The sequence below is a fragment of the Myotis myotis genome, unplaced genomic scaffold (genome assembly GCF_014108235.1).
Source record: "Myotis myotis isolate mMyoMyo1 unplaced genomic scaffold, mMyoMyo1.p scaffold_m19_p_4, whole genome shotgun sequence".
Taxonomy (NCBI): domain Eukaryota; kingdom Metazoa; phylum Chordata; class Mammalia; order Chiroptera; family Vespertilionidae; genus Myotis; species Myotis myotis.
In genome coordinates, this window is record NW_023416346.1 from 101,603,343 (window position 1) to 101,747,521 (window position 144,179).

Sequence of the window (144,179 nt, forward strand, 5' to 3'; positions counted from 1 at the left end):
CCTCAGGTGAGGATTAAAAAAATAATAAATTATTATTATATGAAAGACACACCTTAAAAATGCCTAAAGAAAGTTGTCATTTTTTCATGGTGAAGGGACTGGAGTCCGTGTTGATGAAAAAACATTGCTGGCTGCGGTGACTGGCAGTAGCTGCAGCAGCAGGGTGATGGGGCTGGTGCCTTCCCCTGATCAGCCTGGTCACCTCCTACAAAGGGAGGCCAGACGGCAGCTTAGGCCCGCTCTCCAAGAGGAGCAGGGAGCGGGCCTAAGCTGTCAATAGGACATCCCCTGAGGGCTCCCAGTATGTGAGAGGGGGCAGGCTCGGCTGAGGGACACCCCCCCCCCGGCCCCCAGTGCATGAATTTCGTGCACCTGGCCCCTAGTATATCTAATAAAGAGATAATTTCCAAAATATGTAAAGAAACAAAAAATAAATGAAACAAGTGTTTGCAAGGACATGAAAGAAATTGGAAGCCTTGTACACTGCTGCTATTGTGGAAAACTGTATAAGGTTTTCTAAAAAAAATTGGAAACTGCCTAAGTGCCCATCAGCAGATGAATGGATTAGAAAACTGTGGTACATCTACACAATGGAATACTACTCTGCTATAAAAAGAAGGAATTCTTACCATTTGCAACAGCACAGATGGAACTGGAGAGCATTATGCTAAGTGAAATAAGCCAGTCAATGAAAGAAAAATACCACATGATCTCACTCATTTATGGATAATAAAGACCATTATAAAATGATGAACAAAAATAGATACAGAGGCAGAGCAGCATCAATCAGACTGTCAAACAACAGCGGGAAGCCCAGGGAGGTTTGGGGGGGGGGGGTAAGAGATCAACTGAAAGTCTTGTATGCATGCATATAAGCATGACCAATGGACACAAGACACTGCGGGGGGGGGGGGGGGTAGGCGATGCCGGTGGGAGGTCAAGGGCGGGAAAAAGGAGACATGTAATACTCTTTGTAATACTTTATGCAATAAAACAAAATTAAAAAAAATAAAAATGAACTACTGTATGAACCACAAATCCTACTCCTGGGTATTCCAATCCAAAAGAATTAAAATCGGGATCTTAAAAAGATATCGGTACTGTCATGTTCATTGAAGGATTATTCACAGTGACCAATACATTAAAACAGCCCAATTATTCATTGACAAATAGATAAAGAACATGAGACATTAACATGCACTGAAATGACTTTCAGTCCTCAAATAGGAGATATATATATATATATATATATATATATATATATATATATATATATATATATTACCATTTCAACAACAAGGGTTGGCCTGGAAGATCTGATGGTAAGTGAAATGTCAATCACAGAAGGACAAATACTGCATGATTGCACTTACATGAGGTATCTAAAAATAGTCAAAGTGATAGAAGCAGAGAATAGAATGGTTTTCCTAGGGAATGAAAGGCAGGGAAAATTGAGAGTTTTTCATTGGTTATAAAGTTATAGTTGTACAACATAAATAAGTTCATAATAGACTACTGTTACTTTGAAGAAATAGAAAAATTCTTAGGGATTCTGTAACATTCCTCGTCTGAATCATGAAGAACTGGAAAATCTAAATAGACTGGCTAACTGTGAGGAAATTGAAACAACCACTATAAACCTCCCAAAAAGTAAAAGTCCAAGACCAGATAGCTTTACTAGTGAATTCTAACCAACATTCAAAGAATAGTTGATACTTGTCCTTTCAAATTCTTTTAAAAAAATTCAAGAAGAGGCAATATTTTCTAACACATTTTTATGAGGCCAACATAATCCTGATAACAAAACTTGTCAAGGATAACACACACAAAAAGAAAACTACAGACCAATATCTCTGATGAATACATATACAAAAATCCTAAACAAAATAATAGTAAATCGAGTACAACAATACATTAAAAAAAATACATCACAGCCTTGCTGGAGTGGCTCAGCTGGCGTCATGTATACCAGAAGTTGCTAGTTCCATTCTCAGTAAGTGCACATGCTTGGATTGTGGGTTTGGTCCCTGGTCAGGGTGGATACGGAAGGCAACTTATTGATGTTCCTCACATCAATGTTTCTCTCTCACATCTCTCTCTCTCTCTCTCTCTCTCTCTCTCTCTCTCTCTCTCTCTCTCTCTCTCTCCGTCCCTCCTCTCCTCTCCTCTCCTCTCCTCTCCTCTCCTCTCCTCTCCTCTCCTCTCCTCTCCTCTCCTCTCCTCTCCTCTTCTCTCCTCTCCTCTCCTTTCGTCTATATAGCATGTCTTCAGTGAGGATTAAAAATATACATCACAATGAAGTGGGGTTCATTCCAGGAGCACAAGGATGATTCAACATAAGCAAATTGTTCAAGGCGATACCCCACATTAACAATACAACAGATAAAAATCATATGGTCATATCAATAGATGCAGAAAAAAACATTTGACAAGATACAACATCCATTTATGGTTAAAATACTCAATAGAAAGTGTATAGAAAGTAAGTAACTCAAAATAATAAAGGCCTCATGAGAGACCTGGGAGCAGAATGACACAGTTAAGCTACTTCTAAATTCCTGATCCACAGCAACTGTGACAATGTTTTCTTTTTATACTTACAAATTTTGTGTAAATTCTTATGTAGCCATAATGCAGACATCAAGGCCTAGAGATCTTGATGAAACCAAAGAAAAAGTGTGTTTCAAAGAGCTTTAAGGATAATAGTCGTGGTCAGGAAAGAGAATGTTTGAATTTAAAATTTCAGAGGTGAAAGTGATAATAAAATCAAGAGTATAGCCATTATTGTGGATGGCTGAGGTGGAGTGGGAGTAAAGTTTACTACATATGAAGATATGTGTCCAGAAGAATACTGATATTACCCAGAGTCGTCAAATTCTGTTAGATAAAAACCCTGATGGAATTCTAGAATGCCAGTGCTAGAAGTGACATAGCATTATAAATCATCTAGTCCATCTAATTGGACTTTATTAGTTTCTCAAAGTGTGCATCAAAGAAATGCCCACATTAGAAACAACTGAGGAACTCTTTTTGCAAAATTTTGTTATATCCGAACAAATGATGTAAAGTAATATGCAGTAATCTAAATTTATGAAATTGTCCAGGTGATTCTTTTGTATACTACTTTCAGCACCTCTGACTTAGTTCAAATCTATTTTATAATACTTCTCTTATAAAATCTTATTTTGATTCTAGTACTTTCCATTACACAAATCTTCTTTCTGCGCCCAAAGCAAATAGTAGCAACTGGTAAATCTATAACTATAAATCAAACAACATTTAAATAATATTTTGAATTATTTTTATAAACAGAAAATAAAAATTCTTTACATGTGACATGGCTCCTGCCTGACTCTTCTACCCCTCTCTTCCTGCCTCTAGGTGCTCCCACCTTAGGGTTTTTGAATCTGTTGTTCCCTCTGCCCAGACCCTTATGTTACTCAAGTCTCAGCTCAACTGTCTGTTCCTTGCAGAAGTATTCTCCATTCTCCCAAATTAAAATAATTTCCACTCCATCCCATTCACCTTCTTATCACTATTCACAATTATCTTGTTCCTTTCTTTTTTGTTTTCTTTTTAAATTTTGTTTTATTGCTTAAAGTATTACAAAGAGTATTACATATGTCTCCTTTTTTCCCCCCTTGACCTTCCTCCAGCCTCCCCTACCGCCCAGTGTCTTGTGTCCATTGGTTATGCTTATATGCATGCATACAAGTCCTTCGGTTGATCTCTTACCTCCCCCACCCAACCCTCCCCGGCCTTCCCGCTGTAGTTTGACAGTCTGTTCGTTGATAACACACACACACACACACACACAAAACACACCCAAAAAACACACCTAAAATTAGGCTCTACTAGGCCAGAGATTATGTTTGTTTTGTTCATTGTTTCATATGCAGTGCATATAACAATAATAGGCTATGGTGTCCCATGGACAGGAATGACAGCAGTCATACCTGAGTGCGGACACTAGGAGATTAATTATCTTTAGCTAATTTAAAATTAATTTAAAACAAAATAAAATTATTCAGCTTTTTATTCTCACCACACACTGGCAATTCTATGCAATGTCAGTGATAAAATATTCATTCCATAGAAAACCTTTTTCTTGATCTAAGTTTTAAACAAATTTTGTGGTACCCTTGACTTTGTTCTGTACCTTGAACGAGTGACTGGCATACATTAGGCGCTTGGTGACATAGTTTTAGAATGTATGAACTTGCAAGTCTATTGCAGAGGTAACATTTTCTTTGTGACTACATAGTTATTTATTAAGGCAGCCGGATTTCAGATTTTTTTAAAAAATGTATACTTTATTGATTTTTTACAGAGAGGAAGGGAGAGGGATAGAGAGTTAGAAACATCGATGAGGGAGAAACATCAATCAGCTGCCTCCTGCACACCCCCTACTGGGGATGTGCCCGCAACCGAGGTACATGCCCTTGACCGGAATCGAACCTGGGACCTCTCAGTCCACAGGCCAACGCTCTATCCACTGAGCCAAAACGGTTAGGGCCGGATTTCAGTTTTAAATCCTTATCTAGATAAATCCCATGTACCTGTTACAACGAACATAATGAAAACTTCTGCACCCAACAAAGTAACTTTTAACTAGACTACGGAGATGATTCTGAAAAGATTTATCAGGGTTACAGTCTCCCATAGGGACGAACTGCTTCTCCTGAAGACAGCGGACCAATCGTGAAGCAGCTTCCCTAAGAAGCACTGGAGGGCGGAGAAAGGGCGGGAGCAGGCAGACAAGGGGCGTAACCAGGCGGGGCTGTAGTGAAGGGAGCTGAGTTGAAGCGTTTTGTCCGTCTTTGCTCTCCGTCTGAAAACTTGGGTGTGACAGGGTCACAGACATGGCGGCCGTAAGGGTAAGTTAAAAAAACACAGACATACATACAAAAACTTGCTTAGTTTTTTTAGGGGCAGACAGCATTCTGGTAACTATAGAAGGGAGCCCTCTAACTTCAGAAGGGCGCCCCACAGCAAGAGGCGGGGTTGTGAGAGAATTGGCAAGATCTGGGAATCTTTTAATGTTTGAAACCTGAAGACACCCCGCCTCTCCCCTTCAGAGGTTTCTCAGCCGGGGAGTACTCTTTCCTGAATCCCCTGCCTTTGACTGTTTTTACAGCGGCACAATGAAAAGTGGGGAACTGCTGGGTGAAAATGCCCCGCTGGGCGACAAGCAGCAGCAGACTTTTGGCTCTTGATCTGAAACAAAAGAAAGAATCCTGGGCATATGTGGGGGTGCTCAGGATCGGGCCTCCTGACCCTTTGAAGGACTTTGTTAAAATGTTATTTGGGGTGAAATAGACCAGGATAGACAGATCTCAAGACTCTCTGAAGTGCACAAGTTTGTATTACTGTTGTTAACTTCCGAGTTTGAATAACAAGCCTTTTTCTTTTGAGTTCTGTGTGGGAAAAGGTGCTACTTGGGAATCTGCGTACAGGAAGTGACTAGGCTGGCCGCTAGCTTCAGTTCCCTAAGTAGGTTTCAATAACAATAAGGTAGTTAAGAAATATCTATATTTGAAGTGGATTATAGTTATTAAGTGAATTGCTTTTAGTAGATACAAATATGAATAATTCACTTCAGTTAGTTTTTAAATTAGCTCAATAACTGGCTTGATTCACTATTCTCACTTCATTTCTGCAATTCTGCTTCTTATAGTTAGCTGAGTTATCAGGACACCTTTTTAACTGGACTCACTGTCTCTAGCCTGGCTCTCATTGAATCAATTTTTCCCTTCACTGGCAGGGTAGTACTTACACTAAAATGCAAATATGATTATGCCCCTCCCCTACTTAAAAACTGTTATTGGCACTCCATTACCTGTCCTCTGGGGTCATGTCAGACTCCTATATCCAGAACACCCTGCCTTGACTCTAGAGCTTCACCTCCTGTCTCTCAGGAACTCTTCTAACATTTGTACTCCAGGCCTTTTCCCTTTCTTTCTCTGGACCTGAAGTGCTGTTTCCCATCCTCATCTAGATATTTCCTGTTTATAGTTCATTCACTCATTTAACAGATAGTTGTGTACTGCCTCCATGTATGCTAAGCACAAAATGCTTTTTCTAGAGAGTGTCCTGAACCACCTCTCCAGTCTAATTTAAATTTATTGATTGATTGATTTGAGAGAGAGAGAGAGAGAGAGAGAGAGAGAGAGATTTGTTGTTTCATTTATTTATGCATTTATTGGTGGATTCTTGTACGTGCCCTGACTGGGGATCAAACTCAAAACCTTGGTGTACCTGGACAATGCTCTAACCAACTGAGCCACCTGACCAGGTCCTCCAGTCTAATTTAAATAAGTCCTCATTGTGCTCCAAGAAGACCCTGGGCATACTCTTACCTTAGGACTTACCACATTGCAAGTAATAGACAATTTACTCAAATGTTTTACCTTTCTAAACAATAAGCTACTTGAGGACAATACTTACAACATTATTTTTTGTATTCTTAGTACATAGCACAGGTATGACTTATATTAGGTACTCAATAAATTCTACATGAATAAATAAGTGCCAGACAATGAAGATAAAAGGTATTAAGCAGTGAATATGCAACATGTAACATAAATGACTGTGATTTGAAGATAATTGCCTTGCCTCAGGAGCAAACCAGAATAGTACATTGTCACTGAACCCTAGAGGAGAGAGTTGAACAGTCCTTTTATTTGGCCATTAATAAGTCACTGGTAGCTACCATTTTTTAAAAAATATATTTTTTATTGATTTCAGAGAGAGAAAGGGAGATGGGGCGGGGAGGGGGGGAGAGAGAAACATCAATGATAAGAGAAAATTATGGATTGGCTGCCTCCTGCACACCTTCTACTGGGGATCGAGCCCACAACCCGGACATGTGCCCTGACCGAAAATTGAACCTGGGACCTCCTGGTTCATAGGTTGATGCTCAACCACTGAGCCACGCCTACCAGGCTGGTAGCTACCATTTATCACGTGCTTACAACAAGGCCAAGCACTATGCTAAATTACATGTTATTTCACTTAATTCTCAAGACATCTTTATGTTGTGGATATTATGATCACCAGTTTACAAATGAAAAACTAATGCTTAAAAAGTTAAGTAAATTGCCCAAAATTATAATGCTAATGAGAGCTGAAATGAGATAAAGAGCTATGAGTAAAATGGAAGAGGGAGAGCCAAAATTGTTTGGAGTTAAGGAAAGGATAAGGGGTATGAAACTGGCATTCATTTAGCACCTACTTTTATCAGCTGCTTTACGTATATTATTTCAGTTTAATTCTGTTCATGACCCTAAGAAATGGGTAACATCCCCATTTTACATATGAAAAAATTTAGGATTAGAAAAAGTGCTTGCTCTAAGTCATAGAGCTGATAAGTGGAAGAGCCAGTTTCAAACACACATATATTTTTCTCCAAAATCCATGATCTTTCCAGTAATCCTTGATCTTTCTGAAAGGATGGTATATATTACTCTTTAGAGGAGTGTTGTGGTGAATGGAATAAATCTTGGGAAGGGGTGGCAAATTTTTTAAATGTATTTTCATTTTAAAAAGTCAGGAAACTGTATGTTAATTATATTTCAATTAAACTGGGGGGAAAAGTCAGGAGACCTGAGCAGATTTGGAGACAAGGGGAACTGTGCCAAGAACTAGTAAAAAGGAAATATAGTAATAGTAATCCCAGCTATGTTATTGAACATTTAATGTGCTGAGCATTATGCTAAGCATTTTATGTGAATTTTCTCACTTATGTTTCACAGTGGCCCTTTGAGTAAGTACTTTTTTTGTGAGCATTTTACAGTTAAGGAAACTGAAGTTTAGAAAGGTTGAGTAACTTACCCACAGTCAAACAGTAGTATGCAATAGAGCTGGACCTGAAATTGCATGATCTGAGTCCAGATCATGGGATTTAAACTTGAGGAAGCACCTGTGAGGCCAAAGTACCAAAAGGGTGATCTGTGTTAATTTTGAAAACCCAGAGTTTAATCCAAAGAGTAAGGTAGAGAGGATTCCGGAAGGTTGGTATAATTCTGAAAAAAGTTTACATACAGCTTGAAATATTAGAGCTTGTTGAATAGATGTGATAGTGGAACATTGATGTGGAATTAGCCTTAAAGAATAAGAATTGCTAATTCCTCCTGCTGACTTATTTAAAAAAAAATTATTGTCTTACTAGATTTTAGTAGAATTTTTCTCATTAAATTCAATAGGGTTTCATTGGTTAATAACAGTATATAAATTAAAGGTGTAGAACTTTATAATATGACATCTGTATTGTATACTCACTCCCTAGTTTCCTTCCTTCACCATGTATTCGACTCCCTTTTCTTTCTTCATCCCAGCCCCTACCCACTTCTCCTTTAGTAACCACCATTGTGTTGTCTGTATTTATGGGTTGGTTTTCTTGTTTGTATATTTGTTTTGTTTGTTCATTTATTGCTTTTTGTTTTATATTCTACATATGAGGAAAATCACGTCCTTCTCTGACTTATTTTACTCAGCATAATATTCTCAAGATCCATCCATCCATCCATAATGACACAAATGGCAATATTTCATCTTTTTAATGACTGAGTAGTATTACATTATATATATGTGTGTGTTTTAAAATTTTTAAAGTAGGTAAAGCGATTAAGAAGTACAAATTGGCAGTTATAAAATAGTCATGGTGATGTCAAGTACAGCATAGGGAATATATAATATTGTAATAACTGTGTATGGTGCCAGATTTGCCAGGGTGATCAATTCATAAGTTATATAAATGTCTAACCACTATGCTATACACCTGAAACTGATACAATATTGAATGTAAAGAGTAATTGAAAAATTAAAAATAAATACATATGTTAGGAAAAAAAAATGGGGTGGGAGAATAAGATTCCCAGAAGAAGGATCACACCTCATACTTGTTACAGTAGCTTCTATTAATAAGACAAGAAATAACAAGTGTTGGAGAGGATGTGGAAAAGAGGGAACCCTTGCATGGAATGCATACTGGTGTAGCCACTATGAAAAACAGTATGGAGTTTCCTCCATTTTGTTGGAATAGAGTTGTTTATAGTATTTTTTCATAATCCTTTGTATTTCTGTGGGATCGGTTGTTACTTCTCTTTCATTTCTGATTTTGTTTATTTGGGTCCTCTCTCTTTGCTTCTTGGTGAGCCTGGCTAGAGGTTCATCAATTATTGTTTAATAGCTTGCTATTTAGCCTCCAAGTGTTGGATTTTTTTTCATTGTTTTTATTGTAGTTCATTTCTACTTTTATGCCATTGTGATCTGAGAGGATACTTGATATGATTTCTATCTTCTTGAATTTGAAGAGACTTTGCCTGTATCCCAATATGTGGTCTGTCTTTAAAGATGACCTGTGTACACTTGAGAAGAATGTATATTCTGTGGCTTTCAGGTAAAATATTCTGAAGATGTCAATTAATTACATCTGGTCTAGTGAGTCATTTAGGATTGATGTATCATTTCTGATTTTTTGTTTAGAGGATTCATCCAGTGGTGTTAGCGGGGTATTAAAGTCCCCTAATATGACTGTATTGCTGTCGATCTCTCCCTTGATATCTTCCAGAATTTTTTTTATGTATTTGGATGCTCCAGTATTGGGTGCATATATGTTTACCAGAGTTATAGCTTCTTGTTGAATTGCTCCCTTTAGTATTATGAAGTGGCCTTCCTTATCTCTTGTTATGGCCTTCACTTTGAGGCCTAATTTGTCAGATATAAGTATTGCTACCCCAGCTTTTTTTTTTTTTTCATTTCAATTTGCCTGAAAAAAATTTTTCCATCCCTTCACTATCAGTCTGTGTGAGTCCTTTGTTCTGAGGTGGGTCTCCTGTAGACAGCAGATATATGGGGTCATGTTTTCTTATCCATTCAGCTACCCTATGTCTTTTGATTGGGCATTTAATCCATTTACATTTAAAGGTATTATTGATAGGTACTTGTTTGTCACCATTTTTATTCTTTGTGCCTGTGTTCCTTCTTCACTACGTATTTCTTCTTTTTACAGCAGTCCCTTTATCATTTCTTGCATTGCTGGTTTGGTGGTAATAAACTCCTTTAGTCCTTTATTTGGCTGTGAAGCTCCTGATTTCACCTTCAATTTTGAATGATAGCCTTGCTGGGTATAGTATTTTTGGATTCAGACCCTTGTTTTGCATGACTTTGTATATTTCATTCCATTCCTCTCTGGCCTGATGGGTTTCTGTTGAGAAATCAGTTGATAGTCTGATGGGAGATCCCTTATAGGTAACTTTCTGTCTCTCTCTGGCAGCCTTTAAGATTCTTACATTGTCTTTGGCGTTTGCCAATTTAATTATAATGTGTCTTGGTGTAAGTCTTTTTGGGTTAATCTTGTTTGGGACTCTGTGAGCTTCTTGGACTTGTGTGAGTTGTTTTTTCCCAATATCAGTGAAGTTTTCTGTCATATCTTCAAACAGATTTTCTATTCCTTTCTCTGTTTCCTCTCCTTCTGGCACCCCTATTATATAGATGTTGTTTCATTTCGTGTTGTCCCACAGCTCCCTTAGGCTCTCTTCCTGTTTTTAATTTTTTTTTTCCAGTTGCTGCTCTACGTGGGTGTTTTTTCCTACCTTGTCTTCTAGCTCACTGATGCGGTCCTCAGCTTCTTCTAGTCTACTGTTGATGCTTTTAATTGTGTTCTTTATTGCAATGATGTCATTCTCCATTTCTTCTTGGTTCTTCTTCATTTCCTCTTGGTTCTTACACATGTTGTTCAACTTGTCTTCCATCCTTTTCAGCATCCTTATGACCATTGCTCTGAATTCTTTCTCTGACAAATAGCTTGCCTCCATTTTATTTATTTTCGTTACTGGTGATTCCTCCTTTTCTTCCATATGGGGGCTGTTTCTTTGTCTCCCCATTTTCACTCCTCTCAGGTTGTCTGGTTATGTGGCTCACTCTCTACCCCACTGACTTAAAGGTACAAAATACAACTCAACAAGACACAATATGCTGGGGTCCAACCCCAGCAGGTCCAGGGGTCCCCAAAGGTGTGGACGGAGTCGGCGAAGAAGGAATGACACAGAGACAGCATTCAGTTGATCAACAGCCTAGCCAGGATCTCTAGCCAAGTTCTGGTCAGGATCTTCAGCGAAGTTCTGGTTAGAATCTCTAGCCAGGTTCTGTGTCCATGTTCTCTTGCTAGGATCTCCAGCCAGGTTCTCCAGGTTCTCCAGCCAGGTTCTGTAGCCATATTCCCTCGCTAGGTTCTGTCCAGGTTCTCCAGCCAGGTTCGGTCACCAGGTTCTAGTCAGGTTCTCTTGCCATGTTCTATCCAGGTTCTGTCTCTAGGTTCTTCAGTCAGGTTCTCTCGCTAGGTTCTGTGTCTAGGTTCTGTCTCTAAGTTCTGTATCCAGTTTCTGTCCAGGATCTTTTGCCATGTTCTCTCCAGCGAAGTTCTTCTGTCTCTAGGTTCTGTGTAGGTTCTGTGTCTAGGTTCTGTATCCTGTTGTCTTGTTACATCTGTATTTATACCAGTTGATTCCAATCCTATCAATCTCTATTCCAAAGGTTAGGGTGTTTATCTCCATTCCACGGAGTAAAGATTATGTAGCTTAAGCATGATTGTTCGTAGTTAAAGTGATTAACTACCCGCCTGGCACTTAGTTAAGGGGTTTTATTCCCTCCCTAACTTCAGGGGAAAATCCCTACCTGGGAAAACAACCTTTCTCAGAGAGGTGACCTTGGTTAAAACACATAGTGCCAAGAAGGTGAGCAGACATATTAAGAACAGTATGCCATATATGCCAGGTCCCTTGAAACAGCAAGGATGGACCGGCTCCCGGCAACAATACAGGGGGCACAAAACATGAATGTGTTCATGATACCAATAACCCCAAATAACGGTTACCACCAGAGAAAAAAGAATTAGGGGAGAGAAAAGAGCACAAAAAATGATATTGCGAAAAGGAAAAAGGTAAGAGAGAAAAAAAAGTAGAAAAAATAAGGGGAAAAATATATGTATATGGGGGAAAACTGCAAAAAAAAAAAAAATACAACCCAACAACTAATCCAAAAAATGCAAACAACAAACACCCAGAAAAGAAGGAGGGAAGCTGAATCTGAAGTAGCAGAGCTTATTTCCAGAAGGTAAGGTTAAGGAATTGAATGAATGGGGAAATGGCTACACTTCAGTATAGAGGAGGTAGAAAGAGAATGAGTGTATAAGAAGAAAAGTAAAGAAAATAATAAAAAAGTAGAAAATAATAATTAAAAAATAATATATATATAAAAAATACATATATAAAAGAAAATTTATAATCTATCTTTGTATTCATCTATTTTTGGAACAGGAGAATAGAGAGGAGATAGGCCTGAGTTGGTGATTGAAACTAATTAAGCTATTAGTAGAAGAAAAGAACAAGCAAGGAGAGGAAAAACAAAAATCATAACATAAAAAACAACAACAAAACAACAAACATTTAAACAAACAACAACAAGAAAAATGAAAGAAAGAAAAAAGGAAGAAAGAAACAAAAATTTAGCTAGTGAAGAATGAGAAAAGAGAAGTGTACATGGACTTGGAGCAGGGGAGAGGAAATTAAATATATGAGGAGGCAAAGAGAGATTACTTTAATAGTAATGCATCAGTAAAGCAGATTAAGAAGATCAATTTTTAACAGGGAGTAAGAAGAAAGGATAGAGAACAACTAAAGCAGGAACAGGAGAAGAGAAACAGGATGAAAAAGCAAAAAGTGAGGAAGAAAGTTGGCATAATGAAAAAAATGAGATAGAGTAAAATAATGATAAAATGAATATAAAAATAGAATGTAGAACACTAATCTAAAAAATTAAAAAGAAAATGGTAAAATAATAATAAAATATAATAATAAACATAAAGTGAAAATAAAATTTTAGTTTCTTAAGTAAAATATAAAAAATAAAAAAGTGAAGTAGTGAAGTTTGTTCGCTTCAGCGGTGCTTCAGTGTCCCATGGGGGCTGGTTTAAGACCCTTCTCTACTGTTCTGCCTGCCAAGTCTCAGTTTCCTGTCAGGTAGTTAGCAATGTTGTAGTTCCCAGTGACCCACCACTCCTGTGTGTCATATGCCACAATCTTGGTTTCAATCAGGTGGGATCAATTTCCCCATTTTGTTTTTCTGCCTCCTCTCAGTCATATTTACACAAGCATCTATTTCTGACAAGGCCTCTAGGTGGTGGTATTGCTGTATTAGTTTCCTATACCAACTGGCCCCTCAGCCCAGTCCCCCAGGATTCCCTGGGGGTATTTAGAATCTTCCTTTCCCTTCTGTACTTTAGACTGGGTGGGGCTGCTCTGCTAGGAGGAACCTGGTCTTCAGGAGAAAAATGTCTGTTCAGGGTTGGAGGGACGAACTGTTCCAGAGCTGGCTTCCTGCTCGTTTCTCCCTATTCTGCTCCCCAGTTTCCACCAAAACCACCTTCCTCTGCAGTCTCGGTGAGTGTTTTTAATTGAAAGATCCTATTTATTGCGTTTAGCAAGTAGAAGTAAGGAAGTTATAAAGACAGAGCACCCATGCTGCCTCGCATCTTTCTCCCCTGGCACTGCGTGGCCAGTATAGAACTTCAGGCTGCCTTTCTGGGTGTAGTCTCCCATGGCTGTGGGCTTAGGTCTAGAGTCAACCCCCACCGCCAGCAGCCCTATGGACTCCCTTCCACATTCGAGGGCTACACTGACCCCAAGGGCCACGGATTTGGTGGGGCACAGTCTCCCTCTGAGACTCTAGTCCTGGTTGCGTGTGTTTCTTCCTCTAGCACAGATCCCCTATCCCACCTCTCTCCAGGTGCTCTCTGACCTTTCTGTCCACGGATTGCCTCACCACCTGTGTTTAATTTGCCAATTCCGGGTGGATGTTATTTGATTCAGGTGTTTCTTCTGCTCTGCGAGAAGGTGCAGGATCTGTCCGCCTATTCAGCCTCCACCTTGTCTCCCCCTGAACAAACTTTTTAGGCACCTGTGGCCAGGGAGGCTGGAGTCTTGGTGTTCGTGGGTTCGCAGCTGAGGCAGTTGGTCCCTGAACATTGTGGCTGTAGGGTCCTGGGTGGTACCTGCCGGGAGCCAGTCCATCCTTGCTGTTTCAAGGGACCTGGCATATATGGCATACTGTTCTTAATATGTTTGCTCACCTTCTTGGCACTATGTGTTTTAACCAAGGTCACCTCTCTGAGAAAGGTTGTTTCCCCAGGTAGGGATTTTCCCCTGAAGTTAGGGAGGGAATAAAATCCCTTAACTAAGTGCCAGGCGGGTAGTTAATCACTTTAACTACGAACAATCATGCTTAAGCTACATAATCTTTACTCCGTGGAATGGAGATAAGAAACGCCCTAACCTTTGGAATAGAGATTGATAGGATTGGAATCAACTGGTATAAATACAGATGTAACAAGACAACAAGAGACAGAACTTAGAAGACAGAACCTACACACAGAACCTACACAGAACCTAGACACAGAACCTAGAGACAGAACCTAGAGACAGAACATGGCAAAAGATCCTGGACAGAAACTGGCAACAGAACCTAGAGACAGAATCTAGCAAGAGAACCTGGCTGAAGATCCTAGAGACAGAACCTGGCTACAGAACCTGGATAGAATATGGCAAGAGAACCTGACTAGAACCTGGTGACTGAACCTGGCTGGAGAACCTGGAGAACTTGGCTGGAGAACCTAGCAAGAGAACATGGACACAGAACCTGGCTAGAGATCCTAACCAGAACTTCGCTGGAGATCCTGACCAGAACTTGGCTAGAGATCCTGGCTAGGCTGCTGATCAACTGAACACTGTCTCTGTGTCATTCCTTCTTCGCCGACTCCGTCCACACCTTTGGGGACCCCTGGACCTGTTGGGGTTGGACCCCAACAGTGGTACCCGAAGTGTCCCCGGGTGAAGATAAGGCTGGGCTTCCAATCACAGCTGCTCACCCCTTCAAGATGGCAGAGCTGGCCCCCTGGGAGAGATTTCAGCGGTAGTGGAGGCTGCCTGGCCAGGGGAGCCTGGTCCGCCAGTCCCCGACAGTCATTATCTTGCTCACAGCCATCCTGTCGGCTGCCATTTTGGATCATTTAATTCTTTCAAAACATTTTTTAAGGTACATAATTTTATTAGCTCAAAAAATAGGATTAGAGCCCTGATTAGGTGGCTCAGTTGGTTGGAGCATCTTCCCATATACCAAAACGGTTGTGGGTTCCATCCTCGGTTGGGGCATGTACAAGAAGCAACTGATGGATGTTTCTTTCTCACATCGATGTTTCTCTCTCACTCTCACTCTCTCCCACTTCCTTTGTCTCTAAATAAAAACATATCCTTGGGTGAAGATTAAAAACAAAAGAGTAGAGCAGTGAGGAAATCAAAGTTGTAACAGGAGGTTCTATTCAGAGAAAAGTTTGTTGAGTTTATGGTTTGAGCTATAACATGTTCTGAGTAATGGTAAATTCAGCATGTTCTCATGGAGTGGGTAGCATATAAAGGTCTATGGAGGTGAGGTAAGAACAATGAAGTAAGGTATTTGGATGGTTTGACCACATGGACGTTAAAGTCACTTAGAATTATGGCAGGATTTGGAGTATAGACTAAGAGTTTAACTAGGATCCTTAATCTTTAATTGTGATGAAGTGACCAGGAGGTAGGCAGATGATAGTGCTAATGATGAATAGATGGATGATATGAGTTTCAAAGGAGCAGAATTTCGATGGAACTGGAGAGCATTATGCTAAGTGAAATAAGCCAGCCAATGAAGGAAAAATATCACATGATCTCACTCATTCATGGATAATAGAGACCATTATAAACTTTTGAACAATAATAGATACAGAGGCAGAGCTGCCTCAAACAGATTGTCAAACTACAGTGGGAAGGCCGGGGAGGGTTGGGGGGCAGGAGGGAGGGGGGTAAGAGATCAACCTAAGGACTTGTATGCATGCATATAAGCATGACCAATGGACATAAGACACTGGGGGGTAGGGGAGGCCAGGGGATTGTCAAGGGCGGGGGTGGGGGGGAAGGACACATATCAAAGGAGCAGAATTTCATTCCTTTATGTAAACTTTTTATTGTAATATATCATACATATAATAAAGTACACAAGTCATAAGTAGCCTGGTTAATTTTCACAAAAATGATCATACTTGTTCAACAAGCACCCAAATTAAAAAATAAATAGAACATTACCAGCAGCCCATAAGTACTCCACTTTCTTCCCCCACAGAATTAGCCTCCACCATAGATTAATTCTGCCTATTTTTGGCCTTCATGTAAATGAGATTATGCCTTATTTACTTTCTTATGTCTAGCTTCTTTCACCCAATAGGTATTATGCTTCTGAGATTATGCATGTAACACTAGTCCATTCATTATTCCTGTGTGATATTCCAGAGCATAATATAACATGATTTATTTATCCAGTCTACTATTGATGGACATTAGAATTATTTTCAGTTTTGAACTATTACAAATAGTACTCCTATGAACATTATTGTACATGTCTTTGTGGTACATGTAAGTGTACATTTCTTTTGAGTATATACCTAGAAGTGGGGGCACCAGATTGTGCAGCTTTGGTATATATTGCCATATAGTTTTCAAAAGTGGTTATATCAACTTACATTCCCATTCCTGAAGGCTCCAGTTGTTCCATTTTCTCACTAATAAGGACAGAGGTTTTTATGTAAAGATGGAGAAGTAATGGCTTAGAAGCAGCATTGGAAATTAAGAAGACAAACTCTACCTTCTATCCCTGAGACACATGAAATAGCCTTCACTTGAGGGTGACAAGGGAAGCAGTGACCTCAGGAGACAGTCATGCTTCATTTCAGGCAAGGAGAAGGGAGAGTAGACACATGGAATGGCTTTTGGAGTTTTAGAAGTATCAGGAAATTTGGAGAGAAAATACAGAGTTTTGTAGGAATTAGAATACAGGAGATGATTTATGACTCTGGGACTATGTTTTGGGGTTTGGGCCAAGGATGGCGGGGATGGGAAGGCACATGGCCATCAAAAGTTTTAAGGTTTCAAAATTCTTGATAATACCAGCTATATATTTCTTTGTGTCAACTGTAGTCCTTGGCTCTTTCCTCTTTTTTTTTTTGTTAATCCTCACCTGAGGATATTTTTCCATTGATTTTTAGAGAGAGTAGAAGGAAGGGAGAGGGACACACAGAGAGAGAAACATCGATGTGAGAGCAATACATCAATTGGTTGCCTTCTGCATGCACCCTGACCAGGGCCAGGAATTGATCCTGCAACCAAGGTACGTGCCCTTGACCAGAATCAAACCTGGGACTCTTTACCAATGCTCTATCCATTGAACCAAACTGGCTAGGGCAGCTCTTTCCTCTTTTTTTTTTTTTTAATGTGACTGATACCAGAAAATAGTTGGAACCTAACAAAGTGAAGTTTGTACTTGGAAAGACTGGTGATTATTACCAGCAAAATCAGTTTTTTGTTTTTTGTTTTTGTTTTTTGCTTTTCTGTCAGCATTGTTGAACATCTTAATTTCAGTGTAACTTTGAAAGTTGTTTTGAAACTCTTAGCCTATTTAACCATGTTTGGTATGATTCCATGATGTTGCTTTATGCCATAAAATGAAAATGACCCTCATTGAATATGGAAATAAAAATTTGCTTTCATGAATCCCAAGGTTCTCTAGTATCGCTCAACACTATAAGTCAATATTTCCTAATCCTAGCTGTGCTTTAGAATTTTCTTGGGGAGCTTTAAAAGGTACTGATGTGGGTGGGCATGGACTAGAAGGGGTCAATGGGGAAAGATGGGGACATCTGTAATACTTTCAACAATAAAGTTTTTTTTTTTTAAAGTACTGATGCCTTGGCTCCACTTTAGATGGGGCATTCTACTGTTTTAAAAGCCCAGCAGGTGATTCTGATGTGTTGCTAGGTTTGGAAACCACTAATTGGGGGAGGAGTATGTGTGGTTTTTATACAGGTTATGGAGAACAGAGTATTAGGCTTTTCCAGGTGATGAAGAACTGAGGCATATTCAAGTTAATCTTAAGTGCTGTTTTAGTAAAAGGATACTGGAACTGTTCCGCTTCTATTAAACCATGTGCTTCACATCTGGACTTTCCTAAAGAGAGGATCTAATTGGTTAGCTAGTCACTAATTACTACAAAAATTGCACATCAAGCCACTTTATAAGACAGACTGTAGTTAGCTGCCTTTGGCTCAAGTACCAATTCCTGTTCCAGTCAGTTTTGGTCAGTGCATCAGCCCCTTAGTTCAAAGCATATGTTAGGAATCATAGAAGTGGGTATTGTAATTGGCAGGTGCTCTGAGGCCTCTTAGAAGGGGCAAGGCAGTGGATGGATATTTCTGGGGTTCATGGTCTGTCTTTTTTTAATACTTTCCAGAAATATGTAATGAAGTTGTTGAAAAAATGCTGGAATATTTTTAGAGTTGCTATTAAAATCTAACTTATTAAAGTTCTTGCAATTTAAATTTGGAAATTGGTTCCTTGATAAAAAAAAACAAAAACCCAACACTTTAAGACAACCAATGTAAGTAGCAATCTGTGAAGGACCATGAAAGTTGCTTAATATAATTCGAACATTTGTGGGGGGATGTGACCCATTCCTATAATCGCTCCTGAATGAGACCATCTGTTTGTTATATAGACTTGATGGATATTACTACTCTAAGCCCTTGGTCGGCAAACTGCGGCTCGCGAGCCACATGCGGCTCGTTGGCCCCTTGAGTGTGGCTCTTCCTAAGCCTTAGGAGTACCCTAATTAAGTTAATAACAATGTACCTACCTATATAGTTTAAGTTTAAAAAATTTGGCTCTCAAAAGAAATTTCACTTATTGTACTGTTGATATTTGGCTCTGTTGACTAATGAGTTTGCCAACCACTGCTCTAAGCCAAGGCATGAGTTACACAATTAATGTAGATTTGGCCTCTTTTTTTTTTTCTTTTAATCTTTTCGCTCAGTCATTCTGAAACTCACCAGGAGCTTCTCCTATCACTAGGCTAACTACTACCTCAACAACCCTCCTCAGCCTGGCTCCATAGTTCACCTCATCTATCCTATCTAATAAAAGAGAAACATGGTAATTAGCATACGACCACTACCCTTCCCATTGGCTAATCAGGGCAATATGCAAATTAACTGCCAGCCAAGATGGCGGCCAGCAGCCAGGCAGCTTGAAACTAACATGAGGCTTGCTTGCTTGCTTCAGTGACGGAGGACTCCAACGTTCCCCACCTGCTGCTGCAGGCCTCTGAGCAGCAACTCTAAGCACCTATGTAACAAATATAGAAGCTAAACAAAACCCCAGAAACCTGCTTTAGTCCACCTGGCTTCAGCCAGCAGGATCACAACATTGTAAGCAAAGGCCAGAAACCTGCTTTCAGCAGCGGAGGCCTAAGAGCTGGAGCCAAGCCTCAAAGCTAAAGCTGGCCCAGAATTAAAAAAAAAAAAGAAAAAAATGAGCGGTTGGGAGCTTCAGTCACCCCCAGCCTGAAAACAGCCCTCAGCCCCTCACCCAGACTGGCCAGGCACCCCAGTGGGGACCCCCACCCTGAAGGGTGTGTGACCAGCTGCAAGCAGCCATCATCCCCTCACCCAGGCTGGCCAGGCACCCCAGTGGGGACCCCCACCCTGATCCAGGACACCCTTCAGGGCAAACCAGCCAGCACCCACCCGTGCACCAGGCCTCTACCCTATATAGTAAAAGGGTAATATGCCTCCCAGCACCGGGAGCAGTGTGACAGGGGGCAGCGCCCAAACCACCTGATTGCCCTATGGTTCTGTGTGTGACAGGGGGCGGGGCCACAACCTCCCTATCCTCCCTGCTCTGTTCGTGACAGGGGAAGGCGCCCCAACCCCCTGATCAGCCCTACTCTGTGCCTGATAGGGGGGAGCTCCCCAACCCCCTGATCGCCCTGCGGCTCTGTGTGTGACAGGGTGCGGCGCCCCAACCCCCTGATCGGCCCTGCTCTGTGTGTGACAGGGTGTGGTGCCCCAACCCCCCGCCCCTCACGGGCCCTGCTCTGTGTGTGACGGGGTAGAGCCATAACCTCCACATTGGCCCTGCCCTGAGTGTGAGAGTGGCGGCACCCCAACCCCCTGATCGGCCCTGCTCTGTGGGTGATAGAGGGTGGCACCCCAACCCCCTGATGGGCCCTGCTCTGTTAGTGACAGGGGGCAGTGCCCCAACCCCCTCATTGGCCCTGCTCTGTGCGTGACAGGGGGTGGCGCTGCAACCTCCCCATGACCCTGCCTTTTTTTTTTTTTAATATATTTTATTGACTCTTTCATAGAGAGGAAGGGAGAGGGATAGAAAGCCAGAAACATCGATGAGAGAGAAACATCGATCAGCTGCCTCCTGCACACCCCCCACTGGGGATGTGCCCGCATCCAAGGCACATTCCCCTGACCGGAATCGAACCCGGGACCCCCGAGTCCGCAGGCCGATGCTCCATCCACTGAGCCAAACCGGTCAGGGGCCATGACCCTGCCTTGAGTGTGACGGGGGCAGTGCCCCAACCCCCCAATCGGCCCTACCCTGAGCGTGACTGAGGGTGGCATCGCAACCTCCCGATCCACCCTGCTCTGTGCATGACAGGGGGCAGTGCCCCAACTCCCCAATCGGCCCTGCTCTGAGCCCGACCAGGGGCTGCACCTAGGGATTGGGCCTGCCCTCTGCCACCTGGGAGCAGGCCTAAGCCAGCAGGTCGTTATCTTCCGAGGGTTCCCAGACTGCGAGAGGGCACAGGCCGGGCTGAGGGACCCCCCCTCCCCGAGTGCACAAATTTTTGTGCACCGGGCCTCTAGTATATATATAAAAGGCTAAGTGACCAACTGTCCATCCGTCCACCTGGCTGGCCAGCTGACTGGACGGTACATATGATGAGCACTGAAAAATAAACATTGACTTGCACATGTGCGATACATATAAAGCTCTATATTATTTTCATATACATTTTACTAATTTTCTTTCATCTCTGACAATTCTATTATAAAGGGTGAATAGCAAAATTAAAGTATTTTGTATTTTAATTTTATAATACTATATTATATATACTATTTTGACTTGTAATTTTTATAGTAAGGTAATTACCGCACAAATCTTTCTTCTAATTAATTTCCTTTCAATGTGCATGAATCTGTGCACTGGGCCATTAGTGCATTCATATTTCCAAATCCCTACTTGATATCTTTAGGTATATCAAATTCAACATGTTCAAAAATTTCTTTATCTTTATCAAATTTGATTTTTCTTTTGTGTTCCCTATTTCACTTAAGAACATCAATATCTAATCTTGGGATCATCATAAAGTATCCCCCATATCCAAACAATTAACAAGCCTTGTGCATACTTTATTCTTTCTTATATTCTTAATCTTTTACACATTGATAAAACATTTTAATGCCGATAATGAGCAGGAGATGGTGAAAACATTGGCACAAAGACATGCTCACAATAATTATCAGATAATTGCATATTAAAACAATGAGATAACACTTTAGTAAGTTGAAAAAGATGGAATGATGGTGAAATCCTAATGTTAGCCAGGATGTGGGAATATAAGCACCCCCATAATACTGGTAGGAAAGATGATTGGTACACTATTATGGAGATCAATCTTATATATTTAGTGAAATTAAGTATATACACTTACTCTATGGCCTGGTAATTCTGTCCCTGAGGGTATATAAAAAAGATATACAAGTGCATAAGGGCACTTATACAAGGATGTTTATTGCAGTATTATTTATGGTGGTAGGGAATTGGAAGCAATATAGTTGTCCATTGCTGACAGTGGATAGGTAAAATATTAATGTACTAGAGGCCCGGTGCACAAAAATTTGTGCACTTGGAATGAGGGTCCCTCAGCCCGGCCTGTGCCCTCTCACAGTCTGGGACCCCTCGGGAGATAACGCCCTGCTGGCTTAGGCCTGCTCCTGGGTGGCAGAGGGCAGGCCCAATCCCTAGGTGCAGCCTCTGGTCGGGCTCAGAGCAGGGCCGATTGGGGAGTTGGAGCACCGCCCCCTGTCATGCACAGAGCAGGGCGGATCGGGAGGTTGTGATGCCACCCTCAGTCATGCTCAGGGTAGGGCCGATTGGGGGGTTGGGGCACCGCCCCCTGTCACACTCAAGGCAGGGTCAATGGGGAGGTTGCGGCGCCACCCCGTCACGCACAGAGCAGGGCCAATCAGGGGGTTGAGGAGCTCCCCTCTGTCACAGAGTAGGGCCGATAAGGGAGTTGGGGCACTGCCCCCTATCAAACACAGAGCAGGGAGGATCAGGGGTTTGGGGCGCCACACCCTGTCACACTCAGGGCAGGGCCGATGGGGAGGTTATGGCTCTACCCTGTCACACACAGAGCAGGGTCCGTGGGGGGGGGGGTTGGGGCACCGCACCCTGTCACACACAGAGCCGCAGGGCAATCAGGGGGTTGGGGAGCTCCCCTCTATCAGGCACAGAGCAGGGCCGATCAGGGGGTTGGGATGCCTTCCCCTGTCACGAACAGAGCAGGGCGGATAGGGAGATTGTGGACACGCCCCCTGTCACACACAGAGGCGCAGGGGATCAGGGGGTTTGGGTGCTGCCCCCTGTCACGCTGATCCCGGTGCTGGGAGACACATTACCCTTTTACTATATAGGATAGAGGACTGGTGCATCGGTGGGGCAGCTGGTTTGCCCTGAAGGGTGTCCTGGATCAGGGTGGGGGTCCCCACTGGGGTGCCTGGCCAGTCTGGGTGAGGGGCTGAGGGCTGTTTTCAGGCTGGTGGGTAACTGAAGCTCCCAACTGCTCCGTTTTTTCTTTTTTTCTTTTATTCTGGGCCAGCTTTAGCTCTGAGGCTTGGCTCCAGCTCTTAGGCCTCCGCTGCTGAAAGCAGGTATCTGGTTTGTTTGGGTTCTATGATTGAAACACTATTTCAACTCCAGCTCTGAGATCCTGGCTGGCTGAAAGCAGGTTTCTGGGGTTTTGTTTAGCTTCTGTATTTGTAACAATGTTTCAAACTGCTAGCACAGAGGCCGGCAGCGGCAGGCGGGGAATGTTGGAGTCCTCCGTCACTGAAGCAAGCAAGCCTCATGTTTGCTTCAAACTGCCTGGCTGCTGGCCGCCATCTTGGCTGGCAGTTATTTTGCATATCACCCTGATTAGCCAATGGGAAGGGTAGTGGTCGTACGCTAATTACCTTGTTTCTCTTTTATTAGATAGGATATCTTGTAGTCTTGTATAGCAAGTAGAAAAAATGGGTTATGTATATACATAGGAACACAGACCAATATAAAGGCACGTTTTATGAAAAAGATAAGCAAAAAAACAATACACCATTTACTTTGTGAAAAACTAAGAAACTGAGATATATAAAAAATTTAAAAATATGTGTACACATTACTACAATATGCATTTTGTAAAGACTCAAAGAGATATTTATTAAACACATCAAAATTCCTACCTTTGGTGATTAAAGGAACGGACTCAATCAATATTTTGAAAATGAATCATGGGACACAGCAAAAACTGCCCTGAGATGGAAATTCATAGCATTACAGGCCTACTTCCAAAAACAAGAAAAAGCTCTAATAAACTATCTCACACAACAACTAAAAGAATTAGAAAGAGAACAACAAGAAAAGCCCAGAGTAAGTGGAAAGACATAATAAAGATCAGAGAGGAAATAAATGACATAGAGACTAAAAAAATATAAAAGAGTGCATCCAAGAACTAGTTCTTTGAAAAGATAAACAAGATTGATGAAGCTTTAGCCATACTCATCAAGAAACAGAGACCACCCAAATAAATAAAATCATATATGAAAGAGGTGAAGTAACAACTGACACCACATACTACACCATGATTGAATTTTGAAAACATTGTGCTAAATAAATGATGACAGTAAAGGCAACAAAATGCAAGACTCTACATAAAATGTCCATAATGGACAATACATAGAGATAGAATAAAAGGTTGTTTGTCTAGGGCTGGTGGAGTATGTATCAGTACTTCATTTTCATTGATGACTAATATTTTTTTTATTTTTTATTCATTTATTTATTTATTTTTTATTGTTTTATTGCTTAAAGTATTACAAAGGGTATTACATATGTGTCCTTCTTTTTCTCCGCCCTTGACAATCCCCTCGCCTCGCCTACCCCCCAGTGTCTTATGTCCATTGGTTATGCTTATATGCATGCATACAAGTCCTTCAGTTGATCTCTTACCCCCCTATCTCCTGCCCCGCAACCCTCCCTGGCCTTCCTGCTACAGTTGGACAATCAGTTTGAGGAAGCTCTGCCTCTGTATCTATTATTGTTCATAAGTTTATAATGGTCTATATTATCCCTGAATGAGTGAGATCATGTGGTATTTTTCCTTCATTGACTGGCTTATTTCACTTAGCATAATGCTCTCCAGTTCCATCCATGCCGTTGCAAATGGTAAGAGTTCCTTCTTTTTTACAGCAGCATAGTATTCCATCATGTAGGTGTACCACAGTTTTCTTGTCCATTCATATACTGATGGGCACTTAGGCTGTTTCCAGATCTTAGCTATGGAGAATTGTGCTGCTATGAACATATGGGTGCACGTATCCGTTCTGATTGGTGTTTCTGGTTTCTTGGGATATATTCCTAGAAGTGGGATCATAGGGTCAAATGGGAGTTTCATTTTTAGTTTTTTGAGGAACTCCATACTGTCTTCCATAGTGGCTGCACCAGTCTTCATTCCCACCAGCAGTGCACAAGTGTTCCTTTTTCTCCACATCCTCTCCAGCACTTGTCATTTGTTGATTTGTTGATGATACCCAGTCTGACAGGTGTGAGATGGTACCTCATTGTTGTTTTGATTGCATCTCTCGGATGATTAGTGACTTTGAGCATGTTTTCATATGTCTCTTGGCTTTCTGAATGTCCTCTTTTGAGAGGTGTCTATTTAGATCCTTTGCCCATTTTTTTGATTGGACTGTTTATCTTCTTTTTGTTAAGTTGTATGAGTTCCCTATAAATTTTGGAGATTAGGCCCTTATCAGATATGAGATTGGCAAATATGTTTTCCCACACAGTGGGTTTTCTCGTTGTTTTGTTGATGGTTTCTTTTGCTGTGCAGAAGCTTTTTATTTTGATGTAGTCCCATTTGTTCATTTTCTCTTTAGTTTCAAGTGCCCTAGGAGCTGTGTCAGTGAAGAAATTGCTTCAGCATATGTCTGAGAATTTGTTGCCTTTGGATTCTTCTAGAATTTTTACAGTTTCCCGTCATACATTTAAGTCCTTTATCCATTTTTGAGATTATTCTTGTGTATGGTGTAAGTTGGTGGTCTAGTTTCATTTTCTTGCATATATCTGTCCAATTTTCCCAACACCATTTATTGAAGAGACTATCTTGGCTCCATTGTATGTTCTTGCCTCCTTTGTCAAATATTAATTGAGCATATTTGTTTGGGCTGATTTCTGGGCTCTCTTTTCTATTCCATTGATCTATATGTCTGTTCTTGTGCCAGTACCAGGCAGTTTTGAGAACAGTGGCTTTGTAATACAGCTTGATATCTCTTATTGAGATCCCTCCTACTTTGTTCTTTCTCAGGATCTCTGCAGCTATTCAGGGTCTTTTTTATTTCCAGATGAATTTTTGGAGAGTTTGTTCTAGATCTGTGAAGTATGCCGTTGGTATTTTAATGGGATGTGCATTGAATTTATAGATTGCTTTGGGTAGTATGGACATTTTAATGATGTTGATTCTACCAATCCATGAACATGGTATGTTCTTCCATCTGTTTATGTCTTCCTCTATCTCTTTTTTCAACGTCCTGTAGTTTTCTGAGTAGAGGTCTTTTATCTCTTTAGTTAAGTTTATTCTTAGGTAGCTTAATTTTTTTGGTGCGATGGTAAATGGGATTGTTTTTATAATCTCTCTTTCTGAAAGTTCACTATTGGTGTATAGAAATGCCTCAGATTTCTTGGGGTTAATTTTGTATCCTGCTACATTTCCAAATTCATGTATTAAGTCTAGTAGTTTTTTGATGGAGTCTCTAGGGTTTTGTATGTATAATATCATGTCATCTGCAAATAAGGACAGTTTTACTTCCTCTTTTCCTATTTGGATGCCTTTTATTTCTTCTTCTTGTCTAATTGCAATGGCTAACACTTCCAGTACTATGTTGAACAGGAGTGGTGAGAGTGGGCATCCTTGTCTTGTTCCTGATCTTAGGGGAAATGGTGTTAGTTTTTGTCCATTTAGTATGATGTTGGCTGTAGGTTTGTCATATATGGCTTTTATTATGTTGAGGTATGATCTTTCTATTCCCACCTTGCTGAGAGTTTTTATCAAAAATGGGTGTTGGATTTTGTCAAATGCTTTTTCTGCATCAATTGATATGACCATGTGGTTTTTTTCTTTCAATTTGTTTATGTGATGTATCATGTTTATTGATTTGCAGATATTGTACCATCCTTGCATCCCTGGGATAAATCCTACTTGGTCATGGTGGATGATCTTTCTGATGTACTGCTGGATCCAATTTGCTAAGATTTTGTTGAGGATTTTGGCATCTATGTTCATGAGGGATATTCGCCTGTAATTCTCTTTCGTTGTGTTGTCTTTACCTGGTTTTGGTATTAGGGTGATGCTGGCTTCATAGAATGAGCTTGGAAATGTTCTTTCCTCTTGAATTTTTTGTAGTAGTCTGAGGAGGATAGGTTTGAATTCTTTCTTGAATGTTTGGTAAAACGATGAGTAATATTTTATTGTATGGACACACCACATTTTGTTAATACAGTTGCCATTTAATGGACATTAGTGTTGTTTTCACTTTTTTTAAAATATATTTTATTGATTTTTTTACAGAGAGGAAGGGAGAGAGATAGAGAGTTAGAAGCATCGATGGGAGAGAAACATCGATCAGCCGCCTCCTGCACATCTCCCACTGGGGATGTGCCCGCAACCCAGGCACATGCCCTTGGCCGGAATGGAACCTGGGACCCCTCAGTCCGCAGGCCGACGCTCCATCCACTGAGCCAAACCGGTTTCGGCCACTTTTTGAATATTATCAGTAATGCTGCTATGGACATTTTTATGTGGACATTGTTTTCATTTCTCTTGGATAGAGATCTGGAAGTGGGATTTTTGGGTAATAAGGTAACTCTATTTTTTACGTTTTTGAAGAACTGCCAGATTATTTTTCAAAGTGCCTGAACCATTTTGCATCCCTCCAGCAATGTATGAGGGTTCTAATTTCTCCACATCCTACAAGTACTTCTCACTGTCTATAGTTTTTATTATAGCGATTCTGTGTGTATTGGTAAATGGTATGTCAGTGTGGTTTTGATTCCCATTTCCCTAATGACAAGTGATGGCAAGCATTTTTTCATGTGGTTATTGGATATTTTTATATCTTTTTTGAAGAATTGTGTATTCACATTTTTAGCTCATTTTAAAAACAGGTTATTTGCCTTTTTATTAATTTTTAAGATTTAAAATATATGTTCTGGATACTAGACCATCAGATATATGATTTGCAAATATTTTCTTCTATTTTGTGGGTTATCATTTTACTTTCTTGATAGTGCCCTTTGAAGTGGGAAAGTTTTTAATTTTGATGAAGTTGAATTTATCTTTGTATTCTTAGGTTGCTTGTGTTTTTAGGTGTAATGTAAGAAACCATTGCCTAAACCAAAGTCACAAAGATCTACATCTATGTTTTCTTCTAAGTTTTATAGGTTTAGGTCTTATATTTAGGTTTATGATCAATTTTGAGTTGTTTTTGTATGTGGTATTAGACAGAGAATACTTTTATACTTTAGCTTATGAACTTTTGCTTAAAGGACTATTCATACACCCATTGATTTGTCTTACCATCTTTGTAAAAAAACAGTTGACCCTAAATGTAAGGGCTTACTTTGGGACTATCAGTTTTATTCCATTGACCTATATGTCTATCTTTATGACAATATCACAGTCTTTATTATTGTAGCTTTTTAGTAAGTTTGAAATGGGAAAGTATGAGTCCTTCAATTTTGCTCTTTTTCAAAATTTATTTGATTTTTCTAGGATGTATGTATTTTCATATGCATATTAGAATTAGCTTGTCAATTTTTACCAAAAAAAGTATGTGGGATTTTGATAGTGGTTGCCTTGAATCTTTAAGTCAATTTGGGGATTATTGCTATCTTGACACAACTGAGTCTTAAAATTTATGAACATGGGATGTCTTTCCATGTGTATGTCTTTTTTTCAACAATATTTTGTAGTTTTCAGTTTAAAAGTCTTACATTTATTTTGTAAAAATTATTCTTAAGTGTTTTATTCTTTTTAATCATATTGTAAATGAAGTCATTTTTGTAATTTCATTTTCACATTATTCATTGCAGGCATATACAAATAAAATATATTTTTGTGTGTTGGTCTGTATCCTGTGTATCTTGCAATCTTGCTAAGTTGATTAGTCCTAATAATTGAGTACACACATGTACATGTATATATGTGTATATTCCTTAGGATTTTCTACATATAAGATTATGTCATATTATGCCGTCTGTAAATAAAGAGTTTTACTTCTTCCTTTCTAATCTACATGCCTTTTATTTCTTTTTCTTGTCTAATTACCGTGGCTAAAACTTACAGTACAATATTGATTCAAAATAGTAACAACAGATATTTTGTTCTTGTTCTTGATCATAACGGGATAGCTTTCAGCCTTTCACAATGAAGTATGTTAGCTGTGGGATTTTTGTAGCTCCCCTTTATCAGGTTAAGGAAGCTCTTTTCTATTCCTACTTAATTAAGTTTTGGTGGCTTTTTTTTAATAATGAAAGAGTATTTGTCAAAGGATTTTTCTGTGTTTATTGAGCTAGTCATGTGTTTTTGTTCATTATTTTATTAATGTGATATATCAATTAATTTACATATATTGGACTAATCTTGCATTCTTGGTCAAATGCACTTTTTATACACCTATATTAAGTTTCTATATTCACAAGAAATATTGGTGTATAGATTTCTTGTGATGTCTTTGTTTGGCTTTGGTGCCAGGAAATACTGGCCTCATAGAATGAGTGGGTATTTTCTGCTCTGCTATTTTTTGGAAAATTTTTGAAAGGTTGGTGATAATTCTTCTTTAAGCTTTTGGTAGAATTTACTTTGAACCTGGGCTTTCCTTGTGGAAAGATAATCTCTAGACAGGTTATACAGGTATATTCAGAATTTCCATTTATTCTTGAGTCCTTTTGTAATTTGTGTCTTTCTAGAAATTTCTCCATTTCAGCTGAGTTATCTAATTTGTTGTACCATTGTGCAGGGGCTGTCCAGGAGACCCTGAGCAATGGATGAACAGATTGCTTTGACATAAATTTCTATGAAAGAGAGGGCTAAGGGACTGTTTTACTTTAGAAGTAAAAAGCAGTCTGTTTGCCTGCCTTCTTAGGCTTTTATTGTCACAACAGCTTGAACTAAAATTAACCTTTAGATACAATTATCAGGGTAAGTATTCTTGAGAAAGTATATGCTTCTACAAGGTCAGGTCTTTAAAGACTAAACATAGATATTCTAGCAAAACACCTGGGGGATCAGACTTATTTGGAAAAGTCAAGGCTAGGGGCTACAGCCTTTGGCAAGGTGCCTCAGAGGCCTCCGAACTTTTGGAGAATCCTCCTTACAGACATTCCAGCCAAGTCCTGTACTTCCCCACACCCTTGTTCACAGTATTAACTTACAATGCTTTTTATTTCTATAAAGCCAGTATGTGATGTTCTCCCTTTCATTACTGATTTTAGTAATCCCACCCTTTTTTTTCTTTTTCTTCTTGGTTACAGAATCAATGTTTTGTCAGTTTTGTTGGTCATTTTAAAGAATGACTTTTGGGTGTGTTGATTTTCTGGATTGACTTTCTTTTATTTATTTCATTTATTTTCATTCTAATCTTTATTATTTCCTTCCTTCCGCTTGCTTTGGATTTGAGTTTGCATTTCTATTTTCCCAAATTAAGTTATGAGATTATTGATTTGAGATTTTTTTTATTATAACATTTACAGATATTTATAAACTTCCCTCTCAGAACTGCTTTTATTGCATTCATAAGTTTTGATGTCTTTTTTTTTTCATTCAACTCAAAGTATATTCTAAATTTTCTTGTGGCTCTTTTCCTTTGACCTGTGGTTATTTAGAAGTGTGGTTTTTTTATTACCCTTCAAATATTTGTGTATTTCCCAGACCTTTTTGTTCATCGTATCTTATTTACTTCTGGTGTGGTCAGAGAACATACTTTTTTTGTACAGTTTCAAATCTTTTGAGATCTGTCCTGTGGCCTAATATGTGGTCTATCCTGGAGAATGTTCCATATGCACTGATGAGAAGGTATATTCTCCTATTGTTGGGTGTAGTGTGTAATGGAAGTCTTTTAGATCTACTTAGTTCATACTGTTGTTCAAGTCTTCTTTTTTCTTGTTGATTTTCTGCCTATTTGTATCCATTATTGAATGAGATATTGAACTTTCTCTTATTATTGAATTGTCTATTTTTTCTCTTCAGTTCTGTCAGTTTTGTTTCAGATATTCTGTGGCTCTGTTGTTAGGTGCATGTATATTTATGTTTTATTTGGACAGCATACGGTTGAACTTTTTAAAAATAAAGTCTGACATTCTTTGCCTTTGGATTGAATTGTTTAACCCACCCTGATTTAGTGTAATTATTGCTGTGATTGGATTTAGTTTTCTGTATGTTTTCTATTTTGCTTTTATTTTCTATGCCTTGTATTAATGTTGACATCTTTTTTCCTTTTTGTTTAAGTTTATATTTTCCTGGGTCTTGTTATGATATCAATTTCCAATTGATATTTTGGTATGATATAATGCTCTGGATCATATTCAAAATTTCTGTTTTAGTTAGCTTTCTCTAATACAACTTTGTCAAGGGAAAGAGCAGTGCAGCCTAGTTGCTACCAAGTGAGGGGTAGAAGTTAAGGTTCCCTGCTCAGTCTCTCTTGACACCCAAGAAGGGAAAGACCCCCTTGTTATTCTCGAGCAAGGGTGAGTGTTTAGGTCCCTTCTAGGCCTTTACTCTTATCACTCTGGCTGGGTGGGGTAGCAGTACCTTGTTAATGCTCCTTATATGTCCTTAAGTAACACCACCATTGGGGGTGACCTTGTTATTATCACCTGAATATAGTAAATATCCTGACTCTTCACTAGGCCTTTTTGGATACCTCCCTGGCAGGGAAGGGGAGAGGTATGTCCTTACCATCAGTTGATGACACATATCAAGGTTCCCCATGTAGTCTCTACTGATATCTTGGGGGCCAGAGCTCCTTACTGCCTTGTGGGTAAAAGTTCCACCTTCTCTAACACCATGCTGGTGGGATAGAGAGTGTTAGAATGTCGTATTTCAGCCTAGCCAGAGTTAAAGTATGAGCTTTCTCCCTGAGGCTTTGCTTGTGTGGGTGGGTAAATTGTCTTAGTTTTGTCTGTCCTGTTTAGCTGTATTAGAGTGATTACTGCTTAAAACTTTTATGTCTTGCTAGACTGCTCCTTTCCTGGTCTTTTGACTGGAGAAAGCACACTTTTCCTGGGTCTTTTGTCTGCACCAGTTGCCATTTCTCTGTTACTGGCTCCTCCAGCATCCAGTCCAAGATAATATGAAACAAAAATAAGCCCATGGACCTCACTATCATGTCATTCCTCAGGTCCTGAGGTACCTAATTGGTTTGTCATCTTCTCTTCATCTTTCAGAGTCTTTTTATACTTATTTTTATATAATATCTAGGATTTTTGAGTTTTACTTAGTGGAAGGAATTAGGAAAAGTATATCTACTCCATCTTTCCAGAAGTGGAAGTCCTCCATCATTTCCTTTTCTGACTCCCCTACTAGAGATTATACATTACTTAAGGGCAGAAACAATGTCTTTGCATAGTTATATCTCTCATGGATAAGATAGCAACTATCTAGTGCATAGTGTTTGTTTAGGAGGTGTTTGTTGACTAAGTTAAAACTGTAATAACTGTTAGATTTTTTTGTCTTCAGAAAAAAGTATCCTGGTTGGAGAAATATAAAAAAATATATAGTTGAAAATAGTACATGGTTAAATTTAAATTATCCTGGACTTCTGTGGACTAGATAATTCATGTCCTTTGAAGGTAAATTTTTCCATCTCTGAAAAAACCTGAAATTGAGGATATGTCTCTTATCTCTGCTTCCCCCTGGATACACCTCTGTTATACTGCTTATAACCATGTATTGCATTTATTTTTACATTTTTCTCCCTCATTAAACTGAGAGTTTCCTTAAAAACAGGGACAATATTTTACTCACATTTGTATCTCAAGACTCACAGGCTCTTGAGATATAGTATGTAATAGATACTTGAATGGTTGTTGAGTGAATGAATGAGTGCATTCTTTGACGCCCATGTAAACAAATAGATTTAAATTTTTATTTTAAAATACATATATTTAAATATATTTAGAGGGAAATTTATCATATACATTTAAAATATATTACTAAAAGGGTAATGTTAACATGAAATATACATTTATTTTCAAAACTTCATTTGAAAAAAAGTACTTTTAAAAATGAATATTACTAGTGACTTGAAGTTTGAACCTTTATTCATAGTTATTGATAATATATCTGCAGGACAGAAGAAATATTTGAAGAAACAAATATCGAGAATTTTCCAAAAATAATCACATATATTAAGACAGAGCTCTAAGAAGTGGAAAGAACCTCAAGTAGGATAAATACCATACACATAGACTCATCTCATGTCCCTGTACACATCATTTCCATGCTGCTGAAAAATTGAAATAAAAATGTAGAAAACAGAGAAGAAAAACGCTTTACATAAAGAGGAATAGAGGGGAGAATTGCAGCATATTTCTCAGAAACTACACAAACTAGACCAGTGATGGTGAACCTATGACATGCGTGTAAGAGGTGACACGCGAACTCATTTTTTTGGTTGATTTTTTCTTTGTTAAATGGCATTTAAATATATAAAATAAATATCAAAAATATAAATTTTTGTTTTACTATGGTTGCAAATATCAAAAAATTTCTATATGTGACACGGCACCAGAGTTAAATTAGGGTTTTTCAAAATGCTGACACGCCGAGCTCAAAAGGTTTGCCATCACTGAACTAGACAATGTTTTCGTAGGAGAGTATTCTTTGTGATTGTAGCTATGACTCAGAGTTGTTAATTTATGCTTCTTCTTTGCTTTTCTTTTGAGCAATTGAGGCTTCTCATCTTAAAAACAAAAATAATCCCAACTCCCAAATCCTCACCTTATACTGGTAAAATATTTAATTGTGATCTGTACTTGATTTTATATCATTTTATTCACACTACAGCTTTTTTTGTGTTCAAATAGTGGCATGTAGCGTTGGTAGTATAGTGGTGAGCATAGCTGCCTTCCAAATAGTGACATGTAGTTTCTTCTTAAAGGATTGCATCTTTAATACCTTTTCAATATACAGTGTGTGATTTGCCCTGAATCTTTGATTAAACTGTATATTGGAATTCCTAATCAAAGTAAGGCCTGAAATATCTGAGTATTTTAACTCTATAAAATGCTTCAAGTTCTGTTCAACAACTTAAAATGTATTGATTACACACCAAGTACAGTACAGATGCACATAAATTCTACGATATTATTTCCGCTCTAAAGGAATTTATATCAGCAAAGAGAACATATTCTCATGCAATGGATACTATTACAAGATAGCATATATTTAACGATTATAATGTAATATAGATCATAAACCTTTAGCAATTCAAGAAGTGACCTGTATCTATAAAATAAAAGCCCAGTGACCGTTAAGGCGGAAAGACCAGAACGACTGGTCACTATGATGCGCACTAACCACCAGGGAGCAGATGCTCAATGCAGGAGCTGCCCCCTGGTGGTCAGTGCACTCCCATAGCTGGAGCGCTGCTCAGCCAGAAGCCAGGCTCATGGCTGGCAAGCGCAGCAGTGGTGATGGGACCCTCTCCCGCTTCCACAGCAGCACTAAGGAGCAGCGAGCCGAGCGGTAAGGAGTCCCAGACTGCGAGAGGGTGCAGGCCAGGCTGAGGGACACCACCCCGTGCATGAATTTCATGCACTGGGCCTTTAGTATATTATAATAGTTTAAGTCCTCTCAGGTTGAACATTATGATATATTCCAGGAACTTAAGGCAATTAGGCTGGCCAAATTAGAAAGGTTAATTTAGGCTTTACTTATCTACACTAATAAAAGACAAAGATGCTAATTGACCATGCCTTTGCTATGCCCAAGCCACGCCCACCAGCCAATCAGAGCAACTATATGCAAATTAACCCAACCAATATGGCAGCCGGCAGCCACAGAGCTGAAGCAAGCTGGAGGCTTGGTTACCTCGGCGATGGAGGAAGCCAAGCTTCCCGCCAGCCCTGGCCCGCTGTGGCCTCCTCAAGAGGCAACAAAGTTTCAATTTTAGAATCTAAATAAATCTCAGATACCTGCTTCCAGCCAGCCTCTACTGGGAGCTTTGGGTGACTGGGGGCTGTGGCCAGCCTGGCTGAGGGACTGATGGCTGTTTGCAGGCTGGCCAAGCCCCCCAGTGGGGACCCTCACCACATGGGGGTGTGGCCAGCCTGAGTGAGGGTCTGAGGGCTGTTTTCAGGCTGTCCACACCCCCTTCATGGTTGGGGTCCCTACTGGGGTGCCTGGCCAGCCTAGGTGAGGGGCTGATGGCCGTTTTTAGGCTGGCCACGTCACCCTGTGACCCAAGCTACCAGCGTCTCCTTTTTTCCATTTTTTTTCAGTGCCTCCTTGAGCGGAGGCCAGGGTGGGCTGGAAGCAGGTATCTGGGATTTATTTATCTTCTGTAGTTGAAACTTTGTAGCCTTGAGTGGAGCCTACGGCCGGCCAGGACAGGCGGGAAGCTTGGCTTCCTCCATTGCCGGGGGCAACCCAAGCCTCCTGCTCGCTCCTGCTCTGTGGCCACTGCCATCTTAATTGGGTTAATTTGTACTCGCTCCTGATTGGCTGGTGGGTGTACTGGAGTGGTGGAGTGATGGAGTGATGGTTAATTTGCATGTTTCTCTTTTATTAGTGTATATGGGGATTTCTCCTGCTCTTTCATTTGGAACATCTTTCTTTGTGTCCCCATTTCTGTATTATTTCTGTGTATTATGTAGATGTATGTTTCCCATTCTTGTTTTGCTAGCCTTATGTGTAGGTGTTTTATGGGGCTCTGTAGTACATGCTCTAGTATCATCCAAGCAAGGGTCTCTGGGAATGTCCTTTGTATAGTTTAGGTGAACCCTCCTGTGTAGTTTAGTCTTGATTGCTGTTGGCCCATTCATGAATGGGGTTGACATTCAGGCCAGCTGACTGTTAGGATCAACCCCAATCACAGTGTTCGAGTTGCTGTTTGATTACTGACCACAAAAACTGGAATTTGACCCAGCTGGCTCTGGTGCCTGTTGAGATCTTCTTTGGATATGTCATTAGTGGAGCTTATTGGGTCCTGCTCCTATGTGGTCTGAACACCCATACCCAGGGTGTGTTTGTTGCTGGACCTCCTGTGAGGGACTCAGGTGTAGGTCAATGTCATACATTGCCTATGATTAGTGCTGGGTTGTCTTTTTGGAGCTACAAAGTGATTCATAGTTTTTGGCTGCCTCTTCTGGGCCTGGTTGTGCATGGAAGGGGCCAAGGTGTACACAGTGATTGGTTTCATCCAACACTGAGCCCAGGGGAAGGTCAACAAAAGTCCCAAGGCACTCGAAGTTCCACTTCTGCCTGCCTTTGCCTGCCAGCTCCCTGTTAGGTTTAGGCCCTGAATGAGCCTCTGGCTGTATGCCAATTGTATGAGGTGGGTTCTCAGTGAGTCACCAGGTAGGGGCGATTTGTGTTCACCAGAATGACACAGGTTCAAACTTGGTGCCTGTGCTGGACCTGAGTCCTCTCTACAAAAGTCCCAGGGTAAACCAAGGCCAGCTATAACTTCCAGCGTCTTAGGGAGTTGTCAGGGTGTTGCCGGCAAAATTCATCAACTCCAGACTAAAATTTGGCCATGTGAAGGGAAATATCTGCACAGGAGCAGTGGTGCTGGTTAGTTATGTGAGGGGAAAATGTCCCTATCCGAAACCCACACAACTCAGTCTGTCCTTGATTCTGGCAGAACCTCCTTGAGAGCCTTTGCTAGGTAGGGTTGGACCTTGAGATTTGAGAGGGTGGGGCTAGTGAATCTATTGGGGTGGGTGATGCCAGTCAGGCTTGCAAGAAGTAGAGGCAATGACTCCTGCCTGGAGTCACACTACTCAGTTTATGATACCCCCTGAGTCCTTCTCGATCTCTACACCAGGGGCCCAGGTAGCTGACTGCTCCGAGGTGCATGAATTCAGCAGGGTTTGGTTATTGGGAGTTGTGAGGCTGAGACTATTGCACGCTCCCAGGCTGATGCCATATGGAAGGAAGTGGTCAACCCAAGAAAGATGGCATCTGTGGTGTGGAAGAGGGACTCAGCACAGGGACTCTGTTGGCTCTCTCTCCACCTCTCTCCCCAAAGTCCCAAAGTCACAAAACCGAGTCTCTCCTCACAGGACTCTAGTCCACTCTGCCCTTTCTGTGCTGGAGCCCACGGTGAGTTGCTACAAATGAAAATGTGTGCATTGGCCTATTAAGAGGGCACCTGGATTTCTAGCTTCTGTACAGAAAAAGAAACCATCAACCAAATGAAATGCTAATCCACTATAATGGGAGATCATATTTGCTGATACATCTAATAACGGGTTAATTTCCAAAATACATATATGAAGGACTTATACTACTCAACACCAAAAAGATAAACAAACCAATTAAAAAATTGGAAAAGGATCTGAATAGACACTTATTTCAAGGAGATATACAGATGGCCAAGAGACATATTAAAAAATACTCAAACATCACTAATCATTAGAGAGATGCTAATTAAAACCACAGTGAGGTATCACCTCACACCTCTATCATCAACAAATCAACAAATAAGTGCTGGTGAGGATGTGGAGAAAATAGAACCCTTGTGCACTGCTAGTGAGAATGCAGACTGCTGCAGCACCGTGGAAAACAGTAGTTTCCTCAAATAATTACAAATGGAACTGCCTTTTGACCTAGTGGATCTCACTTCTGGGAATATAACTGAAGAAATCTGCAATACTAATTCGAAAGGATATATGTACCTCTATATTTATAGCAGTACAATTTACAATAGCTAAGATCTGGAAACAACCCAAGTGCCCATCAGTAGATGAATGGATTAAAAGCTGTGGTACATTTACAAAATTGAATGTTAAAATAAGAAAAGGAAATCTTATCTTTTGTGTCTGCATGGACCTGGAGATTATTATGCTATGTGAAATAAGCCAGTCAGAGAAAGACAAATACCATATGGTGTACTTATATATGGAATCTAATGAACAAAATAAACTGAGGAACAAAATAGAAACAGAGGTATGGATTAAGCAAAAATATATGTATATATAACACATTGACACAGACAAAAATGTGGTGATAGCCTGAGGGAAAGGTGTGGGAGCTAGGTGTAGGGGGGCAGAGGAGGGCTTGGGGACAGAAAGAGGCTTTGATAGGGGTGATGGGTGCATGATGCAGTGTGCAGATGATATTTTCTTGAGTTGTACACTTGAAACCAATGTCATCCCAATATATTCAATTTAATAATTTTTTAAAAATGTTCTGCTCACTGAGAAGTTTTTTCTTAAAAAAAAAAAAAGTGATCATATAATCAACAGTATTATTTTAGTATAAAGTAATTATTTGTTGGTGATTTCCCTTCTGGTTTTTAAATATATTTTTATTGATTTCAGAGAGGAAGGGAGAGGGAGAGAGACAGAAACATCAATGATGAGAATCATTGATCTGCTGCCTCCTGCACGCCCCCCTACTGAGGATTGAGTCTGCAACCCGGGTATGTGCCCTTGACCAGAATTGAGCCTGGGACCCTTAAGTCCACAGGCCGAGGCTCTATCCGCTGAGCCAAAACAGCTAAGGCCCTTCTGGTTTTTAGAGAAATACAATGTTAATAGCTTATCTGTAGTAAATTATACACTTGGAAATTCTCACTAAACTTTAGAATCATGCATTGTCAAAATTAGAAGGAAGTTTGGACATTTTGTAGTGCAGCCTTCTTTCACAAATGGACAATCTAATTCATAATGAAAGCGAATTTACGTGTAAAATTTAACATAGTGAGATATGAGCAGAGCCCAGACTAGAACTCTGCTTTACCAATTTACAGTCTGTTGTTTTTTCCACTATATCACTATTTCCTCTCAGGTCTTCACACTGAACAGATCAAAGGACACTGCTGCATGCAAAGTTCTATTAAGCTGCTAATGGCTGTCCTGAATTTTGATGACTAATCTCAATTTGTCATAGCTCATTAGGTGCTGGAAATAGACTCACAAGCTGTTGAGGCAAGTATTTGAAAGCAATTTACACTTTCAATATTGAATTTTCTTACAAATTTCATTTTGAAGGTCTCTCAGATTGTTTGCATGGATTACTTGTTGCATAGCTACTAGTATATTCTAATATGCCAGCATCTACTGAGGCTTGTACCTACCCCACAAATGTTAAAAATATGCTCTTTGAGTGAACTGGAGAAAGCATAGTCATTTTTAAAATCTATATTGGCCAAAGATCAAATATGTAGGTTGGAATGCTCTGAGGCCAAGATAGAATGAAAGGCAGTGTTTTACTGCATCAAGTGCAACTCTTCTAGCCTGCCACAACATTTACTGCACCGTTAGCCTGACATTCAAAAATGCACTGGTGGTGCTTCAAAGATAAAAAATACACAGCCATAAACTTATGAATTTCCTAGGCCCATGCCAGGAAACTGATCTGATCTCATCAACATGTAATTATTGTTCCCCTGTTCCCAAGAAGTAACAGTGTGCTTGTGGAGAAAATACTAATATTGACTAGCTGCAATTGCAATAGGAAGCTAAGAATAAGTGTCGTGTAGTAGTGGGAATTAGATTACCTGTATAGATTGAAGATAGATTATGGAGAACCTGGAAAATGCAAAATGGTTTTAAATAGTGTGCTAGGAAAGAGGGTACCAATTTATTTACTTGCAGGGTGGTAATCTAACAAAAGAAGTATTTTGGTTGACGGTGTTAATTATAGTTGGTTGGAATTAGATGAGAATGGAGTGGTGGCCATTGGCTATGACGATGATGATGATGATGATGATGATAGTTAATATATATGAACCATTTTTCTGTGCTCATTCCTGTGAGATAGGTAATATTACATCTATAGAGATTGATACCAAATCAAATAATTTGCCCTAAGTTGCACCACTAGTAAGTAGTATAGCTAGAATTTATAACTAGGTCTAACTCTGAAGTCTATTCTCTTTCCACTACTTTACCAAACAGATGGTAAGGTCCTAGTCTAGGTTGGTGGACCCTAAAGCACTCTGTAACTACCTGTATTATAACACTCATCACTGTAGGCAATTTTTGTATTATACATCTGTCTCCTCTACTAGAATGTGATTCTTTGAGGACATGAATCATATCTTTTTTTTAAAATATATTTTATTGATTTTTTACAGAGAGGAAGGGAGAGAGATAGAGAGTTAGAAATATCGATGAGAGAGAAACATCGATCTGCTGCCTCCTGCACAACTCCTACTGGGATGTGCCCGCAACCAAGTTACATGCCCTTGACCGGAATCGAACCTGAGACCCTTGAGTCCGCAGGCCGATGCTCTATCCACTGAGCCAAACCGGTTTCGGCACATATCTTAATCATCTTTGTAACCCAGCACTTAATATAATTGTACAGTAGGAACCTGATTGTTAACTGAATGAAAGAATAGATAGCAAGGAGAAAACAAGAGATATAAACAATAAAATATTTCACTTTTGCACTTGAGAGTAGAGTAGCAGTAGAATATTGGTTGGTAATACTATAGTGCTTCCTTCTGTTCTTGCCTTTGCCAGTATTCTTAGTAAACTATCCTCATATCAATGGAAAAATACTGTTAAAAGATTATAATGTGATATATCATAAGTTTAACAGGAGTCTTTTTTAAGATTTTTATTATGGAAAATTTCAAACATTAATAAAAGTACAGAGAACAATGTCATATTTTAATATAGCACAATATTATGTAATATGTAAAATATAATATATATACACACATATGTGCGTGTGTGTGTGTGTGTGTGTATATATATATATATATATATATATATATATATATATATATGAAAGCTTAAGTGACCTTTAGACTGAAGGACCAGAACGACTGGACGACTGGCCAGTAGCTATGACATTCACTGACCCAGACCTTGCTGCTGGCCCTGACATCCCCAAATCTGGTTCACCTGCACCCCGAAACCAGACAGGAGGGAGGAGGGAGCCTGATTCCTCTGAGAATCGGCCATTGTTTAGCTTGCTGCTGGGGACATGACAGCCCCAAATCTGGTTCACCTGCACCCGGACCCAGACAGGAGGGAGTCCAGTTCCTCGCAGAATCAGCTGTGCCTTAGTTTGCTGCTGGGGCCCTGACAGCCCCGAATCTGGTTCACCTGCACCCCAGACCCAGACAGGAGAGAGAAGGAAGCCTGATTCCTTGTGGAATCGGCGATTGGTTAGCTTGCTGCTGGGGCCAACCTCCTGCAGTCCCTCCCCCTGGCAGGCCAGCCCCCCGATTGGCCCCAATCGCCGGCCAGGCCGAGGGACCCCACCTGTGCACAAATTCATGCACCGGGCCTCTAGTAATATAATATATGCCTATAACTCAGCTTCAATCATTTTCTAGTTTAGGCCTATCTTGTTTCATCTCTACCCAATATTTGTATTATTTGAAGCAAATTCCAGGTATATTTCATCTGTAAAAATATCAGTTTATATCTTTTAAAAAACTGGAACTCCTGAGAAAATATTACATACGGAGTATAAATTATCAATAAGTCATTAATATCATGTATCTAGTCAATGTTAAAATATCACTGATGTGTTATAATTTTTTAAAGTTCATTTTAAAAATTCTGGGTCCAAATAGTATCCATACATTGCAGTTTATTGATTTTAAGTCTCTTAAGTCTCTCTCCATCGCTCTTTATTTATTGAAGAAATCAGGTCATGTCATTTGCCCTATAGACTTTCCAAATTCTTGAATTTTCTTATTGAATTCCCATGGTGCCATTTGACGATTTTCTCTGTGTTTTATACATTTTTTTATCATGATAATATAAGATAATCAACTGGTAAGGTTGATTAAATACCAGCATGTTTAAATATCTTATTCTACAATATACATGCAGCATTTTAATAGTAAAATGCCTACACTGCCACCAATAATATAATTATTGAAAAGTTTTAAGTTTTCATTGTTGTTTTTGCTGTTTTTTTATCCTTTGTGTATAGCCTATTAGGGATGGACAGTCAACTAGTTGTCTGTAAATCCACTTTGAATTGTTCCTGTCTCCACATTCATCATTGTCTCCACATGGTTTGTTTTCCTTTTCTTTTATTTTTAGGGCTTACCTTTTAAAATTATAATTTTGTTCTATACTTAACACAGGACCCTTGATTTAATAAAATAATTTTGCTACATGGTGTTACATCGCTAAAGCAAAACTAATTATTAGGACTATTTATAGATTAGTATACAATAAATATATTCTCATTATTACAAAACAGTGAACAAAAATTCTTATATATGAGAACGTTACATTTCAATTCTGTTAGTAAAGAAGGGAAAACTCATATGTTTATGTTCCCAAGTGAAGCTGAAAAAGTTAATGCCATGTCTTTTTGTTTACCTCTCATACTATGAACAAGTGTCCATTTTGTAGTCTATAATGCTATGTTTTTCACTTTTTTGTGTGTGAGGTACCATTTTTAAATCTTTATTGTTTAAAGTATTACTTATGTCCCCCTTTTCCCCCATTGACCTCTCCCACTCTGCGCCGGCGCCCCAACCCCAGGCCTTCACCACACTATTGTCTGTGTCCATGGGTTATGCATATACGCATATGATTCATTGGTTGATCTCTTCCTCCCTCCCACCCCCTCCCCTGCCTTCCCTTGGAGGTCTGACAGTATGTTGTATGCTTCTGTGTCTCTGGGTCTATTTTTGTTCATCAGTTTATGTTGTTCATTAGAATTGACATATGAGTGATATCATGTGATATTCATCTTTCTCTGACTAGCTTATTTTGCTTAGCATAGTGCGCTCCAGGTCCAACCATGTGGTTGTAAATAGTGAGTTATTTCTTTTTAACAACTCAGTAGGATTTCATTGTATAGATGTACCACAGATTTTTAATCCACTCATCTGCTGATGGGCACTCAGACTGTTTCCAAATCTTAGCTATTGTAAATTGTGCTGCTATGAACATAAGGGTGCATATATTCTTTCTGATTGGTATTTCTGGTTTCTTGGGATATATTCCTAGAAGTGGAATTACTGGGTCAAATGGGAGTTCCATTTTTAGTTTTTTGAGGAAACTCCATACTGTTTTCCACAGTGGCTGCACCAGTGTGCACTTCCACTAGCAGTGCACAAGCGTTCCTTTTTCTACAAATCCTCACCACACATGTTGTTTCTTGATTTGTTGATGATAGCCATTTTGACAGATGTGAGAAAATACCTCATTGTCATTTTGATTTGTATCTCTGGGATGATTAGTGTCTTTAGGCATGTTTTCATATGTCTCTCGGCCTTTTGTATGTCCTCTTTCGAAAGGGGTCTATTTAGGTCCTTTGTCCATTTTTGATTGGGTTGTTTATCTTTCTTTTGTTAAGTTGTATGAGTTCCCTATAAATTTTAGAGATTAAACCCTTATTGGATATAACATTGACAAATATGTTCCCCCCTGCAGTGGGCTCTCTTATTGTTGATGGTTTCTTTTGCTGTGTAGAAGCTTTTTATTTTAATGTAGTCCCATTTTTTTTATTGTCTCCTTAGCTTCCATTGTCCTAGGACCTGTATTGGTAAAGATATTGCTATGAATATTTTGCTTCCTATGGAGTCTTCTAAGATTTTTATGGTTTCCTGTCTTACATTTAACTCCTTTATTCATTTTGAATTTATTTTTGTGAATGGTTTGAGTTAGTGATCTAGTTTCAATTTTTTTTGCATGTATCTGTCCAATTTTTCCAACACCAGTTATTAAAGAGACTGTCTTAACACCATTGTATGCTCTTGCCTCCTTTGGCAAATATTAATTGAGCATAATGGCTTGGGTCGATTTCTGGGTTCTTTGTTCTTTTCCATTGGTCTATATGTATGTTCTTGTGCCAGTACCAGGCAGTTTTGAGAACAGTGGCTTTGTAATACAACTTGATATCTGGTATTGTTATGGCCTTCACTTTAGGGTCTGTTTTGTCAGATATAAGTATTTCTACCCCAGCTTTTTTTTTCATTTCCATTTGCCTAAAAAAAAAATTTTCCCATTCCTTCACTATCAGTCTGTGTGAGTCCTTTGTCCTGAGGTGGGTCTCTTGTAGACAGCAAATATATGGGTCATGTTTTCTTATCCATTCAACTACCCTGTGTCTTTTGTTTAGAGCATTTAGTCCATTTATATTTAAGGTTATTATGGGTAGGTACTTGTTTCTAGCCATTTTTATTCTCTATGCCTGTGTTACTTTTATGGTTTCCTGTCTTACATTTAACTCCTTTATTCATTTTGAAGTTATTTTTGTGAATTATTATTTTGAATTTATTTTTCTTTTTATGGCAATCCTTTTAGCATTTCTTGCTTTGCTTGCTTGGTGGTAATAAATTCTCTTATTCATTTTTGTCTGTGAAGCTCCCGATTTCCCCTTCAATTATACCTTTCTGGGTATAGTATTCTTGGATTCACTCCCTTGCTTTGTATCACTTTGTATATTTCATTTCATTCCCTTCTGGCCTGATGTGTTTCTGTTGAGAAATCATTTGATAATCTAATGGGAGATCCCTTGTAGGTAATTTTCTGTCTTTCTCTCGCAGTCTTTAAGATTCTTACTTTGTTGTTGATGTTTGCCAATGTAATTATGATGTGTCTTGGTGTGGGGTTTTTTGGGTTCATCTTGTTTGGGACTCTGTGTGCTTCTTGGACTTGTGACTTTTTTCTTCCCCAAATCAGGGGAGTTTTCTGTCGTATTTCTTCAATCAGGTTTTGTATTCCTTTCTCAGCTTCCTCTAGAAGCTTCCTCTAGAAGCACCCTATAATGCAGATGTTGTTTCGTTTCTTGTTGTCCCAAAGCTCCCTTAAGCTCTGCTCCTGCTTTTTAAGTTATTTTTTTTTCAGTTGCTGCTCTGCTTGGGTTTGTTTTTCTACCTTGTGTTCTAGCTTGCCGATGTGGTCCTCAGATTTTTCTAGTCTACTATTGAAGCCTTCCATTGTGTTCTTTATTGTACCTATGTCATTCTTTATTTCCTCCTGTTTCCTTTTGATGTCAGTGAAATTCTCATTCAGCTCCTTCTAATTCTCATTGAGTTGTGCGTTTTTGTCATCCAGAAGTTTGAGCATCCTTATAACCATTACTCTGAATTCTTTCTCTGACAAATTACTTGCCTCCATTTCATTTAATTCCTTTTTCTGGTGATTTCACTTTTTCTTTCCTTTGGGGATTGTTTCTTTGTTTCCCCATTTTTGCTCTAATGTTTTAATTGTTTCTATGTCTGAGATCCAACTGCTTTGCTACCTCAGTTCTTTTGGGGGTGGTGCTATGTAGTTGGTGATTTTTGGGACCCAGTGGTGCAGTCTCTCAGATCTCCTGAGCTTGGTATTCTAGTGGAGCCTCCTACTTGAGCTATTTTGGTTCTCCTGATATAGTTGGGTCTTGAATGTTAGTTTCTCATTCATGGAAGAAGTCTCATCACTGGTTGTCTGATGGTGTGATTCACCCCCAGCCTCTTTATGCAAGCTATTGTGGATGTGCTCATAGATCTGGCTCTTGTGAAAGGGTTTCTTGAGTTCTCACTGGTGTGTGTTCATTGTCAGATCCCGGAGTCCACAGCCTGGGAGGAAGGGGTCTTGGGGCCTGAGGATCAGGTCATGTGACTCTGGCCAGTGTTGTGTGACTGTTCCTGGGGTAGCGACACTCTGCAAGTCACTGCGAGGGTTCCGGACTCCATGACAGTGGGAGGGCAGCTCTCTCATAGTCTGTGGATGAGGCAGTTAGACTCTGGCAGGGTAATTTCACTCTGAGAATCCCTCAGGGATCCAGGAGCCAGCAGCTGGGGATGCGGGAATCTCAGAGTCTATGGCTGAAACAGTGTGACCTTATCCAGGGAGGCGAGCCGTTAGTAGCTCACTGAGGTGTCCAGAAGCTGGCAGCCCAGCAGGGGGAAGTCTCAGTTTCTACTGAGGGAGCCATGCACCCTTAGTTGGAGAGGCATGTGCCCAGCAGCAGCTCACGGAGGGTCCCAGAAGTCGCCTGCCAGGGCAGTGGGCTTGTGGTGCCCACATGCTAGAGCGGGGTGACTGCTGTGTCTAGAAGCCAGCAGCTGGGGAGGGGCAAGTCATGATTTCTGCTGAGGGAACCATGCACCCTTGGAGGTGGACATACTGGGGTCTGCAGGTCAGCGGGTGAGGCAGCATGACTTTGACTAGAGTGGCTGCAGGATCCCAGGCAGTGTCCAAGGCCAGTCTTGGTGGTGGTGAGGCTGGGTTCCTAGTGGGGGCTGCTCTCCCCTTCAAGATGTATGTCATGGGCTCCTTGCCCAAGCCCCTCAGCCCAGGGAGTGCCCACAACAGTGGAAAGTGGCTCCCCCTTCAGGAGAGTCTGGTTTGTCAGCCCTGATACTCCTGCAGGATCTAACTGTCCCTCACTCACATGCACACACCACACACACTCCTTTCACTCCCTCACTCATTCACACCCTCTTCCTCACTGCCGCCCTGCCAGCCTCCATCTTTCTGTGAGGTTTTTATTTTTAATACCCCCAATCTGATACTTTTAAAATATCTGATTTGATTTTAGGGGTTGGCTTTTTTTTTTTTCTCTTAGAGGCCAGGTAGCATAAATATATTAGGCTTTGCAGAACACAAAAGGTCACATATTCTTCTTTATGTGTTTATTTTTGTTTTTACAAGTAAGTAAATATTTTTTAAAGTTCTAGTTCAGAGTCCAGACTAGATTTAACCCAGAGCTGTAGTTTACCAATCCCTATTAAAAATTTTTAGTGTGGTATATAATCAGCTGCCTCACTTTGGATAGTGATGCCTTCTTCATAAGTAATAACTGGTGTTTTGAAAAGGCCTGAGTGAGCCAAAGTGCCTGCTTTCTTTCCATCAAAATCTTGGCCTTCTTTTAAGAGACACTAAGTATATATTTTACTGTGATTATGATTCTCACTAGGGCCTGATTAACATGAAATACATGTGAGAATAAAAATGGAGAGTAAACAGCGACTTAACAAATTTATCCAGCAATCAAAAGGAATGGAAGCTCTTTTCACATATTTAACCCCCAGGATAATAATAAAAAGGAAGGCATTTCCCCCTTTTTCAGATATATTACTTGAGACTCTAAGATAGCACTGTCCAGTAGAAATTTCTTTAGTAGTTGAATTATTTTATATCTATACTCTGCAATATGCTGTAGAGCACTTGAAATGGGGCTAGTGTGACTGACTAAAGAACTAAGTTTTAAAACTTTATTCATTTTCATTAATTGGAATTTAAATAACCGCATGTACCAAGTATTTACCATATTGAGCAGCATAACGCTAAAAGAGTAAGTAAATTGCCCAGATTTAGACCATATATTTCACAATTGCAAATTAAAACCAGGTCTGCACAACTTCTAAACTCACGTTTTTTCCATTATGCCACACTGCCTCAGTAGTAAAAGTCAAGGTATCTTGGCCACTGTGAATAATTCTGCAGTGACCATAGAGATAAATATACCTTTATGAATATATGTTTTAAAATTTTCAGGTAGATACTCAGAAGAGGGATTGTTGGGGCATACAGTATCTCTTTTCTTAATTTGTTAAGGAACCTCTATATTGTTTTTCATAGTGGCTGTACCAGTTTATATTCCCACCAGCAGTGAATGAGGGTTCCTTTTTCTCCACAATCTCTCCACACTTGATATTACTTGTCTTGTTGATAATGGCCACTCTAACAAGTGTGAGGTGGTATCTCATTGTAGTTTTCATTTTCATTTCCCTAATACAGTGGTTCTCAACCTTGGCTGCACATTAAAATCACCTGGGAATCTTTTTTAAATCCTGATTTCTGGGCCTCATCCTCTGGAAATTCTGTTTCTTTGTTACTAATGTTGTGGCCCCACCCCATAACAAAGAAACAGAATTTCCAGAGGATGAGGCCCAGAAATCAGGTTGAGAACTGATTTCTAATAGCTGCCCTAATAGCTAGCGAAGTTGAGCCTCTTTGCATGTATCTGTTGGCCATTTGTATGTCTTCTTGGGAGAGATGTCTCTTCAGGTCCTCTGCCCATTTTTAAGTTGGATTATTTGTTTGTTTGGTGCTGAGTTGTATGAGTTCTTTATATATTTTGGATATTAACCCATTGTCAGAGCTGTAGTTTGCAAATAACTTCTCTCATTTGGTCGGTTGCCTTTTTGTTTTGTGGGTTTCTTTTGCTGTGCAGACTTTTTTAGTTTGATATACTCCCATTCATTTATTTTTGCCTTTACTTCCCTTGCCTTTGGGGTCAAATTATAAAATCCTCTTTAAGATCAAGGTCCACAGTTTAGGACCTATGTTTTTCGCTATGTAATTTATACTTTCAGGTCTTATATTTAGGTCTTTGATACTTTTTTAAGTTAATTTTTATACATGGGGACAAATTGTAACCTACTTTCATTCTTTTGCATATGGCTTTCCAATTTCCCTAGCACCATTTATTTATTTTTTAAGTAGCTTTATATTGATTTTGATTTTAGAGAGGGAGGCAGGAGAGAGAGAGAGAGAGAGAGAGAGAGAGAGAGAGAGAGAGAGAGAGAGAGAGAGAGAGAGAAGAAGAAGAAGAAGAAGAAGAAGAAGAAGAAGAAGAAGAAGAAGAAGAAGAAGAAGAAGAAGAAGAAATGAGAGAGAAACATTGATCAGTTCCCTCCTGCATGCAACCCTGGTTGGGGACTGAACCCCCAACCTGGGCATGTGCTTTGACCAGGAATCGAATTGGCAACCTTTTGGTGCATGGAATGGCCCTGAACCAACTGAGCCACATTGGCCAGGGCCCCAGCTCAATTTTTTTAAAATGTCTTTATTGTTGAAAGTATTACAGATGTCCCTTTTTCCCCCCATTAACACCCTCTCCCCACTCCCCCAGGCTTTCATAGCACTATTGGTCTGTGTCCATGGGTTATGCATACAAGTTCTTTGGTTAATCTCTTCCCGACCCTCCCCCCTCTTCCCTCTGAGATTCATCACTCTGTTTCATGCTTCCATGTCTCTGGATCTATTTTGTTCATCAGTTTATTTTGTTCATTAGATTCTACATATAAGTGAGATCATGTGATACTTATCTTTCTCTGATTGGCTTATTTCTCTTAGCATAATAATCTCCAGGTCCCTCCATGCTGTCTCAGCTGATAAGGGATCCTTATTTTTTATAGTTGCATAGTATTCCATTGTGTAATTATACCATGCTGTTTTGATTACTGTTGCTCTGTAGTATATTTTGAAGTCAGGTAGTGTGATTCCTCCAGCTTATTTCTTTTTACTCAGCATTGTTTTGGCCACTCGGGATCTTTTGTGGTTCCACACAAATCTGATGTATTTTTGTTTTGTTCTATTTATTGAAAAAAAATATCATTGGGATTTTAATGAAGATTGGTTTAAATGTTAATTTGGCCATTTTAGTTATGATGATTCTTCTAGTCCATGAACACGGAATATCTTTCCATTTTATTGTGTCTTTTTCAATCTCTTTTAATAATGCCTTTTATTTTTCAGTATGTAGGTCCTTTACATCCTTTGCTAAGTTTATTCCTCAGTATTTTATTCTTTTTGTTGCAATTGCAAAAGGAATTTTTTTCATTTCTTTTTATGACATTTTATTTTTAGTATATAGGAATGTAGTGGATCTTTGTACATTGGTTTTCTATACTACTGCTTTACTGTATTTGTTTATTGGTTCTAATATTTTTAGTGGAGTGTTTAGAGTTTTCTATATAAAGAATTACATCATCTGCAAAGAGTGACAATTTTACTTCTTCATTCCCGATTTGGATACCTGTTATTTCTTTCTCTTGCTTGATTGCTCTTGCTAGGATTTCTAACACTATGTTGAATAAGAGTGGTACGAGTGGGCATCCTTTTCTTGTTCCTGATCTTAGACTAAAAGCTTTTAGTTGTCACCATTGAGTATGATGTTAGCTGAAGGTTTGTCACAGATGTCCTTTATTATGTTGAGATACTTTTCTTTTGTACACTTTTGATTGGGTGTTTTAATCATAAATGGATGGTGTATCTTATCACATGCTTTTTCTGCATCTGTTGATAACATCATATGATTTTTATCTTTTGTTTTGTTCATGTGGTGAAATCCATTGATAGATTTGCATATGTTGAACCATCCTTTTGCCCTTGGAATGAACCCTACTTGATAGTGATGTATTATTTTTTTAATTTTATTCAATTTTAATTGTATTCAATTTGCTAGTATGTTGTTTAGGATTTTTGCATTTGTATTTATCAGAGATATGACTCTGTAGTGGTTTTTTGTTTGTTTGTTTTTGTGGTTTTTTTAGTGTGTTATCCTTGCCAGGTTTTGGTATTGGCCTCATAAAATGTGTTAGGAAATATTGCTTCTTTAATTTATGAAACAGTTTGAGAAAGGTATAAAATCTTCTTTGAATGGTTGGTAGATTTCACTAGTGAAGCCATATGGTTGTGGACTTTTACTTTGGGGGAAGTTTTTGATGGTTCTTTCAATTTCCTCACCGTTGATCTTTCTATTTAGATTTTCCAGTTCTTCCTGTTTCAGGATAGGAATGTTATGTAAATAACCACTGTGTCCTTCCATAGATGATTGGATAAAGAAGTGGAACATATATACAATGGAATACTACTCAGCCATAAGAAAAGATGAAATACTACCATTTGCAACAATAAGGATGGATCTTAAGAATATCATGCTTAGTGAAATAAGTCAGACACAAAAAGTTAAGAATGACATTATTTTACTCAGATGGGATAATTGAAAGCAACAAATAAACAAGCAAACAAAAACTCATTGACACAGATAACAGTATGCTGTTACCAGTGGGAAGTGGTTTTGAGAGATAATAAAGGGTAAAAGAGTTCAAATATATGGTGACTGAAGATTTGACTTTGGAAGTAGAACACACAATACAATATACAGATGATGTATCATAGAGTTGTACATTTGAAACCTATATAATTTTTGGAACCAATGTCACCCCAGTAATTTTTATTTTAAAAAATAATAAAAAATGTATATGGGAAAAAAAAACCAGTCAAGGTGAATGAACCCTGTCCACATGAGTAGAAAATGTAGCAAAGATACTTAGGCATTTTTAAGCTATATTATCTTTTTAGCCTACAGTTTAGTTAATCAATCCAGACTCTGGACCACTAGATCATAATTACTAAGTAGTACCTATGAGTTTTTTATAGTCTACATTTATTATTATTACATTATGCAAAGTAAGATGATTATACTCTGAGAACATTAGCGTGTTGAAAAATTTTCAGGTATTAGTATATGTCAAAAGTGTTTTTTTTTTAAATATATTTTATTAATTTTTTACAGAGAGAGAGAGGGATAGAGAGTTAGAAACATCGATGAGAGAGAAACATCGATCAGCTGCCTCCTGCACACTCCCTACTGGGGATGTGCCCGCAACCAAGGTATATGCCCTTGACCGGAATCGAACCTGGGACCCTTGAGTCCGCAGGCCGACGCTCTATCCACTGAGCCAGTTAGGGCAAAAGTGTTTTTATTATATCTAAGGAGTAAGGTCTAATCAGGTGTTTTAGAAATAGTTTATAAATGTTATAAGAATTGACATTGTTCAGATAATCATTTCAGGGCTTTATTACCTAAATTTCCCAAGTACCAGGGAGAGCATTATTGCTGGCATCAGTTTTAATATGCTATTTATTGACACCTGACATAGGTATGGAGTGGAAATCTTGTTATTTGATTAGTAAATAAATACCTACTGGATATAAGAAATAAAAAATGATGTCTTGGGAAGGCATGCCTAGATAAATCATTCTATATGTGCTAGTGGGAAGCTTGAAGAGGGAAAAAGTGGACAAATTTTCTCTAATTAGTATTGAGTCTTCATTTTACCCTGTATTTCTGGAATCTCAGCCTAAATCAGAGTCATGCCTAGTTTAAACAGGAAATTATTTAATTAGTTCCTGTGGCTTTCTTTACTCCACTCAGAAAATATTGAAAAATGTTTCAGAAATGAAATATAGGCACTATTAGAGAATGTTTAGAAATTTTTGGCCAGGATTTCTTCCAGTTCTGCACAATTACACTTGCATGTAAGCCAAAGAGACCTCTTCTCTCTGGATGTTCTTTATTGATTTCAGCAAGTCTCCTTTCCCTTCTAAAGAATCAAGATCTTAAAATATTTTGTTCCCTGGAAAGCTTTTCATTTGGCCTGTTGAATATGTAGTTTTGGGAAATTACTTTGGTACTTGAATAAACACTGGAATACTTCGTTCTTAGATCCTGTAATTTTCCTGCATTTTAAATTCAAATCAAATTATATAAAAAACACAGGTCATGTTGGCTTTACACTCTGTGAAACCAGGGGCTGGTGGGGGGCGGGGGCGGGGGAGAATGCATTGGGAATTTAGGGGAAAGGTATTTGTAATGGAAGGAAACTTTTTAAATTAATAGTGTAAATTTGAATTTCCAGATGTAACCTGATTCACTCAGTACTTCAAATCACCCTTTCCTTTATTTTTTTCATAATATTTATGACAATTTGTTATATTCCACATAATATAGTTATTGTGTTTATTATCTGTCTCTGTTCTACTAGAATGTCAGCTGCATGAGAGCAAGGATCTTTGTTTTGTTCACTGATGTATCCTAAGCACTAAGACCAGGGGCTAGAAACAGTAGTTACTCAGTTAATATTTGTGGACTGAATGAATACCATGATCTATTCCACTTCATCCCTTAAATTTTATATTCATTTCTTCCTGGTAATTTTTGTATGTTGCTATATTCCATATGAAGTGGGTAGTTAAGTTACTGGTAAAAATAATACTCTACCATCTAGTATGAGAAGAGAATTTTAGGAATTATATCCTAAAAATGTTTGGAGAAGTAATTTATAATGCTTCAGTTTTCAATAAGTTTTAATGAAACCCATAGTGTTCCACAGATGCCCACAAAATTTATTAGGAAATTGAGGATGGGAAACTTTTCAAGCACCCCTATGTTCATAGCAGCATTATGTACAATAGTTAAGCTCTGGAAGCAGCCTAAGTGCCCATCAGTAGATGAGTGGACAAAAAATTATAACGTATTTATACAATAAAATACTGTGCAGCTATAAAAAAGGATCTGTTACCCATTGTGACAGCATGGATGGATCTGGAGGTTATTATGCTAAGTGAAATAAGCCAGTCAGAAAAAGACAAGTATCACATGATCTCACTTATATGTGGAATCTAATAAACAAAATAGGTCCAGAGACATGGAAGCATGCAACAGACTGACAAATCTTAGAAGGAACGGGAGAGGGGGTTTGGGAAGAAATTTAATCAAAAAACTTATATGCATAACCCATGGGCACAGACAGTAGTGCAGTGAATGCCTGGAGGGTTGCAGGACCCCAGTGGAGAGGGGCAAAGGGCGGAAAATGGGGGACATCTGTAATACTCTCAACAATAAAAATAAATGTTTATTTATTGTGTGTATCTTTCTCAGATGCGAAAGCTGACAATCATGCCTGCAGGGCTGATATTTGCATCTATAAGTGTGCATGCAGCCAAAGAAGAGGAATCCAAAAAGCAGCTAATGAAACCAGAGCAGGTAACTTGTGTATAAATGTTTGTGAATTTTTTTATAATATAAATATGATAAAATGAATTTTTATTATGTTGTTGTTACCCCTACTCATAAAAAATGTCTTTGAAATATTTGTTAAACACATTTTATAAGTTGAGAGAAACAGTTATAAGGTGTCTTAAAATAAACACTGTATTATATTTAACTCAAAATTCTAATATGCTAATTCCAAGGAAAAACATTTGGTGATTTTTCTCAATGAATAATCAATGAGTAGTACAGGGTCTTAGTACTTTTAAGCTGTCTGGTTTTTCTTTCTTGAAAATGTATACAGGTATTTGGAAGTGTTAGTTTAAGAAACTCATTAAGATCTCATTTTTGAAAGTGACTTTGTATGTTTTCTAGTTCAGCCTTCTGTATGTTACTAAGGTACAATAGGTACACTAAGTGATCATTCATCTTCTACATGAATATAACTCTGGATTAAGGAACCTAAGGCAATCCATTCAATTTGCTGGCAGCTCTCATTCAATTTGAGGTCCTTGCCCTAACCGGTTTGGCTCAGTGGATAGAGCATCGGCCTTTGGACTCAAGGGTCCTGGGTTCGATTCCAGTCAAGGGCATGTACCTTGATTGCGGGCACATCCCCAGTGGGGAGTGTGCAAGAGGCAGCTGATTGATGTTTCTCTCATCAATGTTTCTAACTCTCTATCCCTCTCCCTTCCTCTCTGTAAAAAATCAATAAAATATATATTAAAAAAAATTTGAGGTCCTTTCTTAGGTCAGACAAACCTTTGTCATAATAAGTTCTACCCATTTGCTTTGTATCTCTTACATTGGTACCATACAGAAAAATTCTCATCTCTCTTTCACCAAACAACTCTTCATATGTTAACTACTTTTGCTCCCTGGATAAGTATATTAGTAGCTTAAGCCTTTCTTTGTATGTCCATAGCTTTTAGTTCCTTCATTCTTAAAATACACACACACACACACACACACACACACACACACACACACACACTAATAAAAGGGTAATATGCTAATTAGATCCGGAGACCTTCCAAGAGACCTTCCGGATGTCCTTCCCAACAAAGCCATGGTGGCGGGGCTGAGGCAGAGGCGGTTAGGGGCAATCAGGCCAGGAGGGGAGGGCAGTTGGGGGTGATCAGGCCAGAAAAGGGGACAGTTGGGGGCGAGCAGGCTGGCGAGGGGGGGCAGTTGGGAGCAAGCACCTGGCAGAGGGGGCAGTTGGGGGCAAGCAGGCCAGCAGGGCGGGCAGTTGGGGGTGAGCAGGCTGGCAGAGGGGGGAAGTTGGGGGCAAGCAGGCTGGCAGAGGGGGGTGTTGGGGGTGAGAAGGCCAGCTAGGGAGGCAGTTGGGGGTGAGCACGCCAGCAGACAGAGTGGTTAGGTGTGATTAGGCAGGCAGGCAGGTGAGCAGTTAAGAGCCAGTATTCCCTGATTGTGGGATCAGGCCTAAACAGGCAGTCGGACATCCCCCGAGGGGTCCCAAATTGGAGAGGGTGCAGGCCAGGCTGAGGGACACCCCCCTTCTGTGCATGAGTTTCATGCACTGGGCCACTAGTAGTGTGTTTGTGTCTGTGTATGTGTGTGTGTGTGTGTGTGTGTGTGTATTGATTTCACAGAGGAAGGGAGAATGAAAGAGAGATAGAAACATTAATGATGAGAGAATCATTGATTGTTGCCTCCTGCATGCCCCATTCTGGGGATCGAGCCCACAACACATGCATGTACCCTGACCGGGAATCTAACCATAACCTGCTTGTTCATAGGTCAATGCTCAATTGCTGCCACACCAGCCAGGAAGTTCCTTCACTCTCTTAATCATTCTTTGCCATACATATTTGGGATGGTTAGCATTTTCCTCAGGTTTAAATATTTTGACCACTGCTCCATTGAGTCAGACTCTGACTTCTGTTCTAGATAATATATTTATATTGAAGCTGCCTAAGATCACATTCACTTTTATATACTTTATATATTTTTTTATTTTGTGTCCTAACAATCAATCTCATGTCTAAAATTTAGCAAAATTACCTTTGATCATGACATAGTGAACTTGTAGTTCTTAAAATTTGTTAAATTTTTTATATGAGCCACTGGTAAGGTATGTCTTTTCCCAAACTGTACTTATGCATATAGACTTTTGGGATTCAATTGCAGGTATATATATATGCCTGTTTAACTTTCATCTTGTTGATCTAGTCTATCATATAGGCCTATTGATATCTAATTGTGGTTACTGATTTGGTCTCCATTTTCCTTTTTCCTTTTCCAGCTTTAAGTCACCATAATGTTTCTGTACATACTTAGAAATGTATATTGAATCATATGGGTTGAAATCTGAATATTGACGCCACCACTATTTAGATAACATTGCACAAAATTCTTATTGGTGTATCAGATATTCTGTTGTATAAATGTACCATTATCAAATGTACAAATTTCATAATTTTTTTTAAATTTAGCTTATTTCTAATAATTTGTTTACTGTAATAGTACTTTGTCGAAACATTCTATACACAAAGCTGTATGTAGATTTATAACAATTTCCTTATAATAAGTTTATAGAAATGGAATTGTAGGTCAGAATGCATAAAAATTTCAATACATTGTCAAACTGACATGTATAAAATTTAACCCAAATTATTTTCTGAGTTCCTCTTGCATATGTGTGAGGCACTATTCTAAGCATCTATATTAATAAAAACCCAACGACTGGAATGGCAGAACAACCAGAATGACCAGAATGACTGGCTATGATGCACACTGTGGCAGCCAACTAGCCTGATCCGGGCCCCAATCATCCCTCATTTCCCCCCTCCTGGCAGGCCCGGCCCCCAATCAGCTCCTAACACCCCCATCAGGGGCAGGGCCAGTGGCCAACCACCTGTGGCCCTCCCCCTGGTCGGTCCCACCCCCAATCAGCCCCCAACACACCGATTGGGAGTGGAGCTGGCTAGCCAACTGCCTGTGGCCCCTCCTCCTGGCCAGCTCCATCCCCAATCATCCCCCAACACTATGATCAGGGGTGGGGCTGGCCGACCAACCACCCACGGACCCTCCCCACAGCCAGCTGCAGCCCCTTTCCCCTACCGGCATGGCCCGATGGGCCCCCATCAGGGTGGGCCAGCTGGACTCCACCCATGCACAAATTTGTTCACTTGACCTCTAGTTGTATTATAATAATATAACCGTAAACTTTTATTAATTTTTATTAGCAGTCTAGGACAGATTCACTTCCCTACTAGCTTGCTATCTCTCAGTATTCTTTTTCCTTTTTTAGTCTGAGAGATATGACGGTTTCAAGCCTACCTTGACACTCCAAAATCTAGGTAGGAAGATCAGTAACTAGCATTTGACCCTAATATCTGCATTTGCATATTTCAGAATTTAAAAATAAATTTGTACTCTTTACTATATTTTGGGATATACAGAATTCCTTGATATTTAGTGTTTTCCCTAGCACATTTTAAATAGAATTTAATAGAATTACTTGTTAAAGTTGGTGTCGCTAAGTGCTAGGCACTATCATTCCACAAAGGGCCCATTTCTTGAGGAACTTACAATTTCTAAAGAAATGAAAATATGATTTGCATGCAACTTTTTCATGTACTTTTATTGTGTAAAGTGAGTTATGGATCTACTTACGTCTAGTTACAATAAAGTCTCTATTCACTGTATGAATGAGGTGTTCTGATTAATTGATTTTTCTGGTAAACTTGTGGCTAATTAAATGTTGTTTTTTTTAGTTCAATTCTTCTTGTTAAGCGTGACTTTAAAAAGTAGCAATATATCCCTGCCTTATTAAGTACAATCTAGTGAATATAATTGAATGCCTCTTTACTAGAAAACTCTGGAGAGCTGTGGGATGACCATTTATTTTAAACCATGAACTTTGCAGTATTCAGATCTGTAAAATGACTGGCAATTGGTCTGTGTGTAGATATGGTCAGCCATCACTGGATATTTCTTTTTAAAAGATTTCTGTGATATATGAGTTTGACCCATTTTCTTCTTACTTGCTTGTTTTCACCAAAAAATAACAGAGGAGAATATTGATTTTGGAGTTCTAGATACTTTTGTTAAATTTAATTTAAATGTGGTTTTATAGCTAACTGAATCTAATTGTAATTTCTAATCGGGTATAAGCAAGTTATATTTATAGAATACATAATGAGATTGTTCTTCCCTCAGTGGAGACAGAATTATCATAGTAGGCTTGAACCTTTTTTTCAGCTTTATAGAGATACTATAGAATCTTCATGCACTGGGGGTGGGTCCTTCAGCCCAACCTGCACCCTCTCCAATCTGGGAGCCGTCAGGGGAGCCCTCTCCAATCCAGGAGTTTCTGTCTGTCTTTGCAGTCATAGGAGCAAATTTTCTGAGACCCCCAACCCAGTTTGGTTTGTGCTCAGAGAATAAAAGGGGCTTTTTTTTTTCTTTGCTTCATTGGTGGAGATTTCCTGGAAGTTTCAGTATATCTTCCCTTTAATTTTTCCTAGACACTCTGATTTTACTTATGTCTCTCACCTTTGCTTTCCCTCCACCCCCCACCACAACAATAACTTGCTACAGGCTCACTTTGCTCTAGTGTCTGGGAGATACACCAGCCACCAGAACTATGATTCCCAGCATTCCTTGTGTTCCCCATGCTCTGGGCTTCTGCATCAGGTCCTGGGATGCCACCAGAACTACTATTCACAGAATTCCTGGTGCTCCCACGCTCTTGGTTTTCCCTTCTTGCTCTGTCTCCATCCCATGCTCTCCCACTCTGTCAAGTCCTCCAAGCCGCCAGCTCTCCCTCTCTTCTCTCTGTCTGGTGGCTTGGGGAGCCAAGTTCCCCAAGCTGCTCCACTCTCTGCTGGCTCTCCCACTCTACTCTCCACCTGGCAACTGTGTATGCAAATTAATCCGCCATCTTTGTTGGGTTAATTTGCATACTCACTCCTGATTGGCTGGTGAGTGTAGTGGAGGGATGGTCAATTTACATGTTTCTCTTTTATTATATAGGATATTTGACAAATAAGAATTGAATATATTTAAAGTGTACAATTTGATATTTTCACACACACACACATATATATGCATTGTAAAATGATCACCACAATCAACCTAATTAACATATTTGTCACCTCATATAGTTACCATTGTCTGTGTGTGTGTGCGCGTATTAACACTCAGAGCTACCCTGTTAGCAAATTTCAAGTGTTCAATATAGTATTGTTAACTATAGTCATCATGCTGCACATTAGATCGCTGAAACTTATTCTTCTTACCTAAGTGTACTCTTCCACCTCCTCATTTCTCTCTCACTCCACCTATGGTAACCACTATTCCACTCCCTACTTCTGAGTCTGTTTTAGATTCTACATATAAGTGAGATCATATAGTATTTTTCTTTCTGAGTCTCACTTATTTCACTTAGCATAATAATCCTCTAGGTTCATCCATGTTGTCAAAAACAGGTGGATATCCCTTTGCTAAGGGAGCATAATATAATATTATATGTAAGTGTTTGTTTTGAAACCTTAAAAATGTTGGTAGTCTATTATACACACACATTTTCTTTTTTTAATTTAATTTTTAAAAAGCTTTATTGTTGAAAGTATTATGTATGTTCCCTTTTTTCCCCATTGACCTCTTCTAACCAACCTCCACCTACCCCCAGGCCTTCACCACCCTATTGTCTGTGTCCATAGGTTATACATATATGCATACAAGTTCTGTGGTTGATCTCTTCCCATTCCAATAATCTGCTGATGGGCATTTAGATTATTTTCATACTAGAGGCCCGGTGCATGAAATTCATGCATGGGGGAAGGGTTTTCCTCATAGCAGCCTGCACCCTCTCCAATCTGGGACCTCTCAGGGAATGTCTAACTGCCTCTCGCAATCTGGGACCGCTGGCTCCTAACCTCTCACCTGCCTACCTGCCTGATTGCCCCTAACCACCTCTGCCTGCCTGCCTGATTGCTCTTAACTGCTCCCCTGCTGGCCTGATCACCCGTAACCACCTCTGCCTCACCCCGCACCCAGGACCCAGGATTCCCTCCTCCAGCTGGTCGCAGGCACCTGGGACCTGGGCTTCCCTCTCTCTGGCCAGCTGCAGGCACCCAGGACCTGGCCTGACTTCGCCCAGGCCAGCAACAGCCACAGGGGACTGTGGGCGGGCGGCTTCTCCCAGGCCACAGACACAGGTGCCCTGGACCACAGGGTGGGCGGCTTGTCCCTCTCCCCAGCCACAGCTGTAGGTGCTGGCACCTTGGACCTTTGGGCGGATGGCTTGTCTCTCTCCCAGGCCGCAGTTGCAGGCACATCCACTGGCACCCAGGACCATGAGGCAGGCAGCTTTTTCCTCTCCTGGGCTGCAGCCTGGCTGGTCTCCATTCCTCTCTCCCCAGTGTTGAGTGTCTGAGCTGTTACAGCATGATGGCATGAGGGCATGATGACCATTTGCATATTAGTTTTTTATTATATAGGATCTTAGTTATTGTTAATAATGCTGCAATGTGGAAATGCAGGTTTCTCTTGGAGATCCAGATTTCATTTCCTTTGAACATATTCGTAGAAGTGGTAAAAGTACTTCTTAAAGAGAGAAGAAGGAGAAGGAGAAGGGGAAGGGGGAGGGTAAAGGAAAGGAGGAGAAGGATAATTATTATTATTGAGGTACATAGTTAAAAGAAAAAAGGGCAATAAATATGTACCTATCAATAGCCAGTTTAAATGTAAATAACAAATGCTCCAATCAAAAAGCATAGGGTAGAAGAACCAAGATGGTGGCATAGTAAATGCCAGTACTCACCGCCTCCCACAACCACATCAAAATTACAACTAAAATACAGAACAAACATCATTCCGAACCACCTGAAATCTGGCTGAATGGAAGTCTTATTAACTAGAGAAGTAAAGAAGAAAGTACAGTGGGGCCTTGACTTACGAGTGTTCCGACTAACGAGTTTTTTGAGATACGAGCCGTCTCTCAGCCGATTTTTTGCTCTGAGTTGCGAGCTAAAATTCGGGTTACAAGCCAGCTTCAGATACCCCACCACTAGTTGGCGCAGCAAACGTCACAGTGAACGCCACAACATCAGCCCAGCATCACGTGTCTCACTCGTTCACTTTATGATTTGACATACGAGTAATTTGAGTTACGAGCTCCGTCATGGAACAAATTAAACTCATAAGCCAAGGCCCCACTGTACATCAAGACTGGTAGGAGGTTTGGAGGTATGGAGTGGGCTGGTCCAACACCCATGTGTGGCATTTTTTAAGTTAGGAGTGATATCTCATCTGCAGTGGACTCCCTTGAGGAGCAAGGGGTCCCAGCCCCATACCAGGCCCTCAGCCCAGGGTTCCAGAGCTGGGAAGAGAAATCCTTGTAACTTCAGGCTGTAAAACCAGTGGGGATTGTCACTGAGTGACATAGTGGCTGCTGTGTCACTCAGGAAATTACTCTTAAAGAGCTGGTGCACGAATTTACTTGGACTTCCTCCCTCTGAGCTCCTGTGCTGGGACAATGGCTTTGGGGGATCCAGGGACATCTGGAGCAGAACTGGATTGTTTGGCATCAGGGAAAGACCTATGCTGAGACCTTCCTTGTTGCGGAGCTGCCTGGCAGCCATATCTGAGTTTCCATCAGCTTGGCTCACATTGTTCCCTCCATCCTAGGGATTCCTCCCCATCCAGTTTTCATCCCCACCCAAGTTGTTTGCAGCAGCTTTTCTATATGAATGTCCTGTCCTATCTCAGGTTTCAGATTTTTATAAAATCTCTCAAACAAGCAGCAGCTGGTGTCAGTGTGTTGCATACCTATCAATAAGAGGCCCAAGACCTTCACAGCGTGGCCTTGCCAGGGCACTTCCAAACACAACACAACTAGCAGCCATCTACAGATTGATGTGTAGCTCCTGCCAGGTGGCCCCAGGCAGTGGCTGACTTTTCACCTCCTGGGAGGCCCCAGAGCTAATGCAGCTGGTGGACAGCTTCAGACCACACCAGATTACAACTCTACACATCTACAAGTGACACACTCAAGGGGCAGTCTCAGTGAACACAAAAGCCCCACTGAAGCAAGTCCTGCCCCATAGGGCTGTCTCCTGCACAGAAGCTCTTCCACTGTAGTTGCAGTCAGTCTTCACAGCCAATTGGCCTGGAGGTTAATCCCTCCCAGTGATTCCAATAGCAATCAAGGCTCAACTACAACAAGACTGTGCACACAGCCCACACAGGGGTGCACATAGAGTGCCCAACTCAGGTGACTGGGGAGGCTGAGCCACTGGGCCCTATAGGACACCTACCATACAAGACCACTCTGCCAATTCCAGGAGATATAGCAGCTCTACTTAATACAGAGAAACAAACACAGGGAAGCAGCCAAAATGCAGAGACAAAGAAACATGTCACAAATGAAAGAATAGAAGAAATCTCCAGATAAAGTACTAAATAAAATGGAAGCAAACAAAATACTAGATACAGAGTTCAAAACAATGGTTAGAAGGTTGCTCAAGGATCTTAATGAGACCTTCAAGGGACTTAGTGAGATTGTCAAGATCTTGATTAGAATTTCAAGAACCTTTGTGAGAACATCAAAGACATGAAAAAGGACCAATCAGAAAGTAAGTATACACTAGCTGATATAAAGAACAATTTACAGAGATTCAACAGTAGAGTAGAGGATTCCGAGAAACAAGTCAACAATTTGGAATATGAGGAAGCAAAAAAACACCCAATCAGAAGAGCAAAAAGAAAAAAGAATCCACAAATATGAAGATAGTGTAAGGAGGCTCTGGGACAACTTCAAGCATTGTGGGGTGCATTCACATTATGAAGGTCCCAGAAGGAGAAGAGAGAGAGCAAGAGATTGAAAGCCTATTTTAAGAAATAATGACAGAAAACTTCTCCTACATTGTGAAAGAAATAGACATAAAAGTCCAGAAAGTGCAGAGAGTCCCAAACAATATGAACCCAAAGAGGCCCACACTAAGATAATTCATAATTAAAATGCTAAGGGTTAAAGACAAAGAGAGAATCCTAAAAGCAGCAAGAGAAAAGCAGTTAATTACAAGGGAGTGTCCATATGATTGTCACATAATTTCTCAACAGAAACTTTTTAAGCCAGAAGGGAGTGGCAAGAAATATTCAAAGTGATATACAACAAGGACCCACAAACAAGATTACTCACAATGTTATCATTTAATATTAAAGGTCCGATAAAGAGCTTCACAGACCAGACACTGCCTCCTGCACACTCCCTACTGGGGATATGCCTGCAACCAAGGTAAATGCCCTTGACCGGAATTGAACCTGGGACCCTTCAGTCCACAGGCTGAACCAAATGGGTTAGGGCAAAGACTTTTCTTAAAAAAGGCATGAGGTAGCTGAATGGATAGGAAAGCAAGACTTACATATATGGTGTCTACTTGAAACCCACCTCAGAACAAAAGTTACAGTCTACAAATAAAGGGATGTAAAAAGATATTTTGCATAAATGAAAAGGAAAATAAAGCTAGGGTAGCAATACTTATACCAGACAAAATTGACTTTACATCAAAGGCTACAGTAACACTATATAATGATATAAGGACACTAAATAATGATAAAAAGGAACAGTCCAACAAGAAGATATAATACTTGTAAACACGTGTGCCCCCAACATAGGAACACCTAAATATGTAAAGCAAATGTTGATGGACATAAGGAGAGAGATTGACGGTAATAGAGTCATAGTAGGAGATTTTTACATCCCATTGACATTAATAGGTCTTCCAAACAGAAAATCAAGGAAACAGTGGCCTTAAATGACACACTAGATCCAATGGTTTTAATTGATACCTTCTTATATTTCATCCCAAAGCTACAGAATATACATTCTTTTCAAGGGCATATGTAACATTTTCTAGGAGATACCACATGTTAGGACACAAAACAAGTCTCAGTACATTTAAGAAGATTGAAATCATATCAAGCATTTGCTCTGACTATAATGGTATAAAAGTAGAAATCAATCACAAGGGAAAAAAAGGAAAAACACCCAGAAACATGGAGGCTAAATAACATGTTACTAAACAATGAACAGATTAACAATGAGATCAAGGAAGAAATCAAAAGATAACATGAAAATAAGAACACAACAACTGAAAATCTGTGGGACACAGTGAAAGCAGCTCTAAGAGGGAAATTCATAACATTACTGGCCTATCTCAAGGAATAAGAAAAGTCTCAAGTAAACAATCTAGCTGTACACTTAAAGGAACTTCAAAAAGAACCACAAACAAAGCCCCAGTTGAGTAGAAGGTAAGAAACTGCAATGATCAGAAGAGAAAGAAACAAAAAGGAGTCTAAAAACTCAGTACAAAAGATTAATGAAACCAAGAGCTGCTACTTGGAAAAGATAAACAAGATTGATAAAACTTTAAACAGACTCATCAAAAAAAAAAGGGGGGGGGATAGGACCCTAATAAATAAAATCAGAAATGAAACCAATGAAATACAAAGGATTGTAAGAAAATATAATGAACAACAATATTCCCAAAATACTGAACAATCTGGACAAAATAGATAAATTCCTAGAAACATACAATCTTCCAAAACTGAATCAGGAAGAATCAGAGAATCTGAATAGACAGATGACAACTAATGAAATTGAAGCAGTAATAAAAAACAAAACAGAACAAAACAAAAAACCTCCTAACAAACAAAAGTATTGGACTGGATGGCTTCACAAGTGAACTTTACCAAACATTCAAAGAAGAACTAACACCTATCCTCCTCAAACTATTCCAAAAAAATTCAAGAGCAGGAAACACTCCCAAGCTTATTTTATGAGACCAGCCTTATCCTAATGTAAAAACAGATAAGATAAATATACTACAAAGAAAGAAAATTAGAGGCCATTGTCTTTATTTTTTTTAATATATATTTTTTATTTTTTTAATTAAATCTTTATTGTTCAGATTATTACAGTTGTTCCTCTTTTTTCCCCCCATAGCTCCCCTCCGCCCTCACCCCCACCCTACTGTCCTCATCCATAGGTGCACGATTTTTGTCCAGTTTCTTCCCGCATCCCCCATACCCCTTTCCCCCCCAAGAATAGTCAGTCCACTCCCTTTCTATGCCCCAGATTCTATTATAATCACCAGTTTATTCTGTTCATCAGATTATTTATTCACTTGATTTTTAGATTCACTTGTTGATAGATGTGTATTTGTTGTTCATAATTTGTATCTTTACCTTTTTCTTCTTCTTCCTCTTCTTAAAGGATACCTTTCAGCATTTCATATAATACTGGTTTGGTGGTGATGAACTCCTTTAGCTTTTTCTTATCTGTGAAGCTCTTTATCTGACCTTCAATTCTGAATGATAGCTTTGCTGGGTAGAGTAATCTTGGTTGTATGTTCTTGGCATTCATCACTTTGAATATTTCTTGCCACTCCCTTCTGGCCTGCCAAGTTTCTGTTGAGAAATCAGCTGACAGTCATATGGGTACTCCCTTGTAGGTAACTGACTGTCTTTCTCTTGCTGCTTTTAAGATTCTCTCTTTGTCTTTTGCTCTTGGCATTTTATGATGTGTCTTGGTTGCTACGCTTGAATCTGTCCAAGAGGCTCCTTACACTATCTTTGTATTTTTGGATTCTTTTTCCTTTTTGTTTTTCCAGTTGGCTGTTTTTTGCTTCTTCTTATTTCAAATCTTTGACTTGATTCTTGTGATCCTCTAGTCTGCTGTTGGAACTCTGCATAATATCCTTTATTTCAGTCAGTGTATGCTTAATTTCTAGTTAGTCCTTTTTCATAACCTCGAGGATCTCACTAGACTTTTTGAGGGTCTTACTAAATTTATCGGTGGTTTCTAGAAAGTTCTTGAAAAACCTTAAAAGTGTGGTTTTGAGCTCTATATCCAGTAGTTTTCTTCCCTCCATTTCTGTCATTTGTGTCATGTTTCTTTGTCTCTGCATTTTTTACGCTTCCCTGTGTTGATAGAGTGGCTTTCTGTGCTAGGCGTCCTATAGGGCCCAGTGGCTCAGCCTCCCCAATTACCTGAGGTGGACACTCTTGGTGCACCCCCTTGTGGGCTTTGTGCACAGTCTTGTTGTAGTTAAGCCTTGATTGTTCTAGGTATCACTGGGAGGAATTGACCTCCAGGCCAATTGGCTGTGAGAATCAGCTGTGTCTGCAGTGGGAGAACTTCTGTGCTAGAGACACCCCTTCGGGGCAAGACTTGCTTCAATGGGGCTTTGGTGCTCACTGAGTCTGCCCCCAAGTGTGTCCTTTATGGATCCGAGGAGCTGCAATCTAGATGGTCCCACTCTGACTACCGGGCACACTGGCTCCTGGATCTCTAAGGAGGTGCTAATCTAGCCTCTGCTTGAGGCTACCCAGCAGGAGCTCAGCTGTGAAGCAATGCAAGTTGCCCTGGGGCCTTGGGCCAGATGTAAGTTTGTTAGGTAATTTTCAGATTGCAAAGGGCCAGGCCTTTCATATGCAAAAGCCAGCGCACAGCTTGGGTGGTGCGGGGGTCCCAGGGAATCAACAGGGCGGAGCAAGCAGCTATGGCTGCCCTGAGAGGCCCCGCTTCTCAGTGTCCTGGCAATCGCTGCAAGCACCTCTGAGAGAAAGCTGCCCTCTAGTTCCAACCGATGCCAGACAGTCCAGTTTCTCACGTATGAGTCTGGGTCCCCAGAGACTTGCGCGGAACTGGAGCTCAGAGCTTGAGACTCCCTACCGATTGAAAAAGACAACCGTGTCCTCAGCCGCCAGCCCTCCCCGCCTCCGTACCTCTGTACTTTACTTCTGCACCACACCTCCTCTGAGTCTCGGTATGCTTTTCTCTTTCCTTCTAGTTGTAGAATTTCCACTCAACCAGCCTTCCTGTGGTTCTGGATGATGTCCGTTCTGTCTTTTAGTTGTATTCTTGAAGTGGTTGTGTTTGCCTATGCCGCCATCTTGGTTTTTTTCGAGGCCATTGTCTTTAATATAGATGCTAAGATCCGCAACAAAATATTAGCAAACCAGATCCAGAAATGCATTTAAAAATCATATACCACGATCAAGTGAGATTTATTCTGAGGATGCAACGTTGGTACAATATATGCAAATCAATAAATGTGATAACCACCACATAAATAAAATGAAGGATAAAAACCAGATGATCATATCAATAGATGCAGAAAAGGCATTTTATAAAATTCAGCACCCTTTTATGATAAAAACTCTCAGTAAAGTGGGAATAGAGGGAACAGTTGTCAGAGAGGAGGGGTGTTGGGAGCTACATGAAAAAAAATTGAAAGGATTAAGGAAGAAACACACAGACAACAGTATGGTGATTACCAGAGGGAAAGGAGTCTAGGGAGGAGGTAGAAGTGAGTTTAGGGGAGATAAATGGTGATAGAAAGAGACTTGATTTGGTGTAGGGAACACACAATCACGTATACAGATCATGCGTTGTAGAATTGTACACCTGAAACTATAGTTTTATTAACCAATGTCACTCTAATAAATTAAATTAAAAATATATATCAGTATTTTTAGTTGAATTTAGCAGGAATGTTGGTGAAGATTCTTATTCTGCCATACTGTTGGAGAAGTAATTTCAGATTTTTTATATTTTTGACATGAAGTTTGTTTGTTTATCTATTTATTTTTGCCTCTAGCTCCCTATATATACTTCACCACCTCTTCAATCTAAATATGTTGAAGAGCAGCCTGGTAATTTACAAATGGGCTTTGCCTCCATCCGCACTACAACTGGTCGTTATATTGGCTGGTGCAAGGTAAGTCTATTCTAATAGTTGTTCAATATTAGAGGATTTCTTATTTGTATTGCATACCAGTTGTTCCAGTTACCCATTGATGTGTAACAAACTACCCCCAAGCTTAGTGGTTTAAAACAACGATTCTATTATATTTCATTATTTTGTAAATCAGGAATTGGATTGGAGTTCAGACAAGTGTTCTTATGGTGTTCTCAGAGGTCACTCAGTGGGATTCATCAGGTGAATGGCCTGATCTAGAGGTCCAAAACAGCTTCATTCTCATGTCTGGCAACTTGTCACAGATGCTAGAGCACTGGGCTCAGTTGGGAATGTTGACTAAAGCACCTACACATGGCCTCTCAGGCAAGGTGGCCAGATAACTTACATGGGCAATTCAGGGCTCCTACAGAAAATGTTACAAGAGGTCCTAGGTAGAATTTGCCAAGTTTCTTACCTATCCTCAGATGTCTACAGAAGTCTCCTTTACAGCATTCTAGTGTTACTAAGGCCAATCTAATTTTTTGAGGGAGAGGAAAAAATGCCACCCCTCAATACAAGTAGCAGCAAATAATTTGTGGCCATATTTATTCTACCATACCACTACTTCATAGATTAAAGTAGTTCAACAAGCATTTCCTAGTATGTCACCTACCATGTATAAAACATTGTTTGGCCTGTTACATGAAGTTCTGAGATTACTTTTTAATTGCTTCTTATTTGACTAAGCAAAATTTTCACTTGTGCCAAAACCGGTTTGGCTCAGTGGATAGAGCGTCGGCCTGTGGACTGAAAGGTCCCAGGTTCGATTCCGGTCAAGGGCATGTACCTGGGTTGCAGGCACATCCCCAGTAGGAGATGTGCAGGAGGCAGCTGATCGATGTTTCTCTCTCATCGATGTTTCTGACTCTCTATCTCTCTCTCTTCCTCTCTAAAAACTCAATAAAATATATTTTTAAAAAAATTTTTTTCACTTGTTTTGTTTAGCTCATAAGGTCAATTTGACTACAATGAGCTATGAGGCAAAATATAATTCACCTTATTTTGATACTTAGCCTTCAGTCAGCAGTACTCAGCAGCAGTGGAGTAAGCTGATGCAGTACTGATGTTGCTTTATCATTGGGTCAACATAAGTGTGTTAGCCTCAATGTCTCAAATGTCAGTGTCATAATTATAATGCTGGTACCATTATTTTCATCATTCTGACCTAATAGCTATACTAATTTACTTCAAATCTAGCCAATTGTTAACTTTGTGCCTTTTTTGTTTCTAATCCATTCTTTTTAAAAGAAAAATCTAATGATCTGATTGAAATACCAAATCTGTGAACTCTGGCTATTCTAGATGATATTTAAAACATCCAGTGAATATATTGTGTGTGTTTTTTAATTTCCTGTCAAATAATTCTAATGGTACTACTGTACTGCACACTCTTAATAGTTTAATCTCAGAGTGAAATATCTTAACTAATGGTTCTGAATCATGCCAGCAACTAGATGATTCATACTTTAGTCTCCTGAGACCTAATTTTCCATATTGTCTCAAAGTTGTTTTTTCAGTGAGGTAAATTGTTTAGTGAGATACTTAAATTGCTATTTAACTATCATCCAATTTAAGAAAGATTGAAAGAACTTTATATTTGTTAATATGCTGAAACAATTAGGTTGAAGGAGGTCACTTTTGAATGCATTTCATCTTCAATGTAAACAATGTTTCCTCTCTAATTTTCCTCTAAAAATGTAATATGTTCTTTAAAAATTAATTCTGACTCAAATTACATTCTGCATTAAACTTTGAATCATGTAGGGCAAATTCAATTTCTACTCCTACTCCTTGATGATATTTTGAAGTTTAGATAACTGTGATCCCCAGTGGTAAAAGTGAATTTCTAAACCTAGCTATGGAAATTTTTCTAAAAGAAGTTACTAGTTTGTTTCTTCAACAGTTACATGATTTTCCACTCACCTGGTCAATAAGTATAATGTGAAGGTGAAATTTTCTCAAGAGGCAGTCCCTAAAGAGAAGTAGTTTCATGGCAGTTAGGGTCTATGTTGGTTTGTACAGCTTGAAACCATAGTGAACAGAATAAACCTGTGCATCTCTGAGCACCATGAAAATATCTGAAGCAAAGTTATTAAAACCAAGATATCTCAATAGCAATAACTTATTCCTTTCCCATCTAATATACTCTTTTCCATTTTATTTGCTTAGAAAGTCTCTCTTGTTTTTTTATCCCATGGTTTAAAAGCAGCTATTTTAGAGAAGGAGACCATACATTTAGATTGTGTTTTTTGGTTCCTTCAGTGGAGTACAGCGTGTCTATGTGGAATTACTATGAAAAATCATTTCATGCCTTCCTTTTCTTCTGCTGTAATTGAGATAGTACCTATCACTCAATTAATGTGTATAACAATATTTCTTGCATCAAAATAAATTAGTTGGAAACAGGTAAAATGAAAAATTTGATTTAAAGGTTTAATCCTTCCATGGGTTAATTAATCTAGATTTGTAGATAATTTATGTTGCTATTTAAAAACAAGATGGAGGCTAGCCTGTGTAGGATGATTTCTATCCTGAGATAAATGTCTTAATTAGGATTTTTTTCTCATTCTAATGCATACTTTTAAAAAAGGAGAAGATGAAGTACTTTTCTTTAGGCTTTATGTTGTTGCTGCAGCATCTTTATTAATCAGATATTGCTTCTAAGCTGAAATATACCTCTCTTTATGCTTTATTTAAATTCCATTCAATTTTCTAGGCCATTATAAAATCAGATGACAAATATTTGTATTTCTGCAATAAGTTTTGTCTGAGCTGCTCCGATTATTTTATAGGCAGTACTTATTTAATATGAGGAAAATAGTAAAGTATTATCCATGTTAAATAGAATGAAAAGAAAGAAATCAAGAAAAGCTAAGTTCAACAAATATCCTCATAGTGAATAAATAGGAAAGTTCGATTTAGATTTGGGTGCAATGCTATCAACATTTTAATAAAATAGCAATGTCAACTGTTTGATCTAATTGTCAACATTTTAAAAAATGCAGATATCCTTTTTTCCCCTTTTTGCTTAGGGTGTGTATGTCTTTGTGAAAAATGGGATAATGGATACAGTTCAATTTGGAAAAGGTAGGTGAGTGAATCACTTGTAATTAGGAATGTTCCATTGTCTTTTTAACTTGCAATGTTAAAATGTGAAAAAAATAAACATAGTATGTTATCCATTATTATGTTTTAAAAACTGTAAAGATACTCTGCATAGCAGTTTATAATAATAATGCCAAAACAATAATATCTACAATTTATTTGGCTATTATTATATGCTAAGTCACTATGATAGGCATTTTACATAATTTATCTAATTTTTTTATAGCAACTTTGTGACTTGGTATTTTATTTTATTATTTTTTTAAAATATATTTTATTGATTTTTTACAGAGAGGAAGGGAGAGGGAAAGGGAGCTAGAAACATTGATGAGAGAGAAACATCGGTCAGCTGCCTCCTGCACACTCCCCACTGGGATGTGCCCACAACCAAGGTACATGCCCTTGACTGGAATCGAACCCGGGACCCTTGAGTCCACAGGCCGACACTCTATCCACTGAGCCAAACCGGTCAGGGCGTGACTTGGTATTTTAAATATTCTCCTTTTGCAGATGAGGAAACTGGGGTTTAGAAAGATTAAGTAGGTTACCAAGACCACATAATTAGTAAGTGGCAGCATCTGAATTCAAACTGTCAAACTGTCTTTATATTATATACTCATAAAGCATAAATTAGAAACATGTCTCCATTGTTATTAGTTACTTTTAATAAGTGCTACTTGCAGTTAAAATACATAGTATTTTGCTATTGATTATTAGGAAACACTATACCAATCAGTCACACCCTAGAATATTTGAGCTAATGTGTTTGAGTCTTTAGTTTGATAATGGTGTTTGGCATCAGATATAAGTTCTTATTTTTTTTTACCTAAGCCAGATGTCAAAATAAATGTATAGAGGACACAAAGATCAGGGTAAAATTTTAAAAGTCTCTACGATATTGATATTGATGACCAGTATATATATTATCATTATTTTATATATGTTGTGGGAATTAATTCCAATTATATTCTCATCAATCTTGAGGAATATCGTTAAACAACTGATTGCCATTAAATAATTAACAATGATAGAAGAATGTGGCTTTGGACTGCATAGAACCAATACAATTAAAATGTATAAAAAGCCAAGAAATCTAGTCTTCTGCACACTTTCCATCTACTTTTTATCTAGGCTCACTTCTCATCCTGATCATTTTTTTTATCCTCACCTGAGGATATTTTTTCCATTGATTTCCAGAGAGAATGGAAGGGAGGGAGGGGGGCAGAAAGAGAGAGAGAAAAGCATTGATGTGAGACACACATCAATTGGTTGCCTCCTTTAACCAGAAATTGAACCCTTGACCCTTCAATCCAAGGGCCAAAGCTCTAAACACTGAGATAATCGACCAGGGCCTGATCATCTTGATTTTAACCAAGATCAACATCGGCTCTGAGGTTACTGGGAGTAGTGGCATGCAGGATTTAATGCTTACATGTATCCCTAAACTATTATTTAAAGTTCTCTAATAAAGTATTTCAGTGCTTACTGGATCCTACCAATGTTTGAGTAGATAAGGTCAGAATAATTTCTATTATATGTAGAGAGTACTTACACAATCAAGAATTTACTTTATAATAATCCATATTAAGGTACTGACTGTAGCATCATATTTCATTGAAGAGTAATAACCTGTATTGTTAAGAAAACAAATATGAAATCAGCTTTGGAAGGAAGATTTAATTTTGTAACAAGTAACTATTATAACTAGCTTTTAAGTCACTGCTTAAATCATTATTTTGTATAGTTCTTTTGAAGAGTGTTTAAATCATTTGCTATTATCTCTAACTGTTCTGCATTATACCTATGTAGAATGCCCAGTTGTATAAGTCATTTATATTAATTTTTCACTGATTTCTTGAGATGCATATGTTTATCTGAAGGATCCACCACGAGATTTTCTTCCGAAAATTGGAGTGATTACAGTTTCAGGATTAGCAGGCTTGGTTTCAGCAAGAAAAGGTAGGGTTTAAAAATATATATATATATTCTCTTTTTTAATTACAGTATATTAATTTCTGAATTTTATTGTCACAGGAAAACCTCATATATTTTATTGAATATTGTTAGAATAGGCTACCTTAAAACATTCAGATTCTATAGTACAGCATGATTACTTTTATTAAAACCTTTTTGGGTTTTTAAGAATATACATATTTCCAGAGATGTTCAACATCATTAGTTATTAGAAATGCAAATGAAAACCACAATGAGATACCACTACACACCTATTAGAATGTCTAAAATTAAAAAGGCTCTCCCTCCATGGAGCACGCCCCTGCCTTCTGCCTTTCCCTTTCTCCTCTCCCTGCCCCCACACTCCTCCGGCCCTCCATCCCCCACACAAAAAATATAATTAAATTAAATTAAAAAGACTAACCATACCAAGTAGATTTGAGAATGTAGAGCCACTGAAACTCTCAGACACTACTGGTGGGAATATTAAATGGTACAGTCATTCTGAAAATAGTTTGTCATAAAGTTAAAGATATGCTCACCAGGAGACCCAGTAATCCCACTCTTGGGGATTTACCCTGGAGAAAAGAAAAACATAAACACAAATGTTAATAACAATTCTATTCATAATCACCAAAATTTGGAAACAGTCTAAATGTCTTTCAGCAATTAACTAAACTGTGGAACATCAAACAAAGGAATACTACTTGGGCAACAAAGGATGAACCATTGATACATGCAACAATCTTGATGAATCTGAGTTAAAGAAGCCATTCCCAAAAAGTTTAATACAGTGGGGCCTTGACTTACGAGTGTCCTGACTAACGAGTTTTTTGAGATACCAGCTGTCTCTAGGCCGATTTTTTGCATTGAGTTGATAGAGTAATTTGAGTTAACGAGCTCCTTAACGAGCCCCTTAACGAGCTCGGTCTCAGAACGAATTAAACTCATAAGTCAAGGCCCCACTGTATTGTATAATTTCATTTATATGACTTTCTCAAAAAGACAAAACTATTGTGCTAAAGAGCATGTCTGTGGTTTCCAGGGGTTAGGAATAGGGAGAAGGTGTCAATACAAAGGGATAGCATGAGATGTTTTTAGGAGCAATAGAGTTGTTCCATATTGTGATTATGATGGTGGTTACATAATTCCATATATTAAAATGGATAGAACTGTACACCAAAAAAAGGTGAATTTCTAGTAAGATCATTTACAAATAATATTTTAAAAAATACAGCTATTCCTATTTATATTGTAATGTATTGTTGTTTCCCATCTTGTAGATAACTATTTTTAAAAGGTCTTAAGAATCTCTAGCTATCAAAAAGAAAAAGATCTTGAGAGTTTTACAGTAATGTAAAACTAACCACTCAAACTACTTTTCCTTGCTTAGTCATGACAACCAATTTTCTGGAGGCTATATTAAGGATTTGAGACAGAGATACTGACGTACATAGGAGAGAAAAATGTATTCCCTCCTGGTCCTGAGATTCCTGGAACTGACATCAGCCATCTCAAAATGGAGTTTGGAAAGTAGGCAACTGACTCACCACTTTCCTTTAGCACAGTGGTTCTCAACCTTGGCTGCACATTAGAATCACCTAGGAATCTTTTTAAAATCCTGATTTCTGGGCCTGATCCTCCGGAAATTCTGTTTCTTTGTTATGGGGTGAGGCCACAACATTAGTAACAAAGAAACAGAATTTCCAGAGGATGAGGCCCAGAAATCAGGATTTTAAAAAGATTCCCAGGTGATTCTAATGTGCAGCCAAGGTTGAGAACCACTGCTTTAGCACATGAGACTTGATATATTTTCTTTCTTTCCCCCCTCCTTGCACTCTGTATCTCTACCAAATTTGTCCTTCCTTCCCACTGTTCTACTTGTATAGAGAGTCCCTAAGACCATCCCCAGGTTTTCCCATTAGCTAGGAAGACTGAGAGGACTCAGCCTGCAGTCATATTCATGGCTAGGATTTATTACAGTGAAAGAATGCAAAGTAAATCAGCAAAGGGAAAAGGCACATGAGGCACGACTTAGAGGAAACCAGGCATAAGCTTCCAAGAGTCCTCTCATAGTGGAGCCATATAAGGTGCACTTAAATCCTCCACTAATGACTTGTGACATTATGTCAGATATCAACCAGGAAAGCTCTTTAGAGACTGAGTGACCAAGGTTATTATTGGGGCTGGTCATGTACGTATTGTCTGTCTAAACATCTACGCAAATTCTAGACTCCCAGAAGGAAAGTAGTTGTTCATCATAAACCACATTACTTATACAAACAATTTGGGTACAGTGTGCCATCTAATCAATCAGGGAATGTTTACTGTCATTGTAAGGAACTGCTTACCAAGCAAGTGCCCAGATGCCAGCCAAGAGCCAGCCTGGCAAGCAGGCCTTTCTAACAATGGCAGTCTTAGACATATTCTGTTGACTTTTTTTTCCCATCTTTAAATCACTTTCTTCATAAGCATGTGGTGAATTTTGTATTTCCCCATTTTCCATTTCTGGTTATAGTAACCCTCTCAGCAGGCATTACTGCTTCCTCTCCATAGTCAAGCCCTTACTAAGCATCAGTAGTCATTTTGGTCACCTTTCATTCATCCTCTGTCCACAGCTGAGTTGTCAGTCATTGTCCCCAAACTAAATTACATGGGGTTGGAAGTCACAGATCTGAACCAGTCTGGAATCTGTTATCAGATAACTTTATGTTTGGTTTTCCCAGTCCTTAAACTTCCTTTCCCTTTCCCTAAACTGTAAAGTTGCCTGCAAACACTGCCAGGTACTTTTCACCTTGGTCTTTCCTGATATATCAGATAGGCTGTTTCATTTTAAATTAAGGGATGTAAGAGTTGTTCCAGAGAATAAAAGTACTTACCCCCAATTACAAATCCCATCATCTAACTACCCAGATCATATTTAAAGATTCTAAGGTACCCAGACAGGCATTTAAAGATACATATTGTTTTGCAACAATGGTCTGTTGGAATTAAGCTATGGCTTAGAGTGATGGGTTTCAAACTGTTCTACAGAACCCCAGGTTCGATGGAAGTTTAGGGGTGGTATGAGGAATAGGGTAGGGAAAAGCTATGCAGGTGGGGCTCAACACTGGGCTTCCCCCCTGTGGGCTAATCAGAGTTGTTTCAAGTTTATAGGTTTTATATATGAAGTTGCTAGTGACAGTCTGTCTCTAAGATTTGTTTTGAAAAGGATTTTGCTGTACAAAATGGTTTGAAAATGACCCTTAGGTGCTTAGATAAGACACTTTTAGAAATGAATTGATTATCTCAAGTTACTTGCAATTATTAAACTGTTACTTCACTATCCTAAGTTAATGACAAGAAGGAGTTACGTATTTTTTAAAGTCTTTAGCTGATTAGTTAATTGGATCTTTCACCTTCTTAAACACTTAATCATAAAAGGATATATAAAGAAAGTCCATTTCAGTTTAACATGGCTTAGGACATGAAAAAAATACCTAGTTTAAAAAAGAATAAATCATCAATCCCCTTTGTATAGGTAATTATCATGTTAGATTGAGAATACCTTATTAAATTGGATGTGAAAACTAAAGTATATTAATTGAACTGTGATCCTTAAGAACATCTTGATTGGTATTATTACCTAATGTGTAATTTAACATAGGGTGATGGCTTAATGGGAACAAAGAGAATATTGAGATTATAAAAGCATCAGGTTTCTGGTAGCATCCATTAGGAGTTTAATTGTTTGAATTTCTTAGGTTCTAGATTTAAGAAAATTGCTTATCCATTGGGATTGGCCACTTTAGGAGCAACTGTTTGTTACCCAGTTCAGTCCGTAATAATTGCAAAGGTAAGTTGATTTTAAGTGAAAGCTGCATTTCAGTATTTGTTTAAACTCTTGGTATGATAATATGTAAATGTCATACAGTATCTAGAACATTTAATTTTCAGCAAAATATATTTAGTATCATCTCTTATATTGGCAAAATCACATTAGCATCTCAGCATGGCAATGCCATTCCTAACTATATGATCATCACAAATAAATAGGATGAATTCAATATAATTCATCATTATAAAGGCTGTGTGATGATTAAGTTCAGAGACACTGAATTAGAATTTATGGGGATAGCCCAACCAGTTATAGCTCAGTGACTGAGCATTGACCTGTGAACCAGGAGGTCACAGTTTGATTCCTGGTCAGGGCACATGCCAGGGTGGCAGGTTCAATCCCCAGTAGGGGGCTTGTAGGAGGCAGCCAATCAATGATTCTCTCTCATCACTGAAGTTTCTATCTCTTTCTCCTTCTCCCTTTCTCTGAAGTCAATAAAACTATTTTTTAAAAAGAATTTACGGGGATAAATACCATTCTATTGTAGAGTTATGTAAAATTCAAATAACAGAAAATTATACCTGCTGGCAGCTGTCATTTGGACAGATTAACATAATGTAAGAAACAGCCATTTGTTAGGTACCCAGACAAGATAACAGAGGCTTCTGAAAGTGGGAAAAAAAAATACAGACACATATATAAACTCAATTTTGAAACCATCTGGAACTAAGTAACATTTCCCATGAAAATCCATATTATGGTTGTTTTGTCATTTTCATGTTAGTTTATCTGCAAATCCAAATATTTTCCTAGTAATTTTAAGAACGTGTGTCAGTATTTTATTTTGTTTTTAACACAGATTCTGAGTGAGGAGAGCTTTATAATATGCAGTCTTTTCTTCCTTTCCTTCTTCCCTTAATACCAATATTTAAAATATCCCCTCACACTTGAAGCAGTATATAGTGCTACCAAAAGGACTTTCTGTACTTATCATTATGGAAATTCTTCAATTATTTTATGTAAATAAAACTGTGTATTCAGTACTTTACAATGTCAAGGATATAGCACCCTCTGTAGCTTGTAATATAATTAAATTATAAAGCATATAGCTAACAAACAGAACATTATTCATTAAAACTTGTAGCCGAAACCGGTTTGGCTCAGTGGATAGAGCGTCAGCCTGCGGACTGAAAGGTCCCAGGTTCGATTCCGGTCAAGGGCATGTACCTTGGTTGCGAGCACATCTCCAGTAGGAGATGTGCAGGAGGCAGCTGATCGATGTTTCTCTCTCATCGATGTTTCTAACTCTCTATCTCTCTCCCTTCCTCTCTGTAAAAAATCAATAAAATATATTTTTAAAAAATTAAATAAATAAATAAATAAATAAATAAAACTTGTTATACTTGAGATAATTGATGAATAAAATGATACATTTATTTTTTAAAAATATTTCCTAAAATTGATGAAGGAATTAACCACTTAAATTCATGTAATATTAGTACAGAAACCAACCTTTGAGCTCATTACATTCAACTTTCTCAGTCAACAGTAAACTGTAGTCCAGAAAAATTTCACGATATCTATTTAATTTGTATAGGGCTCTATTCAGCTTCAGGTGTTGTATTTTCATGTCCATTTCTCTTCCCAGTGCATGATACTGCCACTGATTCTTTTTGTTTGTTTACAGTAATCATATCGTGGGTTTATCAAATAAAATTGATACATACTCATCCTTAAATAACTTTAACATTACAAAAAAATGTGTAGGAGAAAACAAACTAACCCCATGAAATTATTCCATTCAGAAAAACTATCAGTGTTAAAATTTGATAGAATGTTATTCTAGTCATATATTCATGCCTGCGTAGAGATAGAAAAATAGGTGGGTGAATAGGCAGATATGATGTTATAAGAACAAGATCATAGTATACATAGTATGCATTTTATTTTGAATTAAATAATGTATTAAATTCAATTTACTTTGACAGATGGAAATAAAAAGAAAAGAATTGCTTATCTTTAAATAAAAATGTATATGTTAAAAGTTATTAATATGAATTCCTAAAAGTTCTTTTGAGATTAAATACTTAAATTTCTAGAGTTTGGACCCTTGCTTTCTTTTAACTCTCATATAACAATGTCATATGTAACATTTGGCGAATTCTAATATATATATATATATATATATATTATATATATTAGATATTAGATGTGAATATATATTTGTATACATTAGATATAAATGTATATATCTATAACATGGGTTCTTTTTTAAGTGTCTTTCTTTATTGATTAAGGTATTACATATGTGTCATTATCCCCCCATTGCCCCTCACCCCCCACTCATGCTCTCACCCCCGTGGTGTCTGTGTCCATTGGTTAGGCTTATATGCATGCATACAAGTCCTTTGGTTGATCTCTCCCTCTTACCTCCGCCCTCCCCTACCTTCCCTCTGAGGTTTGACAGTCTGATCGATGCTTCTCTGTCTCTGTATCTGTTTTTGTTCATCAGTTTATGTTGTTCATTATATTCCATAAATGAGTGAGACCATGTGATATTTATCTTTTTCCGGGTTATTTCGATTAGCATAATGCTCTCCAGTTCCATCCATGCTGTTGCAAATGGTAAGAATTCCTTTTTTTTTAACAGCAGTGTAGTATTCCATTGTGTAGATGTACCACAGTTTTCTAAGCCACTCATCTGCTGATGGGCACTTAGGCAGTTTCCAAATCTTAGCTATGGTAAATTGTGCTGCTGTTAACATAGTAGTGCATATATCCTTTCTGATTGGTGTTTCTAGTTTCTTGGGATATATTCCTATAAGTGGGATCACTGGGTCAATTGGGAGTTCCATTTTTAGTCTTTTGAGGAAACGCCATACTGTTCTCCACAGTGGCTGCACCAGTCTGTATTCCCACCAGCAGTGCACAAGGGTTCCTTTTTCTCCGCATCCTCGCCAGCACTGTCATTTGTTGATGATAGCCATTCTGACCAGTGTGACATGGTACCGCATTTTCGTTTTGATTTCCATCTGTCAGATGACTAGTGACTTTGAGCATGTTTTCATATGTCTCTTGGCTTTCTTTATGTCCTCTTTCAAAAAGTATCTATTTAAGTTCATACCCATTTTTTGATTGGGTTGTTTATATTCCTTCTGATAAGTTGTATGAGATCCCTGTAAATGTTGGAGATTAAACCCTTATTGGAGATACCATTGGCAAATGTGTTCTCCCATGCATTGGGCTTTCTTTTTGTTTTGTTGATGGTTTCTTTCGCTGTACAGAAGCTTTTTACTTTGTTTTTTTATTATTATTATTGTTTTATTGCTTAAAGTGTTACAAAAAGTATTACATATGTCTCCTTTTCTTTTTCCCGCCCTTGACAATCCCCTGGCCTCCCCTACACCCCAGTGTCTTATGTCCATTGGTTATGCTGATATGCATGCATACAAGTCCTTTGGTTGGTCTCTTACCCTCCCCTTCCTGCCCCCCAACCCTCCCTGGCCTTCCTGCTGTAGTTTGACAGTCTGTTTGAGGCAGCTCTGCCTCTGTATCTATTTTTACTCATAAATTTATAATGGTCTTTATTATCCATAAATGAGTGAGATCATGTGGTATTTTTCTTTCATTGACTGGATTATTTCACTTAGCATAATGCTCTCCAGTTCCATCCATGCCGTTGCAAATGGTAAGAATTCCTTCTTTTTTACAGCAGCATAGTATTCCATTGTGTAGATGTACCACAGTTTTCTAATCCATTCATCTACTGATGGGCACTTAGGCTGTTTCCAGATCTTAGCTATGGTGAATTGTGCTGCTATGAACATAGGGGTGCATATATCCTTTCTGATTGGTGTTTCTGTTTTCTTGGGATATATTCCTAGAAGTGGGATCACGGGGTCAAATGAGAGTTCCATTTTTAGTTTTTTGAGGAAACGCCATACTGTCTTCCACAGTGGCTGCACCAGTCTACATTCCCAAGAGCAGTGCACGAGTGTTCCTTTTTCTCCACATCCTCTCCAGCACTTGTCGTTTGTTGATTTGTTGATGATAGCCATTCTGACAGGTGTGAGATGGTACCTCATTGTTGTTTTGATTTGCATTTCTCAGATGATTAGTGACTTTGAGCATTTTTTCATATGTCTCTTGGCTTTCTGAATGTCCTCTTTTGAAAAGTGTCTATTTAGGTCCTTTGCCCATTTTTTGATTGGATTGCTTATCTTCCTTTTGTTAAATTGTATGAGTTCCCTATAAATGTTGGAGATTAAGCCATTATCAGTGATAACATTGGCAAATATGTTCTCCCAAGCGGTGGGCTTTCTTGTTGTTTTGTTGATGGTTTCTTTTGGTGTGCAGAAGCTTTTTACTTTGATGTAGTCCCATTTGTTTATTTCCTCTTTAGTTTCCATTGCCCTAGGAGCTGTATTGATGAAGATATTGCTTTGGCATTTGTCTGAGGTTTTGCTGCCTGTGGATTGCTCTAACATTTTTACGGTTTCCCGTATTACATTTAAGTCTTTTATCCATTTTGAGTTTATTTTTGTGTATGGTGTAAGTTGGTGGTCTAGTTTCATTTTTTTTCTTGTGTCTGGACAATTTTCCCAGCACCATTTATTGAAGAGACAGTCTTGACTCCATCGTATGTTCTTGCCTCCTTTGTCGAATATTAATTGAGCATAGTGGTTTGGGTCGATTTCTGGGTTCTCTATTCTATTCCATTGGTCTATATGTCTGTTCTTGTGCCAGTACCAGGAAGTTTGAGGAGAGTAGCTTTGTAATATATCTTGATATCCGGTATTGAGATCCCTCCTACTTTGTTCATCTTTCTCAGGATTGCTGCAGCTATTCGGGGTCTTCTTCTACTCCAGATGGATTTTTGGAGAGTTCGTTCTAGGTCTGTGAAATATGCTGTTGGTATTTTAATGGGGAGTCCATCGAATCTAGATTGCTTTGGGTAGTATAGGCATTTCAAGGCTGTTGATTCTACCAATCTGTGAACATGGTATGTTCTTCCATCTGTTTATGTCTTCCTCTATCTCTTTTTTCAGTGTCCTGTAGTTTTCCGAGTACAGGTCTTTTACCTCCTTAGTCTAGTTTATTCCTAGGTATCTTAGTTTTTTTGGTGCGATGGTAAATGCGATTGTTTTTTTAATCTCTCTTTCTGTAAGTTCACTATTTGTGTATAAAAATGCCATAGATTTCTTCTTGGCATTGATGTTGTATCCTGTTCAATGCCTAATTCATTTATTAAGTCTAATAATTTTTGATGGATTCTTTAGGGTTTTCCATGTGCAGTATAATGTCATCTGCGAATATTGACAGTTGTGCGTTTTCTTTTCCACTTTGGATACATTTTATTTCTTCTTGATGTCTAATTGCTATAGCTGTCACTTCCAGTACTATTTCAAACAGGAGTGGTGAAATTGGGTATCTCTGTCTCGTTCCTGTTCTTAGGTGAAATGGTTTTAGATTTTGCCTACTGAGTATGATATTGGCTGTAGGTTTGTAATATAAAGCATATATTATGTTGAGGTATGAACCCTCTATTTCCATTTTGCTAAGGGATTTAATCAAGAAAGGGTGTTGGATTTTGTCAAATGCTTTTTTCTGCATCACTTGATATGACTATGTGATTTTGATCTCTCAATTTGTTTATGTGATGTACCATGTTTATTTATTTGTGGATATTGTACCATCCTTGCATCCCCAGAATAAATCCTACTTGGTCATGGTGTATGATCTTTCTGATGTAATGCTGGATCCAATTTGCTAGAATTTTCTTGGATTTTGGCATCTATGTTCATGAGGGATATTGGCCTGTAATTCTCTTTCATTGTGTTGTCTTTTTCTGGTTTTGGTAATAGGGTAATGCTGGCTTCATAGAATGTGCTTGGAATTGTTCCTTCCTCTTGAATTTTTTGGAATAGTCTGAAGAGGATAGGTTTTTGTTCTTTGTTTGGTAAAACTCCCCTGAAGCCCTCTGGCCACAGGCTTTTAATTGCTGGAATCTTTTTGATGACTGCTTCAATTTCCTCCATAGTTGTCGACATATTGAGATTTTTAGAATCTTCTTGATTGAGTTTTGGAAGGTTGTATTTTTCTAGGACTATGTACATTTCCTCTTGGTTGTTTAGTTTATTGTAATAGAGTTGTTCATAGGACTTTTAACAACCCTTTATATTTCTGTGGGGTTTGTTATTTCGCCTCTTTCATTTCTGATTTTGTTTATTCGGGTCCTCTCTCTCTGCTTCTTGGTGAGCCTGGCTAGAGGTTGATCAATCTTGTTTATCCTTTCAAAGAAGCAGCTCTTGGTTTCATTGATCTTTTGTAATTTTTACTTCATCTCTATGTCATTATTTCTGTTCTGATCTTTATTATCTCCTTCCTTCTGCTCACTCTGGACTTTTCCTGTTGCTCTCTTTCTAATTCTTTAAGTTGTAGAGTTAGATGATTTGTTCCCATTTTTTCTTGTTTTTTGAGGTAGGCTTGTAGAGCTATGAACTTCCCTCTCAGGACTGCTTTCACAGTGTCCCATGGATTTTAGATTGTTGTGTTTTCATTGTAATTCTTTTCCAGGATGTTTTTAATTTCTTCTTTGATCTCTTTGGTAATCCAATCATTGTTTAATAGCATGTCGTTCAGCTTCCAAGTGTTTGAATATTTTTGGTTGTTTTTGTTGTAATTTATTTCTAATATTGTGCCATTGTGGTCTGAGAAGATGCTTGATATGATTTCAGTCTTCTGAATTTGGTGAGACTTTGCCTGTGACTCAATATGTGGTCATGAAACTGTCCCTTGTGCACTTGAGAAAAACATACATTTTGTGACTTTGGGGTGAAATGTTTTGAAGATGTCTATTAAGGCCATCTGATCTAGTGAGTCATGTAGGAGTGCTGTTTCTTTGCTGATTTTTTTGTTTGTTTGTTTGTCTAGAGGATTTATCAAGTGATGTCAGTGGGGTATTAAAGTCCCCTACTATGATGGTATTGTTTTCAATCTCTCCCTTGATATCTTCCAGGGTTTTGTAATGTATCAGGGTTATATGCTCTTGTTTATCGATCCCTTTAGTATTATGAAATGGCCTTCCTTATCTCTTGTTATGGCCTTCACTTTGAGGTCTATTTTTCAGATATAAGTATTGCTACCCCAGCTTTTTTCTCATTTCCATTTGCCTGAGAGATATTTTTCCATCCCTTCACTTTCAATCTGTGTGAGTCCCTTGTTCTGGGTGGGTCCCTTGTAGACACCTGGCCACTCTGGGACTGTTTGTAATGGTAGCAGAGCCTTCCTGGTTAGGTGAGCCCAGTCAGCCTGCCCCCGAAGGTCCTGTGGGATCTAACTGTGCCTCACTCACACACACACACACACACCCCACATGTCCACTCTCTCCTCTTTGGCTCCCTGACTCACTCACGCTCTCTCCCTCACTGCCGCCTTCTTACTGCCTCTCTAGTTGGGTCTGGAGTGTTACTGCCCTCTTCATGGAAGGAGTCTTCTCTCTGGGTGTCTGGTTATGTGGCTCGCTCTCTACCACATTGGCCAAACAGGATAAAATTCACCTCCAGAAGACATGACACAAAGGCAATCAAACACGAATGTACTCATTAAACTGATAACCCCAATATAAGTAACCACCAAAGAAAAGAGAATTAGGAGAGAGAAAAGAGAGCACAAGTGGGATTGAAGAGAGAAAAGAATCGTATGAGAGAAAAGGAAAAGAAGAAAAAAGGAAAAAGGAATATATATATATACATATATATATATATATATATATATATATATATATATATAGAGAGAGAGAGAGAGAGAGAGAGAGAGAGAGAGAGAGAAAACACCAGAGAACAAACAGATAAACCAAAACATATGAGTATGGATCTCTTAGCTAGAAGTCAGTATCATCTTTCTCATAGTTAGTCATATCTATAATATATCTTATATTGTCTCAATTTAGGTTTTTTGTTTGTTTTCTTTTTTTGTTGTTGTTGTTGTTTTATTGCTTAAAGTATTACAAAGGGTATTAAATATGTGTCCTTTTTTTTCCCGCCCTTGACAATCCCCTGGCCTCCCCTACCCCCCAGTGTCTTACATCCATTGGTTATGCTTATATGCATGCATACAAGTCCTTCGATTGATCTCTTACCCCCTCCCTCTTGCCCCCCAACCCTCCCTGGTCTTCCTGCTGCAGTTTGACAATCAGTTTGAGGCAGCTCTGCCTCTGTATCTATTATTGTTCATAAGTTTATAATGGTCTTTATTATCCCTGAATGAGTGAGATCATGTGGTATTTTTCCTTCATTGACTGGCTTATTTCACTTAGCATAATGCTCTCCAGTTCCATCCATGCCGTTGCAAATGGTAAGAGTTCCTTCTTTTTTACAGCAGCATAGTATTCCATTGTGTAGATGTACCACAGTTTTCTTATCCATTCATCTACTGATGGGCACTTAGGCTGTTTCCAGATCTTAGCTATGGTGAATTGTGCTGCTATGAACATATGGGTGCACATATCCATTCTGATTGGTGTTCTGGTTTCTTGGGATATATTCCTAGAAGTGGGATCACAGGGTCAAATGGGAGTTCCATTTTTAGTTTTTTGAGGAAACTCCATACTGTCTTCCATAGTGGCTGCACCAGTCTGCATTCCTACCAGCAGTGCACAAGTGTTGTAAAAAATGGAATGAGTACTTAAAATCATTTTGTAAATAATGAGTATAGAATCCTATTAGATTTTTGTTATTTGTCCCAGTCTTTTATTGTTGTCTTGGTCACCTCTAATTTGATAGCAGTTATTTTTTTTAGTAATTTACTTAAACATTTTAAAATTAGATTTATTGGGTAACATTAGTTAATGAAATTATATAGGTTTCAAGTATACAATTCTCTAATACATCATCTGTATATCACATTGTGTGTTTACCACACAGAATCAAATCCCCTTCTGTGACCATATATTTGACCTTCTTTAAACATTTGCTACCTTTCTTCTGGTAACCATCATACTGTTGTTTCATTTTTTGTTTGTTCATTTGTTGCTTTCAACTTTATATTCCATGAATTTTTTTTTTTTAAAGATTTTTTTTTTATATATATTTTATTGATTTTTTACAGAGAGGAAGGGAGAGAGATAGAGAGTTAGAAACATCGATGAGAGAGAAACATCGATCAGCTGTCTCCTGCACATCTCCCACTGGGGATATGCCCGCAACCCAGGTACATGCCCTTGACCGGAATCGAACCTGGGACCTTTCAGTCCGCAGGCCGACGCTCTATCCACTGAGCCAAACCGGTTCCGGCTATATTCCATGAATTTGACCTTAAAGGCAAAAGCAAAAATAAATGAATGGGACCGTATCAAACTAAAAAGCTTCTACACAGCAAAAGAAACTATCAACGGAACAAAAAGGCAACCAACCAAATGGGAGAAGATATTGCAAACAACACTTCAACAAAGGATTGATATTCAAAATATATAAAAAGCAGATACAACTCAACAACAAATAAAACGATGATCCAATTAAAAAGTAGGCAGAGGACCTAAACATAAGTCTCCCAAGAAGACATGTGAATGGCCAATATATATATATAAAGATAAACAACTTCACTAGCTATTAGGGAAATCAAATCGAAACTACAGTGAGAGAAAAAAGAAAAATCAATGGAGGAGAAACCAAGATGGCGGCATAGGTAAACACCGGAGTTTTCTGCCTTGAACAACCACTTCAAAAATACAACTAAAAGACGGAACGGACATCACCCAGAACCACAGGAAAGCTGACTGAGGGAAAATTCTTCAGAAGGAAAGAGAACAGCATACCGAGACTCAGAGGAGGCGCAGTGCAGAAAATACAAAGGTGCGGAGGTGCGTGGAGCGGGCTAGTGGCTGAGGGCGCGGTTGTCGTTTTCAATCGGGAGGGAGGCTCAGGCCCTGAGCTCCAGTTCTCGGCAAGTCTCTAGGGACCCAGACTCAAACGGGAGAAGCGGGACCGTCTGGCATTGGTCGGAACGCGAGGGCAGCTTTCTCTCCGAAGTTTGCAGCAGTTGCTGGGACTCTGAGAGGCAGAGCCTCTGGGGAAGGGACTGAGAGCAGCCATAACTGCTCCCTCCCCCCGCCCTGTTTGATCCTGTGCGAACCGCCCCGCCCAAGCCCTGCGCAGAGCCATTTGCTGGATAGCCTCAGGCAAAGGCTAGATTAGCACCTCCCCAGAGGACAGAAGTTTTCCCACTGCAGACACAGCTGATTCTCACAGCCAGTTGGCCTGGAGGTCAAATCCTCCTAGTATTAACTACAACAATCAAAGCTTAACTACAACAAGACTGCGCACAAAGACCACTAGGGGGTGCACCAAGAAAGCATAAAAAATGTGGAGACAAAGAAACAGGACAAAATTGTCAATGCAGGATATTGAGTTCAGAACCACACTTTTAAGGTCTCTCAAGAACTGTCTAGAAGCCGCTGATAAACTTATTGAGATCTACAAGAAATCTAATGAGACCCTCAATATTGTGATAAAGAACCAACTAGAAATTAAGCATACACGGACTGAAATAAAGAATATTATACAGACTCCCAACAGCAGACCAGAGGAGCGCAAGAATCAAGTCAAAGATTGGAAATGCAAAGAAGCAAAAAACACCCAACCGGAAAAGCAAAATGAAAAAAGAATCCGAAAGTACGAAGATAGTGTAAGGAGCCTCTGGGACAGCTTCAAGCGTACCAACATCAGAATTATAGGGGTGCCAGAAGATGAGAGAGAGCAAGATATTGAAAACCTATTTGAAGAAATAATGACAGAAAACTTCCCCTTCCTGGTAAAAGAAATAGACTTACAACTCCAAGAAGTGCAGAGAACCCCAAACAAAAGGAATCCAAAGAGGACCACACCAGGACACATCATAATTAAAATGCCAAGAGCAAAAGACAAAGAGAGAATCTTAAAAGCAGCAAGAGAAAGAAACTCAGTTACCTACTAGGGAATACCCATACGACTGTCAGCTGATTTCTCAACAGAAACTTTGCAGGCCAGAAGGGAGTGGCAAGAAATATTCAAAGTGATGAATGCCAAGAACCTACAACCAAGATTACTTCATCCAGCAAAGCTATCATTCAGAATTGAAGGTCAGATAAAGATCTTCACCGATAAGGAAAAGCTAAAGGAGTTCATCACCACCAAACCAGTATTATATGAAATGCTGAAAGGTATCCTTTAAGAAGAGGAAGAAGAAGAAAAAGGTAAAGATATAAATTATGAACAACAAATATGCATCTATCAACAATGGAATCTAAGAATCAAGTGAATAAATAATCTGATGAACAGAATGAACTGTTGATTATAATAGAATCAGGGACATCGAAAGGGAATGGACTGACTATTCTTGGGGGGCAAAGGGGTGTGGGAGATGCGGGAAGAGACTGGACAAAAATCGTGCACCTATGGATGAGGACAGTGGGTGGGGAGTGAGGGCGGAGGGTGGGGTAGGAACTGGAAGGAGGGGAGTTATGGGAGGGAAAAAAGAGGAACAACTGTAATAATCTGAACAATAAAGATTTAATAAAAAAAAAAGAAACTACAGTGACATACCACCTCACACCTGTTAGAATAGCTATTATTGCCAAGACAAGTAATAACAAGTGTTGGAGAAGCTCTGGAGAAAACAGAACCCTCATTTACTGCTATTGGGAATATACACTGGTACAGCCACTATAGAAAACAGAATGGAGGTTTCTCAGAAAATTAAAAATAGTTACCATATTACCCAGCAACTGCTCTTCTAGGTACCTACCAAAAAAATTTGGAAGACATTTATTTGTTAACTAGAGGCTTGTTGCACAGATTTGTGCACTGGTGGGGGGTTGTGGCCTGTGAGGATCAGCCTGCTGCAGGAGTGCCACTCATCCCCGTCAGCCGATCGGCTGTGGACCTGCCCTCTGAGTGGCTGATGAATGAGGAAATTAGTCTGAGGTGATATTTCGTGGTAATGTCTTGGATAAAGGTTCGTTCTGTGTCCTGGAGGAACCTGGCAGAGAGCTTTGCACCTGAAAGCCACTCAGTGAATGTCCTTGATGTGTGATGCCAGGTTGGTGACACCATCAGGGATGTTCAGGGCAGCTGTGCTCCAGGATCCTCAGCCATCAGGACAGCCTCCCCGGGGGGTCCACAGTCACGTCCCCTCATGCATCCACCTATGCCAGCTCCCCACGCTCTTTCATAGAACACACCTTAGAAGGCCTGCATCAGCTGGTGGGGTCAGGCCAGAGTCTGGATTGTCTCAGGTATTTGACAGGTGCAGAGACTCAGCCTCACCCTGGGCCTGCTAGCAGCCACTCATCCTGGTCAGTCCAGCAGCGGTCCCACTGGTGGTCATTGCATGTCATAGCGACTGGTTGAGCGGTTGTTCCACTGTTCAGTCGCTGGGCTTTTATATATATATAGGTATACATCCCCTATGTTAACTGCAGCATTATTCACAGTGACCAAGATATGGAAACAGTGGAAGTGTCATTCAATAGGGGATTGGATAAAGAAGATGTGACATATATACAATAGAATACTGCTTAGCCATAAAAAAGGATAATAATAGTGCCATTTGCAACAACATGAATGGATCTTGAGAATATAATGCTAAGCAAAATTAATCAGATGGAAATAGTCAAGAACCATATGAATTCACTCATTTATGGAATATAAAACTAAAAATAATACACTTTTTTGAGTTTTTACAAAATATGTAGCTTAATTTTTCTATACACAACAATTCTTTTATATTTCATCCTATTTTGTTACATTTAAATTGTTTAATTATAGTAAAACTGATGTAGAGACTTCGAAACAAATACAACTTATTCTTGGTAAGCATACAAATCACCCATAAAAGACAGTATTTGAGCATAGTTATTTATTATAACTTTTTAAAACATCTTTAACAAAGCAAGTCTCTTAAAAGGAAGTCAAGTGAACCCTGGCTAGTGTTTCTCAGTTATTAGAGTGTTGGCTATTGCACTGATGGATTGCAAATTCAACTCCCAGTCAAGGGCACATACCTGGATTGCAAGTGCAATCCCCAGCCCTAGTTGAGGCACGCAAGGGAGGCAACCAATTGATGTGTCTCTCACATCGATGTTTCTCTCTCTCTCTTTCTCTGTCTCTCTCCTTCCCTCCCTCCCTCCTTACCTTTCACAGGAAAATATCCCAGGGTGAGGATTAACCAAAAAATGTCAGGGAAGAGCTCTTCTACTGTATGTATAGAAGTAAAGGTCCCATTCCTTTCAAGATTCTCCAAAGGGTCTATGATGTTGAAAAAGTTACAAAACAACATCCAGAAGGTCCTTTGAGAAATAAAAGTAACACTCCACTTATTCACCATTTGGGATATACACTTCAAGATTGTATTACTCTTTGCTTTTTATATTTTTCTTCACAATATTATAACTTTTAACTTATGTAATGAGTAATAAGTAATGTGTCTTTGAAAGTTATAAAACAGGAATAAACTTATCTAATGTTTTGAAGCCTATTTTTAAACTTGAAGACATTTAGAGATATATGTTGTTTCTGTATTAAATGGCTCAATATTAGAAAATGGTGGATGCTCCCCAAATTTTAGATTTTATAGATTTAGTACAAAATTTCTGGATTTGGCATGAATACGACATTCATTCAACCAGTATTAATTGTCCATCTACCATGTATTTTTAACTACACAGCATAAACAATGAATTAGACCAAGAGAACAAAAGAGAATGTTCAAAACCAAATATATTGAGTACATCTTTATATACATTATAGAGCAAAAGGAGGGTATGGTAAAGCTGGCATTTCAGATCAGTGTGTAAAGAAGTAATGGAATGTTCAAGAAATGTGTTGGAATAATTGGAGTTTTGGAAAAACACTTAATCCTTTGCCAAATATTATGTAAAAATAAGTGCCAGGTGGAATAAAGATCTAATCATAAAATCCTTTTTAATAAAAGGCTAATTAATATGCAAAACAATCGAATAGCAGAACGACCAGTCACTATGATATGCACTGACCAGGGGCAGATGCTCAACACAGGAACTTCCCCCTGGTGGTCAGTGTGCTCCCACAGGGGGAGCGCCGCTCAGCCAGAAGCTGGGCTCACGGCTAGCCAGAGGGCACAGGCCAGGCTGAGAGACCCCCCTGAATGCATGAATTTCATGCACTGGGGCTCTAGTATACTATAAAAATATTAGAAGCAAAAACATGGATATGTGTGTAATCTTGAAATAGGAAAGACCTTCTTAAGCAAACAACCTAGCAGCTATCAAAGAAAAAATTTAATGTATTTTCCTACATCAAAGTAAATACACTTCTATTTATTATGGTATACCATACCCAAAGTTAATAGACAAATGAAAAACTGGGAAAACTATTTTCAACATATATAACAAAGAATTAAATTATATCCTTCATATATTAAGAGCTTCTATAATTTACTTTTTATTTTTGTATTTAAGTACAGTTGATATATTGGTTATCTTAGTTTTACGTGTATAATGTAGTGATTCAACATTTTAATACCTTACAATGTGATTGCCCCATTAATTCTAGTAGTCTTCTGTCATTGTAAACTTATCACAATATTAATGAGTATATTCCCTTTCCCCTTTTCACCCCTTCCTTTCTGGTAACCATTTCTTTGGTCTCTGCTTCTATGAGTCTGTTTTTGTTTTGTTTGTTTTGTTTTTTTAGATTCCAAATATAAGTAAACCATTTGCTATTTTTCTTTCTCTGCCTGACTTCCTCTAAGAAAATGAAGAAAGTATATAAATTTCAGATATTGTATTCTTCATTTCTAACTGGTTCTTTTTTATGGTTTCTATGTCTTTTTTAATGCTTGCTACATCTTTAAGTTCTCACTGAGGTCATCCATTCTTCCTTAGGTCTTTGAGCATCCTCATAACAATTGTTTTAAACTCTGAATCTGGTATCTGGGTTGCTTCCACTTTATTTAATTATTTTTCTGGGGATTTATCTTATTCTTTCACTTGAGGCATATTTCTTTGTCTCCCCATTTTATCTCAGTGTATTAGGTAGATCTGCCATGACTCCCAAACTTATTATGATAGCTTTATGATGTAGGTGTCTTGTTGGGCTCAGTAGAACAATCTTCAGATCACCTGAGCTCTGGCTTCCAGGAATGTTTTGTGTGGGTTATCTGCACCCCGCCTGTTATAATTGAGTGTTGAATGCTATTGGCCCTTGGTTGGGTAAACTTAACTGTTCAGGGTGGTTGACTATAAGGATAAACCTTGAATACCGTGTATAAGACATTGGGCAGTGACTGCTCCCCTAGGCAGAGTTGTTTTCAGAAAGTCTGGTGCCTGCTGGAATCCCCCTTTGCGTGTGCTGCTTGTGTGGCTAGTTGGGTCAAGCTCTGGTATGGTCTGAAGCCCACCACTGGTTGTGTTGGTTCTAGGTCCACTTGGACAGTGTTCAGGTATAGGTCGATATTAGACATGTGTAACTAGCCTTGGGCTACCTGTCTGAAGCTACCACACTATTCACTGTTTGTGTCTGTGTCTACTGGGCCTTGATATGCGTGGGAGGGCCAATCTGTGTAAAAGGGTTAGCTTCCTCCAACTTAGAGCTGGGGAAGATCTATAAAAGCTCTGAGGCTCCCTGAGGGCCACCTCCCCTTGTTGACTACTCTCCCTCTAAGATTGGTTGATCTTCCTAAAGAGTCTTCAAAAGAAAGGCTGTAGAGTGGCCTCAGGATGGCCACAACTCACAGACCCTTCCACAGGTAGGAACTCAGTAGAAAGGGGTTATTGGGATCAGGAGGATGGAGCTAGTGGGTCACTTACTTGGGGGCTGCATAGTCAGGCACTCAATGAGGGGATAGTTGCCTCTACTCAGTCTCTGCAAGAGTCTTCAACTCTAGCTCCCCCAGGAGCAGAGTGGAGGGGGACAATGGGAGGAAAAAAGGAAACATCTGTAATACTTTCAACAATAAAGATAAATTTTTAAAAAATGGCATTGATTTATGGGTGATAATTTTGTATCCTGCTAGTTTGCCAAATTCATTTATTAAATCTAGTAGTTTTTTTGGTGGAGTCCTCAGGGTTTTCTATGTACTATATCATGACATCTGCAAATAATGACAGTTTCATTTCTTCCTTTCCTATTTGGAAACCTTTTATTTCTTCTTCTTGTCTGATCACTGGGACTAAGACTTTCAGTACTATGGTGAATAAGAGTGTTGAAAGCAGACATCCCTGTTATGTTCCTGGTCTTAAGGGAAACACTTTTCGTTTTTGTCCATTGTTGAGTATAGGTTTGTCACATATGCCCTTTATTATGTTTTGATCTCAGTAGTCCCACGTTTCTGAGATTTTGAAAAAATGCTTAATCACTAATCATCCAAGAGATGCAAATCAAAATGACAATGAAATATCACCTCACACCTGTCAGAATGGTTACCATCAACAAATCAACAAACAACAAGTGCTGGCCTGGATGTGGAGAAAAGGGAACCCTCGTACACTGCTGGTGGCAATGCAGACTGGTGCAGCCACTATGGAAAAACAACATGGAGTTTTCTCTCAAGAGCTTAAAAATGGAACTCTCATTTGACCCAGTGGTCCCACTTCTAAGAATATATCCTAACAAAACTTGAAACACCAATCACAAAGAATATATGCACCCCTCTGTTCATAGCAGCACAATTTACAATACCTAAAATTTGAGAAAAAAACAAGTGCCTATCAGCATATGAGTGGATAAAAAAGCTGTGGTGCATTTACACAATGGAATACTATGCAGCTGTAAAAAAAGAACTCAACATTTGCACAGCATGGATGGACCTGGAGAGTATTATGCTAAATGAAATAAGCCATTCAGAGAAAGATACGTATCACATTATCTCACTCATATGTGGAATCTAATGAAAAAATAAACTGATGAACAAATAGATCCAGAGAATAGAAACATGGAAAAGAGGGAAGGTGGGGGAGGGTGGATGGGTGAGAAGAGATCAACCAAAGAACTTATATGCATATATGCATAACTCATGGACACTGACAATAGGGCGGTGAAAGCCTGGAGTAGGGAGTGTGGTTGGGCTAGAAGAGGTCAATGGGGCAAAAAGGGGACATATGTAATACTTTCAACAATAAAGAATTTTTTAAAAAATTGGTACTGGATTTTGTCAAGTGCTTTTTCTACATCTATTTATATAATCATGTGATTTTTATCTTTCATTTTCTTTAGCTAATGTATCATAGTTATTGATTTGCAAATATTGTACCAGCCTAAATCCCTAGGATAAATCCCACTTGGTCATGGTGAATAATCTTTTTAATATGTTAATATATCCAATTTGCTAATATTTTATTAAGGAGATTAGCATCTATGTTATCAGGGATATCAGCCTATAATTTTCTTTCATTGTAGTGTCTTTTTAAAATTAATTTATTTTTTAAATATATTTTTTTATTGATCTCAGAGAGGAAGGGAGAGGGAGCGAGAGATAGAAACATCAATGATGAGAAAGAATCATTGATTGGCTGCCTCCTGCACGCCCCACACTGGGAATCGAGCCCACAACCTGGGCATGTGACCTTGACTGGAATCAAACCTGGGACCCTTCAGTCCACAGGCTGATGCTCTATCCACTGAGTCCAACCAGCTAGGGCCATTGTAGTGTCTTTATCTAGTTTTGGAATTAGGATAATGCTGGCCTCGTAAAAAGAGCTTGAAAGTCTTTCTTCCTCTTGAAATTTTTGAAATAGTTTGAGGAGGATAGGTGTTAGTTCTTCTTTGAATGTTTGATAAAAGTGCCCTGTGAAGGTGTCTGGTCCATGACTTTTGTATACTGGTAGTTTTTATTAGAATTATTATTGCTTCAATTTCATTAATTGCTATTGACCTATTCAGGTTTTCTGATTCTTCCTGATTCAGTTTTGGAAGAGTGTACGTTACTAAGAATTTGGCATTTCAACCAGGTTTTCCAATTTGTTGACTATAGTTATTTATATTTCTTACAATTCTTTGTATTTCTATGGTGTCAGTTGTTTCTTTACTGCTTTTTGTGATTTTATTTATTGCGTCCTCTCTCTTTGTTTCCTGATGATTCTGGCTAGTGGTTAATCAATCTTGTTTATCTTTTTAAAGAGCCAGCTCTTGGTTTCATTGATCTTTTATATTGTTTTTTTATCCTTTATGTCATTTATTTCTGCTCTTATCTTTACTTTTACTTTCCTTCTACTTTCTTTGGGCTTTCCTTGTTGTCCATCTTCTATTCTTTTAGTGGCAGTGTTAGATATTTTATTAGAGATTTTTCTTGTTTTTTTGAGGTAGGCCTGTAGTGCTATGAACTTCCCTCTCAGGACTGCTTTCCCTATGTCCCATAGATTTTGAGTTATTGCATGTTCATTTCATTTTTTCCCAAGAAATGTAATTTCTTCCTTCATCTCATTGGTGACCCTTTCATTGTTTAATAACATGCTATTTAGCCTCCATGTGTTTGAATGTCTTTGTTTTTATTGTAGTTTATTTCTAGTTTCATGTCATTGTGATCTGAGAAGATGTTTGATATGGTTTAAATCTTCTTGAACTTTTAGAGACTTATTTTGTGTTTTCATCTGTGGTCTATATTTGAGAATGTCCCTGTGCACTTGAGAGGAATGCATGTCCTGCAGCTTTGGGAGAAAATGTTCTGTAATTATCAATTAAATCCATATTATCTGGTGTGTCATTTAGGGTCACTATTTTTATTTCTTTTGTTTGGAAGATCAATCCAGTGAAGTCAGTGGGATGTTAAAGTCTCCTACTATGACTATTGTTGTCAGTAGTCATACACATACTATATATATATACCCATATATTGGGTACATATATGTTTACCAGTATTATATCCTCTTGTTGGATTTATCCCTTTAGTATTATGAAGTGACCTTTATTGTCTCTTGTGTCGGCCTTCATCTTGAAGTTTATTCGTCAGTTATAATATTGCTAACCCAGCTTTTTTTTTGTGGAAAAAATTTTTCATGGAAAAATTTCTTCCATTCCTTCACTTTCATCCTGTGTGACTTTTGTTCTGAGGTAGGTCTCTTGTAGACAGCATATATATATGGGCCATGTTTTCTTATCCATTCAGCTACCCTATATCTTTTGATTGGAGCATTTAATCCATTTATATGCAAGGTTATTATTTTTTGCAAGGTTATTATTGATAACTACTTATTTATTGCCATTTTTATTCTTTATGCCTGTGTTTCTCTATATATATTTCTTATTAAAGCAGTCTCTTTAACATTTCTTACAATGCTGGTTGGTTAGCAATAAACTCCTTTACCCTTTTATTGTCTGGAAAGCTCTTTATTTCATTATCTATTTTGAATGATAGACTTGCTGGATATAGTAATGTTGGTTTCAGATCCTTGCTTTTCATTATCTTGAATACTTCATGCCATTCCTTTCTGGACTGTAGAGTTTATCTTTGGAAATCAGCTGACAACCTTCTGGGAGCTCCTTTATAGGAAATCAATTACTTTTCTCTTGCTGCCTTTAAGATTCTCTTGTTGTCTTCAATTTTTGGCATTTTAATTATGATGTTTCTGACCATGGGCTTCTTTGGGTTCTTCTTGTTTGGGAGTCTCTGTGCTTCCTGAACTTGTGTGACTTTTTCCTTTACCAGATTAAGGAAGTTTTCTGCCATTATTTATTTAAACAGGTTCTCTATCCCTTGCTCATTTTCTTATCCTTTTTCTCTATGATGCAGATATTGTTACATTTCATTGTTGTCCCACAGCTCCCTTAAACTGCCCTCATGTTTCTTAATTGTTATTGTTTTGGTTCTCTGATTGAGTAATTATTTTCCTCCCTGTCTTCTACTTTGCTGATCCGATCCTCAGCTTCAAATCTTCTGTTTATTCCTTCCACTATATTTTTTATTCTGCTATGTCATTCATCATTTCTGACTGGTTGTTTTTCATAATTTCTATGTTGTTTTCCATGCTGTTGAGCATCCTTATAATCATCACTCTGTACTCTATATCTAATAAATTGCTTATCTCCATTTTATTTAGCTCCTCTTTTGGAGATTCTCTGGTTCTTTCATTTGGGGCTTGTTTCTCTGTGTCCCCATTTTGGCTGCCTGTTTGGGTTTGTTTCTATGTATTAGGTAGATCTGCTATGTGGTGGCCTTATATAGTTGGTGGCCAGTCTTCCTGATCACTTAACCTAGGTTCTCTAAGTGTGTCCCTGTGTACTTTATGTGTCACTCCTGTTGTAATTGAGTTTTTTGTTTTGTTTTGTTTTGCTTTGTTTTTTAATGTTTTTTAACATTTTATTTTATTGCTTAAAGTATTACAAAGAGTAGTACATATGTCTTCTTTTTTTCCCCTTGACCTTCCCCCAGCATCCCCTATCCCCCAGTGTCTTGTGTCCATTGGTTATGCGTATATGCATGCATACAAGACCTTCGGTTGATCTCTTACCACCGCCACCCCCTCAACCCTCCCCGGCCTTCCCCACTGTAGTTTGACAGTCTGTTCGATGCTGCTCTGCCTCTGTATCTATTTTTGTTCATCAGTTTATAATGGTCTTTATTATCCATAAATGAGTGAGATCATGTGGTATTTTTCCCTCATTGACTGGCTTATTTCACTTAGCATAATGCTCTCCAGTTTGATTGCTGTTGGCTTGTGCTTGTGCTCGACTCACAGGCTGGCTGTCAGTGAGGCTCAAACCCCAACACAGTGTGCAGACTGCTGTTCAGGTGCCTATCACTGGAGGTGGAATTCACCTCTGCAGGATTTGGAGCCTGGCAGTATTTCCCTGTGGACATACTGCATGTGAAGCTTTTTAGATCCTGCTCTGTAGTTGTCTGAAGCTAGCCACTGGGTTTGTTGGTTTGGGGCCTCTTCAAAGGACTCTGGTGCAGGCCAATGTCAGCCAGTGTTTGTGACTAGACCTGAATACCCTGATTGGAGCAATCAGTGATCCACATCTTGTAGCTCCCTCTGCTGGGGCTGGGTGTGTAAAGAAAGGACCAAGCTGAGCACCAATGTGTGATTTTCCTCCAGGCCCAGAAGTGGGGCAGGCAATGACTCAAATCATCCAGAGATCCACCTCTGCTTACAGAGTGATTGTTAGTCTCCCTCACTAAATGAGCCTCAGGCTCTAGTCCTTAGCAGAGCATAAACTCCACAGGATTGGTAGAGGGGGTTTCTAATGGGTGGGGCAATTTCTTTCCGCAGGCTAAAGCTGCATTGATGGGAAAGCTTTGCCTGAGAAATATGGCTTCTGCAGCATGAGGGAATGACTCTGCCAGAGCCTAAGGAGTCTGCACACACGATTTAGTGTGTTGGCCCTTTAAGAGGGTGCCTGTGATTCTTGCCATCTCTTCCTGCTGGACAGAATCCTCAGTGCTTTTCACAGCCAGATGTTATGTGGGCACGTTTCCTGGTTCTGTTATTAGTACCAGGGGAGCTCAGCTTTGGATTTAGTCCCCAGAGTTCTCAGTGGGACCCCCCCCCCACAACTGAGATATCCTTCCAGAACTTCAGCTGCTGCCTGTGAGCCCGGCCAGCCCTCTTGTGTCTCCTCACTTCCTACCAGTCCCCATGTGGCCTCCATTTTATGTGCTTGGTTATAAGGGTTCTCTCCAGCCAGCCTTCAATTGATTATTCAGGATGATTTATCTGTATTTTAGTTGTAATTCCAAATTGGTCCTGGGAGAATGTCAGTGTAGCTTTCACTTAATCTTTCACCATTTTGGAATCTCCCCTACGAATACTTCTTCTAGAAGCTGAAGTCCTTTGGGGTTCAAAATCAGTGATAGAGTGTAGATAGGGGTAGGTGCCATATCATACTATGGTTCTCTCCTTTATCTTGCATTCCCAGTTATCTCTGCCATTTTTTTTTCTTTTTTGCTGCTCAGATTTGGTGTGTTCTGCTACCTTGTCTTCCAAATCACTGATTTGATCCTCTGTTTCATCCAACCTTCTGTTTATTCCTTCTAGTGAATTTTTCATTTCAGAAACTGTATTCTTCCTTTCTGACTTGTTCTTCTTTATGGTTTTTATGTCCTTTTTCATGTTGTTGAAGTTTTCATTAGGTTCCTTGAACATTCTAATAACCATTTTATTTTTAACTCTATGTCTGGTAATTCCTTGCCTCCATTTCATTTTTCTCTTTTTTTGGAGATTTCTCCTGTTCTTTCATTTGGGGGCATGTGTCTTTGTGTCCCCATTTTAGCTGCCTCTTTGTGTTTTTTTCTATGTATTAGGCAGATCTTCTGTGTTTCCCACTCTTGACAAGGTGGCTTTATGTAGTAAGTTTCATTTGGGACCCGTGGCACAGTCTCCTTGATCACCTGAGCTGGGTGCTTCAGGAATTTCCCATGTGTGTGTTTTGTGGGTGCTCCCTTTTTTAATTGAGTCTTGATTGCTATTGGCTCATTCATGCATGGGTTTGACCTTCAGAGTGACTGAGTGTTAGGGTTAGCTCCGACCACAGTGTACAAACCGATGTGCAGGTGCTGACCAAACCAAGTGGAATTTATCTCAGCAGGGGCTGGTGCCTGCTGAAATTTCTTTTCAATATGCCATTTATGAAGCTAATTGGACCCTGCCCTGATGTTGTCTGAAGTTGGTCATTGTCTTACTGTTTCTGGGTCCTCTTAGGAGGGATTCTGGTGCAGATCAGTATCAGTAAACTGCTTGTGACTGGCTCTGAGTAGCCTGTTTGATGCTACAAAGCAGTCCACAGTTTGTGGGTGCCTCGGCTGGGCCTGTGTGTGCATTGGAAGGACCAAGCTGAGTCACCAGATAGGGGCGAGTTGTGTTCACCAGATTAATAGTGGTTCAAATTCAGTGCCAGTGCTTGGTTTGAGACCACTCAGAAAAGTCACAGGGTATACCAAGTCTAGCTGCCACCACCCGGGTGCCATCAGACCTTTGTGGTTGGATAGGGTCTCAGAGTCATCAGGGTGAGTCCTACAGAGTTTATCAGGTCCAAAGAGAACAAGATTTGGCTGTGTAAAGGGAAGGTTCTGCACTGGTTCTATGAGTAAGGGAAAAATTTCCCCCATCCTAAAGCCACAAGACTCAATCTGCCCCATATTATGCCAGTAGCCCAAGCTTACCAGGCAGGACTATTGGGAATCATGAGGGTGGAACTAGTAGATCTCCTGTGAGGGAGTGGCGCTGGTCAGTCTTGTGCGAAGGTTGGGGTAGTGGCCCCGACCCCAGAGCCACACTATTCAGTCTGTCTCGGATTATTCCTAGAACTCCTGAGGAACCCATGCTCAGCAGGGCAGTGGCCACAGGATTAGAGAGGGTAAGGCCACCCAGAGTCTAAAGTGTGGGGCTAGAGTATCTCCTGTGAAGGTTAGGCACCTGTCAGGTTCACCAGAAAGCATGCGTAATTGGGCTCCACCTCAAAGCCACAAAACTCACTCACTTACAGCCTGAGTCTGCCCAGACCTCTACACCCCAACCTTGGCAGTTGACACTTCAACAAGGTGATGCTCCACAGGGTGGGCAACAGAGTGTCCAGAGGCTGGGGCTATGCATTACCCTAGGGCAGTGGTCAGCAAACTGCATCTCATGAGCCACATGCAGCTCTTTGGCCCCTTGAGTGTGGCTCTTCCACAAAATACCGACTTCTGCGCATGGGCCATGAAGTTTCATTCACACTGTACATGTGCACCTGCACGTGGTATTTTGTGGAAGAGCCACACTCAAGGGGCCAAAGAGCCACATGTGGCTCGCGAGCCGCAGTTTGCTGACCACTGCCCTAGGCTGATGTCCTAAGGAAGGAAGTGCTCCACCCAAGAGAGATGTTATCTGTGGTGTGGGAGATAGACTTAGCACAGGCATTCTGGCAGCTGGCCCTTCAGGTCTCTCCCCAGAGCCACAAAACCCAGTCTCTTCCTCACTGGAATCTAGTCTGCTCTGCCCTTCCTCAGCTGGAGCCCAAGGTGAGTGGCTGTGAATAAGATTTCATGCATTGGCCTTTTAAGAGTGCACCTGTGTCCGTAGCAGACTCCGAATCTCCCTCGTGGACATAATCCCCACCAAATTTCACAGCTAGATATATGTGGTTGCCTCTTCCTGGCTCTGGTTCTCTGGGATGGGAAGCCTAGCTTGTGGTTCAGACACCATACTCCTCAGGGGTAACTTTGCAGGTGAGATATCCCTCCAAAATCTCAGCCCATGCCCATGGGAGCGGGGGGTGGGGGGGCAGCCCTTTACGTATCTCTGCCCTTTCTACCTGTTTTGACGTGGCTTCGTCTGTAAATTCTTGGGTATAATACATCTGTTTAGCTATTCTTTAGTTAGTTAGTCAGGTTGATTGTTCTATAATTTAGTTGTAATTTCAGTTTGGTCCTAGGAGGTGGTGTGTGTGACTCCCATCTACTCTGCCTTCATCTTGGATTGGGCTATATTCCATTTGTTTTAAAACACTATGTGTGAATGTATATAATATATACTAAAAGCCTAATATGCTAAGTGTCCGGTCGTCTGGTCATTTGTTCAACCAATCAAAGCATAATACACTAATGATATGCTAAGGCCACTCAACCAGTCACTATGACATGCACTGACCACCAGGGGGCAGACGCTCCAACTGGTAGGTTAGCTTGCTGCTGGGGTCTGGCTGATCAGGACTGAGTGAGATGGCCCGGACATGCCCTGGAGCCCTCCCACGGTCCCTCCCTGGCTGGCCAACCTTCTGTGTCCCTCCGCAGCCCTGATTGGGGTCTTTCAGCCTGGCCTGTGCCCTCTTGCAATCCAGGGCCCCTCGGGGGATGTCAGAGAGCTGGTTACAGTCCAATCCCGCAGGCTAGGCCGAGGGACCCCACTGGTGCACGAATTCATGCACCGGGCCTGTAGTGTACATATAAGAGTAAAAATTCAGTAAGAATATACACACCACAATGAACAACGCTTATGCTGGGAGGAAGAAGAGTACTTTCTTTATACCAGGGAATTGATTTATTTTTCTTAAATGTAGCATGTACTTAGCAAAAATAATAAAAATGTTTCTACTTAATGGAAGAAAACATAGTTTAAAAAAATTTGTTTATAGAAATTGTAATTCTGGAAAGCTCCATAAAACATCTTTAAAATTTGAATAATCAATAGCTGTTGAAATTACCTTAACCATAAGGAACATAAGGATGGAAGAACAGAAAGAAGGAGTCAGATTTTCCAACAGGAAGAGAAGTAAATGAAAGTGTAACAGCAGCTTCAGGAATTCAGTCAGCAACCTAGCCTCTGTTTTAGTGTTTGTAGTTCATTTTTTATTTCATGTTTCTGCAAAAAAAGAGTATCGTTCTCTGTAGAAATACATTGATGCTTTTTCTTTATGCCTCGAAAAAGCAACAAAAATTTAAACAGAAGCATTAACTTTGTAGCATGTTAAAATCTTCTTTTTTCAGTCAGCTGTTTATTATCTCAAACTGTCTTTCCCAAACTCCTCTTAAATTGGCTTTGTTTTAAATTCACAATGTGAATGCTAACTATAAAGTTTTTAAGGCTTTATTTTTAGAGCAGTTTTAGGTTTATAATAAAATTAAGGTGAAGGTACAGAGATTTCCAGTACAACTCCTGCTTCCACATATGCATAGCCTCCTCTGATCCCCTGCTAAACTGGTACATTTGTTACAGTTGATTGCTGGGGTCCAACCCCAGCAGGTCCAGGGGACCCCAAAGGTGTGGACAGAGTCGGCGAAGAAGGAATGACACAGAGACAGCGTTCAGTTGATCAGCAGCCTAGCCAGGATCTCTAGCCAAGTTCTGGTCAGGATCTCCAGCGAAGTTCTGGTTAGGATCTCCAGCCAGGTTCTGTGTCCATGTTCTCTTGCTAGGTTCTCCAGCCAGGTTCTGTAGCCATGTTCCCTCGCTAGGTTCTCCAGCCAGGTTCAGTCACCAGGTTCTAGTCAGGTTCTCTTGCCATGTTCTATCCAGGTTCTGTAGCCAGGTTCTGTCTCTAGGTTCTTCAGCCAGGTTCTCTCACTAGGTTCTGTCTCTAGGTTCTGTCTCCAGTTTCTGTCCAGGATCTTTTGCCATGTTCTCTCCAGCGAAGTTCTTCTGTCTCTAGGTTCTGTGTAGGTTCTGTGTCTAGGTTCTGTGTCCTGTTGTCTTGTTACATCTGTATTTATACCAGTTGATTCCAATCCTATCAATCTCTATTCCAAAGGTTAGGGTGTTTCTTATCTCCATTCCAGGGAGTAAAGATTATGTAGCTTAAGCATGATTGTTCGTAGTTAAAGCGATTAATTACCTGCTTGGCACTTAGTTAAGGGGTTTTATTCCCTCCCTAACTTAAGGGAAAAATCCCTACCTGGGGAAACAACCTTTCTCAGAGAGGTGACCTTGGTTAAAACACATAGTGCCAAGAAGGTGAGCAAACATATTAAGAACAGTATGCCATATATGCCAGGTCCCTTGAAACAGCAAGGATGGACCATCTCCCGGCAGTTGATGAACCTACATTGACACATAATTATCACCCTAAGTTCATAGTTTACATTAGAATCCACTCTTGGTGTTGTACTAACTATATATTTTTTTAGCCTTTTACATGAGGCAAACAACATTCCATACAAGATTTAGAAAATGGGGCTTTATGTTATATCATCTAGAAATTCATTCATGCATTTTCTGTTGATTCTAACTTGTGTGTTAATATAAAATACCTGACATATATTTTTAATACTTCTTATTTTAACTCTTAAAAATAGGTCATTTGTCTCACTTTTTGTTTTAATTAGGTCACCGGGAAAAAGGCATATGCTACAAGTCAGAAAATGTATGAAGCAGTTAAATCATTGTGGACAAAAGACAACAAAAAAGAGTCACTTCCTGAACCTAAAGAAAAAATTAAGGTTGAGTTTAAAGGGACCAAACAGTTTTGTTTGGGTGGGTGTTGGCTTGTACTGGGAGTCCTGGACAGAGGTCAAGAACAGAATTAGAAAAAGATGAAGGAACATAATACCTTTGCATGCTATACTTTTATAAGATATTTTATTCTTTTAGTAAAATGATTTACTCATGAGGAAAATCTTTTTGCTAAACAGCTAGAAAACTCTGCTGAAATAGAAATACCTGCAAAAACAGCTCATGATCCAAAGCACTCAGTGGGTTTGCCAACAGAACTCAGATCTGAAATGAAGACAAAATCAGAATTCACCTCAGGTTTGTTTGGATAATTCAATTTTGTTTTTATTTCTTTAAAAATTTTATGATTATATAATTATTAGTTTGAACTTTTTTATGCTTTTCTGTATTTTTGTTTCTCATATCTATAGTCTGTATATATTTTTAGGGTATGAGGTATTCAGGTACCTGGGATTTTTCTTATTGCAACAGATAGTTCATAATACAGATCTGTTCACTGGGGGTATAGAGTAGCACTGGCAGGTTGGATGAGTGAAACATTGAATATCACTTTATAAATGTGAGCTTTTTAATCAGGTAGAGTAAAATGTGCTTTTCTTCACTCTGTCAATTTACAGGCTATAAATATGAGCCACATCTACATAGAAGGAATATCAGCTTTCCATTTCTTATGTTATTTATCCCATCAGCAGTGTTGGCTTCCACCATCAGTTTTATTTAGTTTAGATACTGGGAGAACTTTCAACATCAAGTTGTAAAAATAGCACCAATTATAATACTAATAACTTTGCTAGTATTAGATAGTGACAAGTAGTACTTTGTGGTACGAGTTAGTGACAATTATACTTTCTACGCAAATACTATAATAGTTTTACTGTGATCAATAAGAAGGTAACAGAGTGTTTAAAGCATTTTAATATGTATTCACATAAATTCACCAATCACTGGCTTACATAGGTTTGTCTATCTGTATAGTGTCAATGGTACTACCCATTAAGTTGTTTTACTGCAAAGGAAATAGGACCAACTCAAAGGTAAAGAATTAGGAAATAATGATAATATTTCATTATTCAGGTGCCCTTATTGAGCACCTTCTCTGTTGTGCAAAGAGCTGTAAATATATTGTGATATTCAATCCTCACCCAAAAACAAAACAAAACAAAAACCTCTTATTTGTAATTGTAATCAGTTTATGATGAAGAGACCAAGACTTGGGGAACTTGAAAGTACCTTACCCAAAATCGTACAGCTTATGAGGAGCAGAGTTGTGTTTACAGATTAGATCTACCTGACACCAAAGTTCAAGATATTTCCATTGTGTACAGAGTAGCTAATTTAAAACCAAAGTTTAGTTTCTGATTTCAGCCTCTTCCTTTCTCATTTAATCTTTATAAAAGCTGTTACTGAGTAACAAACCTGATTTGTTTTACACTTTTCCTCTGTCACCGCTCCTTTTCAATCAAAATGACGTACAGTTCTTACACTCTCTTTGAGTAATCTACAGTCGACCATATTTCCACAAGTATATAGTATATCAGGTCATTTTCTAAGTGCCTGTCAATTCCAGAGTATCTTTGTGAAGTTGAAACATGTCACAGTTTAACAGTGGGACCAATCCATCCCTAACCAATATCTTTATATATATATATATATATATATATATATACACCTGGATTCTGGAACCCTTTACCTGCCTCCATGGGTAACTTGGTATATGAAAAGCATTCTAAGGAGACATGTAGAGGAAAGAGATATGCCAGTACCATTCATCCTTATTACATATCATTCAGAGTTGATTATGCAGTAGACCCTTCTGATTCACCATTTCCATCGTTCTACTTTTCACATGCAGTTCCAAAGGTCTAAGACCTGAGAAACAGTAGTGATTATAAGCACAAATTTTAGAATAAAACATGGGTCTGAAATCCTCAAGCCTCGGTCTCTTCATCCATAAATTGGGGACCATAATAGTGTTTTTCTCACATAGTTGTGAGAATTAAATGCAATATTGCATGTAAAGCACAAAGTACAATATCAAGCACATACTAATCTCTCCATGAGTGTTAGAAGGTATCATTGTCATTTGACTACTGTAATTAGCCATTTGCCAATAAACAAATTTATTTTCATTGAGCATAATTTGGGAGCATGTTAATTAGCTGGGGAAACTAGTCATGGCCACTATGTATCAACTTACAGAATAGACTGGGTAAACTCTCTATATAACATATATATAATATATGATATATTATATATATATATTTTTCATAGCTCTGGATATGAGTTTGAGTTTGTTTTTTTCCTATCATCCATATATATTTATGGTGAAAATTGTGTTATCTTGGAAATCAAAAATTTGGAAATGTGGTGACATTGACCTCTCTAAAATCTGATGAAAGCAGGGTAAAATCTCTCATTATCTACAGAATTAATGTCACTCTAAAGCACATATCGCTCACCACCTATTTTTTGTACATTTCACAAGCCATAAATGGTTTTTACATGATTTAAATGGTTGAAAAAATCAAAATAAACCTATTTCTTGACAAGTTAAAATTCGAATCTCAATGACCATAAATAAAATTTTATTGAAACATAGCCACATTTGTTCATTTGTGTATTATCTGGCTGCTTTCACACTGCAATGGCAGAGTTGAGTGATTGCATTGGAAACCTTATGGTTTACAAAGTCGAAAATAGTTACTCTATGGCCTTTGCAGAAAAGGTTTGCTGATTCCTAATTAAGCGGGATGAAGTGTTCCGTGCATACATGACACATTTCCCTCCTTATGATATTTCCCAGGTATTTTTATGGACCAGGAAACTAAGTAGCCAGTATCAAAACCGCTGAAGGTCAAAACTGAATTTGCTACAGATTTTTAGTGCAAGGGAGACAGAAAGTCCCCAGGCTTTCAATACAGCTTGGGATTGTCATACCTGAGGAACAGAGAGGAATCAGAGGTTGACTGGGTTACTAAAACTACAGCTCAGTTCAATGTGTGATTGGATTGAGATGATAAGCCCTTCACACTTCCTAAAAGAGGGAAAGGGTTCCATAGCAGGTAGAAAATATCATGTGGAGTTTCTCCAGTTCTTTGATACAGTAGCCACCATACAAACAAAATACTAGTCATATAAAGAGGCATGGAGATATGCCTGACAATCAAAAGAGGAAAAAAATAACAGACCCACAGGTGATCTAAATATTGAAGTTAGCAGAAAAGGACTTTAAAGTAACTGTGATCAATATCTTAAATAGAAAACACAATGAACAAAATGGATGAAAGGATTGAGAATTTCACAGAAAAATTGGTATCTATTAAAAAATCAAGTATATATTCCTGAAGTGAAAAATTTAGTGCCTGAAATTAACTCATTGGATGGGTCTCACAGCTGACTAAATGCAGGGGTGGACAAAAATAGGTTTACAGTTGAGAGTGTGGAAAACACAGAGTTTATTCTTATATTATTACTTGCTAATTATTGTATTATTTTTTCATACTAGCAACTGTAAACCTACTTTTGCTCACCCCTGTACAAGGGAGGACAGAAGTAATGAACTCAAATAGAGGTCAATAGCAAAGAGCCCAACTGAAGCAGAGAGAGCAAAAAGAATGGGAAGACTAGAACAAAGTATGAGAAAGTATTTTGTAGTGACTAGTATGTTTAAGTATTCCAATTACTGAGGACCTGAATGCTGGATAACATTCCAATTTTATACAAAAGAAACAGAAACAGAATTTCTAACACTTTTAACTTCACTCAGCAATTTATTACTGATCTGTCCCATTTTGTGTAATATAAATGAGATGATATGTAAACTAAATTATTGGTCAATAGATATCACTAATGGCTATTTGTGACAATAACTCATCGCTGTTTTAAAACTTTAAACATCTTTATTCCTTTCCTATTTTAACACTTTTTTTAAAAGCCTGCTAAAAACTTTATGCATAAAGTGTTTCTTATTAGAGATAAAAAATAAGGAAGTACAAAGAAACACATTATAATGATGGAGATTAAGATTCAAGATGACTTTTATGATGGCTAATCCTTTGGGAGGATAGAGAACCCTTGATCAATTCAAGGGATGAAGAAATTTATAAGAGAGGAGATATAAGCCTTAATTACTCAGAAAATAATGAGAATGAATCTTTTTAAAAAGCAGGAATAAAATTACATAGGCTAACTGGTTCTAAACCAGAGAGATCCACATCACAATTATTTGAGTTTTTTGTTTTGTTTTCTAAAATTCACTCAAACTAAGAATATAATTCAAAATCTCCAGTGGTGAGGCCTCTAAGCAGGTGATTATAGGAAAAGCTTCATAGAGCAGTGATAGCGAACCTTTTGAACTCGGCGTGTCAGCATTTTGAAAAACCCTAACTTAACTATGGTGCCGTGTCACATATAGAAATTTTTTGATATTTGCAACCATAGTAAAACAAAGATGTATATTTTTGATATTCATTTTATATATTTAAATGCCATTTAACAAAGAAAAATCAACCAAAAAAATGAGTTCGTGTGTCACCTCTGACATGCGTGTCATAGGTTCGCCATCACTGCCATAGGGAATTCTCAGTGCATATTCCTCTATTTAATAATGTCTGACATAAGCTATAGGTAAATTAAAAATTTGAAACCTGTCAACAAATTTTGAGAAGTGGCAACCTAAAGGTAAAGGGGCTTTTCAAATGTATGTGAGCTGAATCTTTGACTAGACTTTGGACAAGAACATAAATTGGGAAAACAAATAGAAGTGTTAGAGAACTTAGTCAGTTTATGGCATTTTTAAGCAAATTAGACACATTCAGACTTATATAAAATATTTGTTATATGCTTATTATAGTATGCCTGATAAAACTATTTCCTAGTACACTTTTTACTGGCACCAAGCAAAGGCTGCCACAAGATGGCAATAAAGATACATTTGGGAAGGGAGCAGGGAGAACCATTTAACGTTTTTTGTATGCTATGGACCTCTTCTCAGAATATGTTTTTTAATGAATTAAATAAAATACATAGTAATATATGACCTTCCTTAAATGTATTAACCAACAATATATAACAAAATATCTAATAAACGCCATAGTTTTGAAGTTGTTGTAAGTGTAAATATTTTAAGATAACTACAACTGCAGTGTGATATGAAAATATCTGTGATTTCTATTAGTGACAGAATCTAAGATACTGTTAATATTATTTTGGTTTGTTTCCTACATTCATTATTGAAGTAAATGTCAATTTTTAATCAGAGGTTAATGAAAGTAAAGATAAATTCCCCCCATCCAAGCTCATAGATCACACGAATTCTATACACAGACCCCCTAAACTTAAGCACTGCATTCTATGGAAAACTGTATTAGTTCCATGGGTAGTGATTACTAATGATCTAGTTGTTTGTAATACTTTTCCTGGTGAAGTTACATATAGGTATATCATTTTTCTAAAATGACAGGGGTAAAATAAATCATTGTATATACATTTATTTCTTATCTTTGTTTTCACCATAAAACTGGAAATTAAATGTCTGGGGGGAGGGAAGGTGTATTTCCAAAATGTAGTAAAATCATTTAAAAACCAATCAGATTTTGAAAAACATATTTAAAATAAAAACTTTCTAAAAATATTTTTTCTGATGTCACAAAGAAAATATAAAAGTAGTTCTCTCTTGCCTACTTAACACGCACAGAGTATTATATATAGAACTTTGTGCACATTATTATATTGAATACTAAAAATAATTATATGACTTTGTTCCTCCTCTAATCTCCATTTACTGAAGAGCTAGGGTTGTTGTGTTGAGGATCAGGTAAACCTGGCTTCATTCATTACTCCACCACTTATCAGCTGAGTGACATTGATCAAGTTTCTTAACATCTCTAAATTAAAATTTCCCTATCTGTAAAACAAATATAATATAAATGTATAATCTATCTCTTGGTGGTGTTCAGAGACAATGCATGAAAATAACATAGCATCCTGCCTGGCACACAGCTGATCAAAATCACCAGTCGTATACACATTGCCAAATCCAGGAATCCATTCTCAATCCCACCTCATGCAGTCCATCAGTAGCTTTTAACACAGGTTATTACTCCCTCCTCCTTGAAACAGTCTCTTCACTTGGCCTTTGGGATACCACTTGCTATTGGTTTTCTTACTTCACTAACTGGCTGTTCCTTTTCAGTCTTCTCTGCTATATTCTCCTAATCTTCTTAACTTCAAAAAATTGGAGTATCCAAATGGCTCAATGCTTAGAGCTCTTCTCTGAGGCTCTAGATCAGTGGTTCTCAACCTGTGGGTCGCGACCCCTTTGGGGGTCAAACGACCCTTTCACAGGGGTCGCCTAAGACCATCGGAAAACACATATATAATTACATATTTTGTGATTAATCACTATGCTTTAATTGTGTTCAATTTGTAACAATGAAAATACATCCTGCATATCAGATATTTACATTATGATTCATAACAGTAGCAAAATTACAGTTATGAAGTAGCAGCGAAAATAATTTTATTGTTGGGGGTCACCACAGCATAAAGGGTCGCGGCATTAGGAAGGTTGAGAACCTCTGCTCTAGATGATCTCATGTAGTCCCATAGTTTTAGATACTGCATTTAGGCTAGGATTGTGAAATTTATAAACCAGCTCAGACCTCTCCTGAACTCTATAGATTCACATTGCTAGCTGCTTAGTCAACATCTCTACATCTTTCGATGACTACTTAGGAGTTCAAATTTAACATATCCAAAGCTTAACACTTCACTTGCCTTCCCCCAAATATGCTTCTCCCACATTTTTCCCTATATCAATAAATGTCAACTCCATTCTTGCAGTTTTCTAAGTTACAGTCTCTCTCACACAACATATTAATCCATTTAGGAAATCCTGTCCATTTTACCATAGGACTTTCTCCATAACCCAGTACCTTTCTGCCACCTTCACTGCTACTGCCCTGATTAAAGCCAATAGCATCTTTCTCCTGGTGTGCTGAAATAGCTTCCTAAATGGTCTCCCTTCTTTCACCCTTTTCCCCGTATAGTCTCTTCTCCCCAGAGCTAAGAGTGATCTTCAAAAAAACCATATCATGCCACTCCTCTGCTCAAAACTGCCTAGTAGCTTTTCTTCTCACTTAAAATAAAAAAGAAAAACCTATTATGGCCCTTTGTGTCGTAGCATTCCATTGTTTTCTGAACATGTCTCTTATCACTCTCATTGCACCCACCATCACCACATCTTGCCACCTCTGTTTCAGCCCTATTGGCCATTTTGTGGTTACTCAAACATGCCTCAGGTATATTATACTTGCTCTGTTCTCCTCCTATAAGTCATTTCCCTAAGATATCTACAGGCTCACACCCTTATCTCCTTCAATTACACTTTTCTAGAAATATTTCCCTGGCCACCCTATTTAAGATTGCAAATTACCTAGGTACTCCATATCCCTCCTGTTTTATTTTTCTGCCTAGTGTTTACTGACATATTATTTATTTTACTTAATTGTCGGTTTTACCCAACTTGAATGTTATGTCTATATTGGGAGAGATTTTTAACTTTTCCCCCCACTGATGTATTCCTAGTACCAACAATAAATTTGTTGAATGAATGACTAATTTTTTTCATTTTAATACTTTACCAGGTGCTACACAGTTTACGCCTGACCCCAAGCTCATGGATCATGGACAGTCCCATCCAGAAGATGTAGATATGTACAGCACTAGAAGCTGAAATAGTCTACATAAACAATTACAAGATGTGAAGTTCCAAATGATAATGAAAGAAATGTAATGGGTAATTGTGATGCATAGAGCATAACTTAAAGCAAATTTATCCCATACATCTTCTAATGTATGGTTTGACCAATCAAGTAAGTGATTAAAACACAAACAGAAAATACAATCGAAACAATATTAAATGATTGGTGAAGAGGCAGAGGTAGTAGTATTAAGATGCATTTGATGACTTAGGGGTGTTTATAAACAAAAAATAGATTAAATATGTGAACAATTATGAGACTAAGATCTGAAAAAATAAGTATTTACTTATACACACATGTATTTGCTTTAGCTTTTTCTCACTATCAATTCCCAACTTGTGACATTAATGTCAGCTAAATTAGAATGGTTTGGGAAGGATATATTCTCTATCCTTCTCTTTTTTCATTTCCCAGAACAGGAATAAAATATCCATATTTTATGACACTTGGGATTGGCTTTGTCTCTTTGTTTTATTAATGTTGACTTCTCTTAAATGTCCAAAAACACCTGTAACTATTTAGGAGGACCATATGCTCCATGGGACCTCCAATACTGCTTAGCAGACCTTCTACCAGTTCCTAGGTGGTTTCCTATTCTGTTCTCCAGGAGAGGTTATTACAGACCTTTTATTCTCAAGTTTCCTATACCTGCCAAAGATGACTGTGTTTCCTATTACATGGAGGGAAAAACAACATAAGTTATTAGTCATGACCATTCACAACTTTTTCCCATCTACCTTTAAGACTTACCTCTTTTCAGCCATGTCATCCCCCTTTCTAAGGCTAATGCTTCTATTTGGGTTCCTGTTCTCATTCCTCCTCTTTTTTTCCCAGTACCATGTTATATCTTCAGTCTTTGGTTTCTCTTTTCACTCAGTTATTCCCCCTCAACCTCTAAATAGCTTCTGATCTTCTTTATCTAAAAAAAAAAACAAAAAATAAAAAAAAAACAGTAACAAAAACTTTTCCCTAACCTTGCCTTTATTCTTGAGCTACCTTTTCTTTCTCTAATTGTCACATTTCATTAAAAAGTAATTAATGTCACTTTCTTACTTCCTCACTATCAATTCCTAACTTATGACATCCTGACCTTTATACTTACTTGAATTTTCTATAATTATTCACTATTCACCGACCACTCCCTCTTTGAAACACACTCCTTCCCTGTGCTCTCTGTCATTCCTGCTTCTCTTGTTATTCTTTATTCTTCTCTTGCTCTGAATCTCTTAAATGCCTAGGCTTCTCAGGTTATATTCCTAGTTTTCTTTTTCTCATTCAATATGCATTCTAATTTTCTCGTTTATTAGTCCTCACCCAAGGATATATTTTCTAGTTACTTTTAGAGAGAGGTGAGGGTATGAGAGGGAGAGGGAGACTGGGATGGAGGAAGAAGGAATTATTTATTAGTTGTATCTATCTTACATCCCATAGATGTCCCCAATGTCAAAATGCCTTAGACTAAATTACTCTGCCTCTCTCTCCTTATTTCTGTTTCTCAGATCTATTCTACCTTCTCTACTTGCTCTCCTTGCAGTCTTCATCATCACTTTCCTAAATTATTACAGTAGCCTTCTGGTTAATCTGCCTGCTGTCAGTCTTGCTCTCTGTCACTTCAGAATGTGTTTTGCTTGGAAGCAATAATAAACCAATTAATAGTAGCTTAAATAAATGAGAGTGTATTTAAAGTCTAGAATTAGGCAGTACAGAATTGGTACAGGAATTCATTGGTGCCATCAAGGATCTGTACATTTTTTCTTTCCACTCTGGTCTTTAGCATGTTGATTTGTAACCTCATGTTCACAAAATGGCTACTGTACCTCTGGTAAACACCTACACATTCAAAGTAGGAAGAAGGGTTAGGACAAACTGTGCACCAGATGCTTCTGACCCCCATTTATCAGAAAAGTAAATGCTTTATTAGAACCCCTCTCAGAAGGCTTTTCTCTATATCTTGACTAGAGCTTGCCATACAGCCACAACAAAGGTGACGCAAAGGAGATTGGCAAATCATTTGTCTTCTATGAAAAGGCAAGGGAGAAGAGATTTGGAATAGGTGTTGAGTTTGAGCTAACACAGTGTCTGCTACCCTATTCTTCGAACCTGTCATATTATTATGACATAGTTGTCTTTCTTACTATTATACATTGTCTTTTGGAAATCTTCAGTCCCTCATCATTGCCTACAGGATCAAATCAAGACTCCTTAGCATGCATACAAGGTCCTTCATATATGATACCAGCTCAACTTTAATCCTATCTTCCCCCTCCCCACCACACTACTACCAATGTATGTTATAGTTTTTGTATAGCATACCACTTGCTTCTTGAACATGCTCTGCTCTTTTATTCCTCTCTCTCTCTCTCTCTCTCTCTCTCTCTCTCTCTCTCTCTCTCTCCATATGCTGGTGCCTCCTCTTAGAATTTTTTTTTCTGTCTCATCCTGTTCCATATTCCATCTTCCTCATCTTTCAAACCCAGTTCCAGTGTCATTGTTCTGCAAGGTAGGATTTAGATGCTCTCTCTTGTACATTCTCATACACTTTGTACTTACAGCTGTGATAAAATAAAATCTCACTATACAACTTAATATAAAACTAAAACTAGTATTTTTTTCACAGATAAGGCTTCACTTGGTACCTACTTGTAGGTATGAGACAATCATCTTTGTGTAGTTTTTATGCACGTAACACACCCTGGTACATAGTAGGAACTCACATTTTGTACCATGCTGGTTGCAATACAGGATGCAAAAATAATTATAATTCTATCAAAGGACTTATATTCTACTTGAAAGGATGGAAACATATAGAAGTACAGTGATATGAGTAGTATCTCCCCTTAGTATAACCAAAGAGCTACAGATGGTCAAAGATGCAATGTAGTTCTGAGATCATGTCAAGGTGGAGAAGCAGTTCACTTACTAGTTTTTTATAAGTCATGTCTTCAACATTTAGCTAAAGTATTTTAAATGCTTTTTTTGTACTTCAGATCTGTTTATAATCAAACATCTATATTTCATGAAATCTAAGACACATTATCTCTAGTAAAAAGTGCTTCCAGTTATTGTACTTATTCCAATTTCTGATATGTTCAGATATAAAAATAGAAGCATCTTAAATTTAGTGAGATATGGTAAGTAAAAAATAAATATCCTAAAGCCAAATATAAGTGATTTTTGAATTATGTGCTCTTTTGGATCATCAACTCTGCCACTAGTTTTAGTTTGGTAATGGAGAGGTGACTGAATTGCAACATCTGTTTCAGAGTGAAAAATTCATTAAACTACAGCTTAATCATTTGCTCTTTTGTACAACACTCAGAGGCAAACTGCTGTTGGACTCAGTTGAAATTGAAATATTGAAGCCTATGTTTGAACAAGTTGTGATGAGTCCTCTTTCACTCTTCCCTTGCTATGTACAGTAGTGTTCCTTTGTTAATCATGAAAAGATACCAGCACTCCCTGAAAACAGCACTCCTTAGACACAGACAACAGCTTGGTGATAACCAGGGGGAATAAATGGTGATGGAGACATGACTTTGGGTGGTGAAAATACAATACAATATAAAGATTATGTATTATAGGATTGTATATATGAAACCTATGTAATTTTATTAACCAATATCACCCCCATAAATTCCATAAAAAAGAAAAAAGTTATGTAAAATTTAAAAATGGAAGCTGAATGATTCCATTTAACATGTTACTTGCTTCATTTAAAAGAAATGAAATGTGAAACCGTATATCTAGTTGTTATATATTCTTAACTAGAGGCCCGTTGCACAAAGAGATTCGTGCAATAGGCCTTCCTTCCCCTGGCTGCCGGCACTGGTTTTCCTCCGGCACCCAGTACCCAGGCCTTCGCTCCGGAGGGAGCCTTCAGTCTTCGCAGCTCTGGCCAGAGCCGCCTTCAAGCCTTCGCTGCTCCAGCCGGAGCCACCTTCAAGCCTTTGCTGCCCCGCCTGGCCGCCTCAGGTCTGGTCGCACACGGGACGCCTGCTGCCCCGGGTCGCAGATAGCAGGCCCAGATGGCAGCAGGGCAGATGAGATGGTGCTGTCCCGCTCCACCGCCCCAGGTGGCAAATAGCAGGCCCGTATGGCGGCAGGGCAGGCAGGATGGCGCTGTCCTGCCCTGACTACAGTATGCAAATTAGCCGCCATCTTTGTTGGTGGTTAATTTGCATATTGTGCTGATTAGCCAATGAGAGGCGTAGCAAAGGTGTGGTCAATTACCATGTTTGTCTATTATTAGATAGGATAGCTTGCCTTGAAACTCAACTCATGAATGTTTTTCATATATCTTTTTCCTAATTGGAAATGTAGTTCCAAAGGTAATGGAAGAGTTTGAATTTATCTTAACGATCAATGGAGAGGAAATCAGTCCTATCACTATCATCATAGCAGAGTATATTTTTATTAATTTCTAGACAAATCAACTCAAAATGTAAAAGTATTTTGTCAAGATAAAAGTATAGCTATAATAACGTGGCTTATTCAAACCTTGATGAGAACTAATAAAATACTATTCTAATCTGATTGAGTCTTCACCTCATACAAGGATAACTAGGACAATGATCAAGCTCATAAAATAGATATGAGTTACATTAACTTAAATATACTAAAGCCCTATCTCTATTCCTTAATTTAAAATATACCATTTTAATTTATAAGGTATAAATAATAATATAAGTGTAGTTTGACTTCAGTAAGTTTATATGACATAAAAGTCCTCTATGTAAAGTAACTTGCCAATCTGGATGTTGTATGTAAAATAGTATGTGGTAAATCTATAGGTCACTTTGACTAGGGAGAGGGAAGAGCCAGTATAAAGGGAATAATGCTTTGAATTTAGAATGTTTTTCTTCCAAAAGAATATCTTTGTGTTTTCTAAACTATTAAGGTAATAAAATCTCACTGGACAAAATTGCAAACAATACAGAAATGTATAATGAAGAAGGTTTAAGTCCCATATAATACAAACTTTAAGAGATAAGCCATCTTTTAACAGTGTGCAATATATTCTTCCAATTTTTTCTATACATACACAAACATAAGTACATACCACATATTAAAAAAAAGAAATCAACAAATGACAAGTGCTGGTGAGGCTGTGGAGAAAAGGGAACCCTAGTACACTGCTGGTGGGAATGCAGACTGGTGCAGTCATTATGGAAACCATTATGGAGTTTTCTCAAAAAATTAAATATGGAACTGCCACTTGACCCAGTGACCCCACTTCTAGGAATATATCCTTAGGTTGACATCTGGGGTCTCTGTGCTGTTCCATTGATCTATATGCCTGTTCTTGTGATAGAACAGGATATTTTGTAATACAGTAGGTCATTGGGTTATGTCAGAGATCCGTTCCTACGGCGCAATGTAACGCAATTTTCGCCGTAAGTCAGAACCCATCTACATAAGCACCTACGTCACTCACATGGAGCACATACACAGCAGTAATGAAGTGAAACAGTAAAAAAAATTAAAAGAAAAATAATAATTCCTGACCTTTACTTGTGGTAAATAAATAATAAAAAACATAAAGCATATATGTACATATGTTGAAATGATGGAACATTTTTTTTTAATAAATACTGTAAGTGGGAGATGGCGACGTAACCACGAAACAATATACGTCGAGTCCAATGTAACCCCAAGGACTGCCTGTATAACTTGATATCTGGTATTGTGATTCCTCCAGCATTGTACTTCTTTCTAAGAAGGCTGTAGCTATTTAGGGTCTTTTTTGGTTCCTTATGAATTTTTGGAGTATTTGTTCTACATCTATGAAATATGTTGGTATTTTAATCAGGATTGCATTGAATGTACAGATTGCTTTGGGTAGTATGGACATTTTAATTATGTTAATTCTACCAATCCATGAACATGGTGTATTCTTCTACTTGTTTATATTTTCCTCTATCTCTTTGTTCAATGTCCCGTAGTTTTTTGAGTATTTTACCTCCTTGATTAAGTTTATTCCTAAGTATCAGGTTTTTGTTGTTGTTGTTGCAATGGTAAATGGAATTGGACTTTTAGTTTCTCTTTCTGAGAATTCATTATTGGTGTATAAAAATGCCATGGATTTCTGATTGTTTTTGCCGTGCCAGCACAGCCAAGGGTTCGGTGAGCCTGAGGAGGGACGGTGAAGGATTAATGAAAAGACAGATAGGAGAAAATAGCTGGGGCTCAGTGGATCTCCTGTGCCTGGATGAGAACACAGAAAGAGATCCAGCCGGCAAGCTGAGGCTTTATTTTATAGTCAGAGGAAAACAAGGTAGTAGTCAACATAGTTACAATGTTCTTGTGAATTTCACTTGTTTTGGCAGCACTTGCTGCATCTCCCACAGCCCATTAGCTACCTAAGAAGGATCTAGGGAGTGGCCATAAGGTCAAGCTTAATTATGCTAAGAGGGCTCTGCCCTCTAAGCTAGGACTTGTTTATGGCTCTGCCACAGGTCAATCGAGGCTTAACCCTATAACCGCACCCTACACTTGTTAATTTTATAACATGCTGTGTCGGCAAATTCATTTATTAAATTGAGTAGTTTTTTGGTGGAAACTTTTTGGTTTTCCATGTACAATATCATGTCATCTGTGAATAATGAGAGTTTTACTTCCTCCTATCCAATTTGGATGCCTTTTATTTCTTCTTGTCTGATCACTGTGGCTAGCACTTCCAGTACTATGTGGAAAAAGAGTGGTGAAAGTGGACATCCCTGTCTTTTTCCTGTTCTTAGGGGAAATGGTTTTAGTTTTTGCCCATTGAGTATGATGTTGGCTGTAGGTTTGTCATATAAGGCTTTTATTAGGTTGAAGTATGATCCCTCTATTCCCACTTTGCTGAGAGTTGTTATCAAAAATGGTTGTTAGATTTTGTGGATTGCTTTTTCTATGTCTATTGATATGATCATGTGATTTTTTTTGTCTTGCAATTTATTTATATGATGTATCACATTTATTGATTTTCAAATATTGTACCAGCCTTGCATCCTATAATAAATCCTACTTGGTCATGGTGTATGATCTTTCTAATATATTGCTGGATTTGATTTGTTAATATTTTGTTGAGGATTTTAGCATGTAAGTTCATCAGGGATATTGGCCTGTAATTCTCTTTCTTTGCAGTGACTTTATCTGTTTGTGGAGATATGATAATGCTGGCCTCATAGAAAGAGCTTGGAAGTGTTCCTTCCTCTTGGATTTTTTTAAAGCATTTTGAGGAGGATAGGTGATAGTTCTTCTTTGAGTATTTGGTAAAACTCACCTGTAAAGCCACCGGGACAAGGAATTTTGTTTGCTGGGAGTTTTTTTTTTTTATTACTACTTCAGTTTTATCAGTTGTTATTGAGTTATTCAGGCTTTCTAATTCCTCCTGATTTAGGTGTGGAATAGTGTCTTTTTCTAGGAATTTGTCCATTTCATTTACATTGTCCAACTTGCTGGAATATGGTTGTTCATAGTATTTTCTTACAATCCGTTGTATTTCTGTGGTGTCAGTTATTACTTAACTTCTTTCTTTTCTGATTTTATTTATTTGGGTCCTCTTTGTTTCTTGATGAGTCTGGCTAAAGGTTCATCAATCTTGTTTGTCCTTTCAAAGAACCAGCTCTTGATTTCGTTGATCTTTTGCATTTTTTTTTAGTCTCTATGATATTTATTTCTGCTCTGATCTTTGTTATTTCCTTCTACTTACTCTAGGCTTTCTTATTGTTCTTTTTCTAATTCTTTAAGTTGTAGTGTTAGATTGTTTATTAATAATTTTTTCATGGGCTTATTGTGTTGTTTTGCTTTGTTTCTGAGGTAGGCCCATAGTGATATCAACTTCCCTCTCAAGACTGCTTTCCCTGTGTCCCATAGATTTTGGGTTGTTTTCTGTTCATTTTTATTTGTTTCCAGTAAGTTTTTTTCTTTCTTTCTTGATCTCAGTGGTAACTCACTCATTATTTAAAACATGCTGTTTAGCCTCCATGTGTTTGAATGTTGAGTGTTCTTACTGTATTTGGTTTCTAATTTCATGCCCTTATGGTCAAAGAAGATACTTAATATGATTTCAATGTTCTTGAACATGCAGAGACTTGTTTTGTGTCCTAACATGTGTTCTATCTTTGAGAATGTCCCTGTGCACTTGAGAAGAATATCTATTCTGCTGTTTTGGGGTAAAATGGTCTGTAACTCTCAATTAACTCCATATCCAGTGTGTCTTTTAGAGTCACTGTTTCCTTGTTGATTTTTTTTGTCTAGAAAATCTTTCCAGTGAAGTCAGTGGGGCCCCCAGCTTATGGCCAAGGATGGGAAACAGAAATTCTAGGCCTGGGAAATACATTCTCCAAAAATAGTCCATTGGGAAGAATGCTGAGATTCTGGGCAGGGGCAGTTCCTGAACCAGGGACAGAAGACATTGCTCTGTGGTGTAAACTTTTAGTGTGTTGCTTGCGCCTGTATAAGAGTGTTTGTTGATGTTTTGTGTCTCTTTGTTGTTTGTTTACTTTCTTTAAAGATAGGGCATATCCTGCTTTGGGGAAACCCAGTTATGTGTGGTGGGGCTGAACATGTGACAGAGACTGCAGGAAAGTCCCAGCAGCTGCCAGTATATATATATTTTTTAATCTTGGGGGCCCTTCCTCTCTCCCTCTCAGAATGTTGGCCACCAGAAACTCTTGGCTAGTGAGATTTCTGTCTGTATGTTTATAATGTAATTTTGGCTTTCTATCTTTTAGGGATTATAGTTTGCTCTTCCCTGGTTTATGAACATGGGGAAGTAAGCTAAAGAGGCTGGTTTGAGCAACAAGGTTAATGCTTCCATGATAATGGACAGGTCTTGAATGAGGATGGACCCCATTACAAGGGTGACTCCCAGGTCCTGGGGGTATATGACTCCCAGCCAGATTAGTATGTCCTTTCTTTGAACAGAGTGGGCAATCATGGTTAACAGCATAATTAATATTTCCAATAACTATAACTAGTCCCCAATGTTCTGTTTTTCCTCATAACACTGGGAAGAACATATCTGTAGAAGTACCCTCTAGCTGTGAAGCAGGGACATTCCTGTTTTTATAAAGAAAAATAAAATAAAATAGTACTTTCATATTGAGTTATCCCTGTTACAAAATTGGTCAAGAAAATTCTTTAGGTAATAATTGGCTTTAAAAATCTCAAATTTGTTAAGATATAATAAATAAGATATAACTAAAATGAAGGGTTTATGATAAAGCTTTTCAGTACTAATTATAAATATCTATACTACTAAAAGACTAATATGCTAATTAGACCAGGAGACCTTCTGGAGACCTTCTGGACATCATTCTAGACAAAGCTGGGGGCTTGATGTGCATACCACCCCCAAACGGCCCTCAGTCCCTCACCCGGGCTGGCCACACCCCCCTGCAGGGACCCTCACCCCGATGGGGGCATGCCTGCCTGCAACCGGTCCTCAGCCCCTCACCCAGGCCAGCCATGCCCCCCACAGGGACCCCCACCCCGATGGGGGTGTGGCCAGCCTGCAAACGGCCATCAGACCCTCGCCCAGGCTGGCCATGCCCCCCAGCAGGGACCCTCATCCTAATGGTGGCATGGCCAGCCTGCAAACGGCCATCAGACCCTTGCCCAGGAACACCCCGCCCCCAGTGGGGACCCTCACCCTGATGGGGGTGTGGCCAGCCTGCAAACAGCCATCAACCCCTTTCCCAGGCCCACCCCACCCCCAGCGGGGACCCCAACCCTGAAGGGTGTGTGGTCAGCCTGAAAACAGCCCTCAGCCCCTCACCCAGGCCAGCATCACCCCCAATGGGGACCCCCACCCTGATTCGGGACCCCCTTCAGGGCAGACCAGCCGGCCCCCACCCATGCACCAGGCCTCTGTCTATACCAGCCGTGGGCAAACTACAGCCCGCGGGCCGGAGCCGTTCTATCCGGCCCGCAGAGCCGAAAGGGCGGAGGGTTCTCTTGCTCTCCCCTCCACTCCTTCACCAGCAGCAGTGTTAACATGGCAACGTCGGGAAACACGGCCGCAGCTCCTTCTTCTGAGTCCAGTTTAAGAACCCATTGTGGCCCTCGAGTCAAAAAGTTTGCCCACCCCTGGTCTATACTAATAAAAGGTTAATATGCTAATTAGACCAGAAGACCTTCCGGACAAAGCCATGGTGGTGGGGCCAAGGCAGAGGCAGTTAGGGACAATGAGGATAGGAGGGGAGGGCAGTTGGGGGTGATTAGGCTGGTGGGGGGGCCAGTTGGGGGTGAGCAGGCCTGTAGGCAGAGTGGTTAGGGGCAATCAGGAAGGCAGGTGAGCATTTAGGAGTCAGCAGTCCCAGATTGCGAGAAGGATGTCCAACTGCTAGTTTAGGCCTGATCCCTGTGGGACATCCCCTGAGGGGTCCCATATTGGAGAGGGTGCAGGCCAGGCTGAGGGACACGCATATCCCCCTATGCATGAATTTCGTGCACTGGGCCACTAGTGTTAATAATAAAAGTCCAGTCACTCAAGAGGAGATTGACTATGCTCTCTGTTGAAGGAAGGGGCCAGTCATCCTTCTCCCTATAAAAGTAAAAGTAGAGAAGCCTAAAAGAGAACAACGGCAGACAGAGAAATGAGATCCCTTGTCTTGCCTTCCCCTCCCTATGCAACCAGGGGACAATCTGAGGAAACAGCCAAGATGGTGATTTAAAATCCCAGCCTCCCCCTCATCCAACCAGCCCTGAGGCCTCTGCACCACCAGAAACCAGCTTTTCTAGGTTGTGAAAGGAGTTGGAGCAAAAAAAAGTTAAAACCTTTGCTGGAAGACCCATGTGGCTTAGCTGACCAGCTAGACCCATTTTGGGGCCCACAAGTGTATATGTAGATCTGAGTTAATGTCTATGTTGAGAATACTATTCTCAGTAAAAGAAGGGGGAATGATTTGAAAGTTGGCTATGGCTATCTGGGAAAGGGTGCACCTGGCTAGCCCTGGTGTGCTTCCAGCAGATGTAAGATTTCCAAACCCAGGAGTGTCAGTCGACCCTAAGAACAAGGCCCATAGGGGACACATGAGAGATCTCTCATGGAAATAACACTTAAAGGGATTAGGAAAGCAGTTCTCTGGTCTCAGAACCTAAATAAAGCCTTCAATATTAATCAAGGCAAAGAAGAAGGGCCTTCCAAATTTTACCAAGACTAAAAGATCAAATGAGAAAGTACTCTGGGCCAGACCCCAAAGATGTGTTGGGCCAAGAAATATTAAAAGTTACATTTTGTCACCAATAGTTGGCCTGACATGTCAAGAAAACTGCAAAGTTAGAGAACTGGAAGGATAGAAATGCAGAAGAGCTGTTTAAAAGGCTCGGAAGGTCTATGTACATAAAATAAGAAAGGCAGAAACAGAAAGCTAACATAATGTTCACAACTGTACAACAAGTGGCCCAAGAAAGGACTGGCCTGTAGGGCCAGAAACAGAAGCCACATCAGCATCGCCCAAACCTTAGCATGTTATCGCTAAGGAAAAATGTGGCAGTTTTGAATCCAAGCAGATAGAGGTCTGGAAACAGGGTGCAGGGCCTGTTCCCTTCTCTCCCTGCCTTTTTCTCCAGCCTCCTAGGCCTATACATAATTTTCCAAAGTCTTTGATAACTTAAAGCCTTTAGAGCCTTGCTGGGTTAAATGATAAACTTCTAAATATTTTGAAATAACAGGATACTGAAACATTAATTAATCTGAGTTTGCCTCCTCTAGAGAATCTAGGATGAAGTTGAATCTGTTAATGAATAAGTCTTGTATTTTATTTGAAATCTCTCTTAAAATATAAATGTATTGCTAATATGAGGAATGTTAATTACTTACATGTCACCTAAAAATTAAGGTTAAGAATTCTAACTAATTGGAAGGAAAGTATGGCTTTGGTGCAATAGAGAAAGCATAAGGCATGGAAATGCATTTTGAAAGAGAAAGAAGGTGGTTTCTAAAGCTGGTTATTTCTGAAAGTTGTAAGAATGTCTATGAAACTTATAGAAAGTTTATAGAAAGAAATGTTAAAAGGAAATTAATTAAATGACACAGGCCAGTAAGCCAGGTCAAGCAGAACAGGGAATCTGAGATAGTAAAAGAGCAGTTTGCAACCATCTAGAAAATCCAGATGTCAAGCAGTTTACAGTTATCTAGAAAATCCTACCTTCCCTAAACCGAGGATGCTTAGGAGTAAATGATTTGTATTTTGCCTCCCTAAACAGAAGGTAAATAGCTTATGTCAATGTACTCGAGGAGACTGATAGCAGAAATCCAATTAGTGTCATTTGCTGTCCACACACAAGGACAAATGAAGTTAGAAAATAAGCCTTATTTTGGTTGGTTCTTTTCTAATAAAATGATTATACTAATCAGGTATTTAATAAAAAAGACCATCTTTTAATCATGGGAACTTAAGTTTGTTAGCCTATGTTTGTGTCTAATACACTTTGATATATAATCTTTTGGTAAAATCAAGTTTGACAATCCTTTAAGGGTTTGAATTTCAGAAACTTTCTCTTGATCTAGAATTGGCTTTAGATCATCCCAATAGGCTCTGAAATGCCTCAAATGTTTGTTTTCTCTCTCATGAAGGAATATTTTATACTGAAGGTACACAAGAAACTTAGTCAAATACAGTTATAACTAATGGTTATTAGTTGTGATATTATAGAATGTTGGGTTTTACAGAAAGGACAACATTCCATGTCATCTACATTATAATGAAATCCATAACTGTGTTGTTTTAAATTTCTTCTGTCATTTGGAAACAGTTACTGTTTTGTTATAATGCATTTGGAAAAATATTACATCGTCTGAAGAGTCAATGGAAAGGACTGGCAAGGAAAATCAGAAGATCTTAAAGCAAGTTAGTGTATTTTTCTCCCTATATGGGCCCTTCGAAATTTGGCAATTCTTAATGAATGAATCATGGCAATGCATTTCTTTGCATAAATCCAATAAGACCGGTTTCCAATGGTGGTTTTATTGACTGAAAACTTTGACTGAAGTGTCATGTTTTAAAGAGTCATGTCTGGACTCTGAAGACTTGAAGCCAATAAGAGTACCATGGAGAAAGCCTTGTATCTTGCTTGGTAGCCCTAAAAATGGATGGCGCTGGAGCATCAGGCCCATACGCTGCCATTGCTGGCGGTTGGTCAGAGTGGAAGGGGAGCAGCGAGGGCACCTCTGTGTCCCTGATGAACCCCCCCATGCATTCTAGGCTGCAACGAGTAGGAGGGCTGCTGAGATGGGCCTTGAAGCCTAGGGTGGAGGCCCGGATGGAGCCGCTGCCGGTACAGATCTTGGTGAGGAATTCACCTAACCCAGCTGATATTTAAGGCAGGCCTGACAACAGCTGGATGGCTTGGTTTCTCTGCCCTACAGGGCACATTGAGACTCAATCATGAAATTCCAGCAAAGGCAGTCAGTTACCATTCTTGTTGTGATTATTCAATCAGGCCAAATTGAAACTAGACTTAATGCAATAGATAAATTGGTCTTAATTTGGCTCTTTAATAAAAATAAGGGGGATTTTATTTCAATAGGAAATTATTAGAACTGAAATGTTTCATTTCTCTCTCATCAGACTATTATAATTCTTGCTGTTCTAATTGTTTAATAATACTAAATTTTATAATACAATTTGTCTCCACCAAGTCACAAGCCCACCTCCTTCTGTGCCCAAGCCTCATCATCCCTCTGACAGAGAGCAAGGATCTCTTGGCTCTGAAAGAAAACTTGATCCCTCCTCAGCATTGAAGCAGTTAGAGGAGCCCACCGACGCCCATTTTGCCTGAAAGAATTCAGACCCAAGATCCTTGAGGGGATGTGTTAGGCAGTCAGACAGACATGAGCAGAGCAAGGATGATGGGCCAACTGGAGGAGAAATAGATGGGACCCTGAGATATGCTTCTCACCACTCCAACTGCTCTGAAGCCGGAAATGAAGAAACCTGTGTAGACTCCCTCTCCCTTCCTCTAAGAAAGCCAACAGGTTTGAGAACAGCTAATAGAGATAGAATCAGTAAGTCCTGAAGCCCCAGATGTTACTCCAGACCAGATGTCTGGACTGCTATTATAATCACTTGGGTGATGAAGATGAAAATTAAAAACATTCACCAGCTCCTAGGTTCACTGTCATAATAACTGCTAACTATGAGTTTCATAACAGTCTTTTTAATGGAAATTATAGATGATTTTTCAGGAACCAATAAGGCATGTTCACAACACAGCGAATTGTTAAATCTGGTTACTGCCTGAGAAGGGGATTGCGAGGGAGGGTAAAAGATTTTCCTTTTTACTTTATATAATTTGGCACTTTTTTCCAAAAATATTAGGAGTATATGTTACCTTTGAATTTTAAAAAATTCCTCAAAATTAAATAATTGTTTTAAAAAGTCAAGGGTTGTGCTATTGATTTTTAATATGCTACACTACAAAAATGCATTTGGTTAGTTGTTTATAATACAACTTTCTGATATACAGATTTTTGGGATTGAAGTGGATATATTTGGGTTCAAATATTTGCCTTATTCTCTTATTCTGAGCCTTTTAAATATGTCCCAGGTATATCCCTTGCATTACTGACTTACTGGAGAAGTCATACTAAACAGCTATTGAAGCAATGTAGAAAGGGGGTGAGATGGGGGAATTGGAAAGATATTATTTAAAAGTAAAAACTTACAGCTAGTAGATAAATAACTTCTGGAGACCTAATGCACAGAATAGTGATTATAGTTAAAAATATTGTATTACAAATTTCAAATGGCTAAGAGACTAGATCTTAACTGTTCTCAACACAAGAAAGAAATGATCATTATGTGATAGAGATGTTAGCTAACTATAGTGATCATATTGCAATATATAACTTACACAATGCTATACGTTAATTATATCTCAATTGAAAAAAAAGAATCAATGAAGTAGAGTGAAGAGCACTGGCTTTGAAGTAAAACAGTCCAGTCTGAATCCGGGCACTGCCATTTAATAATTTTGTGACATTACAGGAGTTAGTCTCGCTGAACTTCAGTTTACTCCTCTTTAAAGCATACTACTTAATACCTTCCTCACAAAACTGTGGTAAAGAACAAATGTGAGTTTATGTCTACAGTGTCTAGCGTTGGGATAGGTATGTAGTAAATGCCAGCTTTCTTCTCCACTTGTTCATAAAACAAATGTACAGAGCAACCATGTGCCAGACATCACTTTATACACTGAGAATACACTGGTGCGCAGCCAACATGGTCCTTTCCCTTATGGAGGCAGAGTGTAGTGGGCAAGACAGACATTATACTCTGTCTAGAGAAAAAGGTGTGAAAAGCACCATGAAGAAGAACCACAGGGAGCTATGAGAAAGTATCACAGGGGTATCTAATTTGTTGGTGTTGCTTTTAATGTGGAGAGGTGGGTACTTTCCTTGGGAAGTAATAATTAAATTGAGTAGGGCCTGGCCAGCGTGGCTCAGTGGTTGAGCCTCAACCTATGAAACAGTAGGTCACGGTTCGATTCCCCATCAGGGCACATGCCTAGGTTGCAGGCTAGATCCCCATAGTGGGGTATGCAGGAGGTGGCCAATTGATGATTTTTTTCTCATCATTGATGTTTCTATCACTCTCTCCCTCTCCTTCCCTCTCTGAAATCAATAAAAATCTTTTTAAAAATTTGACTAGGTTTGGGCCAGGCAAAGAGTAAAGGAAAAAGCAAAAAGAACCCTGTAATTTTTTTTTTTAATCTGAAGCATGTTTTTTATTTCTTCCACTTGAAGGTAGAAAAGCATAGGGAAATGTGTGTGTGTGTGTGTGCGTGCATGCATATACATGTAGATAAAAAAGAAAGGAGAACTGTCCACTGACTTATGTAAATGGCAGATATCACTTTTGAACTTTGCACAAATGAGAACTTATATCTAAGATTAAGAACTTATCTTTAATGGACCCATAGGAATTTGCTTACTCAAAATTCTGTAGTATCACAACCCATAGTATCAAGATTTCAAATAAAAATATGTACAATGAAAATATCTAATCTAATAAAAGAGAGACATGCAAATTGACCGCACCTCAGCTACGCCCAAGCCACGCCCACCAGCCAATCAGAGCGACTATATGCAAATTAACCCAACCAAGATGACAGTTGGCAGCCACAAAGCTGGAGCAAGCAGGAGGCTTGGTTGCCCCGGCGATGGAGGAAACCAAGCTTCCCGCCTGCCCTGGCTGGCTGTGGCCTCTGCTCAAAGCAACAAAGTTTCAATTATAGAAGATAAATAAATCCCAGATACCTGCTTCCAGCCAGCCTCCACTGGGAGCTTGGGTGGCTGGGGGCCGTGGCCAGCCTGCAAACAGCCATCAGCCCCTTACCCAGGATGGCCACACCCTCATGGGGTGAGAGTCCCCACTGGGGGGCTTGGCCAGCCTGCAAAAAGCCATCAGCCCCTCACCCAGGTTGGCCAGAGACCCCAGCGGGGACCCCTACCCTGAAGAGGGTGAGGCAAGCCTGAAAAGAACCCTCAGCCCCTCGCCCAGGCTGGCAAGGCACCCCAGCAGGACCCTCACCCTGATCCGGGACACCATCCAGGGCAAACCAGCCAGCCCCCACCCGTGCACCAGGCCTCTATCCTATAATAAAAGGGTAATATGCAAATTGACCCTAATAGCAGAATGACTGGGAATGACTGGTCACTATGACACACACTGACCACCAGGGGGCAGACGCTCAATGCAGGAGCTGCCCCTTGGTGGTCAGTGTGCTCCCACAGGGCGAGCTCTGCTCAACCACAAGCCAGGCTGATGGCTGCCAGTACAGCGGTGGTGGTGGGAGCCTCTTCCGCCTCCTCAGCAGCACTAAGGATGTCTGACTGCAGCTTAGGCCTGCTCCCTGCTGGCAAGTGGACATCCCCCGAGGGCTCCTGGGCTGCCAGAGGGATGTCTGACTGCCAGCTTAGGCATGATCCCCTGGGGAGGGGGCCTAAGCCAGCAGGTGGTCATCCCCCGAGGGGTCTTAGACTGCAAGAGGGCACAGGCCGAGCTGAAGGATCCCCCTGAGTGCACAAATTTTGTGCACCGGGCCTCTAGTTTATATTATAAATATGTAAATATAAAATATATAATATTTTATAGACAAAAACTTGCTTGTATATTCAAATACTTTCAAAGTCTTTCTATTGGCAAAACTTTAACTTTACTTTTTTCCTAACTTTTCAATGCCATAAAACTTGCAATATTTTTCCTTCATTGACATGATCTCACTCATTCATGGATAATAGAGACCGTTATAAACTTTTGAACAATAATAGATACAGAGGCAGAGCTGCCTCAAACAGATTGTCAAACTGCAGCGGGAAGGCCGGGGAGGGTTGGGGGACAGGAGGTAGGGGGGAAAGAGATCAACCAAAGGACTTGTATGCATGCATATAAGCATAACCAATGGACATAAGACACTGGGGGATAGGGGAGGCTAGGGGACTGTCTAGGACGGGGGGGGGGGGGAATGGACACATATGTAATACCCTTTGTAATACTTTAAGCAATAAAATAAAATTAAATTAAATTAAAAAAAACTTGCAATAATAAAACTGTCCTTATACAATCAAGTCATTCATTCTTGAATCATTCCATTGAAGACCTCACCCAATATGTGATTCATTGCTAAACAATGCATTACATTTCAATGTCTATTTTTGGTTATTGTGAATTGCCTGCTCAAGGCATTTAGTGAACTCCAAAGGAAAAGATTAGCCTGACCAGTGATGTAACTTACTAATAATCAGCATTACTGCTGGTCCAGAAGATCTCTCCAAGGCCAAAAAGTTTTGTGCCTGTTTCAGTACAGACCCAATAAACCCTAAATCAGGGGTCCTCAAATTTTTAAACAGGTGGCCAGTTCACTGTCCCTCAGACCTTTGGAGGGCCAGACTATAGTTTAAAAAAAAAACTATGAACAAATTCCTATGCACACTGCACATATCTTATTTTGAAGTAAAAAAACAAAACGGGAACAAATACAACATTTGTATTTGCATGTGGCCCGCAGGCCGTAGTTTGAGGACCCCTGCCCTAAATGATCTCAAAGGTCCCTGAATTGACCTAGTTTCCCAAGAGTTATTTTGAAGATTGATCCATATGTACAATAGATTTTAGGTTCTCTCTCCCCTTCGTTATTAACCAGTCCATCACTAAAGGAGCCCATAATTTATTTGAATTGTATATCTATCCCACCCACCCCATCTGCATTAGTGCACCAGCTTCTCATTTGGTCTCCCTAGCTTCAAGCCTTCCCCATATACTCTAACTCTCCCATGTATCAAAAATATACATTGTTTTATCTTTTATTCACATATACAGCATTAGGTAGCTAGAACTTTCCTGAACATTATCAACATATAAATTCATTTAATATTCCCAATAATCTTATGATATGGGTAATATTATAATCCTCATTTCACAGGTGAGGACACTGAGGCTCAGGAGATATTAAGTAACTTGTCCAAAGTTACACAGTAAGTGGTAGAACTGGGATTTAAATTCAGGCATCCTAGCTCCAGAGTCTAGGCTTTTAACCACTATTCTATACTGCTGTTCTCAGTATAATGAGTCACAATCCTGACTCTGGCCTTACTGATTTTCTTTTCTGAGTTCCTTCAGCACCTATAAGCTATACCAGTTTTGTAATTGCTTTTATGTAATTGTTTTATTCTTATTGATTTGGCAAATCCAACGTGGATGTAAAATCCTCAAGGAACAATGACCAGGTTTATTTGAGTTCTATAACCCTCAAAATGCTTAGCACAGGGCTAGGTAGATAATAAATCACTGAGATTTAAACAAAGCTCCAGGGATTGAAATACCCAATGATGACCTTTATTGCTTTCATTACGAACTTCACCCTACTGTTTTGGTTAAGCTAGTACATGCTATTATAGAAAACGTATTCACCATAGTTAAATGACTCATAGTTACTGAGTCATTAATCAAAGTTCAGTTATTTTGAAGCATTGGAAAACTGACTCAGGGAATATTTTAATTTATCAACTCAACTTCCTCAAAGTCTGCCATTTTATAATTCCTTAAGTATTTTACAAAAAAGAAGATAAAAGGAAAATTAAAAACAAATTTATTTATTTTTAATTTCTTTATTGATTAAGGTATTACATATGTGTCCTTATACCCCCATTGCCCCCCACGCCCCCCACTCATGCCCTCACCCCTCCTTTGTCTGTGTCCATTGGTTAGGCTTATATGCATGCATACAAGTCCTTTAAAACCAATTTATTTTTGTTACTAACTTGCTGATCCTGATTCCGATATAGTTTATTGTGATTTAATATGTGATTTAGAGGCAAAACACTTGAATCCTAGTCCTAGCTCCAAATCTTTACAAGTTATAACATTTGAGGTTATTTAACTTCTCTGATCCCTGTCCCTCTCACATCACCGCACCCCTGCTTTCTCACCTATAAATTGGGGATAATATTTGTCTTACCTCAAAGATGGTTTTGTGGATCAAAGAAGTTAATGTGTCTGAAAGTACTTTTTAAACTAGAAAGCACTATGGAAATGTAGGTTTTATTATTATTCATAGTATCACACCTGAGAACAAAGAAATGATAGTTTAGATTAGCCCCTAAACTGTATGATCTGGGTGAAGGTATTTATTTCTCTGAACTTCATTCTCTACTTTTGTAAAAATGTTTTAGCATTTTGTGATTCAATAATCTTAATTTCCTCCATATCCTGTTGGCAAATAACTGAAATCTGATACTAGGAAAAAAGTCTGAAGTGCTACTGAATTTTCTTCAACCCAAATGATTACCATGCCATGAAGTAAGCTATTTTATATCATTGCCTTGTTTTACTACTTAGTAGCTTATAACTCTTTTGGATGAATAAATGATTTGAATTACTTCTGTGTTCTGTACTTATAAATGATGATAGATCAAATGCTATACTTATGTTACCTTATATAGGAAAAAAGAAATTACTTTCTTTGCATTATTCAAAAATAACTGAAAGAAACATATTTTAGGGAACTCTTGAAGTAAATAAAATAAAATAATTTTGCACCAGGAGCAGGATATTTCTTCTGTGCTCAGAACTAAATCTCCCAAAGTATGTAAACTCCAATTAATGAGTGCTCTATTCCATTAATAATAACATAACACTTCTTACAAATTATATGTGTTTATATGTGTGTATGTGTACATTCACACATGTTCTTTTAAGTTTTCTGCCAATGAAAAACTTCAAGACGGAAGTGTTTAAGGCACATGAAACCAAAAAAGAGAAATCTTTGACTCATAAGAAAGGGAAGGAATGAATGGAGGAGAATTTAGAAATTTGGAGATTAGATTGAAGAAGGAGAAAAAGCATTCATTCAGTTAAGCATCCATTCATAAAACATTTCTTGATCTTCTGTTATGTGCCAGGCAGCTATGCCAGGCTCTGAGAAGATAAAAATTATTTAGAAGGTAGAAGTGACTTGGTGACTGACTATATGTGAGGATGGGTGAGATGGTATGAATGAATGGATGAGAGTTCAGTTTAATGAGACATTATATATAGGGAGGGGAAGGAACAGATAGGGAGGAAAACTTGAGTTCCCTCATCAAATTTGAGGTATATTTGAAATTTCCATGCAGAGATATTTAGTTAGCAGTTGGACATCTGGGCTGGACATTGATTTAGGCTTACTTAAAGAGAGATGGTAAATGAGGATAAAAATCACAGTGAGGTTACTAAATGTAGAACAAAAAGTGAGAGTATCAAAACCCAAATAACGGAATTCTAAAAAGTTAAATGTATATAAACTAAATTTAAGAAGGAAAACACCTGAAGATCGAAAGAAAAGCTGTCTATAGAGCTACAGGGAAAGTCAAGAAGATAGTTATGTCACATAGGCCAAGGGAGCAGAGTTTCTAGAAGGGAGTGGCCACCAGTCAAAGGCTCCAAAGGTTCACAGTAGATAAAGATCAGAAAGTACCCACTGGATTTAGCAACAAATAGATTATGTATAACCTTATTGAGTACAGTTTCAATTTCAGTGGCATGAAGGGAATGGAATTATACTGACTCTAGTAGACTGAGGAGTAGATAAGAAGTGGTCTAGAAGCAGTGATTAAATATTACTCTTCCAACTAGCTGTACTATGAAAAAGAGGAGAGGAATAGTGGTGACTGAGGGACAATGAGCTGATGGAGGTCTCTCTCCCTCCCTGCCTACCTCTTTCTGTCCCTCCCTGTCTCTTTCTCTCCTTCCCTTTTTCTCTCCCTCCCTCTCTGAAAAGGCTTGACTATGTTTAAATGCTGATAGGAAGGAGGCAACAGAAGAGTTTGTAGATTCAGGAGAGAGAGAACAGTCAAGGAAGAGGGATCATAAAGAAGCAGAAGAGGATGGAATCTGTAACATAAATGGAAGGATGGGATTTGTTAAGATATGGGAAATACCTTATCCATTTAGATAGGAATGAAGGAGTTAAGGATGGAAGTCAATGCAGAGGAGTTTATATATGAAGGCTCAATGGCAAAGGCCAAGAAGTTGAAGGTTTATTACATAACTAAAGGGTGTCCCAAAATTTCACACAAGATTTGAATTTTACACCATTTACAGTTAATGGTGCTAGCTATTGCGACATGATAATCCAGTTTTTTGTGCCTAAATTGCAAGATATGGATGTGGACGACATGTGGTTTCAACAAGATGGTGCCACATGCCATACAGCCAGAGGAACAATTCAATTACTGCATGAGTCATTTCCTGGTCGTGTAATTTCCCGTTTTGGTGATCAGAATTGGCCGCCCAGATCATGCGATTTAACGCCGTTGGACTTTTTTCTTTGGGTTTTTTTGAAGTCTAAGGTTTATGCCAACAAGCCCAAGACCACCCATGCCTTGAAGGAGGAAATTGAGCACTGTATCAATGAAATTCAGCCACATTTATGCAAAATGGTCATGGAAAATTTCAACAAAAGAGTACGTATGTGCCAGCAAAGCCGTGGAGGCCATTTACCTGATATGCTATTCCATACATAACCTTATACTATATACTTTAATAATCAATAAAAACTTTACAATTTTTAATTATAAACCTGTGTTTTCTATCAAAATTACTTCTTGCGTGAATTTTGGGACACCTTTTAGAGGCCCGGTGCAAGGTGGTCCCTTGGCCTGGCTTGCGCCCTCTCATAATCCTGGACACCTTGGGGGATGTTGGAGGCCCAGTGCATGGATTTGGCCTGATGCCTGCAGGCTAGGCCGAGGGACCCCACCAGTGCAGGAGGGACCCCACCGGGTCAGTTTTGGCCCAATCCCCTCAGGCCAGACTGAGGGACCCCACTGGAGCACGAATCCATGCACCAGCCTCTAGTATGCATATAAGATCTTTGGTTAATCTCTTCCTCCTCTCCCCTCCCCCCTCCCCTTTCCCTCTGAGATTCATCAGTCTGTTCCATATTTCCATGCCTGTGCATTGAGCATCTGCCCCTGGTGGTCAGTGCGCATCATAGCTACTGGTCAAATGGTCACTTAGATATATATATATCTTCAATTTTACCCTGTGAAAATTATTACTTAGTGTGCTAAAGGTCTGTAATAATATGTGAAAGTAATTTAGATGACTAAGTTTAAGAATTCCCATTTTGTCCCATGCTAGATGCCATAAATGTGTCTTGCTCCTCACCTCTACTATTCTTGCATTCTATTTCCAATCCATCAGGAAATTCTGTCAGCTTTATCTTCAAAATATAACCCAAATTCAACCACTTTTCTCTAACTTCACTGACACCACTCTAGTCTGAGTCATCAAAATCTCCATTTGATTACTGTAATACATTTCTTCCCCAACCCCACCAGCTTCTTTCAATGGGTTCTCTTTATCTTTGGTTTTCTGCAATTTGAATATGATATACCTAGAGGCAGAGCTTTTGATATTTATCCTGCTTAGTGCTCTCTGAGGTTCCTGACTAATGGTTTGGTGTAGTTACAAAACAGAAACAGTTTGTCCACGCAGTGCTAGTAGAGCCAAACAATAGACACCAAAAATTGTAGTGGAGAAATATTAGCTATTTTATTGATGAATTGTACCATCCAGGAGAATAAGAAGCTAATGCTCAAAAGCCAGAACTCCCCAGTGGCATGTAAATTATAGATTATATAGGCCAAACTCACAAGACACCATGGGTTAGGGACTCAGGGTTGTGCTGGGAGTTGTTTGATAGGAGGTGAGGTAAAGACAGTAAATTATTCCTTCAGGTCTTAAGCACATTCCTGCAGTCAGTTCCAGTGTCCCTCTGTATGGTTTCCTGGGAAGGTAGTTAGGTGGGTTGTTTAACCTAGGGCTCAGAAACTGGAACATAAACTAGGTCAAAATATTATCCTTAACTTGTCAGAGGTCTGGACCATGTGACCGTTAGTCAGGTCCAGACTACTGTCTTCTGCTGCATCAGAGGTTGCTGATTATGGGAGTTAAAGCTAGGTCTCTGAGGGATAAAAGGAGAAAGAGACATACTTTCTAGAGCTAGAACTTGAAGCTAAATTTAATAAAAATCACAAAGGCCCCTAGTTTCCATGTTTGACATTAATTTTGGGAAATATTCAGCCATTATTACTTCAAATGCAGAAAAAGCATTTGACGAATCCAACATCCTTTCTTGATAAAAACCCTCAACAAAGTGGGAATAGAAGGACCATACCTCAACATAATAAAAGCCTTATATGACAAACCTACAGCCAACATCATACTCAATGAGCAAAAACTAAAACCATTTCTACTAAGAACAGGAACAAGACACGGATGCCCACTCTCACCACTCTTGTTCAAGACAGGAATGCCCATGCTCACCACTCCTGTTCAACACAGAACTGGAAGTGCTAGCCATAGCTATTAGACAAGAAGAAGAAATAAAAGGCATCCAACTTGGAAAAGAAGAAGTAAAACTGTCATTACTCTCAGATGACATGATATTGTACATAGGAAACACTAAAGACTCCATCAAAAATTATTAGACTTAATAAGTGAATTTGGCAATGTAGCAGGACACAATATTAACACCCAGATATCCATGGCTTTTTTTATAACCAATAATGAACTCACAGAAAGAGAAATTTTAAAAAGCAATCCCATTTACCATTACAACGAAAAAACTAAGATACCTAGGAATAAATTTACGAAGGATGTAAAAGACCTGTACTTGGAAAACTACAGGACGTTGAAAACTACAGGGGTGAAGGAAAACATAAACAAATGGAAATATATACCATGCTCATGGATTGGTAGAATCAACATCATTAAAATGTCCATTCTACCCAAAGCAATCTATAGATTCAATGCAATACCAACAGCATATTTCACAGACCTAGAACAAACTCTCCAAAAATTTATATGGAATAAAAAAAAGACCCCAAAGAGCTGCAGCAATCCTGAGAAAGAAAAACAAAGTAGGAGGGATCTCAATACCAGTTATCAAGCTGTATTACAAAGCCACTGTCCTCAAAACTGCCTGGTACTGGCACAAGAACAGACATATAGACCAATCGAACAGAACAGAGAACCCAGAAATTGACCGAAGCCATTATGATCAATTAATATTTGACAAAGGAGTCAAGACAGACTCTTCAATAAATGGTGCTGGGAAATTTGGTCAGATACATGCAAAAAAAAATGAAACTAGACTAGCAACTTACACCATGCACAAAAAGAAATCCAAATGAATAAAGGACTTAAAGGTAAGATGGGAGACCATAAAAATCTTAGAGGAATCCACAGGCATCAAATATCAGACACATGTTATAGTGATATCTCTACTAATACAGCAACTAGGACAATGGAAACTACGGAGAAAATAAGCAAATGGGACTACATCAAAATAAAAAGCTTCTGCACTGCAAAAGATACCATCAACAAAACAACAAGAAAGCCCACTGCATGGGAGAACATATTTGCCAATGTTTTCTCCAATAAGGTATAATTTCCAAAATTTACAAAGATCTCATACAACTTAACAAAAGGAAGATAAACAATCCAATCAAAAACTGGGCAAAGGATCTAAATAGACACTTTTTGAAAGAGGACATATAGAAGGCCCAGAGAAATATGAAAACATGCTCAAAGTTACTAATCACCCGAGAGATGCAAATCAAAACAACAATGAGGTACCATCTCACACCTGTCAGAATGGCTATCATCAACAAATCAACAAACGACAAGTGCTGGAGAGGATGTGGAGAAAAAGGAACCCTCCTTCACTGCTGGTGGGAATGCAGACTGATGCAGCCACTGTGGAGAACAGTATGGAGTTTCCTGAAAAAGTTAAAAATAGAACTCCCATTTGTCCCAGTATTCCCACTTCTAGGACTATATCCCAAGAAAACAGAAACACCAAACATAAAGGATATATACACCCCTATGTTCGTAGCAGCACAATTTATAATAGCTAAGATTTGGAAGCAGCCTACGTGCCTATCAGCAGATGAGTGGATTAAAAAACTGTGGTACATCTACACATGGAATACTACGCCGCTATTAAAAAGAAGGAACTTTTACCATTTGCAACAGCATGGGTGGAGCTGGAGAGAATTATGCTAAGCAAATTAAGCCAGTTGGAGAAAGATAAATATCACATGATCTCACTCATATGTGGGATATAATGATCAACATACTTTAATGAAAAAGAATAGATCAATCTAGAGACAAATGGTAGGGGAGGGGGTTAGAGAGCAACCAAAGGACTTATATGCATGCATATTAGCATAACCATTGGATACAGACACTGGGGCGGTGGGAGCTTGCCCGGGCTGGGAAGGGATGGGGGAGGGGTTCAATTGGGGAAAAGAGACATATGTAATATTTTAGACATATATATATATATGATTTCACTCATTAGTGGAATATAATGAACAACATAAACTGATGAACAAAAGTAGATCTGGAGACAGTGGAGCATCGAAAAGACTGTCAAACCTCAGAGCCAAGACAGGGGAGGGGGTGTGTGTGTCGGGGCGGGGGGAGAGGGAGGTAAGAGATCAACCAAAGGATTTATATGCATGCTTATAAACATATCCAATGGACACTGACATTGGGTGGTGGGGGCATATCCTGGGGTGTGGGAGTGGCTGGAGAGGGGTCTATGTGGGAAAAGGGAGACATATGCAATACTTTAAACAATATATATATTTAAAGACTTCTGGTTTCTTGTGATATATTCCTAGAAGTGGGATTACTGCGTCAAATAGGAGATCCATTTTTAATTTTTTGAGGAAATTCCATACTGTTCTCCACATCGGCTGCCTCAGTCTGCATTCCCACCAGCAGTGCACTAGAGTTCCTTTTGCTCCACATCCTCGCCAGCACTTGTAGATTTGTTGATTTGTTGATGATAGCCATTCTGGAAGGTATGAGATGGTACCTCATTGTTGTTTTGATTTGCATCTCTCAGATGATTAGTGACTTTGAGTACGTGTTCATATGTCTCTTGCCTTCTGTATGTCCTCTTTTGAAAAGTGTCTATTTAGATCCTTTGTCCATATTTTTTCCCTAACCATTGAAGTAAATTTTAAACATTAAAAATTTAATAAATTGCTAATTTTATAGTTTCTCTTTAAAAAACAACAAAAACATGTATGTATATGTGTATATATATATATGTATGTATGTATATATATATTCTCATACTATTGAACTAATAAAATTAAGTACATATTTTACTGCTATAAGTATTGTAAAGCAAGGATATTGTTTTTAAATGAGAAAACAATAATTGGAAATATATAAATCATACTGGGTCAAGATAGGCCAGGTAGATTAAAAATTATCGATATTAACAGGAGGCATGAAGGTTCAACCTGGAGCTCTCATGATACTACCATTTTATTGGATATCAGAAAGAAGGAGTAGAGAATAAAGTGCAATGATGGATAAATTACAAGCAGGAAACAGTACATAAAATATAGTTTTCAGTAGGTAGAAGAAATAGTACATTCTGAGTTACACAGGGGGTACAAAGTTAACCATTTATAAAAATAACCTGATGGAAATATATGTGGTAGGTAATACTAGCAATATATGAACTGACAGCCTGACAAAAGGGACTTAAGAAGAGAAGGGTGATCCTTAATTTTTACTGATGCATAATATTCCATGGTGTAAATGTATGGAGGGACCTGGAGAAGTCAGAGAAAGACATATACCACATGATCTCACTCATATGTGGAATCTAAAGAACAAAATAAACTGATGAACAAAATAAATTCATAGACATAGAAGCATGGAACAGTCTGATGAATCATAGAGGAAAGGCTTGGGTGGGTGGGGAGAGATTAACCAAATAATTTATATGCATATATGCATAACCCATGGACACAGATAATAGTGTGGTGAAGGTCTGGTGCAGGGGCTGGAGGTGGGATAGAAGGGGTCAATAGGGAAAAAAGGGAACATCTGTGATACTTTCAACTATAAAGATAAATTTTTAAAAAGAAGAGAAGTGGTGAAGGGTAAATATGAATGAATATAAGAAAGAGTCCTAATGAAAGCCTGGTGTCCCAGCTGGATTACATTTGTGTCTATTGCACTGCCTATTACTTCCTTCCCCATCTACTCTTTTTTAAACAAATATTTTTATTGATTTTAGAGAGAGAAGGGAAAGGGATAGAGACATAGAAGCATTGATGAGAGAGAAACATCAATCGTCTGCCTTCTGCACATCCCCCACTGGGCATTGAGCCTGCAACCCGGGTATAGAACTGGTGACCTCTTGGTTCACGGGTCACCACTGAGCCACACTGGCCAGGCCCCATCTACTCTTTATTTTTCTTCCTGGCAGCTCTCTTTACTTCTGTTTCTCTTTCTGCCTTCTTCCACTTCCTTTTTTTCCCACTATTTCTTCATCTCTTCTCTTTACCAGTGATACCCAATAATATCTTCAGATTATTGCTTAGCAGTCTTGATGGCTATAGGGTCAGAGATCTCTGATTATTTTTTTGGATAAGCTTATGGAAGTAATTTATTTTTGTGTGTGCCAGAAAATTAGATTTGAGCCACTCTGTGTTTTTTTAAATTGCATTTATTGGGGTGACACTGGTTAACAAAATTATAAAGGTTTCAGGTGCACAACTCTACAACACATCATCTGTAAACTGTATTGCGTGTTCACCTGCCCAAGTTAGGTCTCCTTTCATCACCATGTTTCTCCCCTATATCCTCTTCCACCTCCACACCCCCACCAGCAGCAATTACCACACTGTTGGCTATGTGGAGTTTCTTTCCTCTCTCCCTTTTTTCTTTTATGCTCAATCCCTCTACTCCTTGACAATGGTGGGTGGGTGCTCTCTATCTATGAGTGTGTCTCTATTTTGTTTGTTTGTTCTTTTTGTTCATTAGATTCCACATATAAGTGAAATCATATGGTGCTTGTCTTTCTCTGACTGACTTACTTCACTTAGCAAAATGCTCTCCAGGTCCAGAAAAGGAAACCATCATGTATTATTGGTGGGAATGCAGATTGCTGCAGCCACTGTGGAAAACAGTATGAAGTTTCCTCAAAAAATAAAAAATAGAACTAACTTATGACCCAGCGATTCTACCTCTGGGAATATATCTAAGAAACCCAAAAAATTAATTCAAAAGAATATAAGCATCCTTAGGTTCATTGCAGCATTATTTACAACTAGGGGCTCAGTACATGAATTCGTGCACCTTGGAAGAAACTGTGGGACGCAAGGCTGCGGTGGGCACAGGGGCGGGACTCAGACCATCCTAAGTGCCCCGCCCCAACCCTCCCGCCACTGCTCCTGGTCCCCTGTCTGCCAGCAGCCCTGATCCTGCTGCCACCGCTCCCATGCACTGATGGTGCTGGCTCCACTCACACCCACTGATGGTGTGGAGCAATTGGTTCTGGCTCCAGCAGTGGGTGTGAGTGGGGCCTGCACTGTCAGTGGGTGTGAGTGGTGGCTGCTGCCCCAATCACCTCTCAGGAGCAGGGGGAGGTGGAGAAGCTCTCAGGGGCAATTGGGGCTGGCAGCTGCCACTTACACCTGCTGATGGCACCAAGCAATCGGGGCTGGTGCTGGGCGCCAGCAGTGAGTGTGAGCAGGGCCAGTGCTGGCAGCAGGTGCGGTGGGACTGTGGCATGCGGGAGCAAAGAATTTTCAGTAACCATCAGAGGCTCATCCCAATGACAGCGACCGGTGCCCCACCTTGGTCTGGCGCCCCTGATCATCTGCTCTACCATTCTGCCACAGCCTATGCCCACCATGTTCCCCACCCCCGCCTGCTGCCAAAGCCTGCCATGTTCCATGCATACCCCCTGGTGGTCAGCACACCTCATAGCAACCGTTTGTTCAGTTGTTCTGCCGTTCAGTCTATTTGCATATTAGGGGTTTATATATATACTAGAGGCCCGGTGCACAAAAATTTGTGCACTCGGGGGGGGGGGAAGGGGGGGTCCCTCAGCCTGGCCTGTGCCCTCTCTCAGTCTGGGACACCTCGGGAGATAAAGACCTGCTGGCTTAGGCCTGCTCCCAGGTGGCAGAGGGCAGGCCCAATCCCTAGGTGCAGCCCCTGGTCGGGCTCAGAGCAGGGCCGATTGGGGAGTTGGGGCAACACCCCCTGTCATTCACAGAGCAGGGTGGATTGGGAGGTTGCGATGCCACCCTCAGTCACGCTCAGGGTAGGGCCGATTGGGAGGTTGGGGCACCGCCCCTTGTCACACTCAAGGCAGGGTTGAGGGGGAGGTTGCGGCGCCACCCGCTGTCACGCACAGAGCAGGGCCCATCAGGGGGTTGGGGCGCTGCCCCCTGTCACACACAGAGCAGGGCCCATCAGGGGGGTTGGGGCTCCTTACCCTGTCACGCACAGAGCAGGGCCCATCAGGGGGTTGAGGAGCTCCCCCCTGTCACTCACAGAGTAGGGCTGATAGGGGAGTTGGCACACTGCCCCCTGTCACACACAGAGCAGGGCAGATCAGGGGGTTGGGGCGCTGCCCTCTACCACCCACAGAGTAGGGCCGATCAGGGCGTTGGGGAGCCGCCACTCTCACACTCAGGGCAGGGCCGATGGGGATGTTATGGCTCTACCCTGTCACACACAGAGCAGGGCCCATGGGGGTGGGGGGGTTGGGGTGCCGCACCCTGTCACACACAGAGCAGGGCCAATCAGGGGGTTGGGGCGCCGCACCCTGTCACACACAGAGCCGCAGGGCAATCAGGGGGTTGGGGAGCCCCCCTGTATCAGGCACAGAGCAGGGCTGATCAGGAGGTTGGGGCGCCTTCCCCTGTCACAAACAGAGCAGGGCGGATAGGGAGGTTTGGCCCCGCCCCCTGTCACACACAGAGCCGCAGGGCGATCAGGGGGTTTGGGCGCTGCCCCGTCACGCTGATCCCAGTGCCAGGAAGCCTCTCGGCTCCGCTGATCCCGGTGCTGGGAGGCATATTACCCTTTTACTATATAGGATAGAGGCCTGGTGCATGGGTGTGGCTGGCTGGTTTGCCCTGAAGGGTGTCCTGGACCAGGGTGGGGGTCCCCATTGGGGTGCCTGGCCAGCCTGCATGAGGGGATGATGGCTGTTTGCAGCTGGTCACACACCCTTCAGGGTGAGGGGTCCCAACTGAGGTGCCTGGCCAGCCTGGGTGAGGGGCTGAGGGCTGTTTGCAGCTGGTCACACACCCTTCAGGGTGGGGGTCCCCACTGGGGTGCCTGGCCAGTCTGGGTGAGGGGCTGAGGGCTGTTTTCAGGCTGATGGGTGACTGAAGCTCCCAACTGCTCCTTTTTTTCTTTTCTTTTTTATTCTGGGCCAGCTTTAGCTCTGAGGCTCCAGTTCTGAGGGCTCTGCTGCTGAAAACAGGTATCTGGTTTGTTTCGGTTCTATAATCGAAACTCTGTATCAACTCCAGCTCTGAGATCCCGGGCTCGCTGAAAGCAGGTTTCTGGAGTTTTGTTTAGCTTCTATATTTGTAACAATGTTTCTTAAACTGCAAGCTCATAGGCTGGCAAGGCAGGCGGGGAACGTTGGAGTCCTCTGTCACTGAAGCAAGCAAGCCTCATGTTAGTTTCAAGCTGCCTGGCTGCCGGCTGCCATTTTGGCTGGCAGTTAATTTGCATATCACCCTGATTAGCCAATGGGAAGGGTAGCGGTCGTATGCTAATTACCATGTTTCTCTTTTATTAGATAGGACTAGTGGCCTGGTGCACGAAATTCGTGCACGGGGGAGGATGTGTTCCTCAGCCTGGCCTGCACCCTCTCCAATTTGGGACCCCTCGAAAAATGTCCTGCCAGTTTACAGGGATTGGGCTTAAACCAGTAGTCGGACATCCCTCTCATAATCCAGGTCTGCTGGCTCCTAACCGCTCACCTGCCTGCCTGCCTGCCTGATTGCCTCTAACCACTCTGCCTGCCAGCCTGCTCACCCCCAACTGCCCTCCCCCCCGCTGCCGGCGTGCTTGCCCCCAAATGCCCCCCCACCAGCCTGATCACCCCAAACTGCCCCCCCTGCTCGCCCCTACCTTCCATCCCCACTGGCCTGCTCATCCCCAACTGTCCCCCTGCTGGCCTGCTCACTCCAAACTGCCCCCCTGCTGTCCTGATCACCTCTAACTGACCCCCACTGATGGCCTGCTTGCCTCCAACTGTCCCCCCTGCTGGTCTGCTTACCCCCAACAGCCCCACCCCCCACCAGCCTGATCACCCACAACTGCCCTCCCTTCTTGGCCTCTAACTGCCTCTATCTCGGCCCCGCCACCATGGCTTTGTCCAGAAGAACATCTGGAAGGTCTCCTGGAAGGTCTCCCAGTCTAATTAGCACATTACTCTTTTGTTAGTATAGATATATTTGTCTGTAAATATGATTATGATTGTAGATATGAGTAGGACCAGGTAAAATTTTATAGAATGGGCCTTTTATTACAGATGTTTTGCCATGTATGCATTTTTTCTAAAGAAGTAAAAATTACTTTAAAAAATGTTTCAGGAAGACTTTGAGAAATTTACAGTATCTGCTTTTCTTCCAAGAAAGTTGTCACTTTTATGCCAGAGTGAGAATTATTTGTATGCTTTGTATGTCAGCATTGGGCCACTGTGACTGGGGGGCACTTAGCTTGACTTGAGGGTAATTATCTTGCTCACTGGCTGGGAGGGAGGGTGTGTGGCAGAGGTGATAAATACTGGGTTCTGGATTATTCATAGATTGCTGACTTTCTGGATTGATTGTGCAAGCCCCTCCTTTTATTGATGTACACCTTCTGTTGACAGACATCTACCCTGGTAGAGAAATGAGATGAAACTCTCTTTCTTGTCATTGTAAAAAGCATTTGAATTCCTAAGGTGTGATAAGGCCACCCAGCCATCCACAGTCAAGGTACTCATTTTCATGGAGGATGTTCCCACTCTTGAATAAATTAAAACAATTTTTTTCTTTTAATTTAAACTTTCTTCTATAACTCTTTTCTTGTTACTTAAAAGCTAGTTTTTTTTGAAACTGCTTCCAAAGCTTTTAAAGCTATATATGTCCTTGGAATGAATTTATAAATAAGAATTGAGCCCAGCGGGTGTGACTCAGTGGTTTAGCATCAACCTATGAACCAGGAAGTCACAGTTTGATTCCAGATCAGGCCACATGCCCAGGTTTTGGCCTGATCCCCAGTACGGGGTGTGTAGGAGGCAGCTGATCAATGATTCTCTCTCATCATTGATGTTTCTATCTCTCTCCCTCTTCCTCTCTGAATCAGTAAGAATATATTTTAAAGAGAGAGAGAGAAAGAGAGAGAAGAGTGTATATGTTTGTAAATAAGAAAACATGTATTTGATGCTCTTAGAAAGTCTTATTTTCTTTCATTAAAACTTGTGCAGTATAGGGGACTCCACAGATTCTCTCAATTTGAAAAAAGTTAGAGGGAAAGGTACTAATTCAGAGTTCCTTGGGAAAATGTATTACTTATATATTTTTATGTTTATTTTTTAAATCAAAAACTGAAATATTTTCTATTCAGAAAATATATTTGGATCTAAATACCTTCTATAATTTTAATCCTAAAATATCAATTTAAATATTTTAAAAATGGTTGGGATGTTTGTTTTTTTAAATAAGTTAGGTTACTGGAGCTCTACATGTTACTGGATCACCTGGGGTAATTTTCTGATTGGAAAATTAAGAATTATAGTCAGAGGGAAGGACATTAGAATTTTAAAAGAACATATTCAATTTACTTTAGAAGCCAAACCTCTCTTATCATGTGACTTGTTTTGTATGTCTGTTAAACTATATTATCACATAAGCATTGCTGCTATTGGGACAAACAGTGACAGTTGATTCAGGTCATTTGAATGTCCACTGTCTGTTTTAATTTGTATGTTCGTTTTGACTCTGTCATATCCTCAATCTTCAGTGGAAGTCATGAGAACCTATTATTTTTGCCTGCTCCCTCCTTTACATTGGAAATATTCTTTTTTACTCAGAGGGACCTTAACTTTGATGTAAGGGATTGTTTCCGTTGCCAACTTTTTTCTTCCTTGCCAAGTAAGACAGTTGTGAACTCTTCAGTGATGCCTTCCAAGATGTGGTTGGGAAAAGTCATTTCATCCCCGACCTTTGCATGTCAGGTGCTGGGGTGCCCGGGTGCCGCCTGCCCTATGCCCCGGCTCTCCCGCCCTCCAATTGCCATGGTGATCATGAGGCTGCAGGCCAGCTAGCAACCCTGGCACCCAGGGGTCCGGGGTTTCCACCTGGCCTGCGCCCCGGCTCTCCCTCCCTCTGATCGCCATGGTGATCACGGGGCCGCAGGCCAGCTAGCAATCCCAGCCCCCGGGGGTCCAGGTTGCCGCCTGACCTGTTGCCCGGCTTTCCGATGGTGATCACCGGCTGGGGGTTGGGGAAAGGCGGCCTTTTCCCGGCCCCCAGCTCTTGCCTGCTGCCTGGGTTGCCGATCACCATTCTTCTGTCTTTCCCCTTTCGCCTCCCATCATTGCACTTATGCAAATTAACCGTCATC

The 144,179-nt window shown here is 39.4% G+C and overlaps 1 protein-coding gene across 2 annotated transcripts; it reads left to right on the top strand.

Moving 5' to 3' along the window:
• The first annotated feature begins 4,775 nt into the window (after window positions 1-4,775).
• Window positions 4,776-110,691, top strand: APOOL (apolipoprotein O like). 2 transcript variants are annotated; one of them, XM_036305351.1, is made up of 10 exons: window positions 4,856-4,877; window positions 49,944-50,080; window positions 52,840-52,944; window positions 66,591-66,710; window positions 69,764-69,818; window positions 71,697-71,795; window positions 75,533-75,624; window positions 102,352-102,465; window positions 102,658-102,775; window positions 110,125-110,691. In XM_036305351.1, the coding sequence occupies exons 2-10, from the start codon at window positions 49,976-49,978 to the stop codon at window positions 110,211-110,213; spliced, it is 897 nt and encodes a 298-aa protein (XP_036161244.1). In that variant the 5' UTR covers window positions 4,856-4,877; window positions 49,944-49,975; the 3' UTR covers window positions 110,214-110,691. The 2 variants fall into 2 exon arrangements, with proteins under 2 accessions (XP_036161245.1, XP_036161244.1); XM_036305352.1 differs by lacking the exon at window positions 49,944-50,080 and having other exon boundaries at window positions 4,776-4,877.
• Window positions 110,692-144,179: the final 33,488 nt, after the last annotated feature.

Excerpts from the sequence above, each read along its gene's own strand:
- APOOL (XM_036305351.1), top strand. The coding sequence starts at position 49,976 with ATGGAATACTACTCAGCCATAAGAAAAGATGAAATACTACCATTTGCA. Across the intron at positions 66,711-69,763 it reads GTTATATTGGCTGGTGCAAG|GGTGTGTATGTCTTTGTGAA; the intron begins GTAAGTCTATTC and ends CTTTTTGCTTAG. Across the intron at positions 69,819-71,696 it reads TACAGTTCAATTTGGAAAAG|ATGCATATGTTTATCTGAAG; the intron begins GTAGGTGAGTGA and ends TGATTTCTTGAG.